The sequence below is a fragment of the Ictidomys tridecemlineatus genome, chromosome 13, assembly GCF_052094955.1.
Source record: "Ictidomys tridecemlineatus isolate mIctTri1 chromosome 13, mIctTri1.hap1, whole genome shotgun sequence".
Classification (NCBI taxonomy): domain Eukaryota; kingdom Metazoa; phylum Chordata; class Mammalia; order Rodentia; family Sciuridae; genus Ictidomys; species Ictidomys tridecemlineatus.
The window spans coordinates 48,972,375-49,116,553 of NC_135489.1; the positions used below are offsets into that span (position 1 = coordinate 48,972,375).

The 144,179-nt window shown below is 36.3% G+C and overlaps 1 protein-coding gene and 1 pseudogene across 4 annotated transcripts; one reads left to right on the forward strand and one right to left on the reverse strand.

Annotated features, from left to right (window-relative positions):
- Nucleotides 1–302: 302 nt before the first annotated feature.
- Nucleotides 303–506, forward strand: LOC144370221 (small nucleolar RNA U3; annotated as a pseudogene).
- Nucleotides 507–6,974: 6,468 nt separating this feature from the next.
- Nucleotides 6,975–73,230, reverse strand: Yes1 (YES proto-oncogene 1, Src family tyrosine kinase). Of its 4 annotated transcripts, none has more exons than XM_078030315.1 (12): nt 73,091–73,230; nt 30,966–31,238; nt 27,081–27,180; nt 24,237–24,335; nt 23,178–23,281; nt 22,946–23,095; nt 21,037–21,192; nt 20,679–20,858; nt 17,743–17,819; nt 15,840–15,993; nt 14,223–14,354; nt 6,975–9,540 (listed from the first exon to the last, which is right to left on the reverse strand). In XM_078030315.1, the coding sequence occupies exons 2-12, from the start codon at nt 31,228–31,230 to the stop codon at nt 9,332–9,334; spliced, it is 1,626 nt and encodes a 541-aa protein (XP_077886441.1). In that variant the 5' UTR covers nt 31,231–31,238; nt 73,091–73,230; the 3' UTR covers nt 6,975–9,331. The 4 variants fall into 4 exon arrangements, with proteins under 4 accessions (XP_077886441.1, XP_077886442.1, XP_077886440.1 ...); XM_078030316.1 differs by having other exon boundaries at nt 72,999–73,141; XM_078030314.1 differs by lacking the exon at nt 73,091–73,230 and adding an exon at nt 72,779–72,912.
- Between the last annotated feature and the right edge of the window lie 70,949 nt (nt 73,231–144,179).

A 144,179-nucleotide genomic window follows, 5' to 3' on the forward strand; every position in this document is an offset into this window, starting at 1 on the left:
TTAAGGTCTTTTGCCATTTCTTAATATGGTTGGTTGTTTTCTTATTGTTGAATTTTAAGAGTTCTTTGTATATTTTGAATAACAAGCCTTTTATTAGATGTGTCTTTTGCAAATATTTTCTCCAAGTCAATGGCTTGTCTTTTTGTTCTCTTGGCAGTGTTTTTTGCAGAACAGAGATTTTACATTTTAATGTCATATATGGTTACAAATCCATAGAAAGTACAACACTAAAACTGAATCCTAATGTAAACTGTGGAAAATACAAGAGGAGGGACATCTCCTCATTTTAAAAAAGAGGTTAGAAGACAATACTTTCAGGGATCATTTCTACAGTTTGTTTCTAGAGAAATTTGAATGTGTAGAGTATGGGAAATGACAAGAAAGAGATGAAGTGTCCTTTCCTGAGTGTGAAGCTGGCCCTTGCTTTATTCCAGCTGCTATTTGCCACTGCTGACCATTGTTCTCCCTTTGGGGGAATAACAGGAAGAGGACACCATCTGAGTGGTTTCTGTTATGATTTTGGTAAAAAGAAAAAAAACAAAGTAAAAAGAAGTTAGTATATTACCCTGATACTAAAACAAAGGTTACAAAAAAAGCTACTAGAACTAATATTACATTTAACAAGTTCACAAGATACAGGGTCTATTTATTTAGGGTTAGGGATTGAACTTAGGGCTTTTCCAATTTATATTTGATACACTAGTTATCAAGAATTGGAAATTAAAATAAGAACTTAATACATCAAGTCAGGTGTGGTGGGGTGTGTCTGCTGTTCCAGCTACTTGAGGGTCGGAGATAGAAGGATCACTTGAGTTCAAGGAGTTCAAGGCTAGCCTGGGCAACGTATTGAGACCCTGTCTTAAAAACAAAATCAAAACAGACAAAAACCAATACCTCTTACAAGTGCATAAAAAGTATGAAATACTTGGGACAAATTTAACAAAAAAATATGCAAGATCTGTATACTGAAAACTTAAAAAATTGCTGAGCAAAAAAGAAGACCTAAACATGTGGAGAAATTTCATATTATTGGAAAATTCAGTATAGATTTGATGATATGATGCAATGTAATTGAATCTCCAGAAGGATTTTTGTTTGTTTTGGTGGTACTGGGGATTGAACTCTGGGGCTCAGGCATGCTGGGCAGGCCCTCTACCACTGTTCTATAGCCTCATCCCCTACCAAGGAGGGGTTTTAAACAAAGGTTGACATTTTAGTTAATTCTAAAAATGTATATGGACAAAAATATGTGTGGAAATTTAAATAGCCAGTTTTCAAGAGGAACAAAGCTGAAGAACTTAAGCTATTTGATTTCAAGACTTACATGAAAAAATTTCTAAAAATGGAATACAAACTAAATCTAAGAGTTAAAATGATAAGACTTGTAGAGAAAGCATAAGAGAAAATCTGTGGATTTTTGTAATCCACATTTTTTTTTTTTTTTTTTTGGTACCGGGGATTGATCCCAGGTGCACTCAACCACTGAGCCACATCCCCAGCCCTATTTTGTATTTTATTTAGAGACAGGGTCTCACTGAGTTGCTTAGCACCTCACTTTTGCTGAGACTGGCTTTGAACTCTTGATCCTCCTGCATCAGCCTCCTGAGTGGCTGGGATTACAGGATGCACCACAGCGCCCCATTAAGCCACATTTTGTTTTCTTTCTTTTTTTTCTTTTTAATATTTTTTTGTAGTGCAAGGTGAGCACTCTACTGCTGAGCCATAACCCCAGCCCCAAGCCAAATTTTCTTATGATACAGGAAAAATATGATAAATTAGACTTCATCAAAATTGTTTTCTTGTGTAAAATTCAGGGTAAAATCAAGCTGCAGATTGGGATAAAAAGATTTGTAAAACATAATGTGACGAAGGACTTTTATCCAGAATGCTGAAATGACAACTCACTACCAAAAAATGGGTAAAATGTTTTAGACACCCCATCAAAAAAGATACATGAATTTGGGCTGGGGTTGTGGCTCAGTGGTAGAGCACTTGCCTAGCACCTGTGAGGCACTGGGTTTAGTCCTCAGCACTGGATGTAAATGAATAAATAAAGGTCCATCCAACAACTAATAGAAATATTTTTTAAAAAGATACATGAATTCAAAATATGTTTAAGACTCTTAATATGTTAATCATTAGGGAAATTCACACTAAAACCACCATAACAATACTATATCTACCAGAATGGTAACAATTAAAATGGCTAGCAAAAGCAGGTATTGACAAGCATGGGCTCTCATACATTGCTGATAGGAGTACAAAATGGCAGACTCTTCAGAAAACAGGTTGGCAGTTTCTTAGAAAAGTTAAAGTTAATTGCACCATACAACTTGGTAATCTTACTCCAAAGTATTCAAGAGAATTTAAAGCCTACATTTACAGTAAAAACTTACACTTGAATATCCATAGCAGCTTTATTCACAATAGCCTTAAACTGGTGAAACATTCACCGAGCATATGGATGAACCTCAAAAGTATTATGCTAAGTGAAAGACATCAGACATAGTGATTACATATTATTCCACTTGTATCCATAGCGACAAAGTACTCAGTGGTTGCCAGGGTTCAGAGGTGAATGGAGAAGACTCTAAGATGACATGATGGAATTTTCTGGTATGACAGAAATGTTTTATATCACAATTGAATGGTAGTGGTTTTGTGACTGAAATATTTGTCAACTTATCTAAATGTGCACTTAAAATGATAAATTTGGGGATGGGGTTACGGCTCAGCAGTAGTGCGCTCGCCTCCCACATGCAAGGTCCTGGGTTCAATCCTCAGCATCATATAAAAACAAATAAATAAAAGTTATAAAAATGGTAAATTTTATCATATATAAATTATAAAAAAAAATTTAAAGTTCTCTTAAGGATCCCTCAACCTCTTTGAATTTGCTGATTCTAAGTTTGAAATCTCTGGAATTGTACTTGAAGAATTTCCTCTTGTATTTTCTTAATACCTTTTTTTTTTTTTTTAAGGTTCTGGGGATTGAACCCAGGGTTACTTTACCACTGAAGCACATCCTCAGCCCTTTTTGAGACAGTGTGTAACTAAGTTGCTGAGGCTGGCTTTTTGATCTTTCTGCCTCAGCCTCCTGGCAAGCCATTCCAGGCAAGCATCACTGCACCTGGCTTGTATTTTCTCTGGACTAGGTTTCTTTAGGCTCTGAGTTTCTCAAAATTTCTATCAGGCTGGTTCTACCCTTTTCTAATTTCTGCAAGTTAAGGACTACAGAAATAACCAATTATTACAGTTCAGATATAAAATGTCTTCCAAAGGCTCATGTGTTGAAAGTTTGGTTCCCACTCTACTACAGTGGTGGGACTTTTCAGAAGTGATTGGATCACAAGAGCTCTAATCTCATCAATAGATTAATCCATAGCTGAATGGACTACTGGGAGGTGGTGGAACCTGTAGGAGTGGGACATAGTTGAACAGAATGGATCCTTGGGAGTGTGCCCTTGTGTTCTACATCTTTGTCCCAGTCCCTTCCTCCCTCTGCTTCCTGTCTGTCATTGAGGTGAGCAGCTTTGCTCCAGCATACTCTCTTTACCATGATGTTCTGCTTCACCGTAAACCCACAGAGATGGGGCCAACAACTGTGGACTGAATCTCTGAAACCATGTGCAAAAATACATCTTTCCTTAAAATTGTTTTTCTTAGGTATTTTGTCACAGCAATGGAAAGCTAATATATTAACCAAATCTACAAACTAGAATTTTGGTCATTTCCAGGAACTTAGGAGACATAAAGGCATATATTCACTTGCCATCTAGTTCCATAGTATATTCCCTAGTTTTAGGAGACTAAAGCTTCCTTGAAAATAGTACAATTATTAGTAAATGGAATTCGATAATCTTTAAGGAACACATCACTTTAAATATTAATTTTTATTAGGATCACTGTCAATCATTTTGGCTGCCAACTTTTACCTCTTATTTCTGCCATCCCCATTATCAAAAATTGTCTAGAGGCACTTTTTTCCTTTGCATTTTCTAAGTCCTCCAGCTTCCTCAAATTAACTTGACCTTTAAGGTTTAAGTGAAGCTCTTCCATGTATGAGTGTTATCCAGTGTCCCATCAAGGATCTCTGAAAAGTACTTAATACATTTCTTTTTCTCATACTCAATCAGCTTTTCTCTTTGCTGAATTGTTTATTTCTTCACTGCTTTTAAACTACGGCATGAAATCTACCCTTTTCGTACTTAGTAATTCCGTTCCTGACCCATAGCTTGTGTACCCAATTTGAAGGAAGGAGTAAGGAAGACCCAGCATGCACCTTAAAACTGAATATTCAGCATCTCTTTCTTAGAGATCTGGGGCCCATTTTTTGACCAATTTTAAGGGGCCTATTCTTGCAAATAATTTTTACACACCAAGATATATTTTTTCTTTTTATACCATTTCCTTTTCTTATCACCTCTACTTCGTATTCCTATTGTTTTCATCCATGAATTGAATAATTCATTCATTCTTTAATTGGAGTGGTACAGCTAATCAAATACTCTAATGGAGTTTTACCAGATTAAAAAATACATAAACGTAATTGAAAAATACTTTTTTGCTATTGTACTGAAAAATTTGCTGTTTTGTTTAAATTGCCACTTTTATAAAAATTGAGTTTTCTATTTTCTGATACCTGTGACAAATACCAGTCACGGATTGACTGGAATAGATGGCACACTCAAACTAAGGTAAATCAAAGATATTTATAAAGAAGTGGGCAGAATAGGGGAACAAGGACTCATGCAGTAAGTGTAGTTAGTAGCAAAAACACTGTCAGATACAGAACTGTAGCTACCAGTCTCCAAAAGGAGACTGTATGGGGGAGGATGTATTGAGAGGAATCTTCAGCATTCCAAAAGGAGACTGTATGGGGGAGGATGTATTGAGAGGAATCTTCGGCATCAGCCCAAATTTACAGGAAGGGAACCAGAGGAATAAATACCTTGACCTTTCTTTCTAGCTTCCTCTTACCTTCCTCTTGTTGACTTGGCACAACAGGAATCCAGAGAGCAAGGAAATAGCCTAATAAGTACTGATCAGCCTTCCAGAAGTAGGGCAGTCCAAATGGTGAGGGAAAATGGATGAACTTGACACACGTTGCAAATTTTTTTCCCTTGCTTTTGGTACAGGGGATTGAACCCTGGGGCACTTTTTACCACTGAGCTACATCCCATCTTTTCTTATTTTGAGATAAAGTTGTTGAAAGTCTCACTAAACTGCTGAGGTTGGCTTTGAACTTGTTATCCTTCTACCTGAGCCTCTGGTTGCTTATTTTAATCATGAGTATACCTTTCTCTACTAATAATTTGAATCAGGACTATGGTTGCCAGTGACAAAAACTCAACTTGATGTAAACAAAACAAAACACAAAAAAAGAGGAGAGTATATACTCTAGAGGAAAAGCAGAGAGGAGCTGATTTAGAGGAAATAAATACTATTGGGCCTTATGCACCGTCTCTGCATGTTGGTTTCTTTTGTAACAAGATAGGGATCTGGCTTTAGAGCAATGTGGTCAGACACTGAATGAGATTCTTCTTCTAATTCCTGAAAGAAAACTTGTAGGACTTAACTATAAGTGAAGATTCACATAAATGGGTTGGAAAGACTGAGCTGGAAGTGGCCAATTCTTATTAAACTAGTTTATAAACAATGCAATCCCAACCAATATCTCACCTGAATTTTTTTGGAATGTGAATAAATGAAGTCTATGCTTTATCAAGAATTTATCAAGATACCAAGATTAGAAAAAAAAAGAAAAATGAATACAAAAGGGAAGCTGCCTTACTGATTATTCAAATGTACTACCCAGTGAAAGTAATTAGAGGTTATGTGAATGGCAGAAATATTAAGTTAATTTGATAAAACAGATGTTGTAAATATGTATATATTCAAGGAAGGAACTCAAATGAGATGTGAATAGATGAACCAATAGATTGGTGCTGGAAAAATTAATTATATGGGAAAAAGTTGTTAGATCATAAAGACACATTTTAAACTTACATAACTTCCACAAGAATTGAAATTTAAAAAACAAAATCATAAATTATAAATGACATGAACATTTAATTTGGGGTGGATTAAGTGTTTTCTAGCATAATAAATAGCTTTGACAACATACAAATGTACAACTTAAATGTCAGAAAGTACATGTAAAATTAAAAGGCAAACAGCAAACTAGAAAACATCCTTAAGCTGAGGAACTATTACATATTACAAAAATAATGAATGTTTAATGAAGGAAGCATGTGTGCTGATTTAATGTTATTTTTTGAAAATCAGGAAAAAGGCCAATAACAATTTTAGATGACGATAGTAATGGTAATTAACACAATTACAATACTGAAAAAACATAAATGCATTTGATTGGCCATTTACAATTATATAATTTTATTTTTGTTAAACCTGTAATAAAATAATTGCAAAACACACATGAATATACAGATTTTACATTTTTAGAAAATTAAGACCTTTACTGGTCAAAAGTGGTCATTCTGTATCCTTCACATAGGTTGTGAATAGCTTCACTCAAATTACTTAACATTTTTCTATGTAATACACTAACTGGGAATTGAATCCAGAGGTGCTTTACTACTGAGTTACATTCCCCAGCCCTTTTTATTTTTTATTTTGAGAAGGGATTTTGCTCTAAGTTGCTGAGGCTGGTCTTGAACATGCAATCCTCCTGCCTCAGCCCCCTAGGGTTGGTGGGATTTACAGGTGTTCCCCATGCTGGTACAATTTTAAAACGAGAAAATATTTGTAAAAATGTCACTTACCTGACATGGAAAACTAACCACATAGAATAGGTTCAGTAGTATTCTAAACTTAACAAAGAACTGATTTAACTCTGTTCAGGAATTACAAGTAATTGAACATTTTTCCCCCAATGGAAGAATAAATTCAGAACATATCAATTTTTAAAAAATTAATGAGAAATATGAACAGCAATCGAAAAGATATGTAAGTGCATTCAACAAGAATTTTTATTTCATTTATCCACAAAACAATATTACAATACTTTATAAAAATATTAAGTTTTAGGCTACTATTCATTAAAAAAAGTGTTTGTGCTAGAAGGCTGTTTTTGCCAACTCCTTTTTTTTTTTTTTTTTGGTAAGGGTTATATTAAGACATTGAAGATGAAAGCTGTTGGAAAAAAATTTTTCAAATGTACAAAACTGTTTTTCTTGGCAATTTAAAAATACATAACAATTTAAACTGAATACACATTAAGTTAGTGTTTTATCCTTACTATATAATTGTTATCATTAGGAACTATTTCATTTAGTTAAAATCTAATGAATACCATCAACTTCCTGGCTTATTTTTCTGATCAGAATTAGTACATGATTTTTGTTACCCTTTTTAAAATACTTAGAAAAATTACATCATAGTTCACATAAAGCCCTTTAAAAAACAAGTCACAGGTTGTAGATGTTAAGGATAATAATGAGGGCACTCTTCGAAGGAATGCCCTCTAGACACAGGGATTAATACTAAATAGGTTATGTAAACAGAAAACACAACCATAATTTTTAGTACCAGAACTATTGCCAACTTGCATGAAATTCATTTGTCACATTTTAAAATGATTTGAATTTGAACATATAAACCATGGCATAGAATTTTAAATTTAATGATTAAATCAGGTTAAGTGATGATAGTTAAAACTGAAAATATGGGAACCTGATACAGTGTTTTAAAGTGTAACTATAGTACAGTATTTCAAAATACAGATACTAGACTTCAACTTATCAGATTCAGTTTTTCCTTTGTTAGACTCTTTAGCCAGTAATGCTGCTATTGAAATTCATTCTTGGGAATTTTTTTTACAAGTTAAAAAAAAAAATCAGCTTTATTTTGTATTTTCACTTCTGCACTTTAAATGGGCAAAACCTGTCCCCTTTTAATGACTGTTATTGTGCAGAATAAATTTTCCTCCCCAAATTAACTATATTCTAAAAGGAAAAATTGATAATCATTAAGTATAATTAAAAAGTGGAGATTTTAACATGGATTTGAAAACTCTAAAATTGTTCTGCATAAAAACTATGTCACTAGAATTAGTGTGAAGCCTTAACTTCACTATTTTGAGGATGTAACTAACACTCACTTAATGTGTATGTTAAGAAAATTAGTTTTACAGTCATACCTTATAACTCTTGAAGTTTCAGAAACAGCTAAGTGAGGAGCTTTGAGTGCCAGCAAAGCCATTTTGCTACTCCATGACAACAGCATTAAATATCACATTCCACCCTTCTTCCTGTAAAACTTTCACATTTTCTTTTCTCATATTTCTTTTAAATACATTTTCCTCTCTTAGTCTATATTCAATACAAGCAAAAGTGCGTTCAAGTCCCTGATCTAGTGATATTTTCTATTTGTGGCACCCATCACCATAAGAACATATTAGCAAATCTTACAGTACCAAGTCTATTTTTAAAAATGGACTGCTTAAATTCTGGGTTTCACTTTTCATGCTAAAGATTAAAAGATTTCCCCTTCGATTGGATAATAAAATTTCAATTACATATTGCCTTTGGGAAAAAAAAATGTAACTTTACAAAAGATGAGTTTACAGTTACTTTCATTTTCCTAAATGTGAATTATTTCAAAAATGAAGTGAGAAATTTCTTTTTCTACTTTCCAGTTCCATGAATCTGAGTATGAACATAGTGCATTAATACTTTCAAATTCCACTGCTGAGGTCTAACATTTAATCAAGTTTTAGGTGTTAACCTTTTTGCTTTTGAAAATTATGGCCTATTTCTAAGCAAAAGGAGGCATATGTTAAGACTTATATCGACTGTTTCACATAGGAAAAAAAAAGAAAACTTTGAGAACAATAAACACAAGAAAGTCTTCAAAACTGGAATGGAATCATTTGGTCCCATGAGATTCCTTAATTTTAGATTTTACTATGGTATAAGATTTTACCTCTCAATTTTTGTCTATAACAATAAATAATTTTCTCTTTTAACAATCCGAGTTTGGCGAAGAAAAGAGTAGCCTTGTTGTGCTTCCTTACCATGCTATTACCCATACTGTTCAGTAAATTATCCCTAGAATTTCTTTGGACCCTGAAATAAGTTGGAAAATTCATCATTGGTACTTTAGAGTTTAACACTCAGGGGGAAAAAAAAGTGGTTTTGTGCAACCATATCTGGAATTCCAGTTTACCATTAAAACATGCAGAGTGAAGATTTTCTTCTTTTGATTCCTGTACATAAAGTGAGGAATTCTACACAAGTCTTTACATTTTGGCAGACTTATGCATATAAAATAGGCTACTAGGATTATAATTCCCAGATTACAATCCAGATTATAAATTTTCTCCTGGCTGGTACTGTGGCTCTGTAGCAGTGAAGTAGTCTTCCAGGAAGGACTGGATATATTCAAATGTTGGTCTTTCATCAGGGTCCTTCTTCCAGCAAAGATTCATCAATTCATGCAGAGATTCTGGACAGCCTTGAGGGCAGGGCATCCTATATCCTCGTTCCACCTGTTCCAGTACTTCACGGTTTACCATACCTAACACACAACATTCAAACGTTAAAGAAAAAAAAAATCCTAAAAAAATGATCCTAACCATCACTAGCAAAACAGAATAAATCCTCTAACCACTAGCTGTATATCAAGGTATGTTAAGTTTATTTAGTAAAAGATTCTTTTAATAAAAAATACAATTTAGACATCAGAGTATATCCAGAGAAACTTAGAAAATGCTAATCTATATTTAAACATGTTCAATTTTTAATTCTGCCTAAAATTTTACTTTCAACACTAATTTCTTCAAAAGCCAATCTCATTTGGTTAATGAGAATTCAGGGTACCATTTTGAAGTAAGATAATTTCTGATATTAATGTTTAACAATGCCTAACTTGGGCACACTTGAAGAATGGAGGCCAGATGGTGTCTGAAAGAACTTTCAAATAGGAATTCCAAGAATTTCAGTCCTGGTTTTGCTAAATATACTAACTACACAATTATATTGAGTCACCTCCCTGAAACAGTTTCCCTTATCTCATATATCTGTTTGACTTTCTTCTTGTTATTACACACAGTTCCTTTCTTCTACTCCTTTGTAAACTTCCCTCTTCCACCACTGGCAACTCACCCCATATTGGCAGAGGCTTGGCTGTCTCACCACGTCAGCAAACCCATCATTCCTCCTATCTCCCATATCACCCCCCCTTTCCTGCCTGTCCACAAGGCAAGCTATTCCTCATATCTTCTGCAATATTAAACTGTCAGCAATGAGATTTTTCATAGACTATGTTTCCCTTAAAACAATGTAATGAGATTAAATTATTATCTCTATTTCTATTTTTAGTTATAATATAAGGAACAAGTGATTCTTTAAAAAACTTTAAAAAAATATTAAAAGAAACTGCATAACTATTACTTTGGGGTCCAACACTTGAAAAAGAAGTTTTCTGTGATTTTCATCTAGGTAAGCAGATTTTAATAACTGAAATCCACTATATTTTACCCAACACAGAAATATAAGCAGAAGTTCTTTGGGAAGAGGAGAAAAGCAGCAGATACTTAACATTTAATGAGGGCTTACTTATAATTGGTGAACTTTTCCCCCACTTCTATGCCTTTTTAAAAATTTTATGCTTAACAGATTGTTAAGATTAATCAATCTAAATAAGCCTGAACCTATACAAAAGTAACCTTCCATTACCAATGATTCTTTTATTGTCAGGTGCTAAAGAGTAAACCCTGGACCCTGCTCCTGCTAAGCATGTACTCTTACCATTAAGTTATATCCCCAGCCCTAATTATCAATAAACTCTTTCATTCAAAACTTTACCCTTCAGAATTTTCAGACAATCACAACTAATTAATTATTTTATGACAACAGTTACACAAGTACAATATGGCAGAAATGGCCTCTGGTAGAAATACTATCATCTTCAGGGGCCTGGGATTGTGGCTCAGAGGTAGAGCGCTCACCTAGCATGAATGGGGCACTGGATTCGATCCTCAGCACCACATAAATATAAAATAAAGACATTGTGTCCACCTATAACTAAAAAATAAATATAAAAAAATACTATCTTCAGGAAGAGAATTATTTCCTGTAAAGGAATTTCTGAATTTCATAATGAAATACAACTCCCTGAACATAGCACAGAGTTCTTTCTCCCCAATATCTCAGTAACAAAAGGAAATAGGAAGATTCTAAGATTGTTAATACTTAAAAGGAAATATTTAGCACTCTGTCAATAAATTTAAATATTTCATACTTGTTTGCCTTTGCCACGGTTTATTACTATCCTACAACAAGACTAGCAAACAAGCTGTCACTTTACAATGAACAGTCTGCTTTGAGAAGAGCCTGCAGTGGATCGGTCTGTGCTACACGTGAATCCTCTTCAAATCATCCAAGACAATGATGCTTATATAATGTCTTTTGCTTCTTTTTAAAGGCTGGCAGGCTCAGATTGGGGTGTAGCTCAGTGGTAGAGAAAGTCCTCAGCATGCACAAGACCCTACACTGATCCGAAGCACCATCAAAAAAAAAAGACAATCTACAAATTGTATTTGGATTTTTGTCTGAACATTTAATTTAACCAGGATATCCCAACCATATTAATTTTTTATTATGTATTTTGTAGCTATGTAGTCAGCTGCAAACTCATTTTGGATTTTTATTCTTCCCTGTTGACCCTTTTCTCATCATGAATGGCCCTTTCTATCTCTACTAATATTTCTTGCCTTAATGTCTACTGCTACACAGGCTTTCTTTTGCTTAGCATTTATTTGCACAGTATATCTTTTTCTGTCCTTTAAAATCCAGTCTTATCTGTCATTTAATTAAAATGTTTAGTGTACTTACAAGTTATGTAATTATGGACATAGGTAGTTTTAATTTTACCATTCTGTTATTTATGTACTTTTTTTCCCATCTATTTTTTCCTCTCTTGCTTTATATTTTGAGCAAGCAAGCAGTTTTCATATTTCCTTTTTACCCTCTTCTTCTAGCTTTTGTTTGGAGCTAGGAATTGAACCCAACGCCTAGTGCATGCTAAATAGTACTCCATTACACCCTAGTCCTTCTCCTAGCTTTTTCCTTTACCTTTTCTTATTATATTAGTGGTCACTGTCAAGATAACATTTCTTTGGTTTATTATTCTTCATTCTAAATAAATACTCTGATGCTTTCCAAACAATGAAAGAAAGTTAGAAGAGTCACCTGTTATTCCTTTACCTCTGCCCTGGCCCCTGTCCTCTGTGTGGTCATAGAATGTATTTTTTCATGCATTATAAAATCAGAAAGATACTTTTATTGTTGGTGTTTTAGATCAGCAGTTTTCAAATACTTTGAAGCCATCATTTCATTCTTTCCTGGTTTCCATATCCTGACAGAATTAGCTACTGTGTAGATAATATACCACACATCTCTATGACTGTTTGGCTTTGATTTTAAAATTTGATCATGATATAATTATTTGAAGTTCACTGAGTTTATTTTAATTTATCCTGCTTAAGAATGACTAAATTTATTAAATTTGTGGGTTGTTTCACCCCCCCTGCACTATCAGATTTATAAAGTTTTTGGCTATTATTTTTTCAAAAATTGTTCTTCCACTTTTTCTCTCATCTCCTTCTGGGACTCCAATTACATATAAATTAGACCTGAAATTTCACTATGCCCCACTTTATTTCATTCACTTTGTTCTATTTTTTCCAAACAGTTTATCTATGCATTACTTTGGATATTTTATATTAATGTACCTTCAAATCTACTAATCTTGTCTTCTATGTCCATCTAATGTGTTTTTAATTTCATAAATACAGTACTGAAATTTCCATTTGAATCTATATGAATTCCAAATGAAACTACTTAACATGCTGTAGTTTTTCCTCCAACCATATTGCATGTAGAGAAAGCAGAGCTAGATTTTATCTAGTGTTATGATTTTACCAACAATACTGAGAAAAGGCAAAGGAAAAAAAATTGTAAATGTAAGGCAGAGATTATAATGCTTGACCATGAAATTTAAGGGGTATAAGGGATAGCTACCGGTGGTAGACTCAATGGATTGAATATCCTGGTAGTATGAAGAAATTTCTATGGTTGAGGTAGAGACAGCTGGCAAGATGTAAGTTGACAGTAGACATATTAAACTGCAATTGAGAGGTGAGCAGTTACTGGTTATGTTAAACCTTTAAGGTATGAATAGTGAGAAGATTACAGAGGAGGAGGAGGAAAGTTTAAGCTGCAAGAGACTAGGGCAACTGACATATGTATTAAGATGGCCATGAATTAAAGTATGAATGGAGTTTTAATAGAAAGAGTGATGGGGAGTCAGTATTAAGTGAGGAGAACTTGAATGGTATCAGCAAATAATAGCAAAAAGGGAAAAGTGGGAGATAAAATTTGATGGCATTAGCTCTAAAGTTGAAGATATTAGAAAGGAAGGATATATACGTAAAATCCATAGAAGTAGCATAGCTATTTTTCCTGAAGATTGGATTTTATATACTTTCACTCTCAACTATTAGAATATTTCAGTAGAAAAGTTTAAGAGGCAACAGAATAAACAAATATTCAATTGTCACTGAATTTCAAATAAGCTAAAATTTCCTCTTACCCCAAAAGCTTATTTTTAAGAGACAGCCATTTTAATTTTTTCTCCTTTAGTAATGACAGATACATTTATCGTCAAAAAAGTCTACTGAAGAAAATAGGGCAAATATATACAAAAATACATCAATCACACTAATAGAAAAGAATAATTACCTAGGCTACAGCAGGATATTTGTGATATGCTTCTGATCTGAGATAATGGTATGGATAAAAGGCACTTGTGGAAAACATTCTAAGGAGAAAGCTAAGATGGACCTCAGGCACACCTCCCCTGCCCTATCTCAGGATTGTGACTCTTATGGTTGCTGTCCATCCAATGCCAAAATAAACAGATGGGGACTTGGAAAAGGAGAAATAAAGATCCTCCCTTTATGTTTCAGCTCTTAACATACTCCTATTAAAGACGTGATGGGCTGGGTGTGGTGGTGCATGCCTATAATCCAAGAGGCTTGGGAGGCTAAGGCACTAAGCAACTTAGCAAGATCCTATCTCAAAAAATAAAAAGGGCTGAGGATGTGGTTCAGTGGTTAAGCACTTCCAGGTCCAATCTCTAGTTTAAAAAAAAAGTCACTGATGGGATAACCAAGAGCAAATGAGATGCAAACTTACCTGGATATGGCACTCTCCCCTTTGTTACCAATTCTGTCTGTAGAATTCCGAATGACCACACGTCAGACTTTATTGTAAATCGACCATACAGTGCAGCTTCAGGAGCTGTCCATTTGATTGGAAATTTTGCACCTAAAAACATATTGGCAATCTTGTTTAACTGTTTATTAAAGGTCTATCTTTGTTTCTTTGTGGGCTGGGGATACAGCTCAGTTAGCAGAGTGCTTGCCTTGCATGCACAAAGCCATGAGTTCAATCCCTAGCACAAAAACAAACAAACAAATAAATAATTTTATAAAAATCTACTTTTGTAACTATAGTAAAAGCAGTGCTAATCCTTTGTCAATATCCTTACTATATACATCATCAGTGTCAAATTCTAACAATAGAAGAGATATGAGGAAAACTCTTTAATTTTTGAAATTTATATTAAAATGAATCACATTTCTTCCTTATAGTACTGATTTAAAAAAGGAAGTTAGTGGAAGGAACAGAACATCATTCAAGAAAATACAGGTAGAGGCTCTAGTAAGTAAAAAATATGGATCATAAAATCTGTAACTTTTAAGTTCAGTCTGGCACCCAGCAGTTCTTCTAATTATGTGCCGATAAAGGAATATTTTATTAGATTCTAATGGCTACTGATTTTCAACCATAGTTTCTTTTCAATTTTATAATATATTTCTGGAAAATTTTATTGTGCCATCACTTTTAAAAGCTCACATTAATTTACTCCAATATTTAGTGCATACTTTTATGCACAGGCATTATACTAATCATTATGGGTACATTAAAACATGAATTTATACACTTATAATGTTAATAAGTTTATGGGTATCTTGAAGTTACTTATACATGTATGCATAGCAATATAAAATAAGTTCTTTAGATTGTTTGGCAAACAGAAGATCAGTTTTCACTAGTACAATCACAAAGGTCTTATTAAAAGATGCTATTGGGGGTCCTGTACAGTACAAGATGTTTAGAGGCCTGGCCTCTACTCACTAGATGCCAATAGCAGCCTCCACATTGTAATAGCCAAAAATGTCTACAGATATTGTTGGATGTCTCTTGGGGCTGGAGAGTGACTGTCCCTTGATTGAGAACCATTAAGCTAAGGTAAGAGTTTCAAAATTCATGAAGTTTGTTAAAGAAAAGAAAGAAATTTTTTAAAAAAATTCATTTGTTAATATGCTAAAATAAACGTAAAGAAGCTATTATTAATTATACTTCAAATGCAAAGAACACCTAGTCAAATCCTTGCAGGAAATAACTATCAAAAAATCACAGCAGTAGGGCTGGGGATGTGGCTCAAGCGGTAGCGCGCTCGCCTGGCATGTGTGCGGCCCAGGTTTGATCCTCAGCACCACATACAAACAAAGATGTTGTATCTGCTGAAAACTGAAAAATAAATATTAAAAAAAAATTCTCTCTCTCTCTTTAAAAAAAAAATCACAGCAGTATTCATTATATATAATTTTATGAATAAAATCAATGTTTTTGTGACTCCTCTGAGAGGACCTGTAATTATTCTTACTCTATAAAACTGCATAGTTTTAAGTGAGAAAAAAAACAAAGGACAACAGATTACAAGCATTTAAATAAAAGTACTCTTACCTTGTCTTGCAGTGTATTCATTGTCTTCAATTAATCTTGCTAAACCAAAATCTGCTATTTTGCACACAAGATTTTCTCCTACAAGAATATTAGCAGCTCGAAGATCTCGGTGAATATAGTTCATTCTTTCAATATATGCCATACCATCAGCAATCTTGGAAAGGAAAAAACAGATACATACAAAACATGATGCAGAAGGAACCAGGGAGAAGATAATTTTGGTTAATGTTTAATAGATCACTGGAAAATCATATATCTCAAAAGGAGATGACAGTAACAGGCATATTACTTAGGAGCTAGTAGGTAAAATAGAAAACACTATAATAAAAAAGCAGGCTAAATCCAGCTTTTAAAAATTGGACACATCCCCAGCACAACCACAAAAAACCCACGAAAAATCTAACACCTTTTTTGAGGGCACCACTCAGTGTATCCAGTAACCATTAGCAGCTCAATGTCCTAATGTCTTTCTGTGTCAGTGGTTGGGAGAAAAGATAAGTCACAGTGTTATTTAGAACTTCTGGATAAAAGTCTATCAAAGTTCGCATGAGGCACAGCCTAAGATGTCCTGTAAGCACAGGTGGAAAACAGTAAACGAGCTTGCAGCCTAATGGTGGCCTGCAATCTGTTTTTATATTGTCCGAGAACTAAAAATGGTTTTTCTATTTTTAAAGAGTTGTAAGGAGAAGGAGGATGGGGTCTGACAGAGATTGTATATGGCTCCTAAAACCTAAAACATGTACCTGACTTAAAAAAAAAAAAAAAAAGGTTCAGATACCCTAACACAGAGTATCCAGAAGTTTTGACCTCATGGCCTGGCATATGCCAGTGTTATATGTATAGTTCCTCTGTATAAAGTTCCTCTAAACTGCCAGGAGTACATATTAACCATTGAGCTACAATCCCTAGACCCTTTTATTTTGAGATTGGGTCTCCCTAAGCTTTTGAGGTTGGCTTTAAACTTGTGATCTTCCTGCCTCAGCCTCCTGATTATGTGTGTACTACTCTGTCTAGCCTAAAGAGACTCATTCTTTTTTTTTTTTAATATATATTTTTTTGGTAAGGAGCATGATATTTAGATGTTTTTTACTTTTTTTTTTTTAAGTTGTAGATGGACACAGTACCTTTATTTATTTATTTTTATGTGGTGCTGAGGATTGAGCCCAGGGCCTTGCACGGGCTAGGCAAGCGCTCTACCGCTGAGCCATAACCCCAGCTCAAAAGACTCATTCTTAACAGCATATTGCCATTTTAATTCTTGTTTAGGACCACAGTAAATAAAAATTTCAGCATACACTTTAGATTTCTAATATTTTCTTTGGAAGAGCACTCATCCATTTTAATTTTCTTGCTTTTTTTTTTTTGTACTGGAGATTACCCCAGGGCAATTTACCATGGAGCTACATTCCCTGAATCCTTTTAATTTTTTCATTTCGAGACAGGGTCTCACTAAGTTGCTGAGAGGTTCACTAAATTGCGAAGGCTGGCCTGGATCTTGTAATATTCCTGCCTCAGCCTTGGGAGTTACTGGGATTACAGACATGAGCTACCATGCCCAGCCATTTTAATTTTCTCAGATTTATCTGTTGAAATATAAATAGATTTTGTATCTGTGAAAACGCTTTCTAAAAGGTCATAATATATGGGATAGCACTGAACTGGGAGTTCCATAGCTAGTTTTAATATGTTCTGCTATGAACAAGTTTTGTAAATTTTAAATCCCTCTGGTCTTTAGATACTATATTATTTGTAATACTAGGAGCTCACGCTGGATTATCTCCAACGTTCCTTTCTGTTCTAAAATTCCTTTACTTTTCTACATAAACCGTATTATTTAGGTAAGATTATTCTACATTTTAAATGTTAACTTTCAATTCAAGTTGATATATCTATATGCAAGTACCTGAGCAGCCATATCGACCAGCTGTGGAAGCTTCAAATATTTTCCATCTCCTTCCTTAAGGAAATCTAATAAACTTCCTGTAAGAGACAGTGAAATATCCATGGAAAATAAGTAGATTTTACATTAAGATTGACATAAATATTCCTCTACCCCCAAATAACCAAACTCTAACAAAATTTCTCAACTTTTTATTTTAAAAAAAGTTTCTTTTGTAGTTTTGAAATTTCTGAATAATTACCTCAAAGATTCTAGAAAAGATCCCTAAACTGAAATTTATTATCTCTTTATAACACATGAAAAAAAGGAAAAATGTACCATTTTCCCTTTCCCTACAGAAAATGTCATCAAATTGGTGTCATTCTTTCCTGCTTTGATTAAGATTCTAAGTTTTATACCCCAAAATATATTTTTTTAAAAATACTTTTTCAGTTGTTGATGGACTTTATTTATTTTTATGTGGTTCTGAGGATCGAACCCAAAGCCTCACATGTACCAGGCAAACACTCTATCACTGAGCCACAGCCACAGCCCTCAAAAAATATAACATTTTAAATCAATATGATTCAAGAATTCAGATATGGTTATAACTAAATAAAGGCAGCTAAATGAGCTGCTGTGGAAGTGCTGGCTTGACCAATGTCTCTTAATTTTAGCAGAAATTATAATGGAACAGCAAAATACTATGAATTCAGCAAAGTGAAAAGCCAGGAAGAAATGTCTATTTGTTGCCTCTCTCTATCACTAGTTAAAAACATACACATGCTTCAATTTAGTAAAGAGAAACCATCAGACAAATCCAAACTAAGATATATTTTATAAAACATAAAATTGGATTGTTTTCTTAAATAACAATGCTGTGAAACAGAAAGTCAGAGGAATGGCTCCAAGCTCAAGGAGACAAAGAGAAATTACAACTGAATGTAACAAATGGCCAGGAGATAGGAAAAAGAAATTCCAAGTAATGGAAACAAGGAATGAAAAAAATCTATCTGTCCAAAACAGTGGGTTTACACTGGAGCACATAAGGCAATGAGTCTGGATGTATTATAGGGGCCAACTGCTAAGCTAAAAACCAAAATGGGGAATTTCTGAGTTTTAAAACTAGAAAGGACTTTTGTTATCTTGTATTCTTACCTCTTACCTAGAAATAATCCTAAACTAGTGATCTGACAACACAGAATTCTAACATGTTGGCTGGGGATGTGGCTCAAGCGGTAGCGCGCTCGCCTGGCATGCGTGCGGCCCAGGTTCGATCCTCAGCACCACATACCAACAAAGATGTTGTGTCCGCCGAGAACTAAAAAATAAATATTAAAAATTCTCTCTCTCTCTCTCTCCTCTCTCACTCTCTCTTTAAAAAAAAAAAAAAAAAGAATTCTAACATGTTCTCAAAATTAAATAATTTGTAAAGTAATACAGAGATAAATGAACCATTAGCCTTAATTCCATTATATTTCTTTTGTTAGCAATGTCTTGATTTAAATTTCTTCCTTATCCCTTTCTCCTTTGTCTTCTAGTTCAACCAGAGTACTCTTTGAAAAGGTATACTTGGAAGCTGTTTACAGTAGAAACTCTTCCCAAAGAGAGCCATGAATTATTGGGTTTAGGTATGTTTTGACTATCAATTAATAGGCTATGTCAGCTTGTTTCAGTCCCTTTTGAGAAAAAAAAAAAAATCCTCTAGCAAATATGTATCTTGTTGTTGCTCTTGTTACCACTAGAGGGAACTATATCATTGGTCAAGGTAGACTATGGCGAGGGTAACATAACCCGTGCAGTTATTTAGTTTGATTCAAGAGAGTAAAAAAATAAAATTTTAACTTAAAAAATAGATCAAGGGCTGGGTTATGGCTTAGTGTTAGAGTGCTTGCTAGCACGTGTGAGGCACTGGGTCCGATCCTCAGCACCACATGAAAATACATAAATAAAATAAAAATATTGTGTCCATCTACAACTTAAAAGAAAAAAAAAAAGATCAAATTCAAATGGGTAAAAATTGAGCCAGTAAGCATACTTGCAGATTTACTGGTCCTTCTTCTAAAGCATCAGTAGCCTAGGGATGAAGAGGAAAGAACATCAACTTTCTTTTCTCTTTTTCTTGGCCATAACTAGCTCTGTTACAGAAGATCTCACCTTGTGGTCTGTGTTTGAAAGATGGAGAAACTGCAGTTGACAGTAGTGGAGAAAAGAAGTTTCTAGGAGTCCTGAGTATACAGACTGTGTTTACATTAAAACAAATTTCCTTTAATTTTACCTTTTTTCTTTGCTTTAGTACTACCTGAATATCATTCTGATTTTATCATTTTAACTCAGTTTGTATATTTTGTTGTATATTTTGTTTTTTCCTTCAGTCAAATTTACTTTCATTTATTTTTATGTGGTGCTGAGTGTCCATCTACAACTAAAAAACATATTTTTTTAAAAAAACACCTACTTTCAAAATAAATTCAAACTGCCTAGTCATCCTTTAAAACTTTGTAAATCCTCCGGAATAACTGGAACTAACCACTATTTCATTAACAAAGTGTCACATTTTTGGGGGCATGGTGGCACATGCCTGTAATCCTAGCAATTTGGGAGGCTCAGACAGGAGGATGGCAAGTTCAAGGCCAGCCTGGACAACAGTGAAACCCTGTCTCAATTTAAAAAAAAAAAAAAGAGAGAGAGAGAGAGAGACAGAGAAAGAAAGAAAAAAGGGTGGGGGGGTGCTGGTAATATAACTCTAGTGGTAGAGCATTCCCGAGTTCAATCCCCAGACTAGCAAACAACAACAAAACCAAAATGTCCCATTTCTCTTTTAAAATGCTTCCAAAAATAATCATAAATTAGAAAGTACTATGCAATAAGACTCCATTTGTATAAAAACTGAAATGAATGATTCTTTTGTAAAGAAGTTACCAACATGAATATTCCAAGAGATACTAATATACACTTACCTTTTGACATAAATTCAGTGACAATGTAAATTGGTTCTTCAGAAACAACAGCATAGAGTGGAACAAGTTTATCGTGTCTTAATTTTTTCATTATCTGAGCTTCTTGAAGAAAAGCTTCTGGCATCATTGTACCTGGTTTTAGTGTTTTGATTGCTACTTTTGTGGTTCCATTCCATGTTCCTAGAGAAACGTATATACCTCTTACTATTTTAATCAATATTTTAAGGGATTTTAGAACAAATTTCAATGAATAGCAATTATATTACATATTTAATATTATATATATATTTGTAATAAAATTGTGGCACTTTAATCTGTGGCTAAAAATTGACAAAAACCAAAAATTCAGGCTTCTTACCCATCCACACTTCACCAAAACATCCTTGTCCTAGTTTAACCTCTAGTCGCAAAGATTCTCGAGGGATTTCCCAAGCATCCTTTGCTAGACCTTGAGTCTGGGGTTTCACAGTTGGACACACGGTTGTTAACTTGTGGCATAAACCATCAGCATGTTCTAGATAAACGAATAAAACTACAATGTAAAATGAATTATGTATAAAAATTAAGCTACAGAGTATATAAATGCTTAAAAAGGGCTCATAAATTATAGAAAAACTGTCATCAGTTTTTCTCTAAAAACAAAAAGGAAGTTGTCTACAAGAAAAAAAAAACCCACATATAAGAAGTGAAACATTTTGTTAAATATATTTTTATGTTATTGTTTACTGAATACTTATGCTCTAGCTATTGTGTTAATTTGGCTCTTTATAAATCGCTCATAAAAATGAGGCTTGGGAAATTTAGGAAACTTTCTCAAGGTCCCACAGTTAGTAAGTGATGGGATTCAAAGCCAGGTCTGTCTACCTCCAAATTTCTGATTTAATAAATGGGATTTATTTGATCCCTAAGAGAATGCTTTTATTAATTGTTACTTCTTTTTGTTTTGGTTTTTTTCCTGGAGATTGAACCCAGCACTTTACCACTGAGTCACATCCCTAGCCCTTTTATATTCTGAAACAAGATCTTGCTAAATTGCTTAAGGCCATAATAAATTGCTGAGGGTGGCTTTAAACCAGCAATCCTCCTGCCTCAGCCTCCCAAGCCATGGGGATTACAGCTATGCACACCACTGTTCCCAGCAGGAAAAAATTCACTTAGTGAACTGAATTTTGAATAAGAGAGCCACAAATGTAAGGAACTTCAGATTTATAATGGCTTGATCTGTGCATCTTTCTCATACAGTCTTTCTTATTGTAAATGAGACATGTTTCCTCTCATTCTCATCAAGAATGGTTACCAACCACACAAATTTTCTATTCTAGCAAGGGCAATTATGTGTTGGCACTGCTTGGTAACATATTTGATTGATGTCAAGACTGCTGATTGACTTGGTAGACTCAGTTTATAGTTATCTGTCATTGAAGAAGATATTACCATGGAAACTTTCCCTCCTCCAGTACTAATCATTTAAAGACTTAGATGCATTTACATAATGAATTGATAATGAAAAATTCTGAGACATAAGACTCCACAATTGAATATTTCCAAAATCTTTGAAAGACAAGAATATCTCTATAGTTGTCACAGGTTAATCTTCTAAGAAAAATATACCTTCAGACCATATTTTATTGGGTTTATATTCTAGGAAATCTTAGGAGATCAGCCACTGAAGGGGAAGGTAATCCAAGAGGATATGTGATACAGCTTTTTGTGTCAAAGTGTTTAGCTTTAGCTACTTACCTGTGTTTATAAATAAAATATTTGCTTTTATGTTTTTCATTTATTTTCATAATATATTTGGGGGAGGGGGTACTGGGCATTGAACTCAGGGACACTCAACCACTGAGACACACCCTATTTTGTATTTTATTTAGACACAGGGTCTCACTGAGTTGTTTAATGCCTCGCTCTTGGCTGAGGCTGGCTTTGAACCCACTATCCTCCTGGTCTCAGTCTCTGGAGCTGCTGGGATTTAAGGCATGTGCCACTGCACCCAGCCTCAAAATGTATTTGTACATTATGAAATGGAACTCCACTGTAAAAACTATGCTTGTAAGATATAAAAATTTCAACGACAGTCTGATTTTAGCACACTATCCAATAACCCAATTCAGATACTAAGAACTACCTGTTCTCATTTTAAAAACTAGAATACTAACATACACTGGGCACATACTGTGTATAAAGTAGTAGTATGCTAACCCTTAAGAGAGATGAGGACATGAATTTCGTTCTCATACAACAGAGCATGAGGAAATAATTTTTACCTGTGTAGTGTTTCACCAATTTCTGCAGAGTGTCAAATTGTGCTCTGGTTGTTATATAGTAGCCACCATTGTCAAGTTTCCTAATTTTGTAGTGTTTCACATTGTCACCCCTTACTTCATCCCAATCACGAATAGAGAGGGAATAAGCACCTGGGAGGAAGAAAATAAATGCTTATTATATCTTTCTTAAAATACTGGACAAAATTTTATATTAATATAATAGTAATCATACCTTTAGTGGTTTCACTTTCTCTTACTAAGAATATACCTCGTTGATTGCCAGGATTCAAAAGTAATCTTTCAGCATCTTTTCTCCCCATTTTGCCAAAATACCATCTAGAAAAAAATTAATGATGTTTTGAGTTGGGAAGGTTTGAAGGTCAGAAAAATTATATTCACAAATAAATAGGAGTGAAATGGGATAGGAGAGATGACAAAGAATAGCTACAGAACATGCTTAGGATATAGTAAAACATAAATTTTAATTTATTAAAGAAGAATTTACAAATATCACTGTTAAAATATCTGATAGTATTTCCATGTACTGACTACTCAACATGTCACTGGAACTCTACCTGGCAGTCACGGAAACAGCAAATGGAGAAAGACAGCAAATAATAGATCTTTTCTGTCAGTGACACATACAGGTAGGAAGAACAGAAGTTGTTCTCTGATAACATGTGATCACCTGTATTGATAAGATCTAAGTATATAATACTCAAATTATGAGGAACTCTAATTTCATATGAGTTTGATTTAATAAAGTTTAATGAATAAAAATGACAATCTTTGTTATGAAAAGACTCAGAACAGTGAAGAAGGCAAAAGAACAAAAGTAACAAATTTATAGTAAAAACAGCTATTGAGGCAAATGTTAATAAAACAAACAAGTATTGATAACCCCTAGCTATATGCAAGACACTGTGTTAACTGTTGTAATATGAAAAAGAGGTTATTATTTATGGATCCCAGAAAAACTAGTTGGACCAAAAAAGTAATATGTCATTGAAACTGACTTCTAACATTTTAGAAGTTGTAAGAATAGTACACAGAACTCCCAAGTTCCCCAGCTGTTAATATAAATATGATTGATTAAGATTTACTCAGGATACCAATCTAAGCAGATACTACAGCATTAATTATGAATTCTCAAGTAACATCTTTTAATGATACATTAGCTGTATTAAGACTGGTATGTAATTGTGTGTGTATAAAATTGTGGCTAAGTAGAATGTGCATTAAAACATTTTAAAAATCAAAATAATCAATAAAATATGAAGTACTGCCATACTCTTCTGCCTGAATGGAATCTGCAGGCGCTACATAATTGCTAGGGATGTAACCATTCTTTCCTGTAGCAATTGATCTTGCTTCCCACCAGTCTCCTTCCCTGAAACACATAAAACAACAATTACCACAACATATAATATATTGCACTTTCTTATTTCAAGTAAATGAGAGATATAACTTCCATTTTTCTACTTATGCATTCACTTGATCAAGAATTAAACTCAACATTGTAAAACAACAACATTTTAAAAATAAGTTAAATGAATTAAGGAAATTAAGACTAAGCAAAAGTATAATTACATACTACTACAATAAATCAACAACAAAAGCCCCAAACACCATACACTAAAAATTATAGTATCTTTTTTTCTTCTTCATAATTCTTTCAACCTAAGACAATAAACTATACTGAACTAAGTAGTTTTGAATAAACTTTCAAATTATTCATCTTTGGCTGAATTTCTTAAGAGCTTGAGATAATTTGCTTACCATAAAACTCCCCAATTTAAGGTACAAACTTAGTGGTTTTTAATATATTCATAGAGCTGTATAGCCATTACATAATAAATTTTAGAATATTTTTTACCACCACAAAAAGAACCCCAATACTTATGAGTAATCACCTCCAACCCTTTCCACTATTGGCAACCACTTAACTGCTGTCCATCTCTATGGATATGAATATTGTGGGCATTTCATATAAATGGAATGATTTATGTAGTCTTTTGTGACTGGCTTTTCACTCAGCATATATTTTTTTCAAGGTTAATCTATGTTTTAGCACATATCAATAGTTTTTTTTTGTTGTTGAATGCTTTTCTTTTTGACAGTACACAAAATTGTAATGTTCTTGTTTTAGTCATTTTAGAAAAAAAAATTATGAGGCATGAGCACTCCTTGTAGAAAAGCAATTAATAACAAACAATAATAAAAAGCTCAATTTCTAGAAAAATGTTATCTAAAAATAATTCAATATACTCAAATTAAGTCACAATTCAGAATATGAGAACTATATGGTTTGTGGTATAAAAACCTTGACTGTTACAAAAGTAATATGAAAAGAACAAATATTAGTCTCTAATAAGGATGATGTACATGGCATTTACTACTTAAAATTAAATGTAGGGATAGGGTTGTGGCTCAGTGGCAGAGTGCTTGCCTAGCATGTGTGAGGCACCACTGACCAAAAAAAAAAAAAAAAAAAAAAAAATTAAAAAAAAATTTTAAAAAAAGATTAAATGTATTTTTTAGACCAAATTTTAAAAATATTCATTGATTTTGCTCTCAAAAACTGAAATGGAAAGCCCTTTGGTAATTCAAACATTTACAAACTCGTACATTTGGTTTTTGGTTTTCTAGTACATTAATTATTTTGAAACATACAAACAGAATTGTATTTGATCCTGATAAGCAATCATGATTCATATGAACTGAATACCTACTGAGTGATAGATGTCACTCAGGATGTGTGGAAAAAAGATAAAAAGACAGTCCTTAAATTTAAATAACTCAGTCTAGAGTGGGGTTTTGCAGCCTCAATAATACTGACATTTTGGATTTGATAAACCTTTGCTGCATGCATAGTAGGATGTTTACCAATATCACTGGCCTCTACTTCATAGATGACAGTAGCAACACCCTGATGGCAACCAAAAATATTTCCAGTCATTGCCAAATATCTCCCAGGTAATTTTGCCCCAGGTTGAGAACTACTGACTTAAAAGAATGACAAGCTAAGACAAATTAAAAGTTCCCTGGGAGCTGGGACTGAAGTCTGCATAGGGTGCTACGTGAATACCTAATAGAAACAATATAGCAGGACATGGGTTGTAGAGCATAAATGTTAGAACACTTGTCTAATATACAGGAGGCCCTGGGTTCAATCTCCAGCACAAAGGAAGGGACAGAAAAAGGGAGAGAAGAAGGAGAATGGATAAACAGTCACTCCAGAAAAAAGTAGTATGTGTGAAGGCATGGAAAGGGCAAGAAACTCTAGTGTACTTAGAAAATTCCACCTACTACAGTATGGCTGATTGGTAGAGTTAAAAAGGATTTGAAGAAACACAAAGAAACACATAATAAATCCTCAGGGAACAATGGCTACTTATCTCTTTTTTTTTTTTTTTATGACTACAGGTAGCTACTTAAGGATTTTAAAGCAAGACAGTCATGATCATATTTTACATTCTGGAACAATAACTGGTAACAGATGGAAACAAGGATAGAGGGAAACATGACTGGAATCAAAGGGACCATAAGTATATATTTCAAGAAGTTATAACTGATTGTTACGCTTGCTAATGAAATTATGGGATTGGTTTTCCAAAACAAGTATCAAATTTTCTATGTGGATCACTAAATGACAGAAAGTCTTGAGAGTTACATAAGGAAAAAGCAACTTAATTTGGTCCATTTGGGAGTACAAAAGTTCCTTATTCAACTTTTTGACTTTGTTTTTTAGAAAAAAGAAAAGATCTTTAAACCATCTGGATACTTAAATAGCAACAAAGAATTTTCTTTATAAAAGATTTTTTAAAGTAATATACTTGCATATGCCCCCTTAGTAACTCTTCATTTTTTAAAAAAATTTTTTTATTAGCTACAACTCTTCATTCTTAAATCTCTACTCGTTATGGCTGAACCACAGCAGCACAATTTGTAGAAGTAATAACTTCTATAGGCAGTATTATGTCATGTGTCTCAAGGAACTAAATCTATCCAGCACAGAGGTCAGAGACCCATACCCTGTCATGCTTATCTCCAGATCATAAACTAGCTTATAAGTTTCAATGTAAAGAACAAGTGTCTGTCTGTATTTCTCCCTCTCAGAATACTCAACACTTACGTATTGTTAATTATTTGAAATCTTTCACCCTTCTTAAATGAAAGATCTTCTGTAGTTCTAGCTTCATAATCATATAAGGCCACAAATATAGTAACACCACCTAGCAAAGGAAAAAAAGACCAAGGTAAATTATATAGATAAACTGAAACAAAAGAGAAATAAAAAAATATTGCCAGCAAAAATCTTATTTTTTCTCTCTAGTTTTCAGAATCTATTTTTAGACAATTGGGGCTTCTAAAAGTTGGGGCTCTGAGCAGCTGGAGTTTAAATAAAGAGATGTTCTCTTAAGACCTTCCACAAAATCACTGTAGTTTACATATTCTAAAATTCTATAGACTCGGAAACAAATCGAATTTTGATTCTGAACCAATTCCTCTGGCTTGAAAAGACAGTCAAATTTCGAACCAATTCTTTGGAAGGAAGAACACTACTGGAGCACTATAGACTACTGATATTAATCTTCTCAACTTCTTATAAACAACAGGTGAACATTTTCATCTATAATCATTAATACTAAACATTAGGGTTTTAGTAAGATTAACTTACTATATACTTACCTTAAAAATAAAACTGTTGGGTTTGTCGTGGAAATTTAATGGCATGGCCGACATGAATTATAAAGTATAAATTCCAAAAATAACTCATATTTAGCAACATGTGCAGATGCTTAACAGAAGAGCGCACTGAACAGCCAAACTATTATATGTAAGCAAAACAAATAACAATAGAACAAATGTATACAATATGCATGACTTGTCAGTGCTTAAAATTATTTCAGACAGGTACTCTGGCTAAACTTCCCATAATATATAATTCGTTTTTATTGTATATGTTTATCACATATGACACAATGTTTTGAAACATGTATACACTGTGAAATGGTTAAACCAAGTTAATTCACATATGCATTGCTTCACATATTTCTTTTTTTTTTGTGGTGAGAAAACTTAAAATTTCTCAGCAAATTTGAAGACTACAATACATTGTTATTAGCTATGGTCACTAGGTTGTACTATAGACTTGAACTTATTCTTTTTTAATTTTTTTTTTTCAGTGCTAGAGATCAAACCCAGGGCATCGCACAAGCAAGGCAAGTGCTCTATCACTGAGCTCTGTTCTTAATTTCAATATGTATATATTTTACTCAATGTAATTCCGCTGACTTGGCAAATATCAATGGTTAGTTTACATCCATCCATCAATAGATTTTTTTTTTAATGGTAGGAAGAAAGGCAGTCAGTAAAATTACAGACTAAGCAAAAATATGAAATGTAGAAAGCAGTATAAAACCTACTGTCTCTAAATACAAAATGTAGAAAGCAGTATAAAATCTACTGTCTCTAAATACAAAATAATAGCAAGCCAAAGTTCATTCATCTGGCTTCTATCCCAAGTTTTAGTCATGTACCAACTGCTTTTTGACATCACTACTGAATGTGTAATAACCATTTAAAACATGTACAAAATGAAGCTCTTGATTTTTCTTCTCTAACCTGTATTTACCCAAATCCTCTCTATCTAAGCAAATAGCACTAGAATCAAGTCAGGTAATAACTTGAGCCAATTCTACTACTAATACTACCAGTTCTACATCTATAATATTTTATTTATCTATTTTCCATTTCCACTGCTGCCCCCTAAATCCCAATCCATGTCATTTCTTACTGGGACTGCTGGGGCTATGAGTACTGGCTACTTAATCTACTTCTCCACAGAGCAGCAAGAATGAGTTTTTTAAAAAGGGAATTCCATCATGCAAAATCCTTTACATATAATCTTGAGGAGCTTCTTCCCAGCTTCAGAAAAAATCCAAACTCCTTACTAGAATCTATGTAGTACTAAGTAATAGTGGTATCCTAACATCAATATCACATCATACAACTTTCCTCTCTGCCTACATTGTTCTTCCCACCAGTTCTTAAAAACTTTCCAGTCCATTTGTTTCTCTTGAACTTTGTGTTTGTTATTCCCTCTTCCTAGAAATTCTGCTCTTTCCTCAGGTCTGCAGATAGTTCATTCTCATCAATCAAATATCAGTTAAAATGATTTATTCTCAAGGAGGCTTTCCCTGATCAACTACAGGATCTTTACCAATTATTCTTGCTAGTTCCTTCATAGAATTAAGAAATACTGATCTCAACTTGTTTAGCTGTTTGTTCACTAATTATTGTTCAATCAACATTATTAGGTAAACTATCAGTAGAGAAGCCTTGTTTGTCTTGCCCATCTCTTATACCTATATGCAAAGACACTCTGTTTTTTACAGAGTTAATAAGTGAACATCTTTGAATGGGGTATTTCACATGAATAAATACTTTTTCTTTTTCTTCAGTAGTAGAGATTGCACCCAGATTGTAGTTCTACCACTAAGCTACATCCCCAGCCATAGCCCTTTTTATTTTGAAAAAAGGTCTCTGTAAATTGCCATAGTTGGCCTCAAACTTGTGATCTTCCTGCCTCAGCCTACACAGTTGTTTGGATTACAGGTGTGCACCACCATGTCCACTATGCACATCAATAAAAATTTAAAGTAACTAAAGTATGTCTTTTAAGTATCAAAATTTATTTGAATCATTTTGAATTAGTAACTTTCAAAAACACATAATCCTGAAAATAAGTTAAACTTTTTACTAATGACAGAAATATCATCATAGCCATAGATTATTGAAATATTTGCAGTCAGAAGGCTGGAATTAGGACTGTGATTGTGGTGATGTCCAATATTCCCCAAATGTTGTCTAACAGAATCAGTGTATGGCAGTCCTCACTATTATTGGTTCAGAGGTGAACAAACTGAGGAGACAAATTTATAATCCATGCTTGTGACAGAGATTTCTCCTTTGCTCCCACAGGCTGTTAATAAGGACATACGTTAGGGCTAGGGTTGTGGCTCAGTGGCAGAGTGCTCACCTAGCATGCATAAGGCACAGGTTTGATTCTCAGCACCACATAAAAACAAAATAATGTGTCCACCTAAAACTAAAAGATACATAAATAAATAAATATTTTTTTAAAAATAAGGACATATGTTACTCCATTTGATGCTGGCAGCTGTTTATGCCTAAGGATAAACAGGAAACAGATGAAATAAACCCAAATCCTGTTGATATCATGGAACTGCCACACAAATGAATCTTGAAGTTCATCTTCTTTGCTTTAGCTACCTGTGCTTTGTTATTTCAGGGGAAAAGCATCCTGATGCGGGAGCCCTCATGTAACGTAAGAGCTCATTTTCTCTTTTTCAAGTTTTTAAAATCTACTTTTTTAGGTCATTCTGTATCCATGGAAGATTGTCAACTATCTCTTCTTGCTGTTCTCTGAAAAGATATGATAATGTAAAAATGGGAGTCCTGCAGTATGATACTGAATCCAAGCTCTTATGCTTATAATCTCTGGGGGAAAAAAATTTTCTGAGCCTCAGGATTTTTCTTTTATAAATCATAGTATCTGATAGAAATACTGCATTATCGTGACTGTAATGCCAAATAATTAACACTTATTAAGTAACTACTGGATTACTTTAATACTAGTTAGCACTTTCTAATCCTGAGAAGTTATAAGATTCTTGGAAGAGGAATGTATGTTTTTAATCTTCATTTTCCCTGTGCCTGCCACATATTAATTGCTTAATAATTACTGGTAAGTTAATGAAATAATTAAAAGTATAACCCAAATACACATAAACACTATCAAACTGTCACCAAATTTCCCAGAACCATATCCATATATATATTGACTTTAATTTTTATGTTAGATATTGAATTTTCACATACAATTTTTAAAAGTCCTCCAGTAAGATATTTTTCTTAGCAAATAGACCATAAGTATATACTGCCCAAGGTTATGTTCTCAAACAGGCAACATAATTATCCATTTAAATCTCACCTGTTAAACCAGTAGGATATGAACTTGGCACCACTGAGAATGAGGAAGATGCTCCTCCAAAAGGAGTCACCCCTGAGGATCCTCCAAATGGTGTTATGGAAAGATTGCTAAAATTAACCGAAGTTCCTTTTGCTGAAGATGATGGTGCCACTGCAGTGTGCTCTGCTCCATAATGGCTGACACTTGTACTGACAGGCTCTGGAGTGTTTTCAGTTCTATATTTAATAGCTGGACTTTTGTTTTCTTTACTTTTAATGCAGCCCATTATCAAATCTACAGAGGAAATAGGCAAATATTTTGAGAAATAGTTAATATACATCATACTTTTAAAAAATACAATGGAAAATATGACTTTAAATAAAGCATCCTCCCAGCCTTGCTACCCAGAAAAAAAGCAGTATTAAATTATGTCCCATTATCCTATATATGACAACTATAAAAACTTAAATTGAGCAGCAAATAAACTACACATAGTAACTTTAAAGGTAATTCTTTTTTAAAAACAGTAATTCTTAGTTGTAGTTTTTCCCATCCTATAACATTCAGAAGAAAGCAGGTGAATGATGACTGCCTGATAAATTCTGAAAGAGTGAACATTCATAACTTCAGTTATGTAATATTATGTAATATTAATTCAAAATATAGCTGTAAATATTAAAATAGAAGCAGTCTCAGAAACTCACAGTTGAAAGTTTTTCAGATCACTACTTTAAGTGGACACATTCTAAAGAATGTGACAACTGAATACAATGCAATGCTTCAACGATCAGTTTCTCACTTTCTAAAAATCCTATTTAAAAACCAGGATTTAACTTACATAATTTAAAGTCACCCTTATTAATATACAGGTTATTCAGGTATGCACTTTTTTTTTTTTTTTTTTTTTTTGGTGGTCCTGGAGACTAAACCCAGGGCCTAGCACATGCTTGACAAGTGTTTTCCCACTGTTACAACCCCCAGCCATTTTAAAAAAATTGAATTAGGGTCTCATTAAGTTGCCCAGGTTGGCCTCAAACTTGCAATCCTTGTGCCTCAACCTCTCAAGTAGTTGGGATTACAGATGTGTGCCACCATGTCTGGCTCAGGTCTGCAAGTTTTGACAGATGCATACAATTGTACATTGGCCACATCAATGTCAATAAAGAGCAATTGCATCACCTCCCAGGATTCTCCTATTCCCCTCTGTACTCTCCTTACAAGCCCAGAGAACCACTGATCTATTTCCTGTTCTTATAGTTGTATCTTTTCCAGATACCATACAAATAGAATCATATGATATTCAGCTTTTTGATTCTGGTTTCCTTCACCTAGCTTAATGTATCTGAGATCCAGGCATGTTTCTGCGAATGTCAACAGTTCATTACTTTACCAATGAGTACTATGCCACTGTATGCACATACTACTGTTTATTCATTCCCCAATAGAGAGACATTTGAGTTGTTTCCAATTTTTGAAAATCACACATAGAGCCATTATCAGCATATACCTGCAGGGTTTTCTGTGAACATAATAAGCTTTCATTTCATCTGAGTAATTACCAAGGTGTGAAACTGCTGGCCTGTATAGAAGTACAATCTTAGGAGAAATGACAAAAATGTTTCCAAAGTGGCCTTAACATTTTGCATTCTCACCAACAAAATGAGAATTCCAGTTGTTCCACATTTTTTTTTTTTTGAGAGAGAGAGAGAGAGAGAGAGAGAGAGAGAGAGAGAGAGAGAGAATATTTTAATATTTATTTTTTAGTTTTTCGGCAGACAAAACATCTTTGTGTGTATGTGGTGCTGAGGATTGAACCCGGGCCACATGCATGCCAGGCGAGCACGCTACCGCTTGAGCCACATCCCCAGCCCCTGTTCCACATTCTTAACACTTGTTCAAGTCAAAAATTTTAAATTATTCTAATAAGTGTGAATCGAGATCTCTTGATCTTTTTATGGTTTTAATTCACTTTCCCCTAATGACTAAGCACCTGATATTGAGCATGTTTTCATGCTTATTTTCTACTTTGCTAACCATATCTACTTTGGTAACATATATATAATTAAACTGGTCCTTTAATTGGGTTGTGTACTGGAAACAAAAATATTTGCTATTATAACACTCTATAGTCTTTATATATTCTGGAATCATGTTCTTTGTCAGATATACATATATTATTATATTTCCTCTCAGAATATATGTTGCCTTTGCATTATTCTAATGTAGTAGTTGTAGATGGACAGAATGTCTTTATTTTATTTACTTTTATCTGGTGCTGAGGATCAAACCCAGTGCCTCACACATGCTAGGCAAGCATTCATTCTACCACTGAGCTATAGCCACAGGCCATTGTATGTGTTTTTTAAATTTTGATAAAATCCAATTAAGAATTTTTAATTTTATGGTTTGTGGTTTATAGGTCCTGAGAATTCTTCAGTAGAAGATTTTCTCTTATGTTTTCACTAGAATTCTAGCCTCTTACATCAAGACTATCAGGCTATTTTAAGCTAACTTTTGATTATGCTGTAAAGTTAAGTGTGAGTTTCAATTTCTCCAAATTTGACATCCAGTGTTTCTAACTATTATTTGTGAAAAAAATTAACTATATCCCACTGAATTACGTTGGTACCTCTGTCAAAATCAATTTACCACATTTGTTTAAGCCTATTTCTATGGTCTGTTTCCCTGTTCTATGCTTATGATCAATTATTTCACTCTTTTCATTACTGTAGCTTTAGTGTAAGTCTTGAAATTAAATAAGCCCTCCATTTTTTTTTTTTTTCAAATTTGCTTTGGATACTCTAGGGCAGGGGTCTGCAAATTTTCGCTGTAAAAGGCCAGACAGTGTTTTAAGTTTTGTAGACCTTGTTGGTCTCTGTAACAACTACTTGACTCTGCCACGTTATTGCAAAAGCATCTATGCACAATACACAAATACATTAAGTGTGGCAGTGTTGCAATGACACAATTTCCAAAAACAGACAGTGAGCCAGTTTGGCTTGCAAGTAGTAGTCTGCCAAACCATGCAGTAGAGTCTTTGTATTACTATACAAATTTTACAATCAGAATGTCAATTTCTTAAAAAAAAAAAAAAAAAAAAAAAAGGCTGGGACTGACTCTACAGATCAATTTGATATCTTGCCGATCATGGTGGTGCACAAATAGAATTCCAGTGATTTGGGAGGTTAAAGCAGAAGGATCACAAGTTTGAGATCAGCCTTAGCAATTCAGTGAGACCCTCAGCAACTTAGTGAGACCCTGTCTCAAAATTTTAAAATAAATAAATAAAATAATGAGGACTGAGGATGTAGCTCAGTGGTAAAGCATCTCTGGGTTCAATCCCCAGTGCAAAGAGGGGGGGGAGAGGTTGACTTTTTAAATTTGTTTTAATTAGTTATACATCACAGTAGAATACTCTTTGATATATCATACACAGATGGGATATAATTTCTCGTTTTTCTGAGTGTATGTTATAGAATCACATTGGTCATGCAGTCTGTTTCATTCTACTATTTGTCTTATCCCCACATCCTCTCCCCTTCCCTCTACCTAATCTGAGGTAACTCTATCCTCTTGTCTATGTTTCACCCCCTCCACACACACACACCCCTGTGAATTAGGATCTGCATATTAGAGAAAACATTCACCCTTTGGTTTTTTGGGATTGACTTATTTTATTTAATGTGATATTCTCCAACTCCATCCATTTACCCACAAATGCCATAATTTCACTCTTCTTTAAAACTGAGTAATATTCAATTGAATATTATGGATAATATTCAATATGAATATTATCCATTCATCTACTGAAAGACACCTAAGTGTAGTACTGTATTTATTTAGGATCTTCAAGTTTTTTCTCAAAAATATTTTGTAGTTTTTATTGTTATAGGTCTTGGGGCTGGGGATGTGGCTCAAGCGGTAGCTCGCTCGCCTGGCATGCGTGCGGCCCGGGTTCGATCCTCAGCACCACATACCAACAAAGATGTTGTGTCCGCCAAGAACTAAAAAATAAATATTAAAAAATTCTCTCTCTCTCTCTCTCCTCTCTCTCTCTTAAAAAAAATGTTTTATTAAAAAAAATGTTATAGGTCTTGTCCAATTTTTGTTAAGTAAATCTCTAAGCATTTCTTGGTTTTCTAAATACTCTTATAAATGATATTGCTTTATTAATATTTTCAATTGTTCATGAGACAGATACTTCCTGGGCACACACCTGGAATCCCAATGACTCAGGAGAGGGAGGGAAAAGGACCTCAAGTTTGGGATCCTCAGCAAGACTTTGTCTCAAATTTTAAAATAAAGGATTGGGTATGTCACTCAGTGGTAAAGAAACTCTGGGTCTAATTCTCAATCTAATAATAATGATAATAAAATAATTTTTAAAAAGATACTTCTATACTGATATGTGTATTAACTTGTTATGTTCCTGCTAACCTCTCTGTTATCAGTTCTACTAGTTTTTTAAAAATAGGTTCCATAGAATTATCTACATCCAGAAAGATCATATGAACACAAACCAGTTTTATTTTCCTTTCCAATGTATGCCTTTGCCTGCCTGGCTTACTGCACTGGCTTGCTCCTTTTCAGTACAATGTTGAAGTGAAGAGAGAAAACATCTTTGCCATGGCTCCTGATATTAAGTGAAAAACATTCAATCTATACCTTTAAGTTGTCTGAAGGATTTTTTGGTAGTTGACTGTCCTCAGGCTGAGGAAATTTCTCTTGAAATTCTTTGTTTGCCTGAGAGTTTTAAATCATTAATGGGGATGTTGAATTTCTTCCAGTTTCTCTATTTGTACTTATATAATCATATAGGTCTTTTTTATTCAACTTATAAGGTGAATTACATTGATTTTTCAATGTTAAATCAAACTTGGAACCTTTGAATTCTTGGGATGAAGAACATTTGGTAACAGTATATCACCCTTTTAATATATTCCTGAAAGTTAATATTTTGTAAACTATTTTTGGGTCTGTGGTCAAGAGACATTATTTTTTAATTTTCTTGTGAATTTTGTGTTGCTTCTGGTATTAGACTAATCATGTTGGCCTCATGGAATGAGTTGGGAAGAATTCCCCCTACGTGTGTGTATTTGTATGTGTGTGTATTTTTAAAGAATTTAAGACAGGTATTACTTGTTCCTTAAATGTTGAAAAGAATTCACCAGAGAAGCTATTAGGGCCTGGAGTTTTCAATTATAAATTAAGTATCTTTAATATATAGCACTATTTATATTTTTGATTTTGTTTCTTGCATTAATTTCCAAGGATTTCTTAAACTCATCCCAGTTGTTAAATTAATATCAACATAAAGTCATTTACAACAGTCCATTATTACTCTAGTTTAGCCCCACCCTCTCCCAGCAAGGCCCAAGGCTCTTTGAGAGTTTTCACTAAATGCCCTGAGTGATCAACAAGGACTTTTCCCCTCTGGTTAGTAAAAGCTCAAATACCTACCACTCATCTATGACCCCCGATGTACATCAGGTCACATTAATTTGGCCCCTCTTTGTGCGGTTTTATAGTCTCACTCTATGCCTACATTAAGAAAAAGTAAAAAGACTTCTATGCACACGCACACTTTTAACATTATTTATCTACATTGTGTCGGCTGGAACTTTTCTTTTCCTCTGCAAACTCTAGCTACCTCCGTTTCCATAAATTCTGAAGTCTATCTCTTCAACTTGTTAAGGCCATCATTCTCTACCTTTGCTGAGGGAGTTAGGTAACTGAAAACTGCACCTAATTTCTAGTCTTTCAGGGACCACTGTGTGTAGTGCTGTTATTCACTGTCTAAAAAAAAAAAAAAAAAAAAAAATCACTGTTTCAATTTATTTTGTCCAAGTTTCACGCTTTCGGGGAAGGAGGCTGGGGATGGATTAAATTCATCATGACCACTTAATTTGTTCTTAAAAGTTTAAATCCAGAAAAATATTTCATTCCTTGATTTTAATATCATCAAAGTGCAGAGGGTATTACTTTCTAAATAAATCTGTACTTCGGGGCTGGGGTTTTGGCTCAGTGGCAGAGCGTTTGCCTTGAACATGTGAGGCACTGGGTTCGATCCTCAGCACCACATAAAAATAAATAGATTGTGTCCATGTGTAACTAAAAATATTAATAAATCTGTACTTCAGTTCGTATAACAGAATTTATTCCTTAATAATAAATCACCTTCAAATAAATTTTAGGTGTTTCACTATAATCTGTTAAAAGTACTCTGTGGCATTTTTCTTTTGTACAAGTCGAAGAAAGGAAACATTTTAAAGTACTCATTTATGTATCTGATTAGTTTAAACTTTATACTCAGCTTCAGATAGGCTCTTTTAGATTGGAAGAGGGGTTCTTATAAAGATAAACATAATAAAAGAAAGAATATATAAAAATCAGAAGCTATAGAATAATCTGATTATAATGATTGCAGTCTTACTACTATAATCACTGTTTTATTGTCAGGAGTTTATTGCTTCCCTTCCATTATGTGGACATAGCATCTCTATTTTTGTACTTTTCTTTTTTGCAGTGCTGGAGATCGAAGCTAGCACCTCTTACAAGCTACACAAGTACTCTGCCACCAGACTACACCTCTGGTCCTTGTTCTTCTGATGTTTTAAAACCAACTACTTCACTTTCTACTGACACAGCCATTCCCTATCTATCTCACAATTTCTACATACTTTATTCATTTGTGACTGACTTAAGGGTCTCTCAATATTCCACAATCATGTGATTTGCCTATTTTGAGACTTTGCATTTGAATGAGCAAAATTAAAAGAATATGAAGTACTATCCAATTGCCTTAACCTTATAACCAGTTATGAATTGGCTGTTGGTTCATCCCATGGTTTCTTCGTGAGCCTGGAAGGAACCAGGATGACTGATCAGTATTCAGTGTAAACTCTTTAACAATGTTTCCTGGATTGTTCTTGCTTTAATAGCAAGTGTTGACACGTTTTAGCAAAATGCACTAAAAAGTAAAACCTTTTCAGACTGAAGCAAATCACCACATTACATTATTTTTCTTTAATGGAGATGACTTCAGAGATCTGGAAGATTAATGTTGAATGCTGATCCAGTTCCACCACAAAGTCACTTTGTTTTTTACTGGACAGAAAATCAGGATTTACCTTGTTCCCTCATCACACCTGAACTACTTTTTCATCTTTAATAATGAGTAAGAAAAGGAAGAGTAAAACTAAAAGGGCTTTGCTGATAGGGCAAATTCTCAGGAGCAGAGAAGTAAAACAGTTCCTTTCCCATTTCTTATATAGCCATCTTGTCACCCTTCAAAAGAAAATAAATCACTGAACTAAAATATCTGCCCTATCACCTTTGTCTTTTGTTTCAAAATCCGGTAGGAAATAAAAGATAAGATAGTGACAGCACCAAAAATTGTTACTAGGTATTTAAGATGGTCAGGTATTCTTTTTTTCAAATCTCTGATCTTTTAATCCTGCCCACTATAGTTTTCCGCTTTTCTTTCCACATATCCCATTCTTTCAGCAAACTTCATTCCAACATTCCTGTTTCTCACACTTGCTTAAAATATAATCTGAATTTTCTTTCTGACTGTGTTTGCTGCTTTCACTATATTAAAACTTCCCAACAGGTCCCCAAATAACTCCACACTGCTAAATCCAATGACCAACTTTCAGTCCTCTCATCTTACTTGATCATTAGCCATCAGCCACATTTGACACAGGGTTTCTACTACCAACAAAGTAAAATCTGAACTCCCTTAGCCCCAGTACTTCAGGCTAATTTCCCTAATTCCTTTTCCCATTCTGCTTTCCCTATCACCTACTAATCTTCTAAAACTCAGCCTCAGGGTTAGGGAAGACAAAAAAAGGACAATCAATATTAATTAAGAAAATCAGGAGGCAGAGACAGTCTACCAGGAGGCAAAGACAGCCTTTTAAACAGAGCCAGCATGCTGTGCAAATCAGAGACATGAAAAATTGTGCTCTATTTGTATAATATGAATTAAATTACATTCTGCTATCATATGTAATAAATTTAGAATAAATAAAATAAACAAAAATAAAGATCCCTATTAAACTAAAAAAAAAAAAAAAGCCTACTACAAACCCAAGAATGAAGTGAGTTTTAAGAATGCTAAGTAGTTCAATGCTGAAGTACAACATACAAATAAAAAAGGGGAAAGATGAGAACGGAAGAGATAGTAATAGGAAACAGTCTATCTCAGATTTTGTTCTTTCTACTTAACACAAGCTGCATTTTATACACTGGCATTCATTTAATTTTCACTGAAATAAATCACTGAATTAAAATTTGATGGTGATGAATTCTACACAACTACCTAATATTTATATCCCCTGCAAAGAGCCAAGCATACCAAAAGGTCTAGAAATACTTAAGTTTTCCAGCAAGTTCCTAACACATCAATTCCCTAAGTCAGGTTAAAGTTTTTCAGCTTTATCTTAGGTGGTTATATGTCAGAATTACCTACACTATATAAGAATCTATAACACTGTATTCAGTGAATTGGGGACAAATTTGAAATGTTTTTAATGCAATTGGCTTAATCATTAGCAGATAACATTACTACACTGTATAGCGTTAAAGTATCTTTTAAATAATATTTTCCACTTTGACAATGTTTTCTGTCTCTGAAATATTTATTATTTAATTTGACCCCATAATAATCCTAATGTACTACCAGGAGAAGTAGGCATAATTTCTACATATTATAGAACCTCAAGCCCAGGGAGGCTGTCTTGTTCAGGAGTTGAGGCTAAAAGGAAAGACAACCAGGGAACTATATTTTCTAACTTCCAAGTTTTATTCTTTCCACTACTCAACATAACGTCTAAGAAAATTGTGTATGACATTTTCTGTTCATTGATAAGTCACTAAATACTAACTCTTTAGAAAACATTACAAACATAACAACATTATTGGCAGCCAGCTTCACTGCACAACTAACACCAATCTATTAACTTTGAAAACAGTCTTCCATCCTTCACTCTAACCATGTTGCATTACTGGTAGTAACAGTGACTAAAAATTCTCAAGTAATATAACACATTTTACCTTTTCATTTTTTTCGAGACCTGTCTCACTATGTGGCCTAGGCTGGCCTTGAATTTAGAATACTCTTATGTCCACCTCCTAAAGTAGCTAGGATTACAGGCACACATCACCTACCTGGCTAATTTAACACATTTTTGAACTTTAAGAAAGACTTAAATGTACTAACTTTAGCAATCTAACCAACTGTGGCATTCATTATATGCCATATCCAGTTTAGGGGAAGGGTCAGAGTCCTTAGTTTGGCATTTTGCCCAGATGGTTCCAATTTACAACAGAGTTTTAAGAAATCATAGATAAATTAAATTATAAATTTAATTTCATAAGGTATGAAATGAACAATATCATTTGACTGTGAAATCAAGAAGCCTTACAGGTCATAAACATAAGTCAGTGACTTTTATCTTTCATTTTTAAATCTTCCCCTTTAATATAAAGCACAAAGGACAGCAGGACCATAAAAAAAAAAAAAAAAAACAGAAAACATAAGCAAAGAGAAGGACAAAGCAGATTGCTTAAAGGGTGTGAACTCTTGTAAAAGCAAACAAATAACTTAATTTTCCAAGAGTGAAAGAAATAGAAAATGTAAGCAATGAAAAACTGAGGCTTGTAGAGCTCACTAATAGTGGCAATTTTCTACCACTGCAATCTTTTTTCTTTTTTTTACACTTTTAACAATTGACCTTAAAAAATAAGCAACTCATTCCAAATCCCTGGAGCCTCATGGTTTAAGTCTGACAAGGGTCTGAAGTCAAAAAAAGAATCCTTCATTCTTTCTTTTTCTTTTTTTTTTTTTTGTCAATATCCTCCACCACCACCACCACCACTACCCCGCCCCAGGATATTCCAAGCCCTTTTTTTTTTTTTTGAGGCAGGGTCTCCCTAATCTGCTGCAACTGGCCTTCAATTTGTGATCCTCCTGTTTTAATGTCCCAAGTAGCTGGGATTACAGGTGTGTGCCACCATGCCTGACTTTTGTTAAGATTTTTGAGGAGCAAATTGCTGTATCAGATACTACTTTAACCTTTGTTGGTCAGTTAAATGCTCCTCAGACGCTACATGGACTCTTTAAACAATTATTTGTGTAACAACATTGTATCTCCCTTCTGGTTTTTTTTCCTTTAAGTAAGACTAAACAAAAGAAATTGGATTTAGTTATTGACTGGAACTCTTTACTTTTCCCCAAATTCTTGGGATATTTACTTATTACTATCTTGAATTTCAATGTATGTTTTAATCAACAGATTTAAAACCAAAAGTTTGATATATAAGTCAAATGTATACAACTATAAGTATGACAATAATACAGCAGACCCAAGAAAAGGGAGTTTTCAGCAATGAAGCAACAAAAGCAAGGAATAGCCAAGTGATTTAAGAAAACAAAATAAATCACATGATGACAAGCATGGGTGGAGATGAGTTGAAGAGGCAAAGCAAGAAATCACAATCAATAAGTTCTAAGACCATGGAGCTTTTGGTACAGATATTGTATTTTTGTTAAACCACTAGTCTTCTCTTAGAAATTAGCAGAAGCCATAACAGTGCCTATCAAACTCAAGGTAATATATCTGGTAATGGAAGTAATTAAAAAATAAGTTGTTAAAAATAAGTTGAGACTGGTATACCAGAATTTCATTTTAACTTGTACATATAAACTACATTTAAAACCACTGCATTTTTTCCATTGTTAAAAACAAAAAACTCTGAAATAATTTTACATATTTGTAATTGGTTTCTCTTAAATAAGGCATGATGGTGCATGCCTGTGACTTCCTACTTGGGAGGCCAAGGTTGGAGGATCATAGCATGAGCAATTTTGTGAGACTCTATATCAAAATAAAATAAAAAGGGCTGAAGATGTAGCTCAGGGGTAGCACATACCCCTGGCTTTAATCCTCAGTACCACAAAAAAAATAAATAAATAAAATCACTGTCCTGGAGAGGTGATTAATAAACCTTTCCTTCTCAACCATGATATATTACTTCATGAAATAAACAAATAGTTTATTTTGGTTTTGTTAGAAATCAGTAAAATTTTGACATTTGCTTCAAATTTTTAAATCGCCAAACACATTAAAAGATTTTTAATTTTTAAATTCCATTAAGAAAGTTCTGTCTTGTAATTAATATATTAAACAAAAACTACGGTTTGGGCATATAATAGGTGTTTAATAAGTGCTTATTACTCAGTTTTCTTAGCTTCTGTCTCATTCAAAATCAAGCTAATATAATTCCATGGATACCCACTAGGTAAAAAGATCTATAAAATATCAATTTTGCCTTTTTTTTTTTTTTTTGGTACCATGGATAGAACCTAGGGGTACTTGAGCACTAAGCCATATCCCTGGCCCTTTAGATATTTTATTTTGAGACAGGGTCTAGCTAAGTTGCTTAGGGCTTGCTAAATTGCTGAGGCTAACTTTGAACTTTCAATCTTCCTGCCTCAATCTCCCAGGCCACTGGTATTACAGGAGTGCACCACTGCAGTGGCCTCTGTTTTGCTTTTTAAACAGGAATTTTCCCAAAAATATGTCTAAGAAATAATGGCAATTACATAGAAGAATAGTAAAGACAAGCAATGATTTTCCTAGCAATGTTTTGCGGGGGAGGGTGTGGGGAAAGAACATGACCTTACTTTTTAAATGAATAGAAAACATCTCTCAGATCATCTAAAATAGCAAATGTATTAGATACCTAAAGTCATTCTTTTCTTGAAACTTATAGAATAAAAGATTAGGTCTCATTTTGTCAAAATACTCTCCATAGAAAGCTCATTTAGTGGATATAGCTGTGTATTATAGGCACCTGTTAGAATATCTTCCAGGAATCTCAAATTTACCTTATCCAAAATGGGACCTGTCATCTTTCCCATCACAATCTATTACTCCTTCCTCTTGGTCACTCATGTCTCTGTGAACGGTAAGCACAGTGCTCCCATCCACACTTCACTAGAAGCCTGAGAGTCATGTTTAACTTCTACTTCTCCCATGTTCCATATGGTTAGTAACTAATACCTGATCATAATAGCCCATAAATTTTTTCACTTCTTCAGCTAATTACTACTTCCCTTAATTACCTATTATTTATTGCCTAGATTATTGCAAAAGCTTCCTTGACTAGCCTGTCTCTGTGTTAGTTCTCTTATCTCTCTGATTATACAGTATGTTTGCATGTTCTCAAAAAACAAAACAAAACAAAAAACCATATGCGGTGATGGTGCACACCTGTAATCCCAGTGGCTCAGGAGATCAAGGCAGGAGGATCACAAGTTGAAAGCAAGCTTAGCAATTCAGTGAGGCTCTGAGTAACTTAGTGAGACCCTATCTCCAATCAATCAATCAATCAATCAATAAAAATAGTACGCTGGTTGGAAATGTGGCTCAGTGGTTAAACATCTCTGGGTTCAATCCCTGGTATGTATGTATGTATCTATCTATAAATAAATGAATTAATGAATAAATAAATAAATCTGATTATGAGCCTTGGTTAGCCTGACTCCCACTTCCTTTCTCCCAGTATAAAGTCTGCACTCTTTAACATGCAACAGAAGGCCCTGTATAATTTGCTTTATGTACCTCTCCTGGCTCTTCCCATCCCTCTTCCTACATCCAGTGCTTCTTGGCATACTGAATTTATTTTAGAAATACTGCTTTCATAAATGTTTGATACAATCACCTACCTCTTTCTTTACACTTGGCTTATGACTACTCAGTCTTCTCAAGTCTTACCTTAAATGTTCAAGGAATCTTCCCTGATTTCTCAAAGCACATTTTATTCCTAAATATGCTAATATTTTATTCCTAAATAAGGCAAGTCACTTTACTGAATTGCTACTGCCTGTTTGTCACTATGTTCCTCTGAACTGTAAGCTTTGGGGCAACAATTTTTAAATAATTTTTTTAAAAAAATCTTTCTAGTGTTTGTTCTATAACTAATACCCAATAAATATTTTTAGAGTGACTTTGGAGTTAGACCTACATTTCAATTATGGTTTCATTACATATTATTGTGATCCCTGGTTAAATTACTTAATCTCTCCCAAGCCTGAGTTTCCTAATTTTTATTCAGAAGAAAAATACCTATCTTTCAAGGTTCTAAGAATTAACTGATATCATATGTAAAGCAACCAGTACATACCCTAAGAAAAGCAGGTGTTTGCTTTGATTAAGACTTCTGGCTTAAACAAAAAGATTTTTATAAAGGTTACTGAAAGATTACAAGGAACTTGAAATTATAAAAGAAAACTAGAAAAAGGAATCTAAGTCCTGGAAATTTAGTTTGTTACCTTCTCTTTCTCCTGGTCCCTCTATCATACCCATTCCTTCCTCATCTCAGTTCCCCTCTTACAAGTTTGTCTCAGTCTCTATCCATCTTGTACTCTGCCCCTCTATATATCTGCTTCATTCTGCTCTCCTGTGGCAGAATGGCCTTTTCAGCCCTTTGCTTCACAGGGTAAAATATATTATAGTCTTAATTTTACAGTTAAGACAGAGATTTTAAGAATCAACTTTGAATTCCTAAAGCACTCTGAATCTCCCTCTGGGTGAGTCTTCTCTAGACAAAGGTGGGATTGCTGCTGGAACACAGCAGGTCCCATTTTAACTTTGAGATGGTGAAAAGGGTCTTAAGAAGTCTGGGCAATCAAAATATTATTGCACGTATTAAGTAAAAGGCAGCAGCATTTCAGGAGAACTAAAAACTTAAGTTAACCAACTACAAAAAAAATGTAGTAGTTATCAGTCACAAGTTTAAAGTTATATTTCTATGACCTATGAGTGGAAAATGTATATCAATATAAAACATGTTAAAGGATTAGTTTTTTTCTGTTTTAAATTCTTTTACTAAATTTCTGATCTCAATAGCTAAATGTTGCAAAATACACTGCAAAGGTAAACATTTCTTTTTAAAAGGATTAAGGATATTCTTTTAAAACTTTTATTAAATTAGATAGCAAACGAACAAAAAACTGTACAGCATATTTTAAAGATGCAAAGAGGAGGTTAGGAAAAGACCTCAAAAGTACATTTTAAATGCAGGGCTGGGAATGTGGCTCAGCAGTAGAGCACTCGCCTAGCATGGGTGGGACCCAGGTTCAATTCTCAGCACCACATAAAAATAAAGGCATTGTGTTGTGTCCATCTACCCCCCCCAAAAAAAAAAGAAATTAAAAAAAATTTAAACTAGCATAGTCTTGTTCTAAACTGAAATAAAAACACTTTTTTTTTTTTTTGGACGGGTTAGCACCTCAATTTTGCTGAGGCTCTCTTTGATCTCTGGATCCTCCTGAGCTACTGGGATTACAGGCATGATTACACCATGCCTGACATGAAAACACTTCTTAAAGAAGAAAAACCATGTGGGAAAAACCATCACATAACCTTTTATGGCATTCTAGCAAAAAATGGGTGCAATATTGTACCAAAATTGAACCTGAAAGCTTGACTTAGTTGAATTGGAAAAACCAGGATAAAATGGTGCGCTGTGAGTGAACTCATATCTGCCTCCCACATGCCAACACAACAGATATTTCAAAGCTTCTATTGTATCACAGTCTGAGTAATTTTTCACCTGGCATTAATATTTATAACATACAATTAACATTGTATAAATAAAACTTAGTAACTTAATAAGAGTTACTTAGTTTTCTTTTTTAAGTATAAGAAGATCCATTTTCATACATTAAACAACAGAAATGATATTGATGGAATCTTTCCAAATTTCATATAGGCAAAAAATGCCCATTTTAAGGAACATTCTTTGTAATTATTAATGTCCAGAAGATATTTGCTAAGTGTCTAATTTCTTTTGTATTGAGCATTTTTCTTTTAATTTCATATTTCTGAATATACTCACAATATTACCATTTAAACAACAGATATATGTAAGTGTATGCAATGGAAGCACCAGGGGACTGAAACCAGGGGCACCTTACCACTGAGCTACATCCCCAACTCTTTTTGTTTTAAATTTTGAGACAGGGTCTTAACTAAAATTTCTTCAGGCCTCAGTAAGGTGCTGAGGCAGGCCTCAAACTTGAATCTTCCCAGGTTACCAAGATTACAGGCAAGCACCACCACATCCTGCAGTATATGTGCTATTGTTATCTCTTTTACAGATAGAGAAACTGAGGCCTGAACAGTGAAGCTGTATGTCACTAAAGTAGTGACAGAATTAAAAGTTGATTGAAGACTCAGTGCCATTTCTATTTCTGCTATAACAAATTACCACAAATTTGGTGGCTTAAAACAATGCAAACTTAATGCTTTGGAAGTCAGATAGTAGTCTCATTGGGCTAAAACTCAAAGGTGTCAGCAGGGCTGTATTTCAAAGAGACTCAAAGCATACTCAAGACAAAATGGGTTTTCTTGACTTTTCCAGCTTCTAGGTGATGCTTGCATTCCTTAGCTCATAGATTTCTTCCTCAAACTTTTAAGGCAGCAACACTTTTTTTTTTTTTTTTTTTTTTTACTCTTCTATCTTCTTCCATTCTTAAAAACCTTTGTTACTGCAGCTGGGGATGTAGCTTAGTGATGGAGCAACTTTCCTAGCATGAATGACACCCTGGGTTCAAGGCCCAGCACCATAAAACAAACAAACAAAAATCTTTGTTACTGGATTGGGCTCATCCGGATACTCCAGTATGTGCTCCCTTTTTAAAAATCAGTTTATTGGTAACCTTAACTCCATTTGCAACTGTAATTTCCCCTTTATCAAGTACTATGGTTTAAATGTCTGCTCCCCAAATTCATGTTGCTGTTTAATTGCCATTGTGAGGCATAAAGAGGTGGGATGGAGCAGGTGGGACCTTTAAAAGGGGAGCAGGTCATGAAGGGTTTGCTCTCATGAAAGAATTAATCTATTCATGGCTTAATGGGTTGTCTTGAGAATGGGTTTGTAATCAAAGTCAGTCTGACTGTCTCTTGTATGGACCCCTCTCACCCTGTGGACCTCAGGTCCCACCAGCAAGGCCCACATCAAAGACATCTCCTTAGCCTCGAATATCCCAGCCTCAAGATTGAGCTGAATAAACCTTTATTCTTTAAAAATTTTGCAGTCTGTTATTCAGTTTTAGCAACAGAAAACAGACTAAGCCATCTCATATAACTTGATATATTCACAGGCCATGGACATCATAGGGAGCCATGATTTTGTCTCTCACAGGACCCATACTTGGAATCAGCATACAGTCATCCTTTGGTATCTATGGGGGATTGGTTCTAATGTCCAATATCCCTCACCTCAACAGGATAAAAAAAAATCACAGATGCCAATTCATGGTAGCATCAATTTACAACAAAGTTATCAGTTCATTCTGACAATGACAATCCATAAAAATCTATTTTTTGCATTATGGATTATTTAGAAATTGCTGCTATTTCAATGTAGAAATAGGTAGAAATCTTAAAGGCACCTGAATAAATGAAAGTAAAAATTTATGAGAAAATAGGATCTGGTATTTATCAAATTATATATTGCTGAGCTCCAAGGGCTATATTACAAAGGCAAAAACAGATGTATAATATATGCTCTGAAGGACTTCAATCAGTTTATATTTCGAATTTCAAATGCATTTACATTTTGAATCTCCAAAGAATATCAATTTGTCTGTTTTGCTTTTTGAAGCAAAATACAGGAGTCAAGAAATGAATGTGGAAACAGCATGGATGGTTTTATTCTAGTCTGATGAAATTGTCACATTAAAAGGAGATAAACAAGTTTTTCATCACATAAAAGCTGATGCCTCTTTCTATCTTCATATTTCATAGGGAGCGTTTTACCATACGCTATATAATTGATCATTTATACTCAGTATCTAGTTTCTTAAAGATGACCAAAGAAAGCCAGAAACAATCTTGGTTTAATATTTCTCAAATATTCTTTACTTCTGTGCTGTACTATTTCAAGCCTGAAATAATTTTTAAAAACATGTATATAATAAGTATGTGTATGAATGTCAACATTTTAAAAGTCTTATTAAAAATGAAAAACATTTTGATTTTCCAAATTATCACATAAAGGTGTGAGTTTCCAATTTAGAAATACACAAAGTTCTATGAAAAACTATATTAGAATTCAACATGTTAACAACATTTGAAATCCTGATACTATTTTATACCCTTACCAGACTGTTATAATACTACTACCAGTATTTGATTACTCAGAGCAAGTATATAAAAGTTTGTTGAACTGAATTGTAGCAACATTTGTCATACAATTGTCCATATTTTATATTGTTTGTTTTAGTAATAAAAACAGAATATATACCAGAAGTCCTAAAAAAAATGTACAGTTTTTTTTTCAAACTTTCCTAAGTGAGATGAAAAATTTTCATGATCCAATGCTCTTATGTCAAACAAGAAACAAAAACTACAATTATAAAATAACAACTTTTTACATCAATGAGCTATAGCAAAAGCTGTAGTCAGAAAAAAATTCAAAGCCTTTCGTAACTTTACTAAAGACAAAATAATATAAGCAAATGAATTAAATATTTAGAATTTAGAGAAAAATAACAACGACAAAAAAGGGGGTTTTATTTGTAAACATACTGGAATTTCCCACTTATATTTCTAATTTATTACCTTTTCTTTTAATTTTATTATTATAATAAAAAATTCCAATATAATTTGCAAATAAAAATCAGTTCAATAGGGCTAGGGATGTGGCTCAAGTGGTAGTGGGCTCGCCTGGCAAGCATGCGGCCCAGGTTCGATCCTCAGCATCACATACAAACAAAGATGTTGTGTCCGCAGAGAACTAAAAAATAAATATTAAAAAAAAAATCAGTTCAATAGATAAATCACTATACCTCATCTTTGTCAAGAAACAAAAGGGGGCTGGAGGTAAAGCTCCAGGGTACAATGCATGCTTGATATGTGTGAGGCCATGGGCCAATTCCCAATACACACACACACACACACACACACACACATTCTCTCTCTCTCTCTCTCTCTCTCTCTCTCTCTCTCTCTCTCTCACACACACACACACACACACACACACACACAAAAGGGGAGAAAATACACAATATTAAGTATGAGAAGGGTACTAGAGCCACAGATAATTTGAATAGAAAGTAACAGTTTTGTATAACTCTCTAAGTTTTAAGAATTGGATGAAATGGATGTCTAGGCAAATAGAAATTAATAGAATTAAAACATAGGCGACCTAAACAACTATGAAAATAGTTTCAACCTTGAAAAAAAAGCTATCAAAAAACCCCAAAATATACATTTCATAAGGTAAATTATGTGATGCTTTCTCTTTCTAATTTTTTATTTTTATTTTTATTTTTTAGTTTTCGGAGGACACAACATCTTTGTTTGTATGTGGTGTTGAGGATCGAACCCGGGCCGCACGCATGCCAGGCGAGCGCGCTACCACTTGAGCCACATCCCCAGCCCCTCTTTCTAATTTTTTAAAAAAATATTTTCTTAGTTGTCAATGAACTTTTTTTTAAAGATTTATTGGTACATGTGGTGCTGAGAATCAAACCCAGTTCCTCACACATGCTAGGCAAGTGCTCTCCCACTGAGCACAACCCAGCCCTCTTTTAAAATTTTTAACTTGTTCCCTCAGAACTGGGGATTGACCTCAGAGCCTCAGGCTCACTAGGCAAGCACTGAGCTATGTTCCCAGCCCTTTATAAGACTGGGTTTCCTTAAATTGCCCAAGCTGGTCTCAAACTGGGTTATCAAGAGAGTTCCTTTTCAAAGTTACCTCAGTTACTCAGAAATTCTCTATGTTCATTCGTTCAAAAAATACTAATTGAGCAGGTACTAGAGTGGTAAAAGTGATTCCCCAGCATGTGGAAGGACCCTGGGGTTCTAGCCCCAGAATGGGAGGAATAATTTGAAAGCCTAAAAGGCTAAGCTACAATAATAAACAAAACAATTTCCCAGACCTTATGCAGTTCATAACCTTAACAGGAATAGTAACTGCATAGGGTACTTTCTCATTGCTAAGCACTGCTCTAAGTATTCTATATATTAACCATTTAATCCTTACAATCACCTTATTTTTACTCTCCCATTAAAAAATGATCACAGGGGGCTGGGGATGTGGCTCAAGCGGTAGTGCGCTCGCCTGGCATGCGTGCAGCCCGGTTCGATCCTCAGCACCACATACAAACAAAGGTGTTGTGTCCACCGAAAACTAAAAATAAATTAAAAAATTCATTCTCTCTCTCTCTCTCTTAAAAAAAAATGATCACAGGCAGTATGGCTCTAGAGCAGGATTGTCCAACAGAAATACAATGAGAGCCACATAAGTTACACATGTGATTTTAAATTTTCTGGTATCTGGGCTGGGATGTAACTCAGGGGTACAGAACTCAAATATCATGTGCAAGGGCCCAGGGTTCGATCTTCACTACTGCCCCCCCACCCCCTCAAAAAAACAAAACAAGAAACTAGTAGAAACATTTAGGGTAAAAGTTAAAACAGGTTAAGATTAACAAAATATCTAATTTAACCTAATATACACAAAATGTAATCAACATTATAAAACCGAGTTATTTTACATTATTTTTTACTATATTAAGTCTTTAAAATCTCACGTGTATTTTACACTTATAGCACATCTTAGTTTGGTCTGGCTACACTTCAAGTGCTCAACTGTTTCTTGTAGCTGGTAGATACTACACTGGAAAATGCTCATAATCCCTGTTCTATCATTCTCCACTGGGAGAAAAAAAATTATTCTCAGAATGTAAGAATGGTTTACTAATCATTAGTCTGCTCATCAACACGTTAAAAAAAAATAAGAAAAGGCATTTCTTTCAATAAAAGCCAAGAAAAATTATTTAAGTCAACATCTACTGCTACATTTAATAAAATAAAAACCCTCATGAAATAGAAGAATCCTTCTGTATATTATATATCTATATTTAAAGCTCAAACTCTGGCATCATAGTTGGAATAGTAAATACTAGAAATAGTCTAATTAAAATATGTAACAATTTTTTTTATTTTGAAAACATTTTTAAATAAGATGGGTAAATACTGGCAATACACTAGGATTATAATCATTATTTCTGCATAATATGATTATTTAAACCCCTCAACAACTAGGAGAATTAACTTAAAAACCATTAGACATAAGATATTTTTCTAAAGAAGTTACAAAAATGTATGAAGAAATAAGTAGCTCCTTATATACCAAAACAGCAAGTTATAAAGTTTTACTGACTGACTGGTAGAACTGGCGATTGAACCCAGGGGTACTTTACCACTAAGCTATATCCCTAGTCTTTTTTAAAAAAAAACTTGAGATATAGAGTCTCACTAAGTCACTAAGGCTCTCTCTAAATTGCTGCAGCTGGCCTTGAACTTGTGATCTTCCTCAATCAGCCTCCCAAATCACTGGGATTATAGGTGTGTACCATAATATAATATATTAATTTAAAAACGAACCATTTGAAAACCATTCACACCTGCTAAAAGGAACCAATACTCCTTGAATAAGTGGCAGATTTCAAAGTTACAGCAAGGCAAACACGAGATGCACCTGGGACATTATATACCAAAAATAAATAAGTACTACTTAAAAAATATTGGGGGTCTATCAAAAGTACACAGGAGACAGCTTAAAGAGGCTCTTGCTATCCAAAACTAGAATAAATTTGAGGACCAAAATGCATAGTAATACTATACATAAATTATAACATGCTAATTAAAAATAACTCCATAAATTCTTCTGATAATAAATAAATATTCTCTTACAGAATCCCAACTAATAAATGTAGAAGAACACAGGCCAGCAGCAGTGGCACATGCCTGTAATCCCAGTGGCTCAGGATCCAGAGTTCAAAGCCAGCCTCAAGGCACTAAGAACTCAGTAAGACCCTGTCTCTACATAAAGTACAAAACAGGGCTACAGATGTGGCTCAGTGATTGAGTGCTCTGAATTCAACCCCAGGTACTTGCCGCCCCCAAAGAAAAAGAATACAGAGTTAGAAAAGTATTATTCTGTAACCATCATTGCAATAATTAACTCTGGTGAATTAAGGCAAGAATCATCAGAGGAGGCTAAAACTTTACCCACATATAATTGACTAATTAAAGAGAAAAATGCTAAATTTACACTGAAGAAACCTGACAAATATCACTGTAACTAAGCAATCAAGTTAATATTGCCAATAATTGGACAGGTTAACATAGTGTGCCTCTTAATGTGTTATATGAGGAAGGATACAATACCCCTTATGCTGTATTCCTGCCCCAAATTTGTAAACTTAATCTACTCATGAGAAAACATCAGACAAATCTTGATACACACTGTACAAAACAAGTAGTCTGATTTAAAAAACATCAATGTTTGGAGAAATAAAGAAAGATTTGAAGAACTGTTCAGGTTAAAGAAGACTAAAGAAATATAACTAAATACATGTGCTCCTAGATTGGATTCTAGATTTTTGTTATAAAAGGAATTATGACAATTGGAAATTTGTGATTACGGTCTGTTATAATATTTCCTAAGGCTGCTATTAAAAAAAAAAAAAGCTTGAAACAGAAATGTGTTCTCTCATAGTTCTGGAGGTAAGAACTCCAAACTCAAGGTGTGAGCAGGGCCGTGCTCCCTCTAAAACTCTGGGTAAAATCGTTTTGTGCTTCCTTCTATCTTCTGACTGTGGCTGGAAATCCTTGGTGTTCCCTGGTTTATAGCTGCATCACATTAATCTCTGCCTGTTGTCATATGGCATTCTCCCTTGATGTCTTTGTCTTCACATGGTGTATTCCTTTTGCAAGAATGCCAGTCATATTGAATCAAGGGCCCACCCTAATTCAGGATGATTTCAACTTAACTTCATGGTATCCACAAAGACCCAATTTCCAAATATGACAAGACCACATTCACATTCACAGGTGGGTGAATAAATAAGGACATTTTGAGGAATAGAATTTAATAACCACAACTAGAAATTAGGTAATGATATTATAGTGATACTAAAAACTTAACTGAATTTGATAATTGTATATTGTGGTTATATAAGAAAATGTCCTTATTTTTAGGAAATACACCTTGAATATTCAAGGGTATTAAGACAGTATGATTGCAACTAACTCTCAAATGGTGTAGGGAAATACACATATACATACACCTGTATCTAAGTAGGGGATCACAGAATACATAAGACAAAAAGTTAACATCTGGTAGATATGGGTGAAGGTATCCAGTTCAGAAACTCTTTTGCAACTTTGAAATTATTTCTCAACTAACATTTTTTAAGTACACATACAAATATCTATAAATAAGTGTAACAAAAAAATGCTCAAAAATGTGGTATATATACACAATGGAATATTACTCAGACATAAAGAAGAATAAAATTATGGTACTTGCCAGTAAATGGACAGAACTGGAAACAATCAATGTTAAGTGAAATGAACCAATCTCCCAAAAATCCAAAGGCCAAATGTTCTCTCTGATGTATGAATACTAACACACTAACACACAAGGGGGTGGAGGGCAGAAGTTCATTGGATTAGACAAAGGGAAATGAAGGGAAGGGAGAGGAATGGGAAGAGGAAAGACGGTAGAAAGAATCAGTCATAACTTTCCTATGTTCATATATGAGTACATGATCAGTATAACTCCACATCATGTTCAACCACAAGAATGGAACTCTAATTAGAACAAGTTATACTTCATGTATGTATGTCAAAAAATATTATACTATCATGTATATCTAAAAAGAAAGAAAATAATAATATGTACTTAGGAAACTATGAATGCAAATACTAGTGAAAAGTGTATTCTTAAAGTTGCTTTTGTTAAAAACTGACGAGAGAGAGAGAGAGAGAGAGAGAGAGAGAGAGAGAGAGAGACACACACACACACACACACACACACACACACACAGACCAACCGACCTGGGTTATAGAATAATCTGGTAACTTGAGTAAATTAAAATCTCTTAAAGCTTTCTTTACCTGAAGAAATAAAGATATTAAAAGCACATAACTCATAAGAGCTTTGTAAGAAATAATCAGGTAAACTACATCAAAGCATTTATCACTGGGACTGACACATGCCAATGCTCAATACACATTATTCCCTGCTGCTACTGTTATCATGGTCAGAGTTATCAGCATCAAGCCATGTGGTACTGGCATAGGAATAAACATTGAAGTTCCTGGAAAAGAAAAGGGCGGGGTGGGGGGGGGTAAGTCTAGAAACAGACCCAAGGGTATTTAAAAAACAAAAATGTAAATGCCACGGGTGTGAAAAAGATTTTAATAACTAGCACTGGAAAGCTTTATCATCTGAAGGGAAAAAAACCGGATCCTTACTTCATAACATACATAAATTCCAGAGTAAAGAGCTAAATAATTAACATTGTGAAACAAAACACAAACCTATAATAGAATTTTTAAAATGATTCTTATGTAGAAGATATTTTTATCTTTTATCTGATAGATAAAAAGACAGATAAAAATTTTGAGAAAGTATTCTTGAAACAGAAAATCCATAAGTCATAGAGGAAAATTATTTTAACATACTTTAAAAAAAAGATATAAGAAAAGCCTGGCATGGTAGCTATGCCTGTAATCCCAGTAGTTCTAAAGGCTAAGACAGGAGGATCTTGAGTTCAAAGCCAGCCTCAGCAATGGTGAGGCGCTAAGCAACTCAGTGAGACCCTGTCTCTAAATAAATACAAAATAGGGCTGGGGATGTGGCTTAGTGGTTGAGTGCCCCTGAGTTCAATCCCTGGTGCCAAAAAATAAAAAAGGATATAAGAATTAGATGAAGTAATGACAAGCACAGATATGGAGAAAGTGCAACCTAAAGACATAGAAAGAATCAATATCCACAATAAATTAAGAGCTTCTAAAATCAATAAGAAAAAAACAAAATTGGCAAAGGTTACTGACAAAGCAATTCACTATTTGGAAAAATGTAGAGTAGGCTTCAATTGGAAAGTCAAATTAAAGTAACTTTAAGGGGCTGGGTACAGTGGTGCACACTGGAGTTCTAGTTCCTTGAGAGGCTAAGGCAGAGAGAGGATGGCTTGAACCCATAAGTTTGAGACCTGTCTGACCCTACCTCGAAACAAAAGTAAGGTATCTTTATTCATATACTAGCAAAAGTAAAACAATTTGACAGATATTATTAATAAATAAGCAGGCTTATATATTATTCCAATTCAATCTTCCTAAAAGAGCAAAACAAAACACCGGGAAAGATATAAAATGAGCTTTAAAGCTCTTAATATTCCTGGCTCTAATATCACCAAAAGATAAAGCAATTTATCATGTCATTAGAATAATTATGGATGTGGGAAAAATAAAAAGAGAGCCAGCACCCCCTCCCCAAAAGATAAAAAAAGGAATCACTAGGATCTTATTGTCAGAAGGGAACCTCTCAGGTTTGACCACTGAATGGCACAGGAAAGTACTACTGACAGATGATCTTTTATGCAACATTTACTCAACTCTAGAGATAGAGGTTCAGTGAGTCAATAAAGCATTGCTGGACAAGTAACTATTAAAAAAATGTAATTCTATAGGGGCTGGGATTGTGGCTCAATGGTAGAGCACTTGCCGAGTGTGTGGGAGGCACTGGGTTCAATTCTCAGCACCACATATGAATAAATAAATAAAGGTTCAACAATAACTAATAAAAAGATTCCTAAAAATACGTCTATAATCTCCTAATTGCTTAAAAACTATCACAAACATCTGTTTAATAAACAGGTCTAGAATTTTATCAAGAATTAAAGGCAACTTCAGTGTCTGCACTTATTAAAATTTACCCTTTAATCATTTTACTTTTTTCTGAAATGTCTATCTATCTCCATGATTTCTCTACTACTGGTGTGGCTCTGGGAATATAAAAAAAAGTCTTTCAGAAACTTAAGATAATTCTTTCGAACCTAGAGACTTGAAATAATTTAAAGCTAAATGCTCTCTTATTAACTATTTTCTTATCTTTGTTCTAACTTTTCTTATTTAAAGAGCAACCTCTTGATACAAAAGTTAAAAGATTTTAATCATTACAGTACAAGGTATTCTCTGTCGTCTATTATTTCTATTATCCTACGCTGTGGATCTATGATGTTTCTCTTATTATTAGTTTTTCCTTCTCCTAAACAGCAGTCATTCTAAAAATCCTATTTGTACTGTAAGAATATACTAACAGGGGGCTGGGTTGTGGCTCAATGGTAGAGCGCTCGCCTAGCATGAGCGAGGCGCTAGGTTAAATCCTCAGCACCACATAAAAATAAATAAATAAAATAAAGGTAGTGTGTCCAACTACAACTACAAATATATCTAAAAATATATACTAACAGGTTCATGACCCTCTCTTCTACTTGACTTTATTTATTATGAGTTCCTCCTCCTATTTACATTCATCAAAAACACAACAGAGCAAGCCCCAATAGGAGTAGCTAATGGAGTAGTGAAAGGAAAGGTGGTGAAGTAACATGGTGGGGGAGAGGGAATGTCAGCTTCACTATTAATTTCTACCTGCTACCACCCCCATCAAATTCTTTGATATGACTACTTAATGTCTTTCCTCAATTACCAGAAGTGCTGAGTAAATACAGAAACAATCCTAGTCTAACTCTGAACTCCCTCTCCCACCAGAGTGCTTGTACTTTACCTATAAAATGTTTGGAGCATTTTTAGACTTTTCATTCCTTTGGTGGTACATTATTAGAATCTTACATCATATTCTTACTGCGTTTCTCATGATTCCTGAAATCTAAGGCACACATAGTAATATAGAGAATTCTCTTCCCTGATACTTTTAATAAAACTCATGATGACATTGCCCCTTATCTCCAAAGATTCTTTCTAGAATTTAGATATCACTAGCTTATTTTTTCTATTGGTTCTAATTAAGTTAAAATTAGAACAACTAATATCTTTCTAGATTCTTTTCCTACCTAAAAATACAAAATTAAATTTATCAGACACTCTGCTTTAGAAAACAAACTTCAAGAAGGTCTGAATTATGAAGTCTTCTATCATACATAGTTTGCTTCTTTAGAAATAAGGAATTTCACTTATGGCCAACTTTTTCAAAAAAATACTGTTTATAAAATTAGTGTATTTTCATACAGATGGCTAACTGTAACTGCTAGGTTATTTCCTGTCCCAACCTGTGGCAGACACAGCTAACTGTCCACCAAAAATCCATCCTCTCCCTTCTTGGGTGTGAAGTTGTTTTGGGGAGCTAGATTGTCCTGCCAGGGACTAGCTCTCCTTATGAACAGATAGCCATATAAATTGCTCACATACTATAATTATAAGAGGTACTGAGTGCTTAAGAAGCATAATTCTAGACATATATTTACAGAATAAGAAACTTAAAAAATAAACATAACCCACTTATTGTAAATGGATAATTGTCCTTAGGAATAATTTAAGTTCTACTTTTCTTAACATTTACAAGTCACTGCCAAATCAAACCACAGTTTCTATATCAGACTCCAGTAGATTGCTTATTTGAATTTACTTGATTATTAATGCTACTAGCTTAGTACTAGATCTGCCACTCCAAAGTTAAAAAAATATATATATGATTATTGCCTGAGTTTAGTGAGGAGTTATTTCTTGATATGCTGATGGTAGGCAGACACTACTAGCTGACTGTTTCACTTTCCTGAATTCAAAAATATTTCAAAAGTGTCACCATCAGGGAGATCCAAGATGGTGGACTTAGAGGCTACATTCCTTGTCACTCCTTGACTCTGGATTCAGCCAGAGGAAATACTGTTCCTCTGAAAGGCAGCCTTACTGCCCACTGATCCCTGGCTACCCCTCATTTGCCCTCCGTGATCACCTGCCATCTACCAGCAAATCCCCCGCCTTTTGAGCACAGATCATTAGATGACTTTTACCTATCATCAGCCATTTGCCTATCTGCCCACCTCTTGCCTGCACATTGCCCACAGCCCGATGTCCACCTGCAGATCTCCTGCCTGCAGACTGCCCACAGACTGCCAGTGGATCACCCACTGCCCACTACCCAGAAGTCCACTGACAAAGTACCCACAGGTTTGATTACACGTGGCCACTACCATTTTGGGACACCATCTAGGGCCTCCAAGTTTCCCACTGCTACTACCACCCACATCTGGGGTGGCGGGGCTTCAGTTTGGAGACACCAGCCAGGGCCTGGAGATATATTGTCGGGGAACTGCAAATCTGGTTGCATCTGAGGTCTTTCTGCTGGGTGTGCTAGTGGCCGCCTTCTGGCTGCCTATTTGTAGTGTTGTTCCTTTGTATGAGCACATTCCTGGTGTTCTCCTTGCAAGTAGAAACAGAGGAATTGAGATTGAGGGTCTGTAGCAAGGCAGAGCCTGGGGAAATCTGAAGCCCAAGTCCATCAGATTGTAGCTGGGCTTATGTGGGTCAGTCTGGGTCTAGCAAACCCATGGAACACCAGAGACTTGGGGCAGTTTGCTGCGGGGAACTCAGCTAGAGAAAACTGGGCTGTCTACAGCTTAGTGAGTCCTGAAGTGCACAGGGACAAAGGAGGCCAGCTACAATGGTGGGGAAGACTGGAAAAGGGCGTGAGGGCATCTTGCTATAGGCTCACCACCCAACAGGTCCCAGGAAACTGGACCGGACCTACCATCAAACTTCAGACAACTCCACCTATCATCAAAGAAGGGAAGCTGAGAAATTTTTTGAAAGCCAATGGAAGCTATTATTCAATTTTCCATTGAGACTTTTCCTTTTTTTTTCTTTTGCCCCCTCTCTCACATCTCTCACATCTTAGAATTTAAATATTTTTCATGCATCAATTTATTGAGAAATGGAATGGCTAAATAGTATAATACAGATTTTCAGTGTATTCTTATATTTTTACTTTTTGATTATTTATATTATTCTTTAAAATCTGTATATATTTTTTTTTCTCTCACCTACCTGTCTCCCTGGATTCTCTTACTTCTCTCATACTAACAGTCAACCTCTATTAATTCCCCCTCTTGTTCTTACTATAAATTTTTACCTTTATCTTCTCTCTTTCTCCCTCATAAATATCACATCTTACACTACTTCTGTTCCTTCACTGTCCATCATTAGAAAGTCTAAACCCTTTCAGTAGACTTACTGTTTATATTGTAGACAATAATTTAACATATTATTTCTATTTATTGCGACAAAACTGTAGAAGCCTTAATAGGAACTATTTTGTTTAAAAGTGTATATTGTTTGCACTGGGTGTTGTTACTATTAGTCTCTCCCTTAAAGGTAAGGAGTACCTTTCAGGGACACTATAAGATTACAGGGTAGAAACTACTGCCTCAGATCCATACCACTAGATAGGAAGACACACCAACAACATGAAAAAACAAGGGAACAAAGCACCTCAAACAAACCAAGATGTTCCAACAATAGAATCCATAGATAACACAGTAGAAGGAATTTAAAATGTACATAGTTAAGCTGATCTGAATTAAAGGTAGTACAAGGAGTAAAATCAAAGAGGAAATACAGGAAGTGAAAGATCATTTCAATAGAGTTAGACTGTGGAAAAAAACAACAACCAAAATCCCTGAAATTAAGGAAACAATGAACAAAATTAAAATTTCAATGGAAAGTATCACCAACAGACTAGACCACTTAGAAGACAGAACCTCAGGAATGAAGACAAAATATATACTCTGGAAATTAAGTCAACCGCACAAAGAAGATGGTAAGAAACCATGAACAGAACTTCCAAGAAAAATGGGATAACATAAAAGACCAAATTTAAGATTTATTGGAATAGACAAAGGCACAGAGATACAAACCAAAGGAATGAACAATCTTTTCAAAATCTCTGGGACACTATGAAGGCAGTGCTAAAGGGAGAGTTCATTGCATTAAGCTTACTCATTAAAAGAATAAAAAGTCAACAAATAAATGACCTAACATTACATCTGAAAGCCCCAGAAAAAGAACAAAATCAACACCAAAAGTAGTCAAAGACAGGAAGTAATAATTAAAATCAGAGCTGAAATTAATGAAATTAAAACAAAAGAAACAAATGAAAAAATTGACAAAACAAAATGTTGGTTCTTTGAAAAAATAAATTAAATTGATAAACCCTCAGCCATGCTAACGAAGAAAAGGGGAGAGAGAGCTCAAATCACTAAATTCGTGAAGAAAAAGAAAATATCATGAAAAACACTACTGAAATACATATAATAAGAACCTATTTTGGGGCTGGGGCTGTGGCTCAGCGGTAGAGCACTCACCTAGTACGTGTGAGGCCCTGGGTTCGATCCTCAGCACCACATAAAAATAAGTAAACAAAGGTATTGTGTCCAACTACAACTAAAAAATAATTTTTTAAAAAAAGAACCTATTTTGAAAATTTATACTCCAATAAAATAGAATATCTTGAAGACATCAACATTTTTCTACAGACATATGAACTACCCAAATTGAATCAGGAAGACAAAGAAAATTTAAACAGATCAATTTCAAGCAATAAAATAGAAGCCTACCAACCAAGAAAGGAATAGGATCAGACAGATTCTCAGCCAAGTTCTGTAAAACCTTCAAAGAACAATTAATACCAATACTCCTCAAATTATTCCATGAAATAGAAAAGGAGGGAACCCTTCCAAACTCATTCTATGAGGCTAGTATCATCCTGACACCAAAACCAGAAAAAGATACATTAAGGAAAGAGAACTTCAGACCAACATCCCTGATGAACACAGATGCAAAAATTCTCCATAAAATTCTGGCAAATCGCATACAAAAACATATAAAAAAGAGACTGTACCACGATCAAGTGGAGTTTATCCCAGGGATGCAGGGTTGGTTAAACACATGGAAATCAATAAATGTAATTCATCATATTAATAGACTTAAAAATAAGAATCATATGTTCACCTCAAGAGGCAGAAAAAGCATCTGACAAAATATAGCACACAGCTTCATGTTCAAAACACTAGAAAAACTAGAGATAGTAGGAATATACCTCAACATTGTAAAAGCTATCTATGCTAAACTCAAGGCCAACATCATTCTAAATAGAGAAAATGAAAGCATTCTCTCTAAAAACTGGAACAAGACAAGGATGTCCTCTTTCACCACTTCTATTCAACTGCATCCTTGAAACTCTAGCCAGAGCAATTAGACAGAAGAAAGAAATTAAAGGGATACAAATAGGTAAAGAACTCAAACTACCACTATTTGCTGATGACATGATTCTGTATCTAGAAGATCCAAAAATTCCTCCAGAAAACTTTTAGAATAAAATGAATTCAGCAAAGTAGGATATAAAATCAACATCCATAAATCAAATGCATTTATATACACCAGTGACGAAATCTTCTGAGAGAGAAATTAGGAAAAAAATACCCCATTCAGGATAGCCTCAAAAAAATAAAAAATACTTGAGAATCAATCTAATAAAAGAGGTGAAAGGGGCTGGGGATATGGCTCAAGCGGTAGCGTGCTTGCCTGGCATGCGTGCGGCCCGGGTTCAATCCTCAGCACCACATACAAAGAAAGATGTTGTGTTCGTCAAAAACTAAAAAAAAAAAAAAAAATTTTAAAAAGAGGCGAAAGACCTGTACAATGAAAACTACAGAACACTAAAGATAGAAATTGAAGAAAACTACAGAAGATAGATCTCCCATGCTCCTGGATAGGCAGAATTAATACTGTCAAATGACTATACTATAAAAGTTATTATACAGATTTAATGCAATTCCTATTAAAATTCCAATGACATTCTTCATAGAACTAGAAAAAGCATTCATGAAATTCATTTGGAAAAATAAGAGACCCAGAATAGCCAAAGCAATCCTTAGTTAGAGTGAAGCAGGAGGCATCACTATATCATACCTTAACCTATACTACAAAGCAACAGTAACAAAAATGGCATGGTATTGGTACCAAAATAGACATGTAGACCAATGGTACAAAATAAAAGACAGAGATAAGCCCATATAAATACAGTTGTCTCATACTAGACAAAGGCACCAAAAACATATTGAGAAAAGATAGACTATTCAACAAATGGTGCTGGGAAAACTAGAAATCCATAGTAGCAAAATGAAATTAAACCTCTATCTCACACCCTGCACAAAAATTGACTCAAAGTGGATCAAATACTTAGACTCTAGAAGAAACACTTAAGAGAAGAAAAAGCAGGCCCAAATCTTTATCATGTCAGCTTAGGACCTGAATTCCTTAACAAGACATCTAAACCACAAAAAAGTAAAATTAAGAATCAACAAATGGGATGGATTCAAACTGAAAAGTTTTTTTCTCAGCAAAGGAAATAATCAATAATGTGAAGAGAGAGCCTACAAAGTGAGAAAAAAATCTTTACCTCAGAGCACTAATAATCTCCAGGACATATAAAGAACTCAAAACTTAACACCCCCCCCCAAAAAAATCAATCAATGAGTTAAGGAACTGAACAACTGAACAGATACTTCACAGAAGAAATAGAATCCATCAACAAAAATAAGGAAAAATGTTCATACTCTCTAGCAATTAGACAAATGCAAATCAAAACTACTGCAAGATTCATCTCACTCCAGTCAGAATGGCAATTTTCAAGAATACAAGCAATAAGTGTTGGCAAGGATTTGGGGAAAAAGATATACTCATAAACTGCTGGTGGGACTGCAAATTGGTGCAACATTTTGGAAAGCAGTATAGAGATACCTCAGAAAACTTGGAATGGAACCACCATTTGACCCAGTTATCCCACTCCTTGGTTTATACCCAAAGGACTTACAGCATACTAAGTGATGCAGCCAAATCAATGTTTATAGCAGCTCAATTCACAACAGCTAAAATGTGGAACCAACCTAGATGCCCTTCAATAGATGAATGGATAAAGAAACTTTGGTATATATACACAATGGAATATTACTCAGCCTTAAAAGTGAATAAAATTATGGCACTTGCAGGTAAATGGATGGAACTAGAGAACATCATGCTAAATGAAAATAAGCCAGTCCCAAAAAACCAAAGGCTTACTACTTTCTCTGATAAGTAGATGCTAATCCATTGGGGAAGGTAGGGGAAAATGAAGGAACTTTGGATTGTGCAGAAGGGAGTGAAGGGAAGGGTGAGGATGTGAGGATGGGAAGACGGGTAGAATGAGACAGACATCCTGTGTGTGTCAAAAGGCATTCTACCATCATGGATGATAACTAATTAGAACAAATTAAAAAAAAAAAGACTAATAGAATAGAGGAAGAGGAGGGAGGGAAGAGAAATGGGAGGTACTGGGGAATGAAACAGATCAAATTATACTGTTTTATTGTATGCAGTATGAATATTATAACAAATTATAACTATAATACGCCAATTAAAAAAAAGAAAAAACTGCACGCATTAAAAAAAAAGTGTCACTGTTCTGGATGTTTGGAATAACTTCAGTAGTCAAAATAAAAATCCCTTCCCTCATGCAGCTTAAATTCCAGTGGCAGTCATTTCAATAACAGAAGTGTAAAACTTATCTGCCAACCTTTATGTAAAGATTTAAGCTTGGGCAATGATGAACTGTTGAACAGCAAGAAGGAGTTGCACTGTGGATATTCTCTGTGGGACAATAATGCTACAAAGTATAGCTGGTAGTCCACTAAAAAACAATGCTCCAGCTTATTAGGGAAGACAAAGGGTATATTCTTCAGAGATACAAGTGAAGAAATAAAAGGAAGTCAATAAAGAAAAGTCTTTTAAGGTGGTGAAGGAAATTACTGTCAATGCAAGAACTTGACACAGTGGCAAAACAGTAGCAAACAAAATTTCCATTTAAGCTTTAGACAAGAATATTCTTCCAGATGGTGAGGAATTCATGTAAACAATAGGATTTATAGGAACAAATAAGTATGGAAGATAATAAAAATTAAAGAAATCAACCAGTTTAGAGGAATCCTATTGTTTCCTCCAAATGCAGCCTTGAATGTCTGCGTAAATAGGAAATCACTATCCTACTGATAGGGCACATTATAGTAAGTGCCTCTATCTGCAGCACATGTCTTGAAATGTGACACAGAACCATTAGGTGGCAAGACCTTCTATTATCTCTACTACCTCATCTAGGAAAAAATTATATCTACTAATAGAAATGAAGGCAACATTGTATAGTAATCATTTGATCATCTTTTAAGTCAGAAGATTCAGATAAACATAAACTATATCCACATACATATATAAATATAGTGTATATATTTGCACATGGCAGGGGTACTGACTACATTATACATACAGACTATACATAGACCACACAAATCCAAACCTACAAAAGGGCAGAATTTGCTACAGTTTACTTAGTGTAATAACCCATCTTTTGCATGCTTGTTTCTTTGGTGAATTAAATAAAGATGCGGGGGGGGCACTTGATTGGGAAAACACACTAAGGATTTTCTTTCTGTAAATCTAGGCTAAATACTTCTTTCTTTCCCTTTTTAGTACCGGGATTTGAACCCAGGGGTACTTTATTAAGATTCACATCCCCTGGAGGTTTAATTTTTTATTTTAAGACATGGTCTCAGTAAGTTGCTTAGAGCCTAAATTGCTGAGGTTGGCCTTGGACTTTCTATCCTTCTGCCTCAACCTTCTGAGTTGCTGGGATTACAGGCATGTACCACCACATGGCTGGCTGGCTAAACATTTTATTTTGTAAAAAGAGAAAAAAAAAATGCTTTGGACTTAGTATATCATTTTCCATTATAAAGCCAAACTTACAAAAGAGTAGCACTTTAAAGTCTAGTTAGTGCAATAATCAGTCTTTTTCTGCTAATGAATTAATACTGACATCTATTATGAAACATGTACCGCAAAGCCACATCCATTAAAAAGAAAGTATAAGGGGCTGGGGATGTGGCTCAAGCAGTAGCGTGCTCGCCTGGCATGCGCGGGGCGCTAGGTTCGATCCTCAGCACCACATAAAAATAAAATAAAGATGTTGTGTCCACCTAAAACTGAAAAATAAATATTAAAAAAATTTTCTCTCTCTTTCTCTCTCTCTCTTAAAAAATTTTTTTTTTAAAAAGAAAGTATAAGTCACTGAAAATTTTCTGTTTTCAATTCAAATGTATAATGTGGTGGAAAAGAAAGAAGAAATTATCCTTTCAATCACTGTTCCTTATTCCTAAGGAATAAAGCTCTAGATTCAAATCCAAGTTCTGTCCAATCACTAGTTATGTGACCTTAGCAAATCACATATATTTTCTGATCCTCAGTTACTTCAACTGTAATAAATACCTACCTTTGCCACAATTTTTCTGTGTATTCTAAAACAATTCAAATATTTAAGCTAACTGTGATATGCACATGAAAGGGTAGCATCCACCACACCTGTCATACAATAGGCTTCCTTCCTTCCAAAGTCTAAGAGTAGAGATGGGAAATAGAAAAGGTCAAAGAAGGGAAAACTATAAACACTGTTTTGTCACTACTTATTTTCCCAAGTCCTTTTCTACTATTTTGGTTTCATTCCAAATCTTCTGACACTTCACACAGTCCTACAGGGTTAGCCTGGAGGCCACAGTTCCTAGCTAGTGGGTGGTAGCAACTAGGGACTTTAAGGCTATGCTTAAAGTCAGCCTAACAAGACATAACTGGGAGAATCTTAGCATTTTAATACTGAATGCATAACAGTGATTTTTAAATAGGGGCTGGAAAAGTGGGAAGCAAAGGTGAGTGACAAGACTATAGGCTTATCCACCTCATAAGTGCAGCATTTGGAGGACAAATATTTCATATATTTAAAAAGAGTACAGATGAGGATGGAGTTGTAGCTCAGTGGTAGAGTGCTTTCCTAGCATGTGTGAGGCCCTGGATTTGATTCTCAGTACTACATATAAATAAAAATGAAAGGTCCATGGACAACTAAAAAAAAAAAAAAAAAGAGTACAAATTAACCCCTGAAACACCATGATACCTGTCTGGCTTTTTTCAATTTTTTAAAATGTTAACTCCAATGAATTACCTAAAAATCTAACCAAGAAGGATTATGTCACAAAAGAGACTTTTTCTGGCAAAATAGATTTTCATTTTCAAAGAACTAAATGACAAACTTTGGGAATAGTATTTATAATTTTATTTTCTTTTTTCAGAAATCTATTTTGCAAACCTTCAAATGCTAACCCTCTTCAGATGCTCTTGCTTATTTTATTCCAATTATTAACCACATGTGTTAAAGAAAAATATTCAGAACAAGTAGTCTCCGCTTTGGTCAATTAAAAAAAGAGAATGTGAGTTTTCATAATAGCTATTTTCCTGATACACTGCGACAAAGTTCTCATCCAAATAGCTATGATTACCTGTTAACTGACATTGGAACTATCTGCTTTAAGAGGATAATTAAAGCATCATTTTATGATATTATTGTAACATAAATACGAAATGTTTTTTAAAAGCCTTACAATCATCTTTTTATACTAAAATGTCTATAAAAGCCCATATATCTCATTCACAAACATCTGTAATGAACTAATGCCTGGAATAACATTTAATCAAATTTTCCTGCCTAGAAAATTTAATCAATTTACTTGAGGCTAAATCTGTCTAGTGCAAAGGATCTTATTAAACTTTCAGAGGTATCACAAACCTAATGCCATCAAAACCCAAAAGTATTGTAATGAATTATCTCACTAAAAAGATCTACCAACTTACAAAATGTATAACAGCCTCATAATCAAAGCCAATTCTACTGAACTGTAAATTCCTAGAGAATGGCAGTCATTCATGTTGAAATCATTTTTCATCATAATAAATTATAGCAGTTTTTAACACATGACAGGGTCAATAAATGTTCACATAACAAATGGAATAATACTACTTGCTTGAGAAAGTTCAGTGCTAAAGTCCATGGGTCAGTTTTTTTATTATAATTTTTATTTACCTGATCTCTAATCTTACCACAAATTTTGAACTAAAACATTCTTAAAATTTTATCAATATCACAAAAATTGCAACTCTAGCAAAAGTCCAAATTTACATAAGGTTGAAAGACTATTAGAAACAATTTTGCCCAATTACTTCTTACTTCAAATAGTCTAGGAAGTTTACTGAATTCACCAAAGCTACACAGCTTGTTATTGTTAGAAGTGAAATTACAACCTAGATTTTCTTCTTCTTTCTAGTTCTTTCCTTATTATGTTATATTTCCTTCTCTGCTGCTTTCCAAACACCTGACTGCTATTATTTTTTAAAGTATCCTTATCTGTAAAATACTAATCACATCAAAACAAAAGTTAGAAACCAATACACTTGCTATGGAACAACTGCAAGTATTAACGTACACAAAAGTCAACTTCTTCCACCTTACCCCAACTTTGACTTAATGACAAGAAACTGAAAGTTATACCAAAAACATCAGAGTGAATATCCTCTGTAGTCAGCTGAAGCAAAACCTAGAGTCTATACATTGCTGGGAGAGAGGCCACATTTCAATGGTCAGTCCTTTCCTGAGCCTTTCCTATCCGTGTCCCCACCCCTAATAATCTACCAGACATATCAACTATGCATTCCTTAACACTTATTATGGCATAAAAAAGTATTTTCCTTTCTGTCCTAGGAAAACACAAACATATACTACTGACTTACTATTAACATGATAAAATAGCAAATGCATTTCAGAAAAATCTAGGATTTTTATATTTTTTATACCTTAGACTTTCTATATTCAACAAAATAAAAATCTTTAAAATAAAACATACTAAAAAACTTTCTACTAATGTCATAACTATCAAAATGAGGGGCTTGGGATGTAGCTCAATAATAGAGCACTTGCCTAGCATGTGTGAGACACTAGGTTTGATCCTTAGCACCACATTAAAAATAAACAAATAAAAGTATTGTATCCATCTATAACCAAAAAATTTTTAAAAAGAAGAAATATCAAAATGACCTATAAATTCATATTTGCAAGCCTGTTTAAATTGTTTTACAAAATCACTATCTAGAATAAAACTTTGAGAACAAAAGTCTAAAGAATTCATTTAACTTTTAACTTATGAAAAAGTACTGTTAACTTTATAAAATTTTAGTAAAGGTATACCTGAAATATTTGTCATGTCTAAAAATCATCTGTAGTTACGAAGTCATATAACTATGCTTGGACACATCCATGAATACAGTTCAAAATTTACTTTGTATTATACTAGGGCCTTTCTCAAGGATTAATATGAAAATGTCCTAACCACAGTGAACACTACATCAAGGATAAGTCCAGCCATGGAAAGAAATGGTTATAATGCAAAAAATGTGCTGTCATATGGGTTTTGTGAGAACACAAAGGAAGAGATCATCACACCAGTGTCATTAATTATGTCTGTGTACTTGATAATACTCAAGTATATAGTCTTCCTGTACCTCTTCCTTCCTTTCCTCTTCCTTCCTTTAGGTTTTAAAAGTGTGAGTGCTCTCTAACCCCCATCACAAATTAGCCAAACCCAGAACAACTAAGTCAAGTCAGGATTAGCAAAAAAAAAAAGTCTCCAGATTTTCAGTATACAGTAGTGGTAAAAGGATAAGATGCTGCTGCTATTTACTTGGCATATTTATAAACTGAGCAACAACATTTCAGAAGCAGCAAAAGTTGCCCACAGCACCTTCTAGTTTGGGGTTTGCCACATATAGCTGACACTGGTCTGTGTTTGTTAATGTTCATCTTCTCAAACAACAAGAATAAGGTGGAGGACCGAGGACAAAAGAATCTAGGGTTTCTTCTGCCAAAATTCAGGCAGCAACAGGGGATATGCTTTGTGCATCTAGTTCTAGAAATAATCCTTCTTGAGGTTCTTCCACTTCCTAGGAGAAAGCAGGGAGTCTATCAGCAATCACCCCACCTTCCAAACAACAATAGCTATTCTAAGAATTCCAGTTTAAAGCAGAATGGAGTATACTGTGTATGAGTCAAGGAATTTTCAATCTCTAATCTTCCCGTACACTCAAACAACAGCAAGTGAAGGACATTGCTACCCAGGGATGGGGAGTGGGGAGGAGCTGACGCGCAGTGGCTTGTAATTCAGTATATCAGTACCATACTATACTGTGCTATACTCTGCAATTACAGGATTCTCTATCTTCCCGAAGTGGGTTCCAAGATCTTAAAGGTAAACCCAATCCAGACAAGGGTATATTGCTATCAAGTCTGCTAGTTCTGAGACAACAGTAGTGCTGCTGCAGCCAATGATTCCTTGGCATACAGACACATTAAAATGATATTGGCAGCAACACCAGCTCTTCTCTTTCACCCTCTGCAGTTACTATAGCTCCTTTTGCTAAATCTGCCTTTGAGTTTAGACAGGAGCTGGATGGTTCATAATCACCCAGCAGCTGCAGCTGAGCAATACGCAGCCTAATTGTGGCACTGGAGCAGCTGAGAGGAAGAAAAGAGATAATACATACCCTACCACAGGCACACACAAACGGCTGCACACACTACTGATAAGACATCAAAATACCTTAATAGGAATAGATTATTAAAGAAAATTAGTCGTACCTTGCTAGAGGACTTGTATTTATATTATAAATCTATTTAAATGTGAACTGAAGGTGACCTAAGCCATTTAGGGTTCGGAACAATGGAAGATCTTACTAAAACTTCCTGTAAATATCCACACAACAAGGCCAGTAGCACAAACATCACCTTTATAACATGACAGAGTTCCTGTGATATAAGAATTTGGCACAGAGCATGATCTCTTCTTTAACTTGACAACAATGCAAAGCAACAACATCGACATCTAAAACAGTGAGTAAACATTACACAATGCAAGTAAAGTAGCAAAAGCAATGATTCTCTGCATTTCTGAATCTCAAACACCAGACAATCATTTGTTTGAGAAAAAAAAAACAAAACAAAACATATTCTCCCCTCAGGTACTATACATCTTCATAAAATTTAAGTAAATGTAAACATATTTTGCACTGAGAATTTCACAACATCCTAAGACTATTGAAACTAAGGCTGAAATTACTGATCTAAAGAATTACTGTTCTATAAAACTGAAAATAATAATGCTTATTATTTTGATGTCATAAAGTTCTGTTTTTTCATTTTACCTACTTTTCTGAAAAATAGGGTAGTTGATTACAGAATAGTATCCATTTTTCAATAAGCACATTTTGATTTCCTAGTAGAGGTAAAAGGATAAGATGCTACTGCTATTTACTTGGCATATTTATAAACTGAGCAACAACATTTCAGAAGCAGCAAAAGTTGCCCACAGCATCTTCTAGTTTGGGGTTTGCCTCATATAGCTGACACTTAAACTGAGCACTTAAATTTAAGCTTTCACTTAAAATACATAAAAATTTTTAAAAAATGCATAAATTAGTAAAACAGTGTCTGCCATCAAAATTAAAATAGTTAATATAGAAAACCCATAACTTTATTAAATTTTTTTCAAAGTTCTTCAATTATTGAACATTTAGAAGTGAGTATGCAACATTTTCAAGGCAGTTATAAACACCAGCCAGTATATAACAATTATGATTTAATAAGTCTAATCCTGTTTGCAAAGGAGAGTCTAGGCAGTGATCCAAAGTTATTCACCACCAAATACTAAATTCTCAATCCAAGCCCCTTATTTTTATTACACATGGGCTTCTTTAAAAAATAAAGAAGTTCCATGTGAAATAAAACAGTTTTAGAAAAGCACACAAATGTACAACTTAATGAATTATACTAAGGCCAGCACCCCTGTGACCACCACCAGGTTAAAAGAACTTTCCCAATCACAGCCTGTTCCCTTCTCCCATCTTAATTGTATTAAAACCACTTCCTTGCAGGTTTTGTTTGTTTAAAATAAAGTTTTATCACCCAAGCTTGCATTTCTAGACATCGGGCATTGCTTTTCAAAAACGTTTGATTAAATTTCTTTCTTAATATAATGCTAACACAAAAAATGATGTCCACATTGCATTAATTCACTATATTCAAAGCTAAATATATTTGTAAAGAAAAACTATTAACAGTAATAAATTACAGCTTCAAATGATGCACACTTCAACTTTGAATATAAAAAAATTTTGCATTAGTAATATTTCATTTATATTGGGTCACTGCTATTCTTTTAGCATATTTACTCTTTGGTCATTATATACAATAAATTTCATTTGCACAAATATTAATTTTTGCAGCTTGAGAATTACTTAACTCAAAAAAATATTTCAACCATGTATTACTATTACACTTTGATCATAAGACAAATTCCATCTATCCCAGGAAGAGAGGTCAAGTCTGTAATATCACTTTCGATTGAAAAGCAAGGAGTCAATTTTGTGGCTTATGAAGTCAGCAAAAACTAACTGCAAAACTAAAACTATTATAACATTATCGTGCTTACAAGAGAGTACATACTTTAAGAACCCTTTTATCTTTTATCCTGGAAACTTGGATATAAACTATCTTGTATTTAGATTGAGATCAAAGGCAATTGTTGTCGTTATTTCAAATTTAGGACCCTCTGAATTGCCAACCAGCATTTAAATTCTTCACTGAGATTTAGCTAGTATGCAAAAAGACACAATTAAGAGTCAACAGAGCAGGATCTCACGCATTTGTAAGAAAAATGGCCTTGATGAAATACAACTTTCTTACAGTATGATATATGACTATTATATGTGATGCATACAAGATCGTTGGCTTCTAATTCAAGACACCCCTTCATTATCTATCCATTCAAAATGCTTCCTGTCCACTGTGTGCCAAGCATTGTGCTAGTTACTGGATTTAACACATGGTCACAAGTACACATTTAGTAATATTTTCCTTAGAGTGTTATTTAACTTGAGAAACTTAACCGGATAAAGAAAGTAAACAGTATGGTTTATATACGCTTAGAACTACCTAGACACTTATGGCACTGTAATTTTACAAAGAACGAATATACATACTATCATCGTATCGTACATCGTATCGTACATGTACAATCATCTAAGTGAAAACACACCAGTGGTGCTACTACACTTTTATTTAATAATGTATTAAATATTTGACTGTATGTTATTCTATGTTCAATTATGCAGAAAATAATTCAACCAAGTCCGAACTACACTGCTTCCCTCTCACTATTAAACAAAAAATAACGCTATTCCTACACCAGACGTGACTTTCCAAAGCTTCCTGAAACAACTCTGTCCCATGCCCAATACGGCAAAAGCTGGAAACAATTATCAAGAAGAAAAACACCGTTTAAAACAAAATTTTCTTTAACACATGTGGACAGAGAACCGAACGTGAGGTGGGGTGGCAAGGTGCTGTAAAAGCGGACTCTGAATGATCTACTTCCCAACCCCCAACCCAAAACAAAGAAAAACTTTAAACATGTTGCGGTTTTCAATCAAACCGAGTGAAGCCAGAGGCTCACCACTCGCCCCACACACCGTCCTCCTCTCTCCTAGCACAGTTGCCACAGGCGTCAGGCGACACTCAGACAGACCTCCAGCCTCCAGGACAGAAAGGCCGCTTCCCTTGCCCCCGGCACCAACCATGGGGACAAAAATAAACCCGGCCCGGTGTCCACATCCTTAAGGATGCGGATTGGGGGGTGTCCCAACGCTCCGAGGACCTCAAGTCGGACTTGGGCGGGACCGGGAAGGACGGGACCTGGACCCGTTCGGGGGGCGAGCAGGTAGCTCGGGCAAGGAGACACGCCCGCCGGCTGAGCCGGGGGAGGGGAGAAGTTTCTCCCCAACTTCCCGGCTCGGGGCCGGCGGGGGCGGGGAACGGCGGCGGCCGCCGCGGCGCCTTCGGGCGCGGGCGGGCGCCAGAGCCAGGGCCTAGCGCTGCTGGGGCCGGGGTCGCCCGCCTCTGCTCACCCGGCCACGCCGGTTCCTCACCTGCCCTCCGGCCGCGTTCGCATGAGTCGCCGCTGCAGCTGCGGCTCGGGACGGCGGGGAGGGGGCGCGGAGCGGAGGCAACGTCCGCGGGGCCCTCTCCCTCCTCCACCTCCTCAGCGCTGGGCGCGAGGCGGTAGCGACGACGGCGGAGCCGGCCCGGGACTTGTTACTTGTGGAGGAGGGAATTCCCGGGCTCCCCACCCCTCGGCCCCACTCTCACCTCCTCCTCTCGCGGCCCCGCCCCCTCCGCTCCGCGGTGGGGGCGGGCGCGGGGCGGGGGCTGCGGCTACCTGCGCGCTATCGCCCGCTTACCGGAACTCGCGCCGCGCGGGCCCGACTCTCGCGCCTTCCGGCGCCGGCGCCCCCCGCCCCTCCGCGGGCCCAGAGCCGCTCAGCCGAGGTCCGGGTCGGCGGCGGGTCCGGGTCACTCCTCCTGACCCAACATGGCGGCGGGGTCCGGGGCGGATTCCCGGGGCGGCGCAGGCTGAGGGGGCGTGGGGAGGAGGCGCTTCTCCACCCGCGGAGCAGGCCCGCAGCGCCACTGCCCACCCGCGGGCCCGCGGCTGGCGGGTTTGGCTGCGGCGGCGGCGATTGAATGGGGCGCGCCGATTCCGCCCCCCTGCCTTTTCTCCTGCCCCTCTGCTCTGGGGCGGTCGTGCCGAGGGCTTTGGGGCTTTGTTGTCGTGGGGGAGAGCAGGGTTGAGTTTTTCTTGGTTGGCTGTTGGCTTCTCGGTACTATGCTTCCGCACTGTTTGTCGTGGATAGTAAAATCTCAGCCCAGCCGTGCGAGCCAGGAAGGCGTTGCTCACACTCTCCTCACCGCCCTGGTCGCCGTCCAAAAACGTTCGCGTCTGGCCTCTTTCCGAGGCCGGGATCCTGTCCCTGCCACGGGAGCTTCCTGTTGACTGTAGGTCGAACCAGCCTTGCCGGGAGGGGAACCAGGCTGAGTCCTGTTGGCAACCATCCCAAGTTGGTGTCTTTCGCTTATCTTGGGACAGCGTATTCTTATGTGATCCTGGCAATGTCCCAGTGAGGGACAGGTATTATGACCTTACTCGACAGCTGTGGAAACTGAGGCTGGAGCAGCCACAACTAGAATTGTGTTTATCTGAACCCATGCACCTTTCCTATTTGCCTTACAGAATGGGAAGGGTCCGGAAGGAACCAGGGTAAAGAACCAGGGTTAAGTCAAGGTGGAGATGGGTTAAACTTTGAGGCTCTTTTGCTGAAGTCACTTCTGTCTTGTCAAGCTCTTAATTTCCGCTTTTTGTTTCCTGTTTGGTGGGACTATTAATGTGGGACTTTTGGTTTCCTTTGTGGTTTTAGTGAAATTCAGAATCATCTTCGATAAACATGAAATAGCACAATCATCTGGGTCAGTATTCCGGTATTCTAGGAACTTAAGGATGTAAAAAAAACAAAATAAAATTCTTCAGCTCACTAAATGAACCAAAAGTAAGCATAGGCATCCACATTAACAAAAAGGCACATGTAATATGACAAGGTGCTTCATTTAATTACTAAAACTATATTTGCCGTTGATGTTTTAGACATTAAAATTTTTTAGTAGACTTATATTTTTAAAACAAGAAAATAAAGTCCTTGAGTTGTTGCCTTTCTGAACTTATAGCCAGAGTAGAAATATTTTTGTTTTCCTAAACTCTCAGTCTCAAAAAATCAAGTTTACAATACTAGTTTATCCAGCTTTGAATTTGTTCCGTATGGAGATTTAAAGGTGGTGTCAAAATCTCACCTACAAGTTATAGTTTAAATTGACTTGAATTTGCTTCACCTCACCCTCATCTTTTTGGTTTTTGTTTATTACTTCAATTCCTGTTTTCCTTTTTCAAATAATCATTGTCCAGTGCCAAGTTTTAGTCTGTAAAAAACCTGGAAAGTTTAGTATCTTACATTCAATGGCTCACTTATTTCCAGGAATATATAAAACATTTATTTTTTAATGGGACAGAATTGGTAAAGTCTTGTTTGAATTTTATATGCTAGATGTTACTTTTAATGAAAATCTTTTTATTTTACTTATGAAATGGACAAGTGAAGATGCTCGACCCTATGTGTTGCTCTCCTGCATGACATAGAGGTCTGGTATTGTGTGTGTGTGAGGAGTGAGAAGGGACCTGTCTAGAAATGCCTGGGGAAAAGTTTGACTGGTAAGAAAACCAGGGGAAAGCTTTAAACAAATAATTTATGAGATATGTTAGCTCCCTAGAAAAGTAAAATGTTTTATTTAAGTTTATTAATGCTTAAAATAATTTGGCTGGAAGTTTAAAAGATTAGAAGTTGAACTGATGCCCATATTCACCCTGGAACCTGTGATTCTGCCAGGAAAAAAAATTGTTTTTTAAGATAAACTTCTATCAGTGAGTGATCTGCTGCTGCTTCCATCACTGAGGCCATGATGATGATTTTCTTTTCCTAGTAACAGTGGAAAGAAAGCCTGTGGCCCTGCACAAGGTGCATGCAATATGCATGCCTCCGCTCTCAAACATCCATCCCCACTACCACCCCTTCTACCATTCAAAGACTAGATCTCCTCAAGTCTACTTGGTGCCTAAAGTTATCTGTAGCACCATGGCCTTGCCAAGATTGTTCATAAGCCCAATTAGGAGGAATATGAGGACCCCTCTAAGCAAAGATTTGGAGGATCAGGCAAAAGTAAGGTATTTTTCCTTGAGTGTTAGACTCATGGTGCCAAGCTTAGTGAAACAATACTACGGTAACCCACCCATTTCTCAACACTTGGTATCTTTTTTTCCCTCAAGGACTGTGGCTCATGGATCATAGTTTTAACTTTCCCTCAACTGGGCAAAAGCTATCTAAGAGAATCATCAATGGAAATATATATATATATATATATATATATATATATATATTCACACACACACATATACATGTCTGACAATGAACAGATGTTGATAAACATTTTTACAATTAATAAATGTCACAGCCAGCAATCTTAAATGAATATCATCAAATGTACCCCATCATCTTGCTTCTTTCGTTGTTTTTCTAGCTTTTAACTTTGTAGCTGCTATCTGGGTCACAGTCAAAGAATTTCATCCTGTGCCTGCCATGCCTCTCAGCTCCATGACTGTTTTCTAGTAGTCTAGACTTTGCTCTTGGCATTTACTTTGAGATCATATCTTGGTTTATTCTCTGCTTCAGTTCTTTCTGGTTCTCTTGCTCTTTGGCCTCAGTCATGTTAAATCCCCTAATTTTAACTGTGTTTCCGGGTATCCACTGACTATTTCTAGGCTTACCTACAGCTTCAAACTTTCATACTCTGAATTGGTTCCTCACTCTACTTTCTGACTGCAGTTTCTAAGCTAGATGGTCCTGTTACATGATCTCTGTCAAGCAAAATACAGCAAGGAGTAGAAGTCTTTTGAGATTATCTGATTAACTTTCTTTTCTGAGAATTTGTCCTCTATAAATAGGGAGAGTATAGACCTGGGGTCTTAGTACCTTACTACTAATCCCAGGCTTCAACCTGGAGTTTGAATTTTGAGGGAGTGACAGAGAGGTGACTCAGATTATTCATGGTGGCCATGGTAGAGTTGAGAGTTCCATGGCAGAAAGTAAGGGTTGAGGGCAACATTTCCTGCCACATTAACAGAGTAGGGTTGGGTGTACATGATGGGGGAACTAGTTTTCACAGAGAGAGAAGGATGAATCAGATGTATAGCCAGAGTGAAGATAAGAGATTGCAGGCCCCTGATGCCGAGACTCATGTGCCTTGTACCACAGGTAATATACCAAACTTAGAGAGTTGACAAGTCAGTCCCTCTTTCTGTCTACCCATGTCAGCCATGGCTTTAAAATCAATACATAGCAACACTTTTCTCATAGAACACTAACTTCATCTTCAGAATCCTTAACAAAATTCAGATAGGAGCCACCCTAAAATTGGAATTAAAATGTGTTGAAAATCATTTGATTTGATCTGTCCTATAGACTGGTAATTTCGTGCTCTGATCTATATTCCCAGTCCTTATAGCCATTACCAAGGGTTTGGCCTGTACTTTTCTGCGCCATTAAGTTGATGTATAGTCAAAATGCGTCAGAGTCTCTGACACTAAGTTAAACACCACTAAAATTGCTACCAGATTGCTACTTTCTGGAAATCTTTACAAATGGGTTATGAAAAGTAGAACACAATTTTGCTTGAAGGCAAAAAGTTAAAGTTAGAATGTTTGCCTGCATTGATGATTTAGAAAATAAATTATGTATCAGGGTCTTTAAAGTTAACTTGTATTGCTGGGTGTGTAGCATTGGCCTGCAATTCCAGCTATTGAGGCAAGGGGATTACAAATTTGAGGCTAGGCCAGGCCACTTAGTGAGATTCTGTTTATAAACAAACAAATAGTCTGGGAATGTAGCCCAGGGGGAGAACTCCCCTGGGTTAGACCTGGGCACTGCAAAAAGAAATTTTAAAAACATTACTTCATATCATGAACCATAAACGGGTGCTTGCTATTAAGTAACTTTTTATAATAGGCTTCTTAAAGTGACACTATGGGTTTTTTAAAATGTGTTTAGAATAAATCCATGCTTTTAAAACGTTTTAATCTCTTAAAGCTAAACCTGCTTTTTGTACTTTTTGACCTTATACATTATTTTTCATCTATGTGTCTGACCAAATTTTAAAATCTGATTCACCAGATCTTAATATTTGATGTAAATCACACTGCATTAAATACTTTACCAAATGTATTCACTCTCCTTTGATTTGTATATAAATGGGGCTTTGTGTTTTTCTTTCCTTTTTTTTTTTTTTTTGTGGTACTGGGGATTGAACCCAGGGGTGCTCTAACACTGAGCTAAATCCCCAGCTTCCCTTTCTGTCTTTTAAATTTTGAGACAGGGTCTTACTAAGTTGCCCACGTGGCCTTGAATTTAGAATCCTCCTGCTTCAGCCTCCCAAGTAACTGAGTTTCCAAGTATGTACCACGATGCCTTCAGCTGAATAGGGCTTTTAATTACTTGAAATTACCACTTAATTTTCCTCCTTTCTGAAGTAATCACATATGCAAGAAATATTTAATATGAGACCCATATTGTGATGATATGTGTTTTTGGTCATGTGAGTGAGTTAACCATATAAGCATTGCAAATAATAGAATTGATAAAATACCAGCAGCAACTACAAGAAAAGCAATGGCTACTAATGGCCCTTACTGTCTGCTGTGCCTTTATGTGTATAATTTCCTAAATCCTCATAATAACCCTGGTTGCTAGTTCTGTTCTCATTCACAGATTAATGAGCCTTTAGACTTAGAGGAGTTTAACCCAATAAAAGGAGATGCTCCAAAACCTGTTCTACTGAAAGTTATTATGATTACAGAAAATAATTTTTTTTTTCTTACAATGCTAGAGATCAATCCCAGGACCCGGTACATGCTGAGCTTCATCCCCAGCCCCCAGAATTATTCTTAAGTGTTATACCAATGACCACATAAAGCAGCACTTACTTCTCCAAATTCTGGAATAATAAAATGGGTAAATTTGGGGCTGGGTTTGTGACTCAGCGGTAAAGTGCTCACCTCCCATGTGCAAGACCTTGGGTTTGATCCTCAGCACCACATACAAAAATAAACAAGTGAAATAAAGGTGTTGTGTCCAACTACAACTAAAAAATAAATATTAAAAAAATAAAATGGGTAAATTGTATTTTTAATTAGAAATACATACCTAAGAAATGTGAGATTCTATAAACTCATAGAAAAGTCTCTTAATATTTATTTTTTAGTTGTAGTTGGATGCAATACCTTTATTTTATTTATGTTTATGTGGTGCTGAGTATCGAACCCAGGGCCTCACATGTGCTAGGCGAGTGCTCTACCACAGAGCCACAACCCCAGCCTGAAAAATTATTTCTTTATATTATTATATTCCTAAGAAAGGATTAGGGTAAACTTTATAAGACTAGCTTAAAAGGTAAACTTTATAAGACTAGCTTAAAAAGAATAAATTCAATTCAGAAGAAAAGTATTAAATCTAGTTTTTTTGTGGCCAAATTTTACTTTTATATTGTGTGTGTGTAGAAATATGTAAAAAGTCCCATCATTATGTGCAACTGTAATGCACCAATAAAAAAATGGGGAAAAAGTCAAGCTTTCTGGAGATGATTATTTTGCAGCTATCCACTCAACCTTTCATTGACACCCCCTAAAACCATGGTCTTGAAACAAAGAACCAAATATCTAGGAAATGACTATGTATACAGCATAAATGATTACCTTACCAAATGCAAAATATCTGTGCTATCTAAGATTTGCATTTTAATCTACCAAGTCTAGGTAAGTGTAGTGAAGCCTTGCATGATAACCATAACTCTGTGGTAAGAGCTACTATAATAGTTAATAATAGCCCAACAGAAGGTAAGATTTTAAAATATTTTTTAAAATCAGCTTATTCATTCATTTATTTAAAAAAAAATGTATGGGCTGGGATTGAGTTCAGCGGTAGAGCGCTCGCCTAGCATGGGCAAGACCTACATTCCATCCCCAGCACCACATAAAAATAAAGCCATTGTGTTGTGTCCATCTACACCTAAAAAATAAAAATAAATAAAAAATAAAAAAATATAGTGTCTTACAATAAATTTTGTATATTTTGGTCTATATTAAAAGCAATCCTATGATTATTAACTTGGAGAAACTGGGGGTGAATAGAACATATTAAAATCCAGGGAGTATAAAGAGTCATAGATTTTCAAAGACTTTATTAGGGCCTTTTCCTAGGGAAAATATAATTATACCAAATTTTATGTTAAAATAGTTTTATTTTGGAGATTTTCATTAGAGATTAATAAAATTAAGTTTTTACAGCATATACCTAGTTCGGTTAAATTTTTTTTGGTTTTAACTAAAAGAATTAGTCACTTAAAAAAAGGCTATCTTCTAGTTTTATGACTATTTTTAATTTCTTTGTAGTGAACAAACCTATAACCATTTCAAATTATTTGAACTGTGTATTCTGAAGATCAATTTACATGAGTACTTTTGCTTATGAATACTCAAACCTATTTTTACTAAAGAATAAGTAATCGTGAACAGAAGATTCAAAGTATATATAATGACTCTTAAGTTTAGAAGATGCAGGCTCAGTGGTAGAGTGCTCACCTGGTGAGGTGAGGCAGTGGGTTTGATCCTCAGCACCACATAAGTATAAATAAATAAAGTCAATATAGAGGATGCTATTTAAAAAATCCAAACATGACTAAAATAGAGTTTTCCTCTTGGAGACTAGATAATGTTGGCATAAAATAGAAAATAGGCATTTTTGCTCGTTTTAGGTAAAATTAGTTCCAACAAATTAAAATAGAAGCAAAGCAAGAGACTAAGGAATAGATGCTTTGAAAAACTACAGACTGGAAAATTTGTTTCCTGCTTTGGTGAGTGACTTTAAAAATTCTATATGAACTGTTTATATGAAAATATGTAGGTTCTTTTTAAACCTGTTAGGAACCTGTTGTAGAGTTGTAGATTTTATTTAACCTTGAAATAGAAAAAAAAATCCCCCCTTTTATAAAAGGTTCCAAAATAAACAACTTTTTAAAGCTTTTAGCTGAAGGTTTTACATATTCTCTGTAAAAATTACCAGTCTCATTTCCTTTGAGATGATGTGCCATACATCAAAAGAACAAAGCATTTCCTGAGTCTGTTTAGAATACCTAGGACCCATTCTTAAGTGTTTACCATTTGCCCTGAAGAATCTGGAAGATATTTGAAGGAAGGAAAGAAAAAAAAAGAATACGGAATACAGAATATCAAATCTTGAGATGGTTAATAGCACAGAACTATGCAAAGTCCAAGTGAGTATTTGATAAATTTGAATATTTAAAAGGCTATGATAATGCAATGATCTTTGGACTCTGAGTAAAACAAATTATTTTGGGGGTGATGGATGTATTCTGGAATTTATGGTGATGGTTGCAAAGCTTTGTGCAACTCAGTTATACACTTTGAAAGGTTGCCACAGCCTGGCTGGGCACAAATCATGAGCCACTCAAGCAGGAACAAACTTTATTTCCGAACTCACACACACACACGCCACCCACTCGGCCCTTCCAGCGACACCACACACCCACCGGAACTCCCTCCACAGGAACTTCACCAACCAACTGGAACTCTCCAGGAATCCCCCCAAGAGCTCAACCAGAGGGGCACCCGAGGCAGCAGGAGCCGCTCTATTTCGGGACAGCAGGGGTCTATTTACAACTGAATACACAGCCTGTTTCAATCCAGCATCATCCAGACACAGCAATTATACACAGCTTAACTTAATTAGCACCTCACTTTTGCTGAGGCTGGCATTAAACTTGTGATCCTCCTCCCAAGTCACTGGGATTACAGGTGTGCACCACTACGCCACTCTTAGGGATCGATTCTAAAGTTAGTACTTACCACCTGACATTGTCATTCAGAGATAGAAATATTTATCAGCCATTAGATAGAAATTTCTTTTAGGCGGGAGCAGATACCCAGTACCAAAAAAAAAAAAAAAAAGATAAAATTCTAATTTATTGCTGGCAAGTATGTGGGGAAAAAGGTACACTTATATATTGTTTTGTTGGTATGACCACTTTGGAAAGCAATAGAGAGATTTCTTGAAAAGTTAGGAATGAAACCAACACAACAAATGACCCAGCTATCACATTCCTTGGTATTTGTCCAAAAGAATTAAAATTAGAATTACTATACTGATACATGCATACCAATATTTATAGCAGCATAATCCATAATAGCCAAGTTATGGAACCAATCTAGGTGCCCATAAATGATGAATGGATAAAGAGAATGTGATACACACACAATGGAGTTCTACTCGGTCATAAAGAATGAAAAAATGTCATTTGCTGATAAATGAATGAAACTGGAGAACATCATGCTAAACGAAATAAGCCAGACTTAGAAAGTGAAGGGTCAAATGTCTTCTCTCATATGCAGAAGCTGAAGAGGAAACAGAATAAAAAAATGGGATCTCATGGGGCTAGAGTTGTAACTCATTGGTAGAGCTGCTTGCCTAGCATGTGTGAGGCACTGGGTTTGATTCTCAGCACCACATAAAAATAAAGTAAAGCCATTTTGTCCATGTACAACAAAAAAAAAATTAAAAATGGGATCTCATGAAAATATAAGGGAGATCAGTAGAGTAGAAGCAGAGGACCAAGAGAGAGGGAGGAGAGGAGAGAAAGGAAGAAGAACTGGGGAATGGAATTGGCCAAATTATTCCAGGTGCATGTATGAATATAACTCAATGTATTGCAATTTTATGTATAACTATAATTCATCAATTAAAAAATAAATAACAAATAGAAGAAAGATTAGAGAAAGAGGATCAGGGGAAAGAAAGGGGCAGGACTGGGCACTGAAATGGGCAAAACTATGTTATTGTCATTTATGAATATGTCAAAATGAATATGTCAGCACACTGTGTATGACTATAATGCACTAATAATAGATTCTTCTATGTGAAAAAAATTTCTAATTTATGTATTTTCAAGAAAAGGAAACTGAGCCTTAGGAATGCTAACCAAGTTTGTGGTTATAAGGAGCCTGATTCATAATCACATTTCTCCATTGCCTCTACAAATTAGAAAGTTTTTAATTTGCATTTTTTCCTAGTGCTCATTTCTTTAACCACATATCATCAATACATTTCAACTGCAAGTAGTAAATGGTTTAAGCATTTTTCAAAGATTTATTTAGTTCTTGACTATAGATTAGAATTGTTACATAAAGGAGTACTTTTAGATATTTGTCAGAAACAGGAGATTTTTATTCTCATTAATATATGTTGATTCATTTCCTTATCATAATTATGTTTTTAAAATTTTCTACTTAGAAACCAAAAATATTATACATAACCTTTCCATTATAAAGTATTTTCTTCATCGTGCAGCTTGTGAAAAATCAGAAATGAAATGAAGCGATTTTCCAGTTTCTCATGCTTGAGTCAACAACAGAAAATCATTACTGTTACTCAAGAAATGGGCAAGAATATGCAGAACCTAGTGGCACACACCTGTAATCCCAGCTATGCGGTAGGCTGAGGCAGGAGGATTGCAAATTCAAGGCCAGCATTGGCAATTTAGTGAAACCCTGCCTTAAAACAAACAGGTTTGGGCATGTAGCACAGTGATAGAGCACTTGCCTAGCATGCATGAGGTCTTGGGTTCAATTCCTAGTTCCATACAAATACATGGGGGCGGGGGGAAGGTGGTTATTGTATTGCATAAAACAAAGAAATAAAAGAACATACCCTGCCTTTTGAAGCTTAGCAGAATATTATATACACAGATGAGTAATAGTTCATTTCTAAAAAATGCTAATGAAGAACATTAAAAATAAAATCTTCAGTAATTTAGAGTAGGAGTAGATTGAGAGGCTGAGGTAGCTAACAAGAGCTTTGAAAAGGCACTGGGACATAATGCAGGGAGACAGTTACAGAAAGCCATTCCCAAGAGGGAAGATGAGGGCATAGTACACTTTGGATATAATCTGTGCATGAAATAGTCTTCTAAGCATGCCAGAAGTACATGATTTGTGTGGGGTAGAGTAGGAGGTGCAGATGCTTAATGAATCACATTTACAACTCTTCCACTTTGAATGTGGATTTTTCTATCAATTGCCCTCAACTCTCACTACATCAAACTTTTAAAGGCTGAGGACTTTATCTTATCTACTCTGATACTTTCAGTGCCTTGCCCAGTATTTCCAGTGACTAAACCAGTCTTTTCAGTGCCTGGCACAGAAAAGGCATTCTGCCTGTATTTGTTGAATTAAAGGAGCAAATGAATGAATGAGTCTCTGATAGATTAAGTGAATTACTCAAGTTCAAATGACTAGTAGGTGATAAGAGTCATGATTGGAACAAACCATATGTTTTTACACGATTCAGACAGGAACTGGGAAATGTTAAGAGTCATTATTTTTCTATTCTCCCTGGCTGTTAGGAAAATTTCTTGGGTGAACCTTAAGAATTCTGTGTTAGGGTTCCCCAGAGAAACAGAGCCAACATGATGTGCATATATACATAGACATATAGGGAACTGGCTTATACGATTATAGTAGCTGAGAAATCCCCTCTGCCGGGTTAGTAACCAAGCTGTAGACTTGGGAGAGCAGATGGTGTAGTTCCAGTTGGAAGCCGAAAGCCTTCCTACTGGTGAAGTAGGAAGACCCGATGTTTCAGTGCAAAACTCAAAGTTGGAAAAAGCCATGTTCAAACTGTAAAGTAGTCATGCATGGTTAATTCTTTCTTACTCAGGGCTCTATTCAGGCCTTCAAAGAATTGGATAAGTAGGGTGCGGTTGGAGCATGCTGGTAATCCCAGTGACTTGGAGGCTCAGGTAGAAGAATGGCAAATATGAAGACTTGGCAACTCGGTAGACCCTGTCTCAAATGAATGAATGAATGAATGAATGAATGGAATGAATAAATAAATAGAAAAAGTGAAAATCAGGGGCATGTGTGCATGTGGCTCCATGGTAGTGCACCCCGGGATTCAGTCCCTGGTACCTGGGGTGGGGAGGAAGAATGGGATGATGTCCACTCACACTGATGGAAGGCAGTCTGCTCTATTCAATTTACTTCTTCATATATTATCTCACCCAGAACACCCTCATACACATATCCAGAATAACATTAGACCAAATGCTGAGCATGAAATTAACTACCATAAAGTTTTATCCTTGACATATATAATGTAGTAAGTTAATTATCCCTAATTGGTTCCACCAAAACCTCATAGTGGAACATATTGAATTAATTAATTAAATAAAATTTTATAGTGCTAGAGATCAAACCCAGAGCCTAGCCCAAGGGCTCTACCACTGAGCTACAGCCCCAGTCCCATGGTCAATGTATTTTGTTCTGAACATGTATGTACACACATTTCATTTTCTGAGATTGTATAGCATGATGCTGAAGAGCGCCTTGCTGTGTTTGAATTTCAGCTATAATGGGTGACTTTAAGCAGGTTACTTCTCACTGTTTCTTTTTCCATAAATTGGAAATAATTATTGTTTCTTGATCATCAGTTTGCTGTTTGAGAATGAAATTATAAAAAAGCATAAAGCATTTTATGTAGTACGTGGTACAGAGTAAGTACTTAATAAGTGATGGTTACTGTTTAATGAGAAATATTAAAGCAAACTTAATGAATGTGGCATATCACGACTATTTCTTTGATTCTATCAAATAAACATTCTTTAAAAATGTTGACTTATATATTTTTTAAAATTTTAAGCATGTAAATATTTTATGCCTAGCATTCATGAGCCCAGGGGAGAAAAAGTGACTTCCTTTCAAGACATGTGATTTTTTTGTGTAGGATTTACCCTGTGTTAAAATTTCAAAATTTTATATCAATGCAAAGTGGATCTTCTATATAACACATTGTTATCAGGAGATTATAACCAAGATATCCTTTTGGGGGGGCGGTGACTGGAGATTGAATTTAGGGACACTCAACCAGTGAACCTGGCCCTATTTTTTTTTTTTAAAGAGAGAGTGAGAGAGAGAGAATTTTTAATATTTATTTTCTAGTTCTCGGCGGACACAACATCTTTGTTTGTATGTGGTGCTGAGGATCGAACCCGGGCCGCACTCATGCCAGGCGAGCGCGCTACCGCTTGAGCCACATCCCCAGCCCCAAACCCAGCCCTATTTTGCATTTTATTTAGAGACAGGGTCTCATTGAGTCGCTTAGCACCTCACTTTTGCTGAGGCTGGTTTTGAACTCGTGATCCTTCTGCCTGAGCCCCCAGAACTGCTGGGATTACAAGCGTGCACCACCCCATCTGGCTCATAACCACAGTATCTAATTTTATAATCCTTTGTAGTATCTGGGTAGTTTGCTTCATTGAATGATATTGTTTACTTCAGATTGTAGCTTTCCTCATATTAAAGTCTTGGGTTTGACCCAAATCCCTTTTTCTATTATTATATTTTCTTCTGTTGATATGACACTATATACTGTATTATCTTAAGCTTGCTTAAAAATTGTTTTTCCTTTTTGAATAGGATCATGGCATGCAGTGGAAGGAGAAAATGTTGTGATTCAGTGTGGAATTTGTATCCTTAACACCTATTTAAGACTCGATTTTTTTTTTTTAACCAGATTCTTGCTAAATTGCCCAGGTTGGCCTTGAATTCACAATCCTTCTGCTTCAGCCTCCTGAGTAGCTGCAGGTCAAGAAATTTTTAATTGAAGTTATAATCTTGACAAAATAAAATAATTAGAATGACTGCAAATCTCCCGTGGGATAGTGTAGTTATTTTATATTATTACATAATTTCCCCTGCTGTTCATCCCCTTAGTTTTTAAAGGAGAATAAATTTTAGTTGTTTCCTAAAATTCCCAGCTTGAATGGTTTCTTGGTAATTTTGAGTTCAAGGATCACATATATTTTTTTTACTTCTTTCCCACCTCCTCTTATGGTGCTAGAACAATGCTATATCTGTAGAAGATGCCAAATATATTCTTAAGCAATGAATACACAATTGTAATGAGTTTGGAATAGTCCTAGGAAAGTCTTGAACAGTGCAGTGAGAATACTGTCTCTGTTAGAAGTAAAGATGAACAGATCCTTCAGTAATAGCACATCAAAAAAAAAAAAAAAAAGACAATTCTGATTGGCTGTGGTGGTGCATACCTATAATCCCAGCGACTTTGGAGGCTGAAGCAGGAGAAACTCAAGTTCGAGGCCAGCCTCAGGATCTTAGCCAGATCTCAGCAACTTCGTGAGCTCTTGCCTCAAAATAAAAAATAAAAATGGCTGGAGATTTAGATAGGTGGTAAAGCACCCCTTTGTTCAACCCCAGTACTGTAAGGGGTATGTGGATATAGAGGATATAGGAGGAGATAGTCCTTTGTAGTAATTGGTGAGAAACAAAAAATAAGGAAAAAGTGAGGCAGGGGCAGGCACAGAGGCAGTCCATATATGTGAAGACAAACTTTGACCAGGAGACCAAAGACAGGGGTCAGTTAGGTAAAGAGGGAATGATGTCATCAGAGCAACAATAGAGGAAGATGGTTTGGGCAGCAGCTTTTGAATAGACTTTGAAGAAAAAAATTAGAAAGAGGGGGAAAAGGAAACAGGAAAGGGAAGTCTGTTGGGAACTCAGCATGACATTTGGAGTGGGTGGGGAGCTTCCTGTCACAGCTTGATGTTTGGAACATCTGGTCACCTCTTATCCTAAGGAGACCTTAGAAACTTCAGCTTCTTCAGCTGATGGGGGTAGAAAGCCCAGGGATTCCATGACGACTCAGTCCCTGCCAGTAGACAGGAAGATCTAAGGAAGGCAAAAGTACTGATGTGAAACAAAGTCTTTCTTCCACTGAGAACTCTGCCACGAGTTTTCTCATGTAAGCATTCATATTTGTAAATATATTTAGGCTTTGTATTTTTGGAATATTAATTTTTATATTCAAATAAAAGTGTAAAATCTATTTTAAAATTATCCCAAAGGGAGAAAGGTAGCCAACCATTTTTTTTATATATATAGAAGAAACAATTGCTTTCAAAACTAATGATTTTCACCACCCAGCTTTCTGTTGCATTGTTCAATTTTCACAAGGTGCCATTTTCCAGCATTGACTGAAGTTTTCCACAACCCAATTGTGCCCTCTAGTGTTTTCAGTATTTAATGCAGGCCACAGCTAGAACTGGACTCTGAACAAATGGGGGAAACTAATCATGACCCGCACATCATCATTTATAGTTAATCTCGGCATTAGTCAGTATAGGTGTGAATATGCTATGGTAATAAATAAATCCACAAATATCAGTGGTTTAAAAAAAACAAAAGTTTGTTTCTCACAGAAATAATGCAGAATGAGCCTTTCTACAAGAATCACTGTCTTGAAGTTTCCTGCATCCTGTGGTGTCTACCAACTTCTTACCTGACAAAGGCACCAAAATATGAAAAAGAGAGGGAGGAGACACACTTGCTTTTACCTGCTTCAGCCTGGAAGTAACACATCACTCAGCTACTTTCTTTTTTTCTTTTTTAAATGAGTTCTTACTATCTTACCCAGGCTGGTCTCAAACTCCTGGGCTCTAAAGATCTTCCTGCCTCAGCCTCCTGAGGAACTTAGACTATAGGAGACTTCAGGACTTAGTCTATAGGCGTGTGCTGCCATGAATGGTCTTAGAATTTTTTTTTGGTTGTAGTAAAATATACATGACATAAAATTTACCATTTTACTTTTTTTTTTTTTTGCAGTTCTGCTGCTTGAACCTCTCTACTGAGCCACATTTAAATTTTTATATTTTATTTTTTCTATTTTGAGACATGGTCTCTTTTAAAAGTTGCTGAGACTGGCCTCAAACTTGGGATTCTCCTGCCTCAGCCTTTCAAATTGTTGGGATTATAGGTGTGCGTACTGTAGTGCTTGGCTTCGATTTACTTATTTTAAAGTGCTTTTAAGTTTAATGACATTAAGAACTTTCACACTGTTATGCAGTCATCACCGTCATCAGTCTCCACAACTATTCTCTTCACTTTTCTGCATCAATACATTTTGGGCTGGAGTGTAGTTCAGTGTTGAATGCTTGTCTAACATGTGCAAAGCCCTGGGTTTGGTCCCCACCATACTCTCTGCCACTAAACAAGTCCATTTCTAATAATTAATAGTTCTCCATTCTTATCTCCTTCCAGCCCCTGACAACTATCCCTCTACTATCTGTATGAGTTTGATTACTCCAAGTACCTCAAATAAGTGGAATTGTACAATACTTATCCTTTTGGGTCTTGCTTATTTCATCTATCATGGTGTCTTCAAGGTTTATTCATGTTGTAACATATGTCAGAATTTCCTTCTTTTTTAAGGCTGGATTATATTCCACTGTATGTGTATACCATATTTTATTTCTTCACTCATAGGGACTCATCTTTGATAATATCATACCCGTTTTGTTTAGTCAATCATTAATACACAGTTTGAATGCTTTGTATAAATCTATAATACCTCTTGATTAGAGGGACAGAAAGTTGTTCAACATGTGATCATCTGTGTCCTTGTAGTGCATATATATATATATATATATATATATATATATATGTATATATATCTCACATATCTTGTTATTTCTACCCTTCATGAGGCCTTTTTGCAAAGCTCCACTTTCAAAGGAAGCTGTCTTCTCTGTACCTAATAGTGCTCTGGAGAAAATAAACTACAATGCTTGGCCTCCAGTTCAAGCTAGTTCTATCATTAACAGTTTCCTTTACTATCTGGATATATGAAGAGTCTGGCTTTTAAGTTAAGATAAATGTGGAGGTGCAGCTGCAGAATGGTGGCCTTTCACCACCAGCCTCACCACATTTCTGAAAGTCACTATTACTCTATTATAATAATTCTATCGATAACCATATTACTAACCCTCATATGATAGTTAACGGCTACCAGTCATTATGAAGCATTGTTCTCATGACCGGACACACACAGTACATGATGATGCTAGGTTTTGAGATAGAAAACCCAGGAGAAAAAGCAGGGTGGGAAAGGCGAAAATGAAAACTTGAGTTTTGGACACTTTGGGTTGGAGACGCCTGAGGGAAAGCAGGTGTCTAGTGGAAGAGAGCTGTGGGAAGTGTGAGTTGGAGCCAGAACTTGGTAGCACTGCCAGGGCTAGAGATGCACTTGGGAATTAATAACACAATTCCCAAGTCCATCTCTAGTGCATCCAAAGCTGTGCATCCAATGATATTTTTAAGCAAGGGAGAGAGAGAGAGAGAGAGAGAGAGAGAGAGAGAGAGAGAGAGAGAGAGAAAATGCAGAATGGCCATTTCTCCCATCCCCAAGCCTGAGCAGAGCCTCAGAACAGTAGGAATGAGCCAGACAAGAAAGCAGCAGAAGTCCATTCAGGCAGAGGGGGGAAAATAAAAATGGTGGCACAGAGGCTTGAAGAGGCCTTGGTAACACTTGTGTTACTTCCTGTCTCTATGAATTTGACTCTTCTAGGTATTTCACAAGTGGAATCATCCAATGTTTATCTTTTGTGTTTGTATCATTAAGATGAGTTGCTCTTAACCCTGAGCTCTGCAGCAAAACTACCTGCAGAGATTTGAAAACTACAAATACTTGGACTCTATAGCTAGAGATTTTGATTCCTGTGGTCTGAAATTGGTGTCTATGTTAATCAGCTTTTATGTTCCTCTGACCAAAACACCCAACAAGAACAACTTAGAGGAGGGAGAGTTTATTTGGGGTTCATGGTTTCAGAGGTCTCAGTCCTGACTCCCTGGCTCTAGGCTGGAGATGAGGCAGCACAATATGGGGGAAGGACCCAGTGGAGGAAAGCTACTGAGCTCATGGCAGTGTCAGGAAGCAGAGAGAGAGAGGAAGAGGAAGGGCCACAGGAAGAACAATGCTTTTAGGGCATGCCCCCAGTGACCCACCTCCTCTAGCCCGGCTCCTCCTGCCTACAGACACCATCCAGTTAGCAAGTTCAAACAAGGCTGGACTGATTAGGTTTCTGCTCTCACAATCCAATCATTGCTCCTCATAACACTCCTGCATTAACAGGAGCTTTTGGGAGGGAGGGACGCTTTATATCCAAACCATAAAATCATCAAAAATCTGCATTGGAAAAAAAGCACGTGGGAGCCGTGGCTGTAGCTCAGCGGTAAGAGCTCTTGCCTCGCACGTGCGAGACCCTGGGTTTGATCCTCAGCACCACATAGGAATAGATAAATGAAATAAAGGTATTGTTTCCAACTACAACTAAAAAATAAATATTAAGAAAAAGCATGTAGAGGGAAGGGGGAAATTGGTTAATGGGTATAAACTCACAGATAGGGGGAATAAATTCTGATTATAGTTAATGATATATTGTTTTTTTTAAAAATCAAACTGATCAGTAGGGAGGATTTTGGAAATTCTCATCACAAAGAAAGGAATGATGAATGTTTGAGATGATACATAACCTACATATCCTGAGTTGATCATTATACAATTTACAATGCTTTGAAATAACCTCACTGAATCCCATGCATTTGTACAATCATCTGTCAATTAAAAATTCATTTTAAAAAAAACAAACAAAAGCAAATGAGAGCATCCATCATAGAAGAGGGGAAGACAGAGGAGAATTGCATCCCATGTGTTGAAGGAGGGAAGACTGTGGGCAAGGGTCACCAGGGGAAAAAGGTGCCTCTGGGGTTTAGAAAGGGTGAGGATCCAGGGGCAGCCACTGGGTCTGGCAAACCAGGGTTTTATCACAGCGGTTGACAGAGCAGTTCCATAGGGGAACATGCGAAGAATCGTTAGTGGAGTAAGACCTCTGGGATGCTGGGGAAATTGGGACATGCAGCAGGGGCGAGAGTTATGGCTAGGGAGAGAATATCAATATGAAAAGCACATTTTAGAACTCTTAGTTAGGGCTGCCTGGTGGCACATGCCTTTAATTCCAGCAACTGGAGAGGTTGAGGCAGGAGGATAGCCAGCTTGGGCTACTTAGCTAGATCCTATCTCAAAATGAAAACTAAAAAGGACTGGGGATGCAACTCAGCCATAGAATGCAGAGAGGGAAAAAGAAAAAAGGACTCTTGTTCAGAGTTTATTTCACCCTATCAATAATTTTCAAATACATCTGAGGAAACTGGTGTCATTAATGCCTCCGTGACAATTTTTTTTTTCAATCAGAATGACTCCATTTTCATTTGTCTAGACATGGGAATAGGAAGAGAGATAGTGGAAGAAGATTTTATTTGTGACATTTCCTTAGGGAAAAGGGTGTTTTGTTTGTTATTTTATTTTGTTTTGAAAACCACTGATGTTTGGTGGAATGAACTTGGGTTTGACAGTGAGAAGACTTAAACTTTGATCCTACCTTCTCCATACTAACAGTGGGGTTTGGGCTGGGTCATTTATCTTTTTGGGGGGTCTTGGTTTTCTCATTTGTAAAATGTTTGGGGTGGACTAGATGATATTTTGCCAACACCCCTTCCTCCGGGCTAGAGGGAGAGTTGGAGTTCAGAAGCACAGCTGTGCAGATCCCAGGAGGCTTAAGAGTGCCACCTTGTGGTCGAAAGGAATAGTGCTGTCAACAGGTTCACCTAGATTTTGGAAATACAGAGCCAGGCGGTAGCGGTGCTTTTATTCACCCCAAAGAAAAATCTCTCCAAGGACATGAGGCCCTGTCCAGGTTCTCTTGATAGCATAAAGTTAGACTCTCATCATGACAACCAGAGTAACTCATCGATGTACGTGAATAACTTACGGTATGCTCAGTCGTTGGAGAGAGAAAGCTTAGATAGCAGTAGCCAAAACTTGCTTGGAATCAGCTTACTGCAATTAGACTTTTTCTTTATTGAAACAAATGATCTTAAAAATGACTCCATCTTCATATCCAGACCTGGCTCATGCGTTTCCCAGTCTGGTTATAAAACTGATCTGACGCGTGTGCTGTTTATGCGACAGTTCTTGTTGAGCCCAGATGAGGTCAGTGTCACTCTACAATGAGCCGCGACAGCCTCTTTTGTCACGAAAGGACTTTAAAAATGGCTTATTAGTAATACTGGAGAGCCAGATGTATGATTCAGAAGGGTTCTTGGAACAAAAGTTTCTGGAAAATGGCCTTGGGTTATAAATTTCCTTCTCAAGGGCATAGAGGGTGTCTTCAACCAAGGCCGTCACAAAACAAATGGAATAAATTGATAACAGTGGAAGCCAGAGGGAGTGTTTCTGTCATGATGTTAATCCTTGAGCCCTCAAAGAAAACTGTGCAAGGCCTCTGGCCTTGGATTGCACATATCCAATTCAATCCTCAATGTTTTGTTTTGTTTTTTTTTTTTCCTTCCAGAAAAATTTCAGACTAAAACTTTAGCTAGCTTCAAAAATCACTTGAGAAGTTGGGGTGTAGTTCAGTGATAAAGCACTTGCTTAGAGCACTAGAGGCCCTAGGTTTGATTCCCAGCACTGAAAAAAACATAATAAAACACTGCTTGGAAGATCTCTGACTCCTTTGTATTTCATGCTATTTTCTTTCTTTTGCTTGCTAGGGATTGAATCCAGGGCCTAAGCAAGTACTCTGCCACTGAGCTACATCCCCAGGCCCTATTTTACTCTCTTTTTAAAGAAACTTGTGAATTAGAAGTTAGAGCATCCAAAACTTATTATGGACTGATGTCAAACCATCACCCTTGTTTAAAATTCTACATGTCAACCCAGTAATCCTACCCTTCAACTCCTTGCCCCTCTTAAAGCTAAATTCTCAGAGCCAATGTAATACACCATGACAAAATTAAACTCTCGGAGCAGTCTCAAAAGTTTATCACATTCATCCTCATTTCTATTGTTTTGTTATTTTGTAACAAAAAAGTTTGCTCCCCATTGTGTCCTATTATCTCTTACCTCCTACCTTCTAAAGCAACTGTCATCTCTCTTTCATTTTTCAAGCTTCTCCTCTTGGGCATATAATTATGCTTAAGTGATTTGACCTTTAAACAAAGAAGGTGGCAGGATCCTATTCTCTAGTTACTATCTTTGGTTTCGCCTTCCTGTCTGAACTCAGCCTCCTAGCAGAGGAGGGTAAGTTCTTTTACTACTCCTGCATCTCATAAAAACTGCTCAAAAGAGACCAAGAACACTTTCAACCCCAAAAGACTACCGAAACTACTTTTGCTGGGGTTACCATTGCCAAATCCACAGGAGACTTTTCTGGATCTTCTTACTTCAGCTCTCTGGGGCATATCACGGAGCAGCTTTATCTTTTGATTCTCTCTTCCATTGGTTTTCGGTATATTGCTCTTCAGATTCTTATCCTTCTTTTTTGAGAAATTCTTTACAGCTTCCTTTCCAGGAAAATGGGAGCATGAGACAGATACTTTTCACTTTACTTGAGGAACCCGAGACTCAGAGATGTTAAGGAAAAAACTTGCCCAAGTTGCACAGCAAGTAACAGATTGCACCCTCAGAGATAGTGGTGTTTGGAGGTGCAGCTTTCACTCTCTGATGTCATCCTGCCCCTCTTTCTTTTATGGTGCATCTTAGAGCTGAGTCTGCCTGAAGGCACTGTGCATGTCCTCTTCTCCCTTTCCCTAGGGAGTCCTTTGCTCACTGGAGACTGGTTGACTATCTTTATGCTTTTACTTGTGAAGTCACTCTGTGAACTGTCAGTCCCTACAAATAACTGCCCACAGGGCATCTCCAAATGCATGCCCCACGGACCCTGCAAACTCAGTCTGTTCAATTTTTACAGAGTTTATGGGGTCCTGCAGGAGAGGAATCATGTTTACTTCCAACTCCACCTCCCTCTCTTTTTCTTGCTCCTTCTTTCTGTTCTTCAGACAGGCCAAAGTTGCTCTTGCTCCAAGGCCACTGGATGTGCTATTCTTTTTTGCTGGAATATTCTTACCAAGGTCATGGCATGTTCTTATTATGGCTTATTTCACAGAAAGCTTGTTCTGTGCTTTTTTTTTTTTTTCTCAGCTTCATTGCCGTCTTCTCAGAGGAACTTTCCTGACCATCTTATCCATAAATGTTTTCATCTTCAGTTTTTCCTGATTCTTTTTTTAAAAAAATTTTTTATTAGTTGCTCAAAACATTACAATGATCTTGACATATCATACATTTGATTCAAATGTTGGTACGTAATCTTATTTTTCCACATGTACAGATTGCAGGATCACATTGGTTATACAGCCACGTTTATACATAGGGCCATACTAGTGTCTATTGTATTGTGTGCACTTCCTATCCCCCCTCCCCTCCCCTCCCCTCCCATCACCTCTTTCTACCCAATCTATTGTGACTCTCCTGATTCTTCATGCAGTCTTCCTTTAGTGCCTAGAGGTTCCACATCTGTGATTCAAAATATTTGGAAAAAAATTGCATCTGTACTAAACACGTGCAGGTTTTTTCTTGCATTATGCCCTAATCAATAGATCACAAGTGTTTATATGCCATCTACATAGTATTAGGGATTTTAAGTAACCTAGAGGTGATTTAAAGTATATGGTGTGTGTGTGTGTGTGTGTGTGTGTGTGTGTGTGTGTAGATGACATATGAATACACCATCATTTTATCAAAGGAATTATTTGAGAATCTATGGATTTTGGTACCTGCATAGTTCCTATAACCAATGTTCCAAGTATACCAAGGTACGATTTTAATTATCTTGTGTTTTGTTTGTTTATCATCTTTCTGCTGTCACTAAAACATAAGTCCCTGGAAGGCTACGATGGTTTTGCACTGAATATGGTTACACAACTGAGGTGGGTAAGCAAGTGGAAATCTAGTCTGTCTCTCCTTACCGACCAGAAGATATCATTTGACTGGCAGTAGATATTGACATTGACATTATCTGTCCTGTCCAATAGTTTGTTTCCAAATCCCAGAACAGTGAATGATACATAGTAGACTCTCATAAAATATTTATTAAATGAATAAAAGGGAATAATGCAACTGCAGGATAGGTTTATACTATAAATAATGAAGGGGTCCTTACTACTTAAAAATCCTCTGTGGATGGGGTGCAGCTAGGGTGGTAGAGTATTTGCTTAGCATGTGTGAGAACCTAGATTTAATCCCCAGCTCCCACGTGCACGTGCATGCTCACACACACATACACAAATCTTTCAATGGTTTCCATTGCACATATCATAAAATCAAATTTCTATTATAGCCCATTGGGTTGGGCATGGCCACCCTCCAGTCCATATCTGCCACCTCATTTCACACCATGCTCCCTCTTGGTTGTATAAATTGCTGTCCTTCTGACCCACTTCAATGACAAAACCCCCAGATATCTTTTGATAACAAAAACCCATTGCAAATCCAGAATCTACAAAACAGAGGGAATGTGGTTTCTTGCTGTTTTAACTTGTAGGAAGGGACTGTTTGAATCTTGAGACTCAATTGAAGATGGCTTGAATACCATCATCCCTTCATCAAAGAAAGGCTTCTGTTGGATTCTTTTCCAGAAAACTGCCTAGCAATATTAGTTCCCACAGGTCATGTGATCCTAACCAAATTCCCCACTGTATATTTTCTGGTCCATTTTTATTTGAGTACCCCACTTTAGTGGGAATTCTGTGTGATTTCTGGAATTTATTCCACATGCTCTTAGACAGCTATCTCTAACCACTTGGTCCCTTTAAGGAATCCTCCCTAGATTTCCATTTGTGCATGATCCAGCCCTTTCCATAGATTCTAGTCCACACATTTTTCTGTTTCACTAGTCACACCACCACCTGCTTCTGGCTGACTGCCAGAAGACTGAGTGAGTCTCTTCTCTCCATTTTTTTTTTTTTTTATATTACAGGTGAGACCAAGACCTCCAATCCTGTTGTAATGATACTGAAGCCTCTGCGGAGTCACTTCCCTTCAAGTTCCTTGGGTACATGGTGAGATTTTCCTTTTTTTTCCCCTTGGTCCCGAGAGTGATAGAAAATTCATTTCCTAAGGATCAAACTCCCTCTTCTGGAATGTGATAGGAATGGAAGCGAATGCAAAAATCTCAACCTTCCAAACCTCCTTGTTGGGCCTCCACATCTGTTTACAAAGGAACAATTTTAGAAAACCAAGCCCAACCAAACAACATGGCAGGGCTGAAGTTTTAGATGCTTCTTTATTCACTCTTCTGGCAAGGTTAGTAGTGCTGGTAGGCTGACCTCACCTGACATCCAGAGGCGTTTTGTAGTCCATATTTTCTGGTCAGTCTGATTTATCCTGCTTTTACGCAGGCATGCACATCTAGAACCGTGAGATCCCTGGAACAAACTTAACAATCTTTTAAGCCCTCATTATCTTGCTTAATCGTTTTGGGAAACTTGGGTACCAGGGATTGGCATTGGAGCTCTGAGCTGTAACCTTAGGGAGGCTGGTATAAAGACACTGATTTCCTGTGGCCTCCATTTTTTGGAACTACTTGCCTGAACCAAATGAAAACCCTCTGGCAAGTGAACCTACTGTCAGAAGCTAATAACACTGTATATTAACATGTAGACTTAAAGGGCTTAGCTTTTTGAAAGAAACTGACAACTTAACAATGTTATTTTTTACTTATTTCATTTTGAGGTAGATATTTTAAACCAAATCAAAAGAATTTTTTTTCCTTTTAAATATATCCTGCCCTTCATTATAGTTGCTTTTCAATAGTGTATCTGACCATCCTTAACTCAAATAGGAACCCTACTAATGATAACAGAAATGTTATGATTCCATGAGTAACTTTACACTCAAAGAGAAACAGAATTTTATTAGCTTGAGAAATCTTTTCGACACTGTTCATGTTTTCTTCAGAGGCAAGAAAGCTGAACAGATTAACTGATACCTAGTAGCTACAATATGTCATCTACTTTATATGTGCCATATTACATAATTATCATACTGATTAGAAAGGTCTATTTTGTTATTACCATTTTACAGATGCAAAAATTGAATCTCCAAGAAATTTGTCAAGTTAAGTATCTGTTAAACATATGCAAACCCTGATTTGTCAGACTCTAAAGTCTCTTTCTGGGAACTCAATAGAAATGCAGGATTTCAGTTCTGACTCTACTGGATCTGAATCAGCATCTTAATAAGTTTCCTGGGTGATTAGTATTTAAGCTAAGGTTTGAGGTGCTTGGAACCAGATTGCATAGAAATTTCTGAAACTATTGGACATTTTAAAAAATCCCACTTTAATGCTGTATTTTCCCCCCTCAAAGCTATTAAAACAACCTAGGAAAAAACAACTATTTAGATGCTATCATTTATTGATCCTTCACAAACACAGTCTCAGCTAAGCTTCATAACAACCCCGCACTGCCAATACTGACAACCTATTTATTATTATTATTATTATTTTTGTGGTACTGGGGATTGAACACAGGGCCTTACACATGCTAGGAAAGCACTCTACTACTTGGTTCCATCTCCAAATCTTTCTTTTTATTTTATTTTTGAGACAGGTTCTCACTAACTTTCTGGAGCTGGACTTGAACTTGCAATACTCATGACTCAGGCTCCCAAGTAGCCGGGATTATACTATAGGCATGTGTCACTGCCCTAGCTCTAACATCTCACTTTATAGGTAAGGAAATTGTCTTGGAAGAACCAAGTGCTAATAAAGGAATTGGAAAAGATAAAAATAATCTCTTCCAAGTGAAATTTAAATTTGAAATGGTATAGAATAGTGCTGCTTTTGGCTTTCCTTTTAAGTAATATTTAATAATCAAACATAGCTAACAATGGCACATATAAAGGAAGGAAGTTGTGGCTGTTTGTTGAGTGCTGAGCACTGAACTAAGTGTTTTACATGTTATCTTGTTAAATATACAAAAGTGTCACAGAAATGGATTTATTTCTCTGATAATAAGCAGAAAATAAATAACATGAAATAATTCAGTGTATTTATCACAAACCAGTGGCTAAAAAAAAGGATCTAAACCTATAGATAGTTAATCTATGATCAGCGAGGACATCTGCCCATCAGCCAGTGATCCTCAATAAGTTATGGCAGCCATTCTCCAAGGGATATCTGAACCATATGGAGACCTTTGGGTTGTCATAATGAATGGGAAGCTGTGGTTGGCATTTAGTGTCTTGGGGCCACAGATGCTAAATATTCTGATAAGTGTGAAAAGTCTGGAAGCAACCAAATCTTATCCCTCTCCAAATGCCATTGTCACTCTCCCTGAGGAACAGAGAACTTTGTCACAACATTTACGTTTTAGAATTCGTTTCAACTTTTAAAACAACAATCCTGATTATTCCCATCCTAAGGAATTAGCACTTTGGGTTACTAAATCATTCTGATAAACCCACTAGGACACAGATGTCTGACAATCCAGGGGTTTTGGGACAATCAGGAATCCTGTAATCAAGAGACTTCCAGGGGAAAGACCTTTCACCTAAAATTTCCACTGCAGCTCTCAGATGAGCTGCCCCTGCTTCCTTTCCTTCCCCTTCTGTGTTGGAAGAAACAGGTGAAGTCTCTTTCTGTTTTTCCCAGAGGAGTGACTAGTCTGTAAGCTCTGAATATTGATTGAGGCAGGTTTTCCTGGTGGTGGGACTACTGCACCTAAAGCTTCAATCTTTCCTCTTCACTTCCTACTTGGAGGCAGCTTGGCCAGTGTTCCTGCTCAATCCACTGGCTACATGGCCAAAGTCTCCTAGATGCTGGGACCTGGGCCAGCAGAAGGTGAGTGAATATTGCATAATATTTTGAACCCTTACTCTAGTACTAGAGGTTTGCTTCGGGTTGGCTTATCCTTCATTAACACTGTAGCTTGGGATTCAAGATGGTAGATTAGAGGAAGCCACATTTCCAGTTGCTCTGTGGCTTGGGATTCAAGCAGTGGGTATACATCTGCTCAGTGAGTGGGAGTGGACATTCAATATGGGATGGTCAGAGTGTCTACAGATTCAGAAATTTGGGTGTATTGATCAAAGAACAAGAAAGAGTTCATAGGAGCCAAGTTGGTTGGGACAGTGGCAGCGCTGCTGGTTAACTACAGAGGGGAGGGGTGACAGAGAGAAACTCAATAGACAGATTTGGCATGGAAAAAAACTATAGATCAGAAAAGCAGCCTGAACTTAGGTGATCCAGAGGCCGCACAGCAAAATGGCATTTAAAAAGTTCTTTGTATTTCTCAACTGGCAAATCAAAAGCTAAGATAGGAGCCACCTAGAGGAAGCCACACTGGGGTGTTGTTGCTGTGGGAGCCCGGGGTGAGGTGTTCAGAATAAACGTTGGCCATACTGTCCGGGCAAGTACCTAAAGTGTGACCGAGGGTGTACCTAGAAGAATGTGAGTGAAATAGTCACAAATAAGATTGTACTCAGAGGGATTCAAACCAGAAAAATTAAGGGGTGTTGAACTTGCTTTCCCTTTGTGTCTAGGCTCACGTGATCAGCTGAAGAGGATCAGGAATTGGAACAGGCTGGTGTAAATACACTCAGGGACTAAGGCAGGGAAGCCCTGTTCATGGGCAGTGGAGTGTGTGGAGGATGGGTTCCTCTGCCCCATGAGTAGAGTTCTTGGGGGTCTCCAGACTCCCAGCAGAGATCAGCACATGCCTGGCCCTGGACCCTAGGCATGTGCTGATCTAATCTCCCCAGAGCAGATACCACCCAACAAAGCCCCTAAGACCTGAGGAAACCCAAGCTGCAGCTGTGGAACTCCACCCTTAGAACTCTGCAGGAGCCCCATGCTGGGAGTGCATTGCTCTGGTCTGGGCAGACCAAACCCCAACGTTCAGTACTTTCCATTCCATCCTTCCTTATACTGGTAAGAAGGGAAGCTCAGAGCTATTTCAACCAGCTTCAATCTTAGGCCATTCCAACTGGCAACCCAAAAAGAGCAAGGGGCCAACAACTCCCATTCCTTGTGCACTCTCTCTCTCTTGTGTACAGCCCAAGAAGAAGCATAAAGGACAGTGGGCAGTGATCATCTATTTTTGTTGACTGTTTTGGCCACTTCAGTGGAGATGATTCTTCCATTTTTACATTTAGAATCTTCTTTCTTTCTCTTTTTGGGTGTGCATGTTCTTACTGGGCTGACTGGTTCATGGCATATATATACATATTTGTTTCTTTTTTTTTCCTCATTTTTTTCCCCACATAGTTCTTTTGCCTGGCCTTGTCTTTTGAGGGTTAGGGTTTTTGGTTTATTTTGTTTTTGCTTGTTGTTTTTCTTATTTCTGTTTTCCTCCTTCCTTCTCCTGCCAACAGCCAAATTCCTTTGTTCTCTTTTTCTCCCTTTATTTTGTTTTTCTTATTCTAGTTTTTTTGGTATCACTTGCTACATCCCTTCGGCTTTCACTCTGCTCACATTTTGAACACTCTAAACTTTCTTCTGCCTTCCTATCATATTTTCTTTTCTCTTAATGAAATATATTTTTACCATCTTTTAGAATTGTTTGGTTTATATAATTCCTGCCCCCACCTTTCATGGTGCAATTATTGCTGCTATGAATGATATCTTTGACCTGTGTTGTTTACTTTAATGCTGGGTCTAGTTCATGGTTGTTTATCATTTTGGCAGTTGGCAATTGCTTACCCCACCATTCCTGTTTTTGTGAAAATGAGTGTTGTCGCTGTCATAGTAGACATTGGGTGTTTATTTTAATGCTGTGTACTATTTGCATTTGATGTTATTATTTGTTTCTCCATTTTCTATGAGGTGCTATGAATCTACAGGGACACTACAAGTTCACAGGGTAGAGACTCTTCTGCTGAAAAGCCAAAAGACAGAACACCTTGCTCCACACACAAATTAATAACACTCAAACTTCAGATATATATGCATATATATTTATATTATATATTATATAAATATAACATATTTATAATATATAGATATATATATTCATGTATATAATATATGCCCAAGGGTAATTAACCACTGAGCCACATCCCCAGTCCCTGTTTTTGTATTTTGTTTTGAGACACTAAGTTGTGAAGGGCCTTGCTAAGTTGCTAAGGCTGGCTTTGAACTCATGGTCCTCCTGCCTCAACCTCTCAAGCTGTTGGGATTACAGGTGTGCACCACTACACGTGGCTCAGCTATATTTTACTGCAAAGAATAGACAAAAACACAAATCTTGAGAATGAGATGAACATCCAGATACAGGAGACATTCAGAACCCAAACAGACAAGATCATAAAAGAAACTCTCCACAACACATTATAATTAAAATGCCTAACCTGCAGAACAAGGATAGAATTTTAAAAGACTCAAGAGAAAAACATGAGGTCATATTTTGAGGTAAGCCAATCAGAATTACTTCCAATTTCTCAGCAAAAATGAAAAAAGCCAGAAAGATTTGACATGATGTTCCAAGTACTAAAAGAAAATAACTGTCAACCAAGTTTGCTATATCCACCAAAGCTATCCTTCAAAATTTAAGAAGAAATCGTATCTCTAAGATAAACAAACGAATAAATAAATAAATAAAATAAAGGTACTGTGTCCATCTATAACTAAAAATATTTTAAAAAAATCAATGCTGGAGGCATCATAATAGCTGACTTCAAAAGCTATAGTAACAAAAACTACATAGTGCTGGCATAAAAATACACATTTAAATCAATGGTACAGAAGAGAAGACACAGAGACAAATCTTCACAGATAGTCATGTGGTCCTTAACAAAGGTGCCAAAAACATGCACTGGAGAAGACAGCATTTTTAACAAATGGTGTTGGAAAAACTGGATATCCATATGTAGAAGAATGAGACTAGATCCTCATCTGTCCCACTGTGAAAAAGTCAATGCAAAATGAATCAAAGACCTAGGAATAGAACAGAAACGATGCAACTTCAAGAAGAAAACAGAGTCAACACTCATAACATATAGGCACAGGCAATGACTTTCTCAATAGAACCCCTAAAGCTCAGGAATTAATACCCAGAGTTTATAAATGGGATGGCATCAAATTAAAAAGCTTTTGAATAGCAAAGGAGACAATTATGACTGGGAAGAGAGAATCTACAGAATTGGAGAAAATCTTTGCTACTTACTCTTCTGGCAGAAAATGAATATCCTTAGTATATAAAAAAACTCAAAAGGACTGGGGCTGTAACTCAGTGGCAGAGCACTTGCTTTTCATGTGTGAGGCACTGTGTTTGATCCTCAGCACCACATAAAAATAAATAAATAAAATAAAGGTGTTGTGTCCAACTAAAATAAATAAATAAAACCTCCCCACAACAACAACAACAACAACAATAAAACCACCAAAACAGCAACAACAACAACAAACAAAACAAAATCCCAACAACAAATAACACAATAAATGAACTAAATGGACAGTTCTGAAAAGAAGAAATACAAATGTCCAACAAATATATGAAAAAAGTGTTCAACATCATTAGTGATTAGGGAAATGCAAAACAAAACTACTCTGAAGGCTAGGGTTGCAGCTCAGTGCGGGAGCGCTTGCCTAGCATGTGTGAGGCATTGGGTTCAATCCTCAGCACCACATTAAAAAAATAGACAAATAAAATAAAATAAAATTAAAACAATAACAACAAAAAAACTACTCTGAGATTTTATCTAACTCCAGTCAGGATGGTAGTTATCAAGAATACAAACAATGATAAATGCTGGAGAGGATGTGGGAAAAAAGGAACACTTTTACACTGTGGTTGGGACTGTAAATTAGTGCAAACACTATGGAAATCAATGTGGAGATTTCTCAAAAGACTAGGAATGGAACCACCATATGACCCAGCTTTACCACTCCTCAGTATTTATCCTAAAGAATTAAAAGCAACAGAGGCCGAGTTGTGGCTCAGTGGTAGAGCACTTGCCTATGATGCATGAGGCACTGGGTTCAATCTCTGGCACCACATAAAAATAAAAGCAAATATAATAAAAGTATTGTGTCCATCTACAACTAAAAAAATTTTTAAAAAAGAATTAAAGGCATTATACTACATTGATACATGCATACCAACATTTATAGCAGTGAAGTCCACAATAGTCAAATTATAGAATCAGACTAGGCATCCATTAGTGGGTGAATGAATAAAAAATTGTGATATATATATACAATGAAGTTTTATTCAGCCACAAAGAAGAAAGAAATAATGTCATTTGCAGGAAAATGGATGGAACTTGAAAATATCATGTTAAGTAAAATAAGCCATGCTCAGAAGGTCAAGAGTCATTTGTTTCCTCTCTTATGTAGAAGCTAGAGAGGAAAAGGGAAGAGAAAGCTGGGTAAGGGATCTAGTGAGAATGGAAGGAAGATCAGGAAAGGTAACAGGGGGAGGGAAGATAGGAAGGAAACAGGAAATACTGGAGAATGATATTGGCCAAATTTCATTGTGATGTTGTGTGCTTGTACCAATATATAACAACAAATCCCACCATTATGTACACTTGTAATGTACCAATAAAAATATTTAAAAAAACCCCAGGAAGCTATGGTGGGGGGCTTTTGGGGGGGATAGCTCATATCCAAAGCACAATACGGAGTAGATCCAAAGCTTTTTTGAAAGAAAAAAATTTGGTCATGGTAACATCATGGAGGATATAGGATGCTCAGTTTCTGGCAAGAATGTATATCAGATTCCTAAATTTCCTCAACACTTTCAACTCTGCCATCTGTATGTCTGGGATATAAGACATAAGTATTTTCCTTCACTCAACAACACAGAAAACTGGCTTTTAGTCACTTGTCACTATGAACTAACTGACTGCAATTCAGCATTTGCCAGAAGTTTGCTTGTGACATCTGATGCGGGGGTGGGGGGTGGGGGTGGGGGTGTGGCAGGGAATAAGGAAAAAATGTAAGAAAAATGTAAAAGATTGTGGGAGTTCTATTTATCCAGGCTTCTAGGGTCTCTAAGTTATTTAGGTGATTAGAAAACAATGTTCTTGGCAGTGTGTGTGTGTGTGTGTGTGTGTGTGTGTGTGTGTGTGTGCTTTCTTTGTATTTAAAACAATTCAAAATGAAAAAGTTAAAGAAGCTGTACCTGGGAAGGTGTTTTAGTTAGCTTTTTTCACTGCTGTGACTAAAAGATGGACAAGAACAATTTTAGGGGAGGAAAAGTTTATTTAGGAGCTCAGGGTTTCAGAGGTCTCAGTCCATAGATGGCAGGCTCCATTCCTCGGGGTCCAAGGTGAGGCTGAACATCATGGCGGAAGAGTGTGGTAGAGGGAGGCAGCTCACAGAATGATCCGGAAGCAGAAAGAGAGAGAATGGAAGGCATTATATTACATGGAAATATGCATACCAACATTTATAGCAGGAAAATCCACAATAGCCAAACTATAGAACCAGACTAGGCATCCATTAGTCTGGTTCTATAATTTTGGATATATATTTGTATCTAGCAAGAAAGATGCTAGGTAAAAATATATAATGTATCTTTCTAGATACAAATATATATCCCAAAGCCACGCCCTAATTCCCACTTCCTCCAGCCACACCCCACCACTTCTGTTACCACTCAGTTAATTCACGGATTGGGTTAAGGCTCTCACAATCCAATAATTTCTCCTCTGAACCTTCTTGCATTGTCTCACATGTGAGCTTTTGGGGGACACCTCACATCCAAAACATGACAAAAGGGAACTAGGCATTTGGATTAGTTATAAATCACCTCATAAATTCATATCTGCACTTCTACCCATGAAATTCTTGAACATTTGACACAGGTCTTTTTCATTATCAATATTAACTTATACAAATCAATGAGTTCTGCTGCAACATGTACATGTGTATATCAGTACATGTGTATATCATGCTTTAGTCATATCCACCCTCTCTGTCACCCTCTCTTGCCCTACCCTTTGTCCTCCCTCTCCCAGGCCCTCTTCCTCTTCCCTAATAGCCTGTCTTCTACCTTCAGTTGACATAGTTTTAGAGTGAGTGGCCATTGAAGGGAGCACAGAAGAGGATTCCAACCAGAGGAAGGGGCATACCTATGCAGAGAGATAGAGACAGGAGAGTATTTGGTTCATTATTGGTTGCTCACTTATTCTTCCAATAAAAATTATTAACATCTACCATGTGCTCAACACTGACATAAGTACTGGAAATTCAGTAGTGATTCAATAGGCAGACAACTTTCTTGTCTAAATGGAGTTTTCATTTTAGTGAAGGAAGACAAATAATAATAAATAAATGAATGAGTAATAGATAAGGAATATTCAGATAATCAGGAGTCGATTTGGTTTTTTTTTGTGAGGCTTGGAACTTATACATATTTGGGGTACGCATTTAGAAAATAAAAGCAAAATGATCTTCTGTGGCCAATTTCACAAAATATATGACCATGTGAAATACATCGTTAGAGCCTTTCCCAGGGCCCAGGAAGGAGCTCGAACAAAATGAGATCTAATGTTGACGCTTCATTGGCTTTGTGGGAAATCTGCTCAAGTGTCTTGGTTTGGATTTCTCCAGAGGAAGAACTGGGTAAGGATTGGAGTATAAGTGGTTGATATGGAAAATAACTCCAAAAAAAAAAAAACCAAAAAAAAAACAACACTGGCAGGTGATGAGGAGTGAGGCAGGGAAGGAATGAAGTCAGTGAATGTACCTAGTCCTAAATTGGGGAACTAGAAGATGGCATAGAACAAGACTTAGACTTACAACACTGAAGGACAGGGGAACTAGGGTATATTTGCATAAAACTATCTCTGCTCTGTCAATGGTTGAAGTTTTCTCCGTGGGGCATTATTCCCAGGGCACTTCTGGCCTGCAACAGGGCAGAGTGGATGCTAGCCAGCGCTGGAAGTCAGACTAGCATGCACTGTAGTATCAAGAGACAGGAGGCTTGGTGCTGCAGAGAGGGCATGGGTGTCATCTGACCACCTGGAGCCACTTATGCCCCACAATTAGCTTTGTGGCATCCTGTCATCAATTCTTCCAGGTTGGCCAACTAAAAGTTCTAAAATATAGACTTACAACAGCATGGAGGGAAGCTCATGCAACAACTCTTTCTGCTGCAGTTGTTACTCAAATTGCAACTGATATTCACTTTTTCCTCTTCATCTACTCTGGATTGCTCTCAACCTTGGCTCACCATTCTGTGGGCCAAGGTTGCTTTCCTAATGGAAACTCTGACGTTTTCCTGTGAGGAGTCTGAATCCTTAATTACTGTGTACTTGCCATGTGTGGTTGCTATGTATGGACATGTGAATCCTTGAGTGCCAGACATATTCTTCCTGCCCTGATTATGTAGCAGCAATCTTACTCTCTCATGATCATGAGGGTCCATTACTTCTATTGTACAACAACTTCACTCTGCCTTCTGATGCAGATGGGAAGTCTCAGGTGGCAACGGAAGCTCTTGGCTCACTTACTCAGTTCCTTTGTAGAGTAGCCTCCCAAGGAATCAGGACCCGTGGTCCAGCAGAGTCTAAAATTTCAGGTAAAAGAACTATTTCCACTCTTTGCTTCCAAGATCCCTGTATGCTACTGAACAGTGACAAAGCACTACTTCATGACCATCAGTTCAAAGCAATTTTACCCTTTCAACACAGATGTAAAAGAAATTCTGCAAGGGCACATGCAGGTAGAAACAGATTGCCTAAAAGGAACAAAACAGACTTAAACCTCTGTGAATGGCCGAAAAAATTGGATCAATGTCAACAATGCTTGTAGACAAGACTGTGAAACTAGAGAATTTTATGCTCGGTCAAATTGTCATTTGTTGGGAAGATTAAAGGAAGAGGTTATCCTAAGTGCAAAAGCTATGATAAAATACTTATACTGAGGAGATATTACCTAGATAATCCTTTTGATAATCCAGTTCAGCAAGAGATAAACAACACAAAGTTTAGAATTTAAGAACACATCCAGAGCACTTCACCCTACAACAATCTGTTGTCAAGGTCACCTGTCTGGAGGGAATTGTTCCTCCCAGCAAGGAGTTGTTAATGAATGGCCCTTGTGTGGCTCCCCTCCTGCCTTTCTGGGCAGATATGGAAAATAGGGAGAAGTACCCCTGGATGGCTCCTTTCCTGCCTTTGGCCAGGTAAGTAAGATAAGTGGAGGAAGGGACATGAAAAGAAAGGAAACCTAAAATCTTTAAAAGAGGCAAAACACCTCTACACCAGCTCTGGACCCCCTCCTCTCCTTAGGAATCTCTCTTTCTGTCCTTTAAACTAAAGTTTTTGCTCTTGAAAAAAGAAAAAGAATTAAGAGATTATGGCATAAAACTAGTTAACTTAGGCTACAATACCAAGGGCAAACTTTATTGTAAACCCTGAAGAAGCCTACATAAATGGAGAGATATATCATATTTGGAGATGGAGAAACAGTTTCCATGGGTGAGGAGTTCAAGTAAGATTTTGCTAGGTTCTAGCCTCAAGGTGTCCCAAGGCTGAAATCAAGGTTTCAGCCAAGGCTGTGGTCATACCTGGTGCTTGGAGTCTTTACCAAGACTCCAAGGTCACTGGTTGTTGACAGAATTCAGTTCATTATGGTCACAGGATGGAGGTCTCTGCTTTCTTGGTAAACTGGGATTCCTTCATATATTGGAGGCTGCCACATGACCCTTTCCCCAATATGGTGATTTGTCCTGTGAGGCCAGCAGGAGAATCTTCCACTCTGAATCTCTCTTTCAGGAAGGGCCCAGTGACTTTGAAATGCTCATCCAATGAGGCCAGGCCCACCCAGGATAATTTTCCTTTTGATGAATCCAAAGTCAGCTGATGAGGATCCTTAATTACATCTGCAAAATCATATCAGCCACAGGCTATAATATAATCATGGGAACAACTTATCTGTCATAGTTGCAGGTTGAACACTCAAGGGGAGGCAGTCTACAAAGTCTGTACAATAACAGACAGGAATCTCGGGGGCCATTTTAGAATTCTAACTATAATAGGTTCCATTATATTCAAGGGATATGTTCCCAAACCCACTGTTTGGATGCCTGAAACCGTGGATTGTACTGAACCTTATAATTTAATGCATTTTCCCAACACACACACACACACACACACACACACACACACACACACACAACTTTTGCACTTTGAGGCTACTAGTAAGTAAAATAAAAGCTAGGAAGAGTTACTGTGATAGCTTACAGTCAGGTCTGATAACAGATGCTAATCAAGTAACTACCAGGCAGGGAGTATATAACATGTATATATACATGTATATAACATGAATAGACTAGCTCAAGGGATGCTTCAAAACCTCTGGTGGGACAGAGTGGGATGGTATGAAGTTTCCTCATGATACTCAGAATGGCATGCAATTTAAAACGTATTAATTGTTTATTTCTGGAATTTTTCATTGGACTAGGCTTTGGACTAGGTTTTTGGGTAACCAACCACTAAAATGTGAAACCATAGGTAAGATGTCTACTTATGGTACCACTGCACAATCAACCTGTCTTTTCACTAGCTAACTACATGGTATTTTTTCAGTCAATTCCATCTATACATATATAGTCAAAACTTGAGGAAATTCATTCACAACTTTCTTGTCATTTTCCCCTCTAGGCCCTTTGGAGAAGTATAGCCCTTGAAGAGAATAAAGGGCAAGACTAACAGTATTCAGGAAGGAATGGCCTCATGAAGCCACAGATCAGCATAAAGCAAGGAGCTCTGAGCCTTCTTTCCAAGTGGGGGCTAATGGCTGACGCCCAGCACCCAGCTGGAGTCAGAACTTCAGCTTCCCCAGAAGAATAACATTTCTTTAGACTTCCTTTTTCAACGATGAATATGTCTTCATTCTCTTTGGGATTTCAGCAATTAGATTTCTGAAGTATTTCATACAAATTCAAATGGCCTTTTAAAATGACTGGAAGGAGGAAGATAAATCACTCACAGAATTTTTAATGGGAAAAGTCATTTCAGTATTCTTTTGGAGATGTACTTCTGGGCAAAAGTTATTCATTGAACAACCTTGATGCTATTCAAATATGAACCTGGGGTAAAAGAAGAAAGATTTTTCTGCTTTTGTGTGAGATTGGTATATATTCAAGTCACAGCGAGTGATCCATTTATTATTATACCACAAATGATAGATTATATTAGCTGTTTTTGGTGATTCGTTTTATCATTTATTAACTTAATGAATATGATTTTTCGAAAAGAGGTTTGATGTTGTAAGTAATATAGTGGTGGTAAGGATGAGGCAGGCCTGTTCATCCTGGGTTAAATGAGAACACCTTAATTTTTATAACTTAAAACATTATCCCTTTATACAAGGATTAGGCTCAATGTCACGATTCCCATGTTTGCCCAGGATGGTTTGTTAAAGAGGAAGTATTTTTCATTTGGCTGAAAGTAGCAATTTAGAGGGAAAAAAAAGCCTCATGAAATTTTTAGTGACTGAGGAAATGAGTTGGTGGTTTCATGCTTCTAAGAATGTATAAATGAACTAATTGGAAATGAAAGAAATAGCCATAAAATTATTTCTCAATAAAAGAGCACACGGACTGGAGTTGTCAAGAATTTAGAACCTGGTCTAGATGATATATGCGTATTTATTGTATGTATGAAATAATCAATATGCTCCATCTTTTATTCTAATGAATATCAATAAAGATAGGACTGTCAATAACATACCTAACTCCTAGGGAAGCCATGAATTGCTGACTTTTTATGAAAAATAAAATTCATCAATCAACTACAAAGAAAAGGAAAAGATGTTCAACATTAGATTTTATGATATCATATTCAGAAATGCACATGTCAAAAATGCAGTTTCTTACAGACAGTCTATCTTAAAAACAAATCAAAGAGAGATCCTCTCTGGAGAGATTAAACCTAATTTGAATAGGGTTCACTCAGTAAAGCAATCATATGTGGACACTTCCAGGTATAATGATTTCTTTGATAATTTTTTTCCCCCAGAACTGGGAATTGAACTCAGGGGCACGTGACCACTGAGCCACATCCCCAGCCCTACTTTGTATTTTATTTAGAGACAGGGTCTCATTGAGTTGCTTAGGGCCTCACTTTTGCTGAGGCTGGCTTTGAACTTGAGATCTTCCTGTCTCAGTCTCCCAAACCATTGGGATTATAGGCGTGACCCACCGCACCAGATGATTTCTTTGATAATTACTGAAAACAAAGTTATTTTGTTCTGCTTTTGTGGTGCCTGTATCTCTCTCAGTGCTACTATTCACTACTACCAGATTTCTTTTCTTTTTTTTTTTGGTTGGTGTTGGGGTTTGGGCTCAGGGCAACTCTATCACAGACCTATCATTGCTATCACTGAGCCACATCCTCAGCCCCAGGTTTCTTTCTCTTTCTTTTTTTGGGGGGGAGGGATCTCGAGAGATTATAGGGGATTGAACCCCAGGACACTTAACCATGGAGCCACATCCCCAGCCCTTTTTATTTTTTATTTTAAAACAGGTCTCACAAAATTGATCAGGGCCTCATTAAGGTGTTGAGGCTGACCTTGAACTTGTTATTCTCCTGCCTGAGCCTCTGGAGCTGTTGGAATTACAGGCAAGCACCATTGCATCCGGCTCGTTTTTTAATAGAAGCAGGAAATCCAGGTTTTTGTATTTTATATGAGATCTTCTGATTTTTAAATGTGACTCAGGTTTTACAAGAGTGCTTGGGGAATCTGGCCATTGTCAGAATGTGATTATAACCACAGACACTTTGGAGACTGAGACGGGAGCATCACTTGAGACCAGGAGTTTGAGGTCAGCTTGGGCAACACATGGAGACCCTGCCTTTTAAAAACCCCAAACAGACAGACAGACAAGCAAGTAAAGAAACAGAAAAGGATGTTTGTGGAAAAACCAGCCTCTACCTCAGAGCAAAGCCTATCCAAAGAAGGAGCACTCCTAGACACATTCCCACCCTGCTAAGTTGTTTATCTACAAATAACAGGAGAGATCTGCTGCACCAGGTGTCCCTGACTCAAGTCAGGCTAGGTGGGGACCCATAGCAACCCCCTAGCAGCCACCAATCAGCATGAGACAGGGAAATACCTGGGATGCCAGATGACCCTCCCAGTAGTTTATGGTGGATGATAAGTATTGGGAAACCATGTAGTTCAGCACGAACATCCCTCTTAGCTTAAACCAATCAGTTCAAACGAATCCCCCTCTTGCACTAACCAATCACCCCTACCCAACTTGTTCTCACCAGTGAATGTGCTAATCATGTTTTAGAGTTGTTTTATGATTTTCTCCGCAGTGTGTGATGATTTGCTAAGAGATGCTATGATGTATGTGAAATCTCTGCCTTCCCCAAAGAATGTATAAAACTGCTGAAAACCCTGGGCTCGGGACCTCTCAGCATCACCAGTTGCTGTGCGCGCATGGAGGACTGAGCTAGCTCGCCATAAACTCCTCTTTACTGCTTATATTGATCTTGGTCTCTGGTGGTCTTTTGGGGGTCCCGAATTTGAGCATAACAGTTTGAACCAAAGGAAAGCTGTGTGTAGCCCATAGGGCTGAGTGGACAGAGATGTCCTGGGGCCTGATGCTGACATGAAGGAGCAGGTCTGGGCCCCCGTGTTCCTAGCCTGGCCCCTGTCAGGGATGACTTTGCATCTTCTGCACCTCAGCTTCTGGGGATCTGATGACATCATCTCTGAAGCACCCTTCTCTGCTCACACTTAGAAGAATTATGTTTTCTATTTTGTGACATGCTGTTTATGTTTCTTGGTGAATCTTTTATTTTGTACCCACAACTCATGAGTTGTGTGATTTCTCTTTTACTTTTCTCATGCCTGGTTCTTTCATGTAGATATTCAGAGCAGCAGCATGTGCCCAGTCTCCTTGTTGCTTGTCACTCTTTTATTTTGACATTTGAGGCTTTTCAAAGATTCATTGCCTAACTTATAGTCCAAAGAATGAAGCCCCATATAACATCCACAAAGAGAATTAGCATCATTGTTATTTTCTCTGTTCTTCCCTTCCTTTTTATTTGGTGTGAAATGATCTCTTAGGCCATGATTAGGTAGCAGGAAATAAAGCTAAAGTTAGTCGTGAATGGTAGATTTCCAGGCATTCAGTTTCCATGTCACTTGAAATTGTGTATAAATACAGAAATTCTAGCATTAGCTATAGTAATTCCAGTTTTGCAGGCAGGGCCACAGAATCCGATTTTTATTAAGATTGATTTCTTAGATTCCTAGAATTATTTTCCACCAATCTGGGATTGGAATGCCATTTAAAATAATATAATACCATTTAAAAGTGACACTCAGGTGTAAGAAAACCAACATGAATTAGACAGACAGTGTCCTTCACCTTTTGTTAAGGTCTCTGTGCTTCACATTTGCGGTGCAAAGGTATCCTTAGCAACCAAGATCGTTGGCTTCCTGTATAAAAGAAGACCCCAGACTGCTCTGACATCTACAAGCTCAGCAGCTGCTTGACTTAGAGTTTGCTGTTCTTTCCTGTGATAATAAGTGTGCAGATGGCAAGACCTGACAGCGAAGGCTTAGGAATAATAAATGGAGTGTGCTTTAGGCCACGTGCTTGGTGGTCTCCCCTTCCCAGCCCTCTCTCCTTGTCTTTCAACAAAGACAGGAGCCAGGCTGCCCATCAAAAGGAAGCCTGGCAATTCATTATGGTGTTAGAGAAAATGAAGAAAAACTAACAATGTGCATGGTGCATTTAAAGAATTCAGAATGAAAATGGTCATGTTAAGCACTGCCTAAAACAAAAGGTATGTTCTTACATGTTGTCATAATGAAAAAAAAATGCTTACAAATGATCATTATTGAAAAAAGAATGATAATTAGAAGCAAATAATTAGCCCTCCCTGTGACAAATGACAATATTTGGGCATACTTGAGAAGACATAATAAAGGAGAGTGTTTTCTAATTTTTGTTCTGAAATTAGTGACTTTTTCAAGCAAAGGGAGTTCCCTCACCTTTTTTGGAAGATTTTTTTTTTTGTATTTTTTTTCCATTAAAAACTAGGTTGGGGAAATTTTTGGAAGGAGGTTATTATTTTCTAAGTTCCTTAGAAATACTGAAGGCCTTTTCTCCCAAAGGAAATTGGAGGAAATGTCTCACTGTGATACCACCAAGAAACATACTCCTCCTCGCTCACTTACAACATGTCAGAGCTACCTACTACTTTTGAGGCTAAGTAAAGTAGGAGAGGGAGATGGAAGATAAAACAAAAACCTCTCAGTTTTGGTCCTTTTGTTTTGAGTTGCCCTCACCCACATCTGCTTTGGTTCTCTGGCACCTGCCAAATGACAGAGATTGTTTCTAGAATTGGTCATTCACATTTCTATTAGAAACCTCTGTGCTAACAAGTTATTTCAGAATTTTTTCACCTTTGCTTGACGGGCCATTAAATAACACTTATAATTCAGACTATGCTTTAGATTTCCATTTTTCCTTCAGTTTTTTTTCTTTTCTTTTTAAATTTTAATGTTTTGGTGCTGGGGATTGAACCCAAGGCCTGTACATACTCTACCACTGAGCTACACCCCAACCATTATTTTTCCTTTTTAAAATTTGTTCTAATTGGTTGTACATGACAGTAGAATGCATTCTGATATATCATACATAAATGGAGTATAACTTCTCATTCTTCTGGTTGTACAGGACGTAGAATTACACCAGTCCTGTAGTCACATATGCAGGTAGGCTAATAATGTCCCACTCATTCCACTGTCCTTTCCACCCCATATCCCTTCCTCTCCTAATCCAAAGTACCTCTATTCTTCCCTAGCCTCCCCACCCCATAGAGAATTAGCATCTGCATATCAGAGAAAACATTTGACCTTTGATTCTTTGTGATTGGCTTATTTCACTTAGTGTGATATTCTCTAGCTCCATCCATTTACTGGCAAATACCATAATTTAATAATTTAATTCTGCTTTATGACTGAGTGTGTGTGTGTGTGTGTGTGTGTATGTATATATATATTCCATTATGTATGTATACCACATTTTCTTTATCCATTCATCTGTTGAAGGGTACCTAGGTTGGTTCCACAGTTTAGCTATTATGGATTGTGTTTATAAACACTGAAGTGGCTGCATCACTGTAGTATGCTGCTTTTAAGTCTTTGGGTATAAACCAAGGAGTGGGATAACTAGGTCAAAGTGTGGTTTCATTCCAAATTTTTGGAGGAATCTCCATACTGCTTTCCATAGTGCCAACCCCTTATTTTAAGTGACATAAATAATTGTACCTATTTATGAGGTAAAATGTGATATCTTGATTCATGTCCACGTGTAATGTTCAAAGCAGAGAAATCTTGGTATTGACAGTTAGTACAGCCACTTTGGAAAATAGTATGGAAAAGCCAAAAATAGAGTCACGCCATGATCCAGCAATCCCTGATGGGTGTGTATATAGGAAGGAATTGAAATCACTGTGCTGAAGAGATGTCTGCAGGATCCTGCAATCTGTACACATGGTAAAAAGGGGAGTTCGTAACCCACTTGAATCAAATGTATAAAATATGATATGTCAAGAGCTATGTAATGTTTTGAGCAACCAATAAAAAAAAAAGAGAGAGATGTCTGCATTCCTGTGTTCACAGTAGTAGTCATGATGTGACCTCCTACCTCCTAAGTAGAATAAGGACAGGCAGCCCAAGTAGCTCCTTTGGAACGAAGCTGCCCAGGGTCATAGGCAGCCCTCTTGTCTCTTCATGAAATGTAGAAAGAAGTAATAAGTCTGCAGGGGAGTTTCTCAGATCTTCTGCTCTTATAGAATTCAAGTCCAGTTTTATAATCTAGCTTATGAAAATCCAAGATGATCTTCCACACCAGGCACCTTGGCCTAGCCAAGTGTCTGGAGGAGTGATGTGCATGTGGAAGGTGGGGCACTCTCTGGCTGCAGCAGGTTTGCTTGCACCCGTGGTTTTGCTTTTTAAAGCCAGATTTGACTCATTGGGTTTCTTTCTTATTGATGAGTTCCCCTTGAGGTACTAATTAAGTATGTCTGTTATTTTTCTATCCGAAATGACCAAAGTCATTCATATTAATTAAGTAAAAAGTTACAAATTCCTCTTATGTTCTTTTTCAATGGGGAATCGTACTCCCACCCCCCCCAAGACAATGGCAACCTTCTTATATGTGGAGTAGAACTCATGTATCACCCAGGAGATAAAGCATAAAGCAAAGAAGTCTGACTCTCAACTTGGGGTCTACTGTCCAACGGAGACTCCTTCAGGCTTGAGCCTTCAATTACCAGTCCTTAACAGTGAGGAGATTCCCTTTCTTAAAATGTCACTTTGCTTTACGTGGAAAGATGGTAAGTTCCAGAACACAACCCAGAACAAACAGTATCAAGTTCCAGTATCAGAATCAAGCATACCACAAACAGCAAAATAACCCCCCAAAAAATCTGTTTTTTTTTTCCCTTTACTAATGTATTCAGAGGGCTGGGATAGTGGCTCAGCGGTCAAGCTCTCACCTAGCACATGCAAGGCCTTGGGTTCGATCCTTAGCACCACATAAAAATAAGTAAAATAAAGAAAATATTTCAAAAATAATCAAGTGCCTCCTTGATACAAATTTTATATATACAGTAGTGATAAAATAAATGCTTTGTTTGTTTTTGTGGTACTAAGAATTGAACCCAGGTCTTCACACATGCTAGGCAAATGCTCTGCATTGAGTAATACCTCTCTCCCCCAGACCAATAAATGCTTATTTTCCCATTTCAATTTTTGTTCTTTTCTGTCTCATGAGGATTTCTGTAAAACAGTGCATTTCAAATTGATACTGTAGATTCCAGATTTGCCTCATTTTTACATAGGCAGCAATTGGAAAAAAACAGTTATAGTTTAAATAATTGAGATATTTATTGAAAGTGAAAGATATGAAGATTGAGGTTCCTGCTTAACATTATAAATAGTTTCTGGTACTAGATGGCTGTGGCCACACACGACTAAATCTCCAGGAGAACTGGGCTGGCACAAAATAATGACACACAGACAGAGAAATACTTTTTTCTTTGTGTTCTGTGATGGCCCCTCTGACCCAGCTCCCACCAAGGAGGCGAGGCAGACAAGAGAGAGAGGAATCACATCTCCAGCCTGGGTTTAATTAATGGGGGGAGCTAATCCATGGAACATTTTATCCAAAAAAGGAAAAAAAAGGTAGGATTACAACAAACAGGAGGGTGTAATTCAACCCCATTGGTGACACCCATTCACAGAGCTGCACCTTTCTCATCCTGTGGCTTTTGAGAAAAAGTCCCCAACCTAGAAAGACCAAAGGCTATGGTTTTGGTAGTTAGAAAGTTCTTCAAAAGGGCCACTAGGTGGCGGTGCTGCACCGCAAGTGCGAGAACATGGCTCTACACTTCCTGGGAAATAATTCTACAGACAACTTTGATTAGACTGGAATAATTAGGTTAGCCCAAGCAGAGGTGGACTTCATTGTTATATATCTAGGAACCAAAATTTATTTTAAAATGTTTTTAAAATTGGGGCATTATAGTTGTACCTAGTGGTGGAATTTGCTGTTACACATTTGTACATGCACACAATTTAACAATATAATTTGGCCAATAGAATTCCCCAGTATTTCCCCTTTTCTTCCCTTCTTCCCTCCTCCTAATCCCTTTCCTCTACTGATCTCCCTTCCATTATTGTGAGATCTCCCCCACCTTTCTTTTCCTTTTTCCTTTGTAGCTTCCACACTTCAGAGAAAACGTATGACCCTTGACTTTCTGGGTTTGGTTTATTTCACTTACATAATACCCTCCAGTTTCAATCATTTTTCTGAAAATGACATAATTTTTTTCTCTTTTATGGCTGCATAAAACTCCATTGTGTATATATACCACGTTTTCTTTATCCATTCATCAATTGATGAACACTGAGGCTGGTTCCATAGTTTGGTTATTGTGAAATGTGCTGCTATAAACATAGGTACGCACACATATCACTGTAGTATGACTTTAATTCTTTAGGATAAATACAGAGGAGTGGTACAGCTGGGTGTTAGGGTGGTTTCATGTCTAGTCCTTTGGGGAACCTCCATGTTGATTTCCATTGTGGTTGTACTAATTTACAATCCTACCAATAGTTAAAAGTGTTCCTTTTTCTCCACATCCTCTCCGGTATTTATTTTTATTCTTTTTATTTATTTATTTATTATTTATATAATATCAGAATGCATTACAATTCTTATTCCATACATAGAGCTGAATTTTTCATATCTCTGGTTGTATACATAGTGTACTCATACCAATTCGTGTCTTCATACATGTACTTTGGATAATAATGATCATCACATTCAACCATCATTAATTACCCCATGCCCCCTCTCTTCCCCTCCCACCCCTCTGTCCTATTTAGAGTTCATCTATTCCTCCCATGCTCCCACACCCTATCCTACTATGAATCAGCTTCCTTATATCAAAGAAAGCATTCAGCATTTGTTTTTTGGGGATTGGCTAACTTCACTTAAATTCCATTGTATATATATGCCACATTATTTTTATCCATTCATCTATTGAAGGGCATCTAGGTTGGTTCCACACTTTAGCTATTGTGAATTGTGCTGCTATAAACATTGATGTGGCTGTGTCCCTGTAGTATGGCATTTTTAAGTCCTTTAGGTGTAGACCAAGGAGTGGGATAGCTGGGTCAAAATGTGGTTCCATTCCCAGTTTTCAAGGAATCTCCAATCTTTCCATATTGGCTGCACCATTTTGTAGTCCCACCAGCAATGTATGAGTGTGCCTTTTCCCCACATCCTTGCCAACACTTATTGTTGTTTATATTCTTAATAGCTGTCATTCTGACTGGAGTGAAATGAAATCTTAGAGTAGTTTTGAATCTGGCAACCACATTTTTTATTAATCCTTTTTGGGGGGCTATAATTCATTGAAACAAACCATTGTCTGTGTAAAGGATACTGTGACTTTTTGACAAATCAGAAGGAAACTCAAGGACAAAATTCAGATTTTTGTCAAGATTATTAGTAATATTTTATTTGAATTTTTAAATTAAATTAAAAATTTGTTTTTAGTTGTCAGTGAAACTTTATTTATTTATTTGTGGTACTGAGAATAAAACCCAGTGCTTCACACATGCTAGGCAAGTGTTCTACCACAGAGTTACAAGCCCAGCCCAACAGCATTTTATTTTTGACATTTATTTATATTTTCCATGGATTATTAAAATTTTTCTAAGACTGAAGGCACAAATGCTAAATGAAAAAGTGAAGAGTGAGTTCATGATCTTGGTGGCACCAGGTGGCCTGAATTCCACCATGGCTTCTGAATAAGGAGCTGGCAGGTGGCTGGGTGAGGATTCTAAGGTCCCTTCTGATCCTAACAGTCTATTATTACCTATTGGGTTTTGTGTGTGTGTGTGTGTGTGTGTGTGTGTGTGTGTGTGAGAGAGAGAGAGAGAGAGAGAGAGAGTTGGGGATGGAACCCAGGGTCTTGTGCTTGCTACACTGAGCCACATCTCTCAACTCCAGTCTGGATTTAAACAGTTGCAAAATGATTATGTGTAGGAGATCCTGAAAGCTATTTAATTTAATTTCAAATTTTCAATGTTTTAAAATGGTGTATGTGTGACTAATGCTTTTGTTTAACTTCAGAAGTGATTTTGTATTCCTGGAATTCCAAAATACAGAATGAGAATGTAAAAGTTTTAGTTAAAGAGAAAATGGAATTGTCTATTTTGATATCATCTTGGTGCTTTTTCTTTGCTCTAAATGTTTTAGAAACGACTGGCCATCTATTTGCAATATTCAAAACCACATTAAAATTTTAGGATCACAAATATGACATTTACAAATTATATAAAAATTTCTCCCGAGGACATGATCTATTTGTGTATGAATATATATGTAGACACACACATACACACACACACACACACACACTCCCATTGAATTGATTTATTCATTAAGTTTCTTTTAAATCATTTATTCACTTATAGAGATTCTGCCTTCAAGGTTCAGCTTTCTGGTTAGATAAATAATTGGGAACATGTGGTATATTATAAGATATAATAATATAACGTGTGGTATATTATAAGAACGTGTGGTAAGTGATGTAGGTGAAGAAACACAAGATTCTCTGTGAGAACATAGCAATACAGACAAAAATCACTATGCATGACAACTTCTTATAAGGAAAACCTTCATGTTAGATGAGATTATACATTCAAGTTTATAGAAAAGTAATATTTTAACAAGAAACAAAAAAACATTGTGTTTCTATGTTAAATACTTTTTCTCCTGGAATCTGAAAACATGTAAATTTTTTGAACACTTTTATCATAGTTGCTACAGGAAAGCTATAGAAATTAATGCTGAGGTAATAGTTTCGTTTAGTTATCAAGTTATGCAAAGAGTTGCATCCAAAAATTAAAAAAAAACTCTTTAGATATCAATAGACTTTCTATTCTCTGAAACTTGTTTGCCTGTAACTCATGGAGAATATAATTTCTTTAGGAGAATTATAACCTCTTAATTAGAACTGCATAATTTCCCCAAAATTGAAATTTAAAAAGCAACCTTTTGCATTTGCAATATAGACCATTTCAGGTTCTTGACAATTTGTGCTTATATAAGAAATAAATACATTGAAATCTGTCATTCATACTATGAACAAAAAAGAAAAAGAAAAAATATTCATAGAACCAGTGATTCACAGTTATTTTTGTTGGGGTAAAAAAAACATCTCTAAAGAAGGACAACATTTCAATGAACAAATGCCACCGTCATGGAATGTCACAAGCTGTCCTCTTAACTGAATTCAGGAGGAGGAAAAAGGTTTTTTTCACCCCAAGGACAGTTTTGATGCAATTGAATTATAACATTTACAAAATCCTACTGATTGTTGATGAGAAATGATTTTAATGATGATTCTTTGTTTGAGATGCACATATTCTACAACTAGCTTCCCTTTCACTCCCCAAATAGAATGTTTGAAGTTTTGATGTCAATCTTGATTGACATTTTCTATATTACTTTCTTTGAGGGCTAGATCCAATTCTAGCAACCTCTTGTCTTTCAGGGTGTATATATTAAATCAAACAATGCTAGAGGTGGACATAGCTCTAAAGGTCATTTAATCCATTATTTTGCGGAGTTTTGTTGCATATCTGTTTGTGTAGCACAACCAGAAGTCAGGATAGAAGGGAAAGTACAAGAGACTTTGTATTTATAAAGAATTTGCTGTGACAGCCATAGAATACATGAACACATCTTAATTATTTCAGTCCTCACAATAATCCTATATTATAGGCAAATCCCTATTCTTGTTTTTTCCCTAGCTTTATTGAGGTAAACTGATGAACGAAATTGTATAAGTTTAAGGTGTCTGGCATGATGATTTGATATACATATATACTGTGGCAGGATGACAGGTAGTTAACACATTCATCTCCTCATCTAGCTACCATTTTTTAAAAAAATATTTATTTTTTAGTCATAGTTGGACATAATATCTTTATTTTATTTATTTGGTGCTGAGGATCGAACCCAGGGTCTTGCATATGCTAGGCAAGTGCTCTACCACTGAGCCACAACTTTAGCCCCTGTTTTTGTTGTTTTGTGGTGAGAAAATAGAACACTTAAGGTCTAAGATTTAAGGCACGAAGCACGTTCACAATATTGTACAACCAACACCACAATCCATTTCTAGAATTTTCTCATCATCCTAAACAGAAGCTCTGTGCCAACCCCAAGAATGGGATCCTAATTGAAATGTTTGTACTCCATGTATGTATAATATATCAAAATACACTTTACTGTCATGTGTATCTAACAACAACAACAACAACAACAAGCTCTGTACCCATTAAGTGATGACTTCTCATGCCTCCTCTATCCCGTGTTGGGAACCTCTACTCCACCTCCTGTCTCTAATACGTCCGATGCCTGTTTCAGATACCCAGCATAAGTGGAATCATAAAATATTTGTCTTTTTTATGTCTGGCTTATTTTACTAAGTGTGATGCTTTCAGGATTTCAAGTTCTGATAGCATGTATCAAAATTTCACTCACTTCAGCCAGGTGTGGTGGCACAGGCCTGGAATCAGAGACTCAGGAGGCTGGGGCAGGAGGATCGCAAATTCAAAACCAGCCTCAGCAACTTAGTGAGGCCCTAAGCAACTTAGTGAGGCCCTAAGCAACTTAGTGAGACCCTGTATTAAAATAAAAAATGTAAAAAAGGGGAAGAGATGTGGCTCAATGATTAAGTGCCCCTGGGTTCAATCCCCAGTACAAAAATAATCACTCATTTTTATGGCTGAATATATTCCATTATAAGTATATACTAAATTTTGTTTACCATTCATCTGGAAATGGAAAATGGAATTATTTTTATCTTTCAGTTATTGTGAAAAATGCTGCTACGAACAGGGGTGACAAATATCAAAAAATGCAGTATTATAATACCCTCAGTGATAGTGATAGTACATGTTTTCCTTCTTAATTTTTTAAAAATAAATATTTCTGCATGTTTGTCCTTTCTAGTAAGTCTGAAAATAGTTTAGTAGATTCCTTCTCTCCAACCTCAAATGCTTTTGAAATTTTGTTTGGTATCATATTGAAATTATCTATTAAATTTGGAGGACATTTTTAATAATATTTAGACTTCCCATGCAAGAATTAAGACTTGCCTTCATATTATTCAGATTTAAGTAATTAAGACCTCGGTAGAGTTTTGAGGTTTTTTTTTTTTTAGAATAATTATTTTGCATTTTTTTGTTAAGACTATTCTTAGGTGTGTTATAATTTTGTTTATTATTATTACTATTTGGACTGGGTATTAAACCCAAGGGTGTTTTACCACTTAGCTACATCTCCAGTCCTTTTTTTACTTTTTAAAATTGTATATGGACACAATACTTTCATTTATTTATTTATTTATTTTTATGTGGTGCTGAGGATTGAACCCAGTGCCTCACACATGTGAGGCACACACTCTGCCACTGAGCCACGACCCCAGCCCTCCAGTCCTTTTCAAATGTTATTTTGAGACAAGATCTCACTAAGTTGTGGAGGGCTTCACTAAGTTGCTGAAGCTGGCTTTGAACTTGTGATCCTTTTGCCTCCGCGTCCCAAGCCATTGGTATTATAGGTGTGTGCCAACATGCCCGGCTGAGAGGTCTATATTTAATGGGAAAAGATTATTTTAAAATATTAAGTTGTTGCTTTATAGCCACATTTAGGAAATAGCAGCCTTTATCTTAGAAGCAGATGACTCTTTTTTTCTTTACGAAAAATCTTAATGGACTTTTGGGTCATGAAAGTCCTACATTGGTGAAGGATGAAAAAGGAAAATGAAGCTTTCCTGCCTAACAAGATAAAAGGAGAACATTCCTAAATTCTACCTTAAAAGGAAGAGTATGGAGAACTCCAAAGGGGGAGTCCCATACAAATATAACTGCTGAGAAATTCCCGTACAAGGACATCTAAGGATCAGTAGTAAGTAGTATGAAAACATAAGTTGATTCTTATTCTGTGCTCTGTTGTGATCTGTTCTAAGAGAAAGCAAATTGATAGAAAAATTGAAGTATAGTAAGGCCCACAGATGAGGAATTTCATTATTGGCATTGAAAAGACAGTTTATTACTCACAGTTCCCAAGAGGAGGGAACATGCCCTGCATTGGTGGGTAGTGAGGGAAACACACACACACAAAAAGTGGATGAGCAGAGGAGGGGAAAGGAACTGTGTCCAGGAGCCTTTATGGTGGTGTCTAAGGGAAGTTGTTGGACTGGAGGTGTGGACAGTGGATTGCTTGGCTTGCATTTATAAAGCATGCTTCCAGGAAGAAGAGAAGGCACAGCAAAGGAGGCAGGAGATCAAGGCAAGATGACTCAGGCATGTTATTGGGTTGTCCAGAACAAGGCAAATCCGGCATAACATGTACAGCAAATGTTAAAGCATCGAGTTTACACAGCTAGAAACAGGGTTGATTCACGATTCTCCTCAGTTTCTAACTATCTTATGTTGATGGTACATTGGAGAATAAAGGCTATTTTCCATGTTACAGATGCTGCTGTAGAAAGTGAAGGGAGTAGAGAATCTGAGTGAGGGGTACCCAGGAGAAACATAAGCACTACTCAACAAGAGTTCTCAAAATTACTAAGGAGGGTTATGGACATCATGTGGGGAAAAGGCTCAAATCAACTTACTTGGAAAATAAATGCCTTTGGAAGGCTGGAGAAGTGAAGGGAACCCAGTGTCAAGTTTTGGATCATGATGGTAGAAATTTTAAGTTTTTGGCCCTTTGAAAACTTTAGGAGTGGTAAAGGATGGCCTTTTCTAAAGCAGGAATACTATACAAAATTGACGATTAGGGGCTTTAAAGGTCATGGTTTTTGTTTTGAGAATCTGATAATAATGATGCATTCTCTCTCAATAAAAATGTACACTTCAGGAGGTTAAATAAAGCTCTACATACAATCATAGATGCCGGTCCATGAACCTTGGGTAAAACATCTCTGCCTTAGAAATAATAGTAAAAAAAATGAACATGCTAGGTGTGGTGGTGCACACTTGTAATCCCAGTGACTTGGGAGGCTGAGGCAGGAGGATCACAAGTTTGAGGCTAGCCTCAGCAACTTAGTGAAACACTATCTCAAAGTTAAAAATAAAAAGGCTGTGGATGTAGCTCAGTGGTAGAGCACCCCTGGGTTTAATCTTCAGAACCAAAAAGAAGGAGGATAAAAAGGAGGAGAAGGAGAAGTGGGAGAAGAAGAAGGAAGAGGAGAAGAAGAAGAAGGAAAAGGGGGAGGAGGGGTGGAGGAGGAGAAGGAAAGTGGGAAGAGGGGAAGGCAGAGAAGGAGGAGGGGAGAAGAAGAGGAAGAAATAATAATGAACACAATATGTTCTCTAAATTGGTCAGGACTGGTATTATTAGGCATCTTATATCACTGTATATTAATTACAATAACCACTTCTTAAAACTTAACCCTGTTGGTTGGGTCCTTACCAATAATGAAATACAAAATTGAGTCAACTTAAAATAATTGAAATAAGTCTTTTGTAAGAACAACTTTCTATTATTTTAAAAAATATTTTTAGTTGTAGATGGACACAAACGTTTATTTTATTTATTAATTTTTTTATGTGGTGCTACAACCCCAGCCCCCTATTGCTTATTATTAAGGACTTATTATTTTCTTATAAATGGTCAAGTTAAGGACTTATTTCGTACCCATGTTTCTATCTGAAAGTATGTATCATATCAGAAAATCTGTTTTTTTTCAGTTTTGAAAAGAATGCAAGAAATGTCATTACAAAACAGAAGATTTTATCTTCAAAATTGAAAAGTTTTCTGAATAGTTCAAATAAAATAAAAGAAATAAAGAAATAAATCAAGAAATAAAAATCACATAATGGAATAATCAAAGACTGCTTGATATTTTTTTGTAAAATTTTAATGGCAAGTAATTTGATAACTTAATGCTGGCCAGTACCTGCTCTGGGACCATGAATTAGAAGCAATTTCACTGGTAAAATGATACCTACAGGGAATAAAACAAAACAATCTACAAGTTTCTTTAGATACATTTTAAGAGTCCATTTATCAGCCCAGGCCCTGGCCCAGGACTGTCCTGCAACTAGCAGACTCACACTGGAGCCCAGGCTCAGGCCTTGGATAGCTCCTGCTGACCAGGTTGGCCAAGGTTAGGCCCAGGACTGCTCTGCCAGCCAGCAGACTCACACTGGAGCCCAGGCCTCACCCACCTCCATACTGGGACACTGCAGCCATTGCCATAGCCCTCCACACTCAGTAGCCTCTACCTTGGGACAACAGATAGGGCCTGGAGGCAGCTGCATCTCTGAACAGGCAGCCCACTCTTTTGGTACCATCTCTGAAAGTGGTTGCACCCACTTTGGGGCACCTCCTCTGCTATCTTGAGTTACCTCCACTATTGCCATCACCACCTTTAGTTGCAGTAGCATTATTGTGAGACACCAGCCGGGGACTAGAAGTCCAACACCAAGGTGAGGTACAGGTAATCTGTAGGGACACTTCAAGATTATAGGGTAGAAACTAGAATACCTCAGATCTATACTGCAAGAAAGGAAGACACATAGACAACATGAAAAAAAACAATGGAAGAAATTGCCCCAAATAAACCAAGATACTACAGTAATAGAATCCATGGACACACAGTTGATGATGTCAGAGAAGGAGTTCAGAATGTACATGATTAAAATGATGTGTGAATTAAAGAATGACCTAAGTGAGCAAATACAGGCCAAAAGTGATGACCCCAACAGAGATAAGAGAGCAAATAAGGCAACCATTGATCACACCAATAAAGAGATAAGGGAGCAAATACAGGTAGCAAAAGATTACATTAAGAAAGAGATAGAGATTCTGAAAAAAAATCAGAAATTCTGAAAATGAAGAAAACAATAAGTGAAATAAAAAACTCAATAGAAAGCATTACCAACAGACTAGATCACTTGGAAGACAGAAGTTCAGATAATGAAGACAAAATATACAATCTTGAAAATAAAGTTGACCACAGAGTGAAGATGATAAGAAACCATGAGCAGAACACTCAAGAATTATGAAATAGCATCAAAAGACCAAATATAAGAGTTATTGGGATAGAAGAAGGCACAGAGATTCAAATCAAAGGAATGTATAATCTCTTCAATGAAATAATATCAGAAAATTTCCCAAACATGAAAAACGAGTTGGAAAATCAAATACAAGAGGCTTACAGGACACCAAGTTCAGAATTACAAGAGATCTACACCAAGGCACATTATAATAAAAATGCCTAGCATACAGAATAAGGATAGAATCAAAAAGGCTGCAGAGAGAGGAATCAGATTACATATAGGGGAGACCAATTTAGGTCTCAGCAGATTTTTCAATTCAGACCCTCAAAGCCAGGAGACCCAGCAAAACTAAGCTTCAGATTTGATGATGAAATAAAAACCTTTCATGATAAACAAAAGTTAAAAGAATTTACACGAAGAAAGACTGCATTACAGAGCATCCTCAGCAAAATGTTCCAGGAGAAGAAAATTAAAAACAACAATGAAAACCAGCAAAGGGAGGAACTACACTAAAGGAAAGTCCAATTAAAGGAGAAACCAAGTCAAGTTAAAAAGCAAAAGTAAACCAAAGTGACTGGGAATACAAATCATATTTCAATAATAATGCTGAATATGAATTGCCTAAACTCATCAATTAAAGGACATAGATTGACATATTGAATTAAAAAAAAAAGACCCAGCAATGTGCTGTCTTCAAGAGACTCATCTCACAGGAAAAGATATCCACAGACTGAAGGTGAAAGGATGGGAAAAAACATATCCATCATATGGACTGTGTAAATAAGCAGGGGTTTCCATCCTCAGATAAAGTGGACTTCAAACCAAAGCTAATGAAAGGGATAAAAAAGGACATTTCATACTGCTTAAGAGATTCATACATTTACAAGACATAATCATCATAAATATCTATACCCAAACAGTGGGGCATCTATGTATATCAAACAAACTCTTTTCAACCACAAGAAACAAATAGACCCCAACGCAATAACACTGGATGACTTGAACACACCTCTCACACCACTGAATAGCTCTTCCAAACAAAAACTAAACAAAGAAACTATAGAACTCAATAATATAATCAATAATTTAGACTTAACAGACATAATATAGAATATTCCATCCATCAATGAATGAATAAACTTTGTTCTCAGCAGCACATGACTCCTTCTCCAAAATAGACCATATGTTATGCCACAAAGCAAGTCTTAGAAAATACAAAAAAAAAAAAATAGAGAATTTACCCTGCATTCTATCTGACCATGATGGAATGAAATTAGAAATCAAAGATAAAATAAAAAATAGAAGCTACTCCAACACCTGGAGACTAAACAATACTTTATTAAATGACACATGCATAACAGAAGACATCAGGGAGGAGATAAAAAAAATTCTTAGAGGTAAATGAGAACTCTCATACAACTTATCAAAGTCTCTGGGACATTATGAAGGCAGTGCTAAGAGGAAAGTTCATTGCATTAGGCTCATTCATTAAGAGAAGAAAAAATCAACAAACAAACGACCTGACATTACATCTCAAAGCCCTAGAAAGAGAGGAATAAACCAACATTAAAAGTAGTAGAAGACAGGAAATAATTAATGTCAGGGCAGAAATCAATGAAATTGAAACAAAAGAAATAATTTAAAAAATTGACAAAACTAAAAGCTGTTTTTTTTTTTTTTAAAAAAGAAACAAATAAAACCCTTAGCAAGGAGAGAATTGAACAACAGCAGAGGTGGTACAGAGGGAAGATGGGAGGAGAGGGGAGGGGGGATAGTAGGGGATAGGAAAGGTAGCAGAATACAACAGTCGCTAATATGCCATTATGTAAAAATGAGAGTATGTAACTGATGTGATTCTGCAATTTGTATTTGGGGTAAAAATGGGAGTTCATAACCCAATTGAGTCAAATGTATGAAAGTTGATATATTATGAGCTTTGTAATGTTTTGAACAACCAATTAAAAAATAAATTAATTAATTAATAAAAAACCCTTAGCAACCCTAACAAAAAGGAGAGAGAAAACTCAAATTACTAAAATTCGTGATGGAAAGGGAAATATTGTGACAGACACTATTGAAATACAGAAGACAATAGAAACTATTTTGAAAATTTATACTCTAGTAAAATAGAAAACCTCGAAAATGCCGACAAATTTCTAGAGGCACATGATCAACCCAAACTGAGTCAAGAGGACATATACAATTTAAACAAATCAATGCCAAGCAAGGAAATAGAAGATGCCATCAAAACCTACCAACCAAAAAAAGCCCAGGACTGGATGGATTCACAGCTGAATTCTACAAGACCTACAAAGAAGAATTAATACCAATATTCTCAAATTATTCCATGAAATAGAAAAAGAGGGAACCCTTCCAAACTCATTCTATGAAAATAGTATCATCCTGATGCCAAAACCAGGCAGAGACACATCAAGGAAAGAAAATTTTATCCCTGATGAACATTGATGCAAAAATTCTCAATAAAATTCTGGCAAACCACATACAAAACATTAAAAAAAATTGTGCACCATGATCAAGTGGGGTTCATTCAGGGATGCATCAACATATGGAAATCAATAAATGTAATCCATCACATCAATAGACCCAAAGATAAAAATCATATGATTATATCAATTGATGTAGAGAAAGCATTTGACAATTTTCATGTTCAAAAAACTAGAAAAACTAGGGTTAGTAGGAACATAACCTCAATCTTGTAAAAGCTATCTGTGCTAAACTCAAGGCCAACATCATTCTAAATAGAGAAAAAGAAGCATTCCCTCTAAAAACTGGAACAAGACAGGGATGCCCTCTTTCACCACTTCTATTCAACATAGTCCTTGAAACTCTAGCCAGAGCAATTAGACAGACAAAAGAAATTCAAGAATACAAATAGGAAAAGAAGAACTCAAACTATCATCATTCACTGACAACATGATTCTCTTCTTAGAGGATCCAAAACACTCTAGAATTAATAAATAAATTCAGCAAAGTAGCAGGCTATAAAACCAATGCCCGTAAATCAAATCCATTTCTATATATCAGTGATGAATCCTCTGAAAGAGAAATTAGGAAAACTACCCCATTTACAATAACCTCAAAACAAACAAACAAACAAACAAACAAACCAAAAAACCCCCTTGGGAATCAACTTAACAAAAGAAGTGAAAGACCTCTACAAAAAAACTATAGAACACTAAAGAAAGAAATTGAAGAAGACCTTAGAAGATGGAAAGATCTCCCTTGCTCTTGGATAGGCAAAATTAATATTGTCAAAAGGGCCACACTACCCAAAGTGCTATAAGGATTCAATGCAATTCTGATTAAAATCCCAATGTCATTCCTTATAGAAATAGAAAAAGCAATCATGAAATTAATTTGGAAAAATAAGAGGCCCCTGAATAGCCAAAGCAATCCTTAGCAAGAAGAGTGAAGCAGGAGGCATCACAGCATCAGACCTTAAACTATACTACAAAGCTATAGTAACAAAAATGTCTCCCACTAGACAAAGGAGCCAGAAACATACAGTGGAGAAAAGATAGCCTCTTCAACAAATGGTGCTGGGAGAACTGGAAATCCATATGCAGCAAAATGAAACTAACCCCCTATCTGTCACCATGCACACAACTCAACTCAAAGTGGACCAAGGACCTAGGAATTAGATCCTGTGCCTAATAGAGGAAAAAGTAGGCCCAAATCTATATCACCTTGGATTAGGCCCCGATTTTCTTGACAAGACTCCTGAAGCACAAGAAATAAAATAAAGAATTAACAAATGAGTTGGATTCAAACTAAAAAGCTTCTTTTCAGCAAAAGAAACAATCAATGAGATAAAGAAAAGGCCTATACTTCAAAAGCAAATTTTTACCACCTGCATATCAGATAGAGCACTAATTTCCAGGATATATAAAGAACTCAAAAACTTAACATAAAAACAAAACAAAACAAAACAAAACAACCCAATCAATAAATGGGATAGGGAACAGAACAGATACTTCTCAGAAGAAAATATACAATTGAGCAACAAATATATGAAAAAATGTTTAATATCTCTAGTAATTAGAGAAATGCAAATCAAAACTACTCTAAGATTTCATCTCATGCCAGTCAGAATGGCAGTTATCAAGAATACAAACAACAATAAGTGTTGGTAAGGATGTGGGGGGGAAGGCACACTCATAAATTGCTGGTGGGACTGAAAATTGGTGCAACTATTTTGGAAAGCAGGGTGGATATCCCTTAGAAAACTTGGAATGGAACCACCATTTGCCCCAGCTATTTCACTCCTCAGTCTATACTCAAAGGACTTTAAATCAGCCTACTATAGTAACACAGCCACATCACTGTTTAGAGGAAAGTTCACTGCATTAAGCTCAATTCATAATAGCTAAAGTGTGAAACCAAACCAGATGCCTTTCAATAGATGAATGGATAAAGAAACTGTGGTATATATACACAATAGAATATTACTCAGCCTTAAAGGTGAATAAAATAATGACATTTGCAGGTAAATGGATGGAGTTGGAGAATATTATGCTAAGGAAGTTAGCCAATCCCAAAAAACAAAGGTGGAATATTCTCTCTGATAAGTGGATGCTGATCCATAATGGGGGTTGGGGGCATGGGAAAAATGGAGAAACTTTGATTGGAAGGGAGGGAAAGGGGGGTTGAATGGGGCAGGAAAGATGGTGGAATGAGACGGACATTATTACCCTAGGTAAATGTATGACTGCACATATGGTGAGATGCTACTTTTTGTATAGAGAAATGAAGAGTTGTGCTGCAATTGTGTGCAAGGAATCAAAAATGCATTTTGTTGTCATATATACCCTAATTAAAGTAAATTAATTAAATTAAAAGAAAAAAGAGAAATATCAAAGGAACTATAGCTCTAAGTGGAAAAACAACAACAACAACAACAAAAAAAGAAAATAAAAAAAAAGAGTTACTTGATATGTGTCATCTCAAGTCACGTAGGAAGATGTTGAATAATAAATATTTATCTGGTCTTTGCTCCAGATTTTGGGGACAGAGACTTTTAAGTCTTTGGAATTTACTCATTCATAAGATTTCTATTATTTATAGTGAGCCCTGTAGGACAAGCCTGATTTTATGCTAATGAGGTAACTGATGGTGGGACCCTGGAGAGTTTTGTGGTGGGTCTGGCCGTGCCAGAAAACCCAAGTATGTGATTAGCAGGTTCAAAGTTTGAGTTGGATGTTTTTCTCCGATCTGGAGGAAGGAGAGGAGGCTGGAGATGGAATTCAGTCATGTGGTCAATGATTCAACCCATCCTGTGTAAGGAAACTTCAATAAAGAATATGAGCACAAGCTAGTTGGTGAACAAACTGACCAGCCAGTAGGGTGATATGTCCTGATTCCACAGAGAGAGTCTATGGGAGCTCCACATTTGAGACTCTCCCAGACCTTACTCTACAGGTCTTTTCTTTGGGTTGGTACTGGTTTGTGTCCTTTATAATGAAATTTTAGACATAAATACAGTGATTTCCTGAGTTCCATGAATTATCCTATCAAATTATCAGATCTTAGAGGGATGGTAAGAATCCTCAGGTTTTTAGCTAGTTGGGTAGATGTAGTAGCATTGGTGATCAGGGATCTCTGGAGCTTGTGGCTGGTGTCTAAAGTGAGGGTGTTTTTATGGACTGTGCCCTAAACCTATGAGACCTCCACTGATTCCAGGTAGTTAACAGTATAATTGCATTATAAAATGAGTTGAGATGGATGTAAGAGAAATGTCCCTTGGGAAGATAGTTAGACACTAGAACTGGCTACCCACTGATGGTCACCTGTCATGTTTAAGTGTTGTTTTGGTTAGATCTGAGAGGTGTGGACTAAACAATTTTATCATGAAGTTTTATCTTGCTGTGTGGTTTCGAGGCTCCATAGCTAGGTTTTAAAAGTGCTAGCACAGTGAAAGATTTATTATTTTTTGGTTGTTAATGATTTTAATGATTCAGTTTCTAAAATTGGTAGTAAGTTCATGTCAAATGAACATTAGAAGTTCTCCACAATAAAAAGTGGTGTCTATAGTAATTTTGAAAGGGTTGGAAAGATTGATGAAACACTAATTTTTTTAAAAAAATGACAGAGTAGAAATATGGTTCTTGATTTTGAATATGACAAAGTTGTCCTGGATTTTTTGCTATTTACATACAATTTCCTTCAGATTTGCCAGTAGTTATTATAATGAAAAGGTTGTCCTTTAAAAATATTGACCCTCTAACAAAAAAATTCAAAGAAATCTCATGACTTGAGTCTTTGGGAATTCAAATTGGAAAACAAATGTCCAATTATTTTAGACTCAAAATAAAGAATTGAAGAACACTTGTGTTAAAACCACCTGTGGGTAATATTTCTCCATTTAAGAAGTAAGAATAGGATATTACCTAGGATGTTTCCCAACTCCTGAATCCCTAATGTTAAGTAATTCGTTGTTGTCAAAATTCCAATATGGAATGTGTGCTTAGGATGTTTGAGTAATGGATAAATACAAAGCTCTAAAGGACCACAGAAACCAGGGAGAACATAGAATCTCTATGAGCACTAAGTTAGCTCTAGACAAATATATGAAGTGCATGAAGTTTGCCTGCAGGACCAATTCAGAACCTGGTCTTTACTTAAATTACCATCCTTCTTCCACTCAGTTTCTCAATGTCTGGAGCTAATCAGGCAGGCAGTCTGCCTTCCACCCACACCGACTTCCCAACTCCAGAACACATTCTTTCCCTTCCCCCATCAAAATTTGCTCTGCGTTATCATATTGTGAAGTTCTGACAAACCCACTATCCTTGGGTTGTACAACTGGATAAGTGTAAAGCACTATTCCTCTGAGAATGTTTGTCTAGTCCATTACATAATAAGAGATGAGTGATGTCAGGCAAGGTTTCCTTTCACCACTTGCTCTGTTTTCTCAAATTCCATCATTAGCCTAATTCCTGAAGTTTTGAAGATTTTTGGTCTCTAATAAATATTTATTGAAATATAGCTTTAAATTATATCAGACAAATTGAGTTGGAGTGGTGGAAAGAAGAGTGGGAAATAAAGATGGAGGATGGGTCGGGTAATGTGTGGATATAGGTCTTGGAAGAACTGTGGAAGAGGAGGAAGCTGAAGGCTGCTGTGTTGGATGGAAGCCACCTCTTCATGGGCTATTAAACAGCATATATCATCTTTATCTTTTGCTTTGATAGTGATATTTTTCTCTGAAATATTACAAATACCAATTTGTTGCTTTTTGCTTTAACTAGAGGAGTAGGGCTTCCATGGATTCTGGTCCTAGGTCATCTCCCAAGAAATAGGGAGACTATTAGCAACAGTGGACCCTGGGAATAGCGTTGGAGGCAAGATTGAAATAGCGGAAGTGAGACTGGAGTTAGCTTAAGAAGAGATCAAGTGATACATTTCTCTTAAAGATGAATGCAAGTATTAGGTCAGGAGCAAGCCTCAAGTCAGAAGAGCAGGAATAGATGCAATACCTATACACCGACCAAAGAACCTCTAAACCACAGAAAACATCTTGCATAATCCTAGATGCCACAGGGCTGAGTATTTGGCCCTCCTTGGGCATGCCATGCCAATGTTTAAAATCTGCTGCTGTGTAGAAACTCACCACTATTGGACTTCAAGTAGAATTACAGAGCTGATTATGCATATGTGTTTATGTGGAAGGGATCAGGGAATCGTGAGCAATTTTCCTAAAAGGTCACCCTATCCTGAATATTTAGATTTTTAAATATCTTTAAAATCATCCTAAGTAGGTGATTATTTTATCATGATTATCTTACCACTGTTTAATCTACAAAGAAACTTAATTTTATACAATAGTTTATGTTGAGAGTGTGCCAATTGGGACTTCCAAATTTTACCTAATTGAACTGGGGAACCAATGCTTTTTGAGGGGTGAAATATTTAACTCTCACAAAAATCCCATAAGATTAGTATGAGGAATGAGTTTTTAAAAAATTAATTATCTTGTCCAAGAGCAATCAAAGAGAACATCACGGACCTAAGATTCACATATGAGCCTGTTAGACCTCCTAAAACTCAAGGAGATCACTTCACTGGATGTACCATTACCAACATGGAACAACAATGGCTTTTCTGTTAAAACAGTGTAATAATAGTGACATGCAAGGCTGAATCAAGTCTCCTTCCATCACTATATCCATGGAATTTTGTTGTTGTTATTATTTTTGATACCAGGGATTGAACTCAGAGACACTCAACCATTGAGTCACATCCTCAGCCTTTTTGTATTTTATTTAGAGACGGGGTCTCAATGAGTTGCTTAGCAACTCCCTAAGTTGCTGAGGCTGGCTTTTTCTATTTTATGGAATAATTTGAGGAGTATTGGTATTAGTTCTTCTTTGAAGGTCTTGTAGAACTCAGCTGTGAATCTGTCTGGTCCTGGGCTTTTCTTGGTCGGTAGGTTTTTATTCCAGGTACGTGTATGAAGACATGAATGGTGTGACTCTACCTTGTGTTCAACCAGAGAAGTGAAAAATTGTGCTCCATAGGTGTACTGTGAATTGATATGCATTTTGCTGTCATGTATAACAATTTAGAACAAATTAATTAATCAATTAATTAAAATTTTTAGTTTTCTTTACTGAGAAATAGGTTGGAAAGAAAAGACTTTGCAAACTAAGAGGCTTGAGTCTATGCATCTACCATGCTCCCATCTAAGAGAATGAGCTAGTGGGAGAAATATGCATTTTGAGTGATTGCAGAGTGGAATGAAAGGGTCCCAGTGTCCTCCCTCCCTCCCTGGGCTGTGTGCATGTGTGTAATAATGTTATAATCCACACAGGGCTATGTGAGCACCTCCCCATCCCAAGAAAGACCTGGGGAGAGAGAGAGATCCAAGCTTTGCAGAGAACGTGCCTCGCCTCTTACAGAAAATGGTATGGTGTGTGCCTATGCGGTGCAGGGTGTGTAGGCAGAAAGCCTGAAGCTGCCCCCTTCTCAACCCAAAGGAGAGCAGGAGAGCATTGGAAAGAAACCCCTTCTCTCAAGAGAAGTGCAGGACTAGCTGAGAAGAGACTGAGAGACCAGAGGTGGCCTCCCAGTCATGATGAAGGAAGACAGTCTGCAGATGCTGCATGGCGAAACCATAGCTGGGATAGAAAGAAGTTCATCGTGAAAGACCCAGCAAGATGAGTAACACCTGCGGAGGGTAGCGACCCATCAAAGGCTCAATGTCTCATCTATTGAAATACAGGCACTTGCATAAGCTCTCTGGCATTTATATTTCTAGATAAAAATGGAATGAAGCGTCCCTGGATTTGGGTTGGGTGTATGTGGATTCCTCAATTGAGTGGCTAAAAACATGAATGCTGAGTAGTTATTGATATGAATGAGTTCACCTAGAAATTATTAAACGTTCTGTGATTAGGCAGTCATAGAAGCTCAGGGAAGAAATTGAATTCAGTTATAGAAAAATAAAGTACAGTTTTGCATATTTGAATTTATGACTGTAAAATCCATCCCCCTCAAGTCAAGAGTATTTCCCACCTACCACATTTCCCCGCAGTTTCCCACTGATTTCTCTCCAACGCAGGCTCTCTCAGACAGCAACCCCTGTCAGCTGTCTTTGATTAGAGGCCAGGTGCTCCAGGGGACTTGGAAGATGTCAGGTTGTTAGTTATTATTGTAATAACTGTTCGGTTAAATAAAAGCTCTATGAATTTGTATATTGAAAAGTTTCAGATAGTTCCTATTTATTTTAGCTTTTTATCTTTTGCAGTAAAAGCTTTCTATTTAATTATTAATTTGACTGTTATTCCTGGCAAATCTTGGCTATAAATAAATATTTTCAAAACATTATTCACAAACCACTAAGGGCTTTTTTTTCCTAGTGGGTAGAGTTATTATATAGGAGATTGTTGATTCTGTAAGTAGTGTTTAATCATAAATAAGTATGTAAACTAAATTTAAATGATTTTGTTTTCACGAGTTTGGGAGGCCTGGGAGCAAAGAATACAGGTTAGGCAAAACTTGTGATGTCTTATTTGCAATTAGATAACCCAAGAAATTATGTTATTTGCTAATTATAGTTGTATTACTCAGCTTCCGGACTCTATTAACAAATACCCAGATAAGCAGCTCATAAAGAGAATAGGGTCATTTTGGTTCACAATTTTGGAGGTTCCAGTAAAACCAAGGTTTCCCTGAAGGGGGAAAATTTCTTCATCAAGACTGTCTGCGGCTATCTAACTATTATTATTTTTCCATGTTTATTTTTCCATGTTTATTTTTCCTGTTTTTTTAGGATTGTCTTGCCTCATTTAAGGTGTAGAACTTTCCAAAGTTATTGAATCAATTTTCTAATTTTAATAGTATTTCTGTTGCAATATTAAAAAAAAAAAAAAAAAAAGACTGTAGCAATAGCCGGGTGTGGTGGTGTAGGCCTGTAATCTCAGTGACTTGAGAGGGATTGAGGCAGGAGGGTTGCAAGTTCAAGGGCAGCTTTAGCAATTTAGTGAGGCCCAAAATAACTTAGTGAGACCCTGTTTCAAAATTTAAAAAACAATATTAAAAAGGCTGAGGATATAACTTAGTGGCAAAGTTCCCCTGGGTTAAATCCTGCCTTCCAAAAAAAGAAGAAGTAAAGGGGGGTGGGAGCAGGGAAAGGGGGAGAGAGAAACTGTAGCATCATTTCCTGTCTCAGAGTTTTCAGATTTCCATCTTGCCTTCTAAATTTCAGACTTGCTGGACCCCTCTGCCGACATATTCCTTGAAACTTGTATTATTCCCCGTTTCTGTCTCTGTTTGTCTGTCTTTTTATCTATCTATCATCTATCTACCTATCATCTAACTACCTAGATATCTCTGGTTCTGTTTTTCTGGAGAACTTTGAATGATTGACATAGACTTTGGTACTGAGAATGGCTCTAGAAGAACTTATTTTAAGGATGAATTGCCTGGATTGGTTATCTAATATTAGTTGTAATGACTATTTCCAGTAGTTAAGAGTTTATTCGTTGCTAGTCTATGACATGACATGGCCTCGGAAATATGCAAAATATTAAATCCTAACCAAACAGTTTTAAGAGGCAAAGTACTGGGTGAACATGTATTTGAAATCTTAGAACTTTTTTTTTTTTTTTTGTCAAACAAAGAAGTGTAATCAGATTGGCTGTGTCATGGTTAATTTTTCTGTGTCAACTGTATCACAGGGTGCCCAGGTATTTGGCTAAACATTGTTTTGGGGTGTATCCCAAAGTCACATCTCCAGTGACTTACCTCCTCTAGTCATACCCTACCTGTCTATAGTTACCACTCAGTTAACTCACCAGTTAATTAATCCATGGAATAGGTTATAATCTAACTAAATCAAGAGCTATACTGCCCCTGATAATTTTTGCATTGTCTCATCATAACACTGACTTATGGATTTTGAACTTGCTAGCTCCTATAATTATGTGAACTGATTTATTTAAAAATTTGTGTGTGTGTGTGTGTGTGTGTGTGTGTGTATCATGAGTTATATGGTAAAAGAATATTTTTTCCCCATTGAGTTAACATTATCTTTAAAATATTGATAATTTTTAAAGAAGACATAATCTGAAGGGAGTAAAAGTAGTTGATATGTATATTTTACAGGCAGTTTGGTCATTTCCAAAAATGCAAATTCTGGGGCTTCTGAAGATGATTTGGGTTTGTATCTGTCAGAGCTAGTTCTTAGAACCTAAAAAGAAGTGTCCTATAAAAAAATCTAGACCTAGGATGGCCAATAAACTTCATTGATCTGAGACAACTTTGATGGGTTTCACATGTCTGAAATGCTGTATTGATAAGGGCTATGACTTTGAGTTTGGGTTCCGGAGGGAAGAGTGCCATGATTAATCACCTATGTCTGCCCAGGGACAGTGAGAAAAAAGTATGATGTATGAGTCAGGCACTTATTAGTGTCTGAAATTCTCTGGTTAATTTACACGTTTATTTGTGTAATTTCTGCCACCCTACCTCTAGGATGTAAGCTCCTTGAGAGCACAGGCCTGTCTCTTCTCTTTATGGATCCATCTTCAGAATCTAGGACAGTGTCTAGGTTTATAAAATATTCAAAATTATCAAAAGTATTTATACATAAATATAAAAAAATATGTGTTGAATATATTTTCTATTCTTGATCTACTTTTGTTGATTTTAATGCCTTTTAAATAAGAGATGATACTTTAAAAGCTCTATTTCTGGGGATGGCACTCTGAATCTTAATCTTTTTTTCTGGGGATGGCTGTCTGAATCTTTTGGTTTAAATGAGATAAAATATATATGAAATCACAGTGTCCAATACATTTTAAGGTACTCAGTAAATGACGTTTGAATCTGAAATCTGCAATGTTGCTACCATTCTCTTTATTTGGAGAGAATCAGTCATTAAGTACCTGTTATATTCCAAATCCTTTAGTCAATGCCTGGCTTACATACATAAAGTTTTTATTTAGGGGGATCAGAGGAAAAAAACTAATGTTGCAATTTAACACAATAAATGCTTTAATATGACTATGTTTATGGTGGTCCCAGAGAGGGTACCATTGCAGGAATAGTGAACTTTATTAAAGTTACAGGGAATCAGTTCTCAGGGAAGTTTTCAAAGAAGACTGGATATTGGAGGAGAGCCTGCTGATAATAGTACTTGAAAAAGCAAAGAGATATGGAACTAAGAGCTGGGTTTATGGAATTCTAGTAAACTGAGGAAACCTAGTTAATAGGGTGGGATGAAGGGAGTCCCTTGGTTGAGATGAGTAAGGGTTAGATCCATGATGTTCATTATGACAGCCTCTGGCCCCATATGGCTGACGAATGCATGAAATGTGACCAGTTTGAATTGAGATGCGCTGTACATGTAAGGTACATATTGGATTTTGAAGAGTTAATGGTTAAAAATACAAATTATCTCATTACATTACATACATATATTTGGTTTCTGTGTAGATGGAAAATGAAGGTTGCCTAGGCTACCATGTGGAACTAGGCTCTGTTGATAAAGGCCCTGACTTTTTCACAGTAGCAGATCAACTTCAAGGGAAATTCTTCTTGCCAGGGTTATAGTGGTAGGAATGGGGTTGGTGGTGGGAGTCCAAGTTTCATCTGTGTTTGTTATCTATGCTTTTCCTGTAATTCACATACCAGGGGAAGGTGAGAAATAAGATTAGTATTCTCTTCCATCCTGACCTCCCCTTTTGGTTCCAGGTTGGTTTTTTTTTTTTTTATTTTAAAAGTATATTTATAAGCCAGATGTGGTGGCGTATACCTGTAATCCCAGCGGCTCTGGAGGCTGAGACAGGAGGATAGCAAATTCTGAGCCAGCCTCAGCGAAAGTGAGGTGCTAAGCAACTCAGTGAGACCCTATCTCTAAATAAAAGACAAAGTAGTGCCGAGAATGTGGCTTGGTGATTGAGTGCCCCTGAGTTCAATCTCCTGTGTCCCCCCTCAAAAAAAGTAAATGTATAGTATTTTCATTATTTTAAAAACTAGTATATTATACATGATAGTAAGGTTCACCTTGGCATATTTCTAAGTGCATATAACATAGATTTTTAATTTTAATCCCCAGTACAGGATGGGTATTTCTTCATGGGTTCTGCTGCTGAATTAAATATTCTGGTCCTGAATGGGTCTGAGAAACAGCAATTCATTTTCAGCTGCTAGAACATAACTGTTCACGGGGTCCCAGGTTGCAGGAGCCAGTTGCTTGTGATTTTAAGGTGAGGGAATCTGCTGTTCAACAGGGGTTGGCCTTGTTCCCCTTGTCCTCATTGTGCTTGTGTAATTGAAAGGAATTAGGTTTTAGGAAACAATTTTTTCCCCCAGTCTGTTGGCTCTTCTGATTCAACTACTGCCAACAAATAATTAGGCTGGGTTTCATGGATAATCCATATTTATGGCCATGTGGCATATATTTAACGATTACATGCAAGCTTCAAGGAATGTCATGACTTTAAAAAATGCAATTGTTTTTATTAATTCTTCTTAATTTATTAATCTATAAATTATTCCTCTGTAACAATGTGTTATTGTTTTACCCAGTTTTTTTTTGAGCAGGCTATGGATACATTTAATAGGTGAGAATAAAACTTTTTATTGTGGTTTAACATCATGTTCACAAATCTTGTTTATAGCTTGATAATTTTTTACCCATGGGTATACTCATACAGTTCCCAAAGGCTAACTCCTGATCATACCTGGTCAATATCTCTGATCCAAAGGTACTCACTGTACTTCTGTCATTGCAGGTCATTAACGGCATAAATTTTAACCACTTTGTAGATTTCTATCTAGGAACCTGCACGTTTTTATTTCACAGTGGTGTGGCTCTCTCTTTTTTGCAGTACTGGGGGTTAAGTGAACTCAGGACTTTGCATGTGCTAGGTAAGTGCTCTCTCATCAAGATACATGCCCATCCCTTTTTATTTACTTAATTTACTTTTGAAACAGGGTCTTGCTAAATTGCCTAGGCTGGCCTTGAACTTGTGATCCTCCTGCCTCTGTCTCTTGAATAGCTGGGATTACAGGCATGCTTCACCACACCTGGCATGGCATAGCTTTCAGGAGAGTTGTTACCAGTTATGAAATCTTTAGTGTATGTGTTCATGCCCTCTAAGACTCTGGGGGTAAATCTAAGAGAAATCAAGCTGCAGGTAGATAGACATACATTTTAATTTAATTGTTCAACTACTGGGAAGAATCTTCTGTATGCTCTGAGAGCAAGATAACTGAGGATGATTGTGTGCATGCATGTGTGCAGTATGCTATTAGTAATATACAGATATAGCTGTTCCTTTATTGCCTATTATGGAATGGAAAGAGAATGGCCTAGGTGAAACCTGTGTTAGGAGAGTGAATTTTGCAGGCCAAGTGATATAGCTTTCAGGAAAGTTGTTACTAGTTACTATTTGTAAGCACAGTGACTTAAAAACAAAAACAAAAATAACAATTTGCAAAGCTACTATACCTCCCATTCATGCCTAGTGTATTAGGTAACAGCACACTATCTATCTTTGTGAGTGAAAAATGCTTACTCCCGAACCTGCCTCCTTTAATGGGGATGTTTACTAGAGGTTTCCAAAGATATATAATGGGTGGTTGTAAGCATCTCCAGGTATTTTTTGAATGAAGGTGGTAATGGACAAGGAGAGAGGAGCAGACTTATACAGCTCAATGCACAACATACAAAAATGCATTTCAATTTTGGTTATTTTGATTATGAACTTTTTGATGAAAAAGAGTTTTTACAAGTCTTATGTTGTTAACTGACAAATACTTGCTGATCTTTTTATTTTGTCTTGGCTTCAGATGTGGGGAGTTCTATTGATGACAGTTGTATATACAGTGTTAGAATGTTGCCTTCAAAGTTCTGGTTGCTTTATATGTAGCTATATATAATATTACTGTTTACATAAGTCTGGGCTTCTTAGCTCAAAAGATATTTGTTTCACATTATTTGGGGATGGGGTTACTGTTAAGTAACCAGCAAAAGGTAGAATTATTCCAGCTTTAAAATAGGTGTTTATATCTAGAGGAGGGGCATTTGAGGAGGAAAGACAGATGGTCCTGCCTTCAAAAAGAGGCTGAATTTTTTTTTTTTCAGAGCTGAGGATTGAACTCAGGGTCTCACATATACTAGACAAATTCTCTACCACTGAGCTATATCCCAATCCATGAGACTGATTTTTTGAGTGGAGTCTTTACTGAATTGAGAACCTGTGTCTCCAGGTACTATCAAAGTATTCCTCCTGAAACAGCTTGTGGTCTCCTTTTGTTTTCTGTTCATTACTCTGAGTCATGTAGTTTTCCTAGATTTTTTATTTATGTAGCAAAACATTTGCCTTCTTGGGACTGCCTTATTTACTAGGTGTCTTTCCTGTGACCCTCCAGGAAATGGCTGTCATACACTGTTGCTCTAGAGTACGTAAAACACTTAGCTCTACATGCATCACTCAGTCTGCATGCCAACAATCAGCTCGTGCAGTAGTTTGTTGTCTTAACACACTAGAAAAGCATCCGAAGATAGCAGAACACTTAAAGACTATTCAAGTTAGCAATTAGCCTAATGCATTATACCCTATATCCACTGATGTTCAGCATGTCTTTTTTTTTTTTTAAGTTTAAAGATGAAAGTGATGGTAAAACGGAAGTTGAGAATGTAGGTATAAAATAGAAGCTTTGCCTACACACTTGGATGGAAACAGACTCTCCATTATTTATGATAAGCTTTCTAGAAGCCAGACAGAGTGCATTAAAGGGCCCCTGAGTACTTCCCAGCATCTCCTGGGAAGTATTTTTCAGCCTCTCTTGGGAATTATTTGCGCCTTTCTTTGGAGAGGGAGGTTGGTTTCTTAGATGGAACAAAGTACCACAAACTAGGTGGTTTACAACAACAGAAGTTTTATTACAGTTTTGAAGTTTAGAATTCTAAAATCAAGCTGTTGAGTCATGCTCCCTCTGAAACCTGTAGGAAAGGGATCTTTCCTTTCCTTTTCCAATTTCCATTCTTTGGTTTGTAAAAGTATAAACTCCAATCTTCACATAATCTTCTTTTTGTGCATTTCTATGTTTATGTCTCCATTTCTTCTTTTCATAAGACCAGTTACACTGGATCAGGTTCACCTTAGTGACCTCACCTTAACTTGACTACATCTGAAAAGACCCTGTTTCTAAAACTTTCATTGAAAGATGTACTTTGTAGAGGTGAGGGGGTCTCCAGTCCTTGGTCCTGCAAAACATGACATGAATTGGATCATACAGGAGCCAAATTTGAATAACCCACAAGCTAGATAATCCACCTCTAAATAATGTAGAATAAACTAGATTTCCAAGATCCAGTTCAACCTCATTCAGAACAAATTTGATTCAACACATTCAATTAATCTTATCAGTAATGACTTACACACAAGATGATTCAATATATACCTTGGAAATGGCCGTCCTGGATGGCTGAATGTTTGATGCTCTCTCTCCTGTGTTGTTTTTTTTCAGACCTGGTTTTGCTAAGCTTGCTCCCTTAAGTGTGGGTCCACTTGTTTCTCTTTCTCTTTCTTCCCACCTGGTTTGCTTTTAGCTTTTCTTCCAAGCACAGGTGAAATGTCAGCATGATAAGACAAATAGCTCAGCAAAAAGCAAAATAAACTGTCACAAAGAGGAAGTTTAGCATTATTAGACATGTAATAAAAAAAACTATACATTAGACATATATTCGAAAATAAATCTGTAATTTTTTTATTCTGAAAATATTCGTTTAAAAACTTTAAGAAAAAAATGAACAAACTTACAAAGAAAATAAACACAATCTGGGTACCCCTCCATAATTCCAACACTAACAATGACCATTTTACTATTTTGGTATAGTATATAGGTCCTTCCAGATGCATAGGTATAAATTTTTTGTTTTTACAAAATTGATATTGTATTATACATGTGGGTTTATAACCTGCTTTCTCTCTCTCTTAATATCTTTATTTTTGCTTATTTTTTTGTGGTGCTGAGGTTCAAACCCAGTGCCTCACATATACAAGGCAATCACGCTGCCACTGAGCCACAATCCCAGCCCCACTTTCTCTCTTTTTAATGAAACATATAAGAATCTTCTTATGTCATTAAAGATTTTTCTACAGCATCATCTTATTTCACCTTTCTATAGTAGAAATTATGATCCTTTGTAGGGGTGTATTAAAAGGAATTTGATGGATTCCCTCTTACGTGACATTTTAAGGTTGTATTCAGTATTTTTATTAAAATCAATGGTGCCAGTTAATCTTTGGAAAAATCCACACTTGCTTATTTGCTCAGCATACATTCATAGAAATAAAATCAGTAAGTTAAATTTATGCATAATTGACAAACTGCTTTCTGGACAAGTTGGATCAATACATTTTCTGCCAGCAGTGCTTGAGGGCATGTGTTCTAGCATGTTTAAAAGTACAACATAGTAGAATATAATAAACCGATTTGTTAGATTTTTAAAATGATGATTTTTGTGTTTACCTAGCATGCATGAGACCCTGGGTTCAATACCCAGCACCATCAGAAGAAAAAAAATGATATTTTAATTTATACTTGTGTGACCAAAGGAATAAATATAAGCACATAAATATAAAAAAAACCCACGTTGTTATGTAATTTCCAGTGAAAAAATATGATACTGGCACAACTGCCTATCCACTTGGGGAAAAAAATATGCTTGAAGATTTTTTTTTGCAATTTTGTTGGCCATTCATGTTTCTAATTACCAACTTTACATTTATATAATCATATTTTCTTTATGGATAAATGTTTTTCATATTTTGAAGTCCTTATTTTTATTATTAATTAATTTTTAAAATGATGCCTACATTTTCCCAATGCTTTCATGGATGTTGTTTAACTTCTTTGGCTATTTTCTTTTCTTTTCTTTCTTTTTTTTGAGATAGGATCTGTCTATGTTACCAAGGCTGGCCTCCAACTCCTGCCCTCATAATACTCCTGCCTCAGCTTCTTGAG

What these genes read in the sequence shown, in the direction of transcription:
- Yes1 (XM_078030315.1), bottom strand. Translation starts at nt 31,230, where the DNA reads ATGGGCTGCATTAAAAGTAAAGAAAACAAAAGTCCAGCTATTAAATAT. An exon ending in TTTCAAATAATTAACAATAC is followed by an intron (nt 24,336 to 27,080) that starts GTAAGTGTTGAG and finishes TATGTGTTTCAG; the next exon opens with GGAAGGAGACTGGTGGGAAG. An exon ending in GATTCCATTCAGGCAGAAGA is followed by an intron (nt 23,282 to 24,236) that starts GTATGGCAGTAC and finishes ATTTTTTTCTAG; the next exon opens with ATGGTATTTTGGCAAAATGG.